The sequence below is a fragment of the Mustela putorius genome, unplaced genomic scaffold (assembly GCF_011764305.1).
Source record: "Mustela putorius furo isolate JIRA1106 unplaced genomic scaffold, ASM1176430v1.1 tig00003853_pilon_pilon_pilon, whole genome shotgun sequence".
NCBI lineage: Eukaryota > Metazoa > Chordata > Mammalia > Carnivora > Mustelidae > Mustela > Mustela putorius.
The window spans coordinates 8,262,346-8,399,788 of NW_025422005.1; the positions used below are offsets into that span (position 1 = coordinate 8,262,346).

Below are 137,443 nucleotides of genomic sequence, written 5' to 3' on the forward strand. Positions count from 1 at the left end.
GAGCAGCAGGCAGAGAGATAGGAGGAAGCAGGCTCCCCGCCGAGCAGAGAGGCCGATGTGGGGCTCGATCCCAGGACCCTGGGATCATGACCTGAGCTGAAGGCAGAGGCTTTAACCCACTGAGCCACCCAGGCGCCCCGTGTTTATTTTTTTAAAAGATTTTATTTATTTATTTGATAGGGAGAAACACAGTGAGAGAGGGAACACAGCAGGTGGGGTGGGAGAGGAAGAAGCAGGCTTCCTGCTGAGCAGGGAGCCTGCTGTGGAGCTCGATCCCAGGACCCTGGGATCATGACCTGAGCCGAAGGCAGACGCTTAACTGACTGTGCCACCCAGATGTCCCAAGAAAAGCTTGTTTAAAAACCGGTCATTACTAGTGACTTTCTGGTGTATCTCCTTAATGAGCTCCTCATTGTCCTAGCCGTACGCTGGCACCTATGCCTATTTTCATCTCCAGTACCACGGAAAGGCCTTGTGCCTGACACAGAATCCTGGGCATCCACGGGTAGACTTTGAGGGGGTCTGCATGTTTTATGTACACAGCTCCCATGCAAGCTTTGCCCATGGTGACTTTGGCCATGTCACCCAAACTGCAACAATTTCTCCATCAACAAAGCAGGAGTTGCTACCCTACCCCATGAGAATTAGAGAAATGAAAAGAGTGGTGAGCCTTTCAAAAACCAGCAGGACTGACTTGACTGGCCTCCTGGGCAGATCCTGACTATCGTGGCACCTGGGGACAAGCCGGGGTGGGAGCCGCTGGCAGGTCTTCCAGATGCCCGTGATGGGAGGAAGCGGGGGGCACATACGTGTTCAGCGGGTGTGTGCTGGTTCAGTCCCCGAGTGCTTCCTATGTGCCAGGCACGGGGCTGAGCACGGAGGATGCGAGACCCAGTCTGGCCGGTGGGACAGATAAGAAACAACAAATAAGTAAACGGAGAGGCCGTATCTGCAGATACTGGTACGCGCTACAAAGAAAATAAGACGGGATGCCACAACCATCTTGGAAAACAGTCTGGCAATTTCTTAAAAAGGTAAAGAGACGCCTGCCATACGATCCCGTCATTCGGCTCCGAGATATCTACGCAAATGGGTGTCCAGTGACCGGGCCCTGAATGAATGAATGACTGTTCTGCACGTCCGCATTGAAGGTACAAAGATAAAACTTGGCTGAAGCAGGCAGGACGGGTGGAGGATAGGAAAGAGTTACACTCGGATTCCAGAAGCGCGTCATGAAAGCCATCACCCCAAAGCCTCGTGGAACATGCTGGGTGGGGGCCGACGTGTCCTTGCATAGTCGGGACTGAGTCATGGCGGAAACTCTGGCTCCTTTGAGAACAGTCACTTTCCTTTGTTCCCGGGAGCTGCCCCCCAACCCTAGCCAGCTGGGCTTTGTGCCCCCACCCCATGCCTCCTGCGCCAGCTGGTCAGGGTGAACACAGTGTCACTGTGTGACCGCCGGCGACATTCCACAGACCCAGCCCTGTGTTTGCCCCAGCGATTGGTCTTCCCCTCCTTGCCTTGCCCCATCCTTTGCGTATCCAAGCCTGGGCTGCGGTTTCCTGAGATGGGGCAGTGGCGCTAAGAGGTGAATGTCAAGTTCCCAGAGCCACACCCCCTCGGTCCCCAGCCCAGGTTCATACCAACCAGTGACTTGGGCAATCCTTCCAACTTCTCTTAACCTCATGCTGTGTAAACAGGATGAGGACAATACCCACACCATGGGGTCACTGGGAGAATTTACTCTTGAGAATTCACTGCAGAGCGTTCTTCACCCTGCCTACCACAAGTTAAGTACTTAATTAATGACAGCCTTAATCTAGGACTTGCATTTTCTCCTTCTCAGGTGATCATGGTCTTGTTACACACCTACAGATGTGAATGAAACACCTCTAGGATCTCAGGTGGTTGGGGACTATTTCTTAGAAGAGCACTGATAGAGGCACCTGGGTGGCTCAGTTGGTTGAGCCTCTGCCTTTGGCTCAGGTCATGATCCCAGGGTCCTGGGATCCGGCCCTGTGAGAGAACTGAGCCTTGCCTCAGGGCAGCCTGCTTCTCCTCCTCCCTTTACCACTCCCCCTGCTTGTGCTCTCTCTGTGTTTTCTCGTTCTGTGTCAAATATATAAATATAATCTTGTAAAAAGAGAGGATTGATGAATAATAATGTAATGTCATAATATCCAGCATTTATTGAGGAATTGTGATCTCTTCTAGGGATCACATAACCAGTAATTAAGAATTATACTGAATAATAGTGGCCAATCCTGATTTAGCACTTACTATCAGCGACGCCCTGTTCCTAATGCTTTTTGTGTATTAACAAATCCTAACAACACTTTGATGAAGAAAAACTATTAGTATCCTCATCTTACTTATGAAAAAACTAGCACAGAGAGGCAGAGCAACTGGCCCAAGTTCAACCAGTAAGTGGCAAAACCAGGATTCAGAATCTCTTCCCCTGCGTGCTAACTCTGCAAAGATCAAACTAGGTGTAGTCATTTCCTGTCGCCTGGTCGGGAGGACTGTATTTCCAAACAGGGTATTAAATTAGGCCAGTAGTCCCTGGAGCCCTGCAAAAGACCCACAATTCCAGGCAGTGTTGTGGTTTCTCCCTCCCAGAAACGAGAACAAGCACTCAAACCGACTCTAAGGAGACCCTTCCCCCAAGTGACTCTAATAAAAGCTGGTGTTCTCCAAATGAAAATTTTCTCTGGTTATGGATGAGGGATGGGTTGGGGAGGGATGGGGGTGGGAATTACTGTTCTTGTTTGGGATAGGGAGAGCGTGGTCAAGTCTTAAGAGAGATGCCAGGTAAGACAGCCTTTTCTTTTTTTATTATTATTAATTTTTTAATTTTTTTTTACAAACATATAATATATTTTTATCCCCTGGGGTACAGGTCTGTGAATCACGAGGTTTACACATTTCACAGCACTCATCATAGCACATACCCTCCCCAATGTCCATAACCCCACCACCCTCTCCCGAACCCCCTCCCCCCAGCAACCCTCAGTCTGTTTTTTGAGATTGGGTCTTTTATGGTTTGTCTCCCTCCCTATCCCATCTTCCTTCATTTTTTCTTTTCCTACCCTCCAAACCCTCCATGTTACATCTCCACTTCCTCATATCAGGGAGATCATATGATAGTTGTCTTTCTCTGATTGACTTATTTCACTAAGCATAATACCCTCTAGTTCCATCCACGTCATCACAAATGGCAAGATTTCATTTCTTTTGATGGCTGCATAATATTCCATTGTATATATATACCACCTCTTCTTTATCCATTCATCTGTTGATGGACATCTAGGTTCTTTTCATAGTTTGGCTATTGTGGACATTGCTGCTATAAACATTCGGGTGCATGTGCCCCTTTGGAGCACCACGTTTGTATCTTTAGGGTAAATTCCCAGTAGTGCAATCGCTGGGTCATAGGGTAGCTCTATTTTCAGTTTTTTGAGGAACCTCCACACTGTGTTTTAGAGTGGTTGCACCAGCTTGCATTCCTACCAACAGTGTAGGAGGGTTCCCCTTTCTCCACATCCTCGCCAGCATCTGCCATTTCCTGACTTGTTAATTTTAGCCATTCTGACTGGTGTGAGGTGGTATCTCATTGTGGTTTTGATTTGTATTTCCCTGATGCCGAGTGATGTGGAGCATTTTTTTTCATGTGTCTATTGGCCATCTGGATGTCTTCTTTGCAGAAATGTCTGTTCATGTCCTCTGCCCATTTCTTCACTGAGTTATTTGTTCTTTGGGTGTTGAGTTTGTTAAGCTCTTTATAGATTTTGGACACTAGCCCTTTATCTGATATGTTGTTTGCAAATATCTTCTCCCATTCTGTCAGTTGTCTTTTGGTTTTGTTAACTGTTTCCTTTGTTGTGCAAAAGCTTTTGATCTTGACAAAATCCCAATAGTTCATTTTTGCCCTTGCTTCTGTTAACTTTGGCGATGTTCCTAGGAAGAAGTTGCTGTGGCTGAGGTCGAAGAGGTTGCTGCCTGTGTTCTCCTCAAGGATTTTGATGGATTCCTTTCTCACATTAAGGTCCTTCATCCATTTTGAGTCTATTTTCATGTGTGGTGTAAGGAAATGGTCCAATTTCATTTTTCTGCATGTGGCTGTCCAATTTTCCCGGCACCATTTGTTGAAGAGGCCGTCTTTTTTCCACTGGATATTTCTTCCTCCTTTGTCAGAGATTAGTTGACCATAGTGTTGAGGGTCTATTTCTGGGCTCTCTGTTCTGTCCCATTGATCCATGTGTCTGTTTTAAGACAGCTTTTTCTTTCCTCGATTCTTCCCATTTACAATTGAGGGGTAGACCGTGTTTAGATAAAATCTTTTTGTTCTCCATTTTCCTTCCTTCTGGAGACAGGTGTGTCCTATAGGTTTCCTGCTGGCTTTCCAGCTAAATTTTCCTAAAGTTTTTGGTATACAGATTCCAGGGGACTCCAACCATCGTATCGATAATGACCTTCTGTATTGATAATAACAATAGCTCGTCTATACTGCTCATTTACTACGTGGCAGGTGCTGTTCTGGGCACTTGACCTTGACAAAGACACTATCCTTGACCAAATTTTCGTTAGGTTCCTCTGAGCCCTCTTCTAAGCTGGGCCTGGCCTTCTCTGTTCAGCCTGTCCTTGCTGAGACTGCAGGATCCGGTTTTAGCAAGAATCCTACTGAGTCAGTTGAGCGAGGATCCCCCCCCCCCACTCTAGATAACTGGTCACCCTCCAGATCTGATCAAGTTCCCCATCCCCCATCTTTGGTGTCTAAGTCCGGGGCTGCTTCTAGCAAGAATCCTGCTGTTTAGCAAAAATCTCCCCATCCTTTACATCTCCTCTCGGTATTTCCCACCCATCGGTCCCTCCGTCTGCGCCTGTGCTGTCTGTCCCGGAAAGCGAGTTTCCGCACTCTCCCCCTACTGCAATACCCCTCTGGCAACAGTCCTGAATAAACTCTCCCTTACCGCTCCAGCAAGTGTCAGGATAATTTTTTCACCGACAACATGAATGAGTTCATCCAACCTCACAAGGATCCTAAGAGGTAGGTATCCTCAACGTCTCCCCTTAGAAGCGAGGACGGAGGAAGGAGAGAGGATGCCCTCCGGGGTGAGACATCAGCCCTTGGCGCCTGGACGTTCCCCCGAGCTCTTCGGCTGCGGGTGGTCCCATCAGTGCATCTGTGGGGATACGAACCAAGCAAGATCCCGCGCCCTTTGCGACACAGAACCCCACACTCTCCAGCAGCCCGCGGAACTGCGTGGGAGGCAGCAGGAGCCAGAGAAACCCGGAGGAGGGCGCGAGCGGCGGGACGCCGTCTCCTAGCAACCGGGTCTGGGATCACGTGACCTGCCTCACGTGGCCGGGCGGGGCGGGGCGGGGCGGGGCCCGGCAAGTTTGTTTCCCGAGTTCGGAGCCCAGGAGCCCCCGCGGTTGCCGCGCAGGTGCCCTCCGCTGGGGTCGGGATGGAGCTGCCTGCCGTGAACCTGAAGGTGGAGACGGGCAGGGCGCGGTGCGGGCAGGGCGGGTCCCCCAAAGTGTGTGGCCGGGGCGGGCGGCGGGGGGGGGGGCGGGGAACGTTTGATTTTTTTCAAGAAGGATTTCAGAAGGGAGAGGGTCGACAGCTCGGGGCAGGAGGGGGTGGTGGGGAGACAGCGGGAGACGTGGACCCCGGGTGGGAAGGGGGTGAGCAGACCGGCCGTCGCAGGGAGAGGGATCCAGGGAAAGGCCCGCAGGAAGACGGAGGGCGAGCTGGAGGCGGCGGAGGAGGGAAAGGGCCGCCGGTTCCCCTTTCTGGCCTCGGCGCCTCCGGCCGCTTGCCCCGCGGGAGCCCGAGGATCGCTCGGGCCTGCGTGCCCAGAATTCCGCTGGAGAGAGGGAGGGAGGGAGCCGCGGGGTGGGGGCGGGCCCTGAGAGCCCCGGGGAGGGGGGGGGGAGGGTCCCGGCGGCGGACACCTGCCCGTCGCCGAAAGAGGGGCTGGACGGTCCACCTGCACGGCCAGCGCCGCCGCGCTGCTTCGTCGGCTTCATCAGCTTAAGAAAACCCGAAATGCCCAGACCAGTGGTTTCCAAAGCGCTTAAATCCAGCGTCCTAATTTCGTAAGAAACAGGAACTCCAATAGAAGTTACTTAGACGCAGAAAACCCCAACTTTGTGCCTTTAGGGAGACACTGCGAAGCTTCCTGGGGTGTCTTCATTTCCTGTGGCATGTCCTCAGCTCCTGGGTGCCCGCGGCTTCTTCATTTTGTCCCCGCCCCCGGCGGGCTCTGCTTCGGGGCTGCGCGGGCCCCAGAGGGGCTGGGGCCTTTAGCTTTGGTCAGGCAGGTGTGAACGTCGGCCCAAACCTGCCATTTGGGGTCACGGTGCTGTCCCCTTGAGACTGTATCCAAAAACGCCCTTTTACTTCCAGTGACAAAGCACTTAGCACACGTGGTATACCCAGCACGGAAGGCCTCTGAGGGACAGAGGAGCACAAAAGTACACGTGATCCACGCGTGGGTTACTAGACTTCACGGGGCAGATTTCCCTTATCCTCATTTCCCTCCCAGAGGCTTCCAGCCAGTTCGATTTATAGCAGGAAACCGAGGTTTGTTCGTATCAGCATTCGCTGTGTTCCAGGCAGTGTCTGGAGTCAGTGCCCCCTGCCTTTTCGCTGATGAGAGTTTTGCCTAAAATCATTCCTAAGAGAGCATCAGGTGAAACGGAGAGGGCAGGGAGCCCTGGTTCCTGGAGCATCTGTGGGGTGCCAGGCCGTTCATTTGATCCCAGCCACCTTCTGAGAAAGCTGATATTGTCACCTTTTTTACTCCTGAGCAAACTTCAGCTGGGGCAGATAAGTAATTTGCCAAAGTCCCACAGGGATTAAGTGGCAGAGTCCGGCTTTGAACCCACTGGGGTCAGACTTCAAAGCCTTGCCCTTTCCTGGCCACCAGTTAGGGCTGGCTTTGGCTTTGATGGTTTCCATCCACTGGAAGGGCTTAATCTGTTTGGGACTTTTTTGGTTTTCGGGGTTTGTTTGTTTGTTTGTTTGTTTTTGAGCAACTTTATGGGCCTACAGTCCAAGCACGCCCACAGGTATGAGCTGTGCTGGCATTCTCTGCCCCAGAGTGAAACGGGGGGCCCTTCCCTTGGCTTAGGAAACAGGACCCTGTGTTTCCAAAGGTTTTAGCTGCTACTAATCAGAAATAAGTCAGTGCTTGGAGGCCCTGAAGGGCCAAGATTGCCAGGAACATAAAGGACATCCTGTTGAAATTGAATTTCAGATCAACAGTGGACAATTTTTCAGCATAAGTATATGCTAGGCAATATTTGGATCATACTAACAAAAGGCTTATTAGCCAAAATTCAAAACTAACTGGGCGTCTTGTATTTTTGTTGTTAAATCTGGCCACTCTAGGGAGGGCGGCTGTCGACTCCTTGCTTGTAGGCTCTTAAGTGGGATGTTGTGAGATCAGGGCTGCCCGGGAGCTGGGAGAGCGCACCCTGTGGACCTGCCTTCCCTCATTTCATATTCCGTGGTATTTGGTTGAATCCTGTTCATGCTCAGCCCCGCCAGAGCGGTCAGTCGTGCCAGTGATCAGAAACAGCTGCCCCAGGCTCTTCACACAGAGGGCCCTAACTGAGTCCCATCTGGGAGAAAGGACATTTGACAAGCTTAGAAAGGAGCAGACTGGGGCTCGGGAAGTCTGTGAAAAAAGGCCCAGGGAGCAAGCAGTGTAGCATTTGGTTAAGGACTCAGCAAGCCGACTTCCTAATGGCGGTGATGAGAATGGCCGCGCACTGAGGGCTGACTACCCGGCGGGCACTGTGTTGTGTGTTTCACACGCCTCTCCACCTCCCTGTACCACTAGATCCACAGAACAGCTCGTGACACAGGCATGATGGTCCCTACTTCATAAAAGGGCAAACGGCAGTTTCGAGAGGTCAGGTGCCTTGCCCAAGATCACACAGCGTCCACGGTCATGGAGCCCCGGCTCCCTGGGACCAAATCTGCATATCTGACTTTGTTGCCCACTGCCCGACTCTGCCTCCCTGGCATGGCGTTCCTGACTTGCGTCTCAGCCTCAGCTATCCTTGGGGACCTTTCTATCTCACGTAACGGGCTGTGTTTACACAGGACTAAGAACTGGATTCCCCATATTGATCTGTCTGTTGACCTTAGGTCTGTCCACCGCCTGTCTAGGAAGTCTCCTTCCGCCCCATTCGCCCCTGGGCCCTTCAGTAGCAGACGAAGGGTCTGAGCCCTGGTCCCCATGTCCCCTCGGCTTCTCCTTAGCCTTCCCTTCTGGTTAAACCTCCTCATTTCCCTCCTCCCTTCCCTTACTCTTCGAGATCCTGATGGCGAAGCATAGTCATGACCGCTTACTAGCTGCGTGACCTTGAGCAGGTCTCCTAACTTCTCTGAGGACCCTTTCCTCACGGTACAAAGAAGATAAAAATAAACCCTACCTTCTAGGGTGATAGGAGGAGGATCCCGTGGTCCCGGAGCTGGTGGGGCAGTACATTTCTAGTAGCAGAAAAAGTCAGACCAGATAGAGCGATTGGGACACTTGGCTCTGAGCTCTCTTTCTGTAAGCGTCACATGTGGGCCGATTGCTTAATCTCCCGCTGCCTCAGTATCTTCCTCAGTAACAGAACATGACTGCCCCCCCTGTCCCACGTGGTGGCCAAGTGTTCAGGACAGTGCAGACACATGGCAGGCAGGTCCGGCCTGGTACCAGGAGTTGTGTTGTTAACGCTGTTAACACAGGATGCCTGTTCCAGACAGGTACTTACGGTCATGACGTGGTCATTCCGTGGATTCGTACAGGGACCGTGAGACACCTGTCTCTGTGCTTGAGGGATAGCAGGTGGGAGCGGGGGAGGAAAGGGATTGCCTCCATTTCAGAGACCAAACCTGGGGCACAGACACAAAGGGACATGACCCCTGGACCAGAACCCAGGCCTCCACTCCAGCACCTACAACCCCTGCCTGCTTTGCCTCATCCGCCCTCTCCTTCCCCGTCTTCTGGGGAAGAACCAGGCAGCCCCCGGGCGCCGAGCACTATATGAAGAGTCCAGGAGCTCCGGTCTGTCTTTGCTCTGGCCCCGCCGGGAAGGGCTGCCCAGTCACATTCTCAGAGGCCAGGGCCTCCCTCCCCCAGTCTCTCAGGCCGTACCTGAGAATCCCTGGTGTCCCCTTGGTTACCGGAAACCTCCCCAGCAGTTGGCAGACAGTCCTTTGTGCTGAGATGAGTCACTGTTCCCTCCTGTGTCGGGAAGAGCTGGGCCCATTTGGCTCGGTTGCTGGTTGGAGCACCCCTGAGCACAGACCACTCTGTAGGCCTGGGTGGCTGTGCCCTCCCATGACAAAGATGGGGAGACGGAGGAAGAGAAGACTTTGTCTTCTGGGGGTTTCTATTCCCAGGGGCTTAAGAGATGTGATCAAAAGCTGCTAAGTTTCTTAACTATAAAACAAAAGTGAGGGCACACGGAGGGGACACAGTATGTCCTTAGGGATCCTCTGTATTTCCAGGTTGTGCTCTTCCCAAACAGGTGACTGAGTTTTGGACTTCGGGCAGCCGCTTACTGCATGTTACAGGTCTCTCTGGCTCTTGGCTAAATCTTTGTCTCACAGGTGACACAGAGCCCTTTCCCTACAGGCTTGCCTGCGTATCCGCTAGTTTCCGGGTCTCAGCTTTTCACCTTCCCCTCGTCAAGCAGGGCTCTGCAGGGCCAAGAAGCACCCATGTGTTAAAAACCCGTGGTGTGCGTGGTTGGGGTGTGAGAACCAGAGCACTTGGAAATGAAGATGGTTTCTGGAACACAAGCCAATAGCAGGCAAGGCTCAGGTGTTGATTTTCAGAAGGAAGGTGTTCATGTGAGCTGCCTCCCCCGTGCTCCCTTCCTCGGTGTCTTCTCTTAGTCTGAAAGCCGGACACCAGGACCACTGCAGCTTGTCACATGCTATGGTCTTTGAGGCAGGGTTTCTCCCCTCTGTGGGCAGGGTTTCCTGTGAAGACAGAGGGGGTAGTGGTTGGCTCTTGAGATAAAGATCAGAATTCTTCCCCACAACCCCCAGGCCTGGTCCTGTCCACCCCCAGCTTCCTGTCTGTCTTCCACTGTCTTCCATCCAGCTACATTCGTTTGTTTCCAGAATGTTCCATGCCGGGTGAAATGTTTGAGAAACTTAGCGCCATTTCATCCTGTCTCACGAGCCTCTGGGAAAAGAAATCCACGGCCGACTAAGCCTCCTCTCCCTCGATCTCCCCGTCTTCATAACGGGAGGAACACACCCGCCCAGCCCCAGAGAGGCCATGTGGTCAGGCAGCACCAGGATCACAGTCAGGTTTGAGTTGTGGCTCTGCCACGGGGCAGCTATGTGACCGTCGGCAAGTCACTCGCCTCCGAGCCTCCCACTTCCTCAGCTGTAAATGGTGCTTCCGTGGGCTGTGAGGGTTAAGCACGTCCGCGTACAGAACACAGCGTGGTGGCCACACTTAGGAAACGTCCAGAGCAAAGAGGGGTAGCCGGTCACGGAGCTGCCGTCTCGAGCCAGCTTTCTGTGGTGTAGACGGTTCGTCAGGGGCACTGGTCCTTGCGGAGCTCTTCTCCCAGCCTAACGCCTTGCTTTCGAGCCACGGTGTCTTTGGGTTCGCTGGCGCGGGGCCTGGGGGTGAAGGTGGAACGTCGCGGCCTCCTGCTCCGATTTGAGCTCCCCCCACGTGCAGAAAACGTCCTCCTTTGTCGCAAGCTCCCCTCCGCTGAAAGCCCAGTCTCCCCGTGCCGTGTGAAGGTTGGGAGCAGCGGAGTCAGACTTACACTTGAACTCGAGTCTCCCCGCACACCATGGGTGGAATCTGGATCAGCGTAATTTTCCTTGGAGTCTAGTTTTCCCATCTGTGAAACGGGAACAATCATGGTGTCTGTTCCAGAGGCTTTTGTGAGGCCCGAAGAAGGGGGCGCGAGGCGTTTGGCGCAGAGCAAGTGTACGATAAATAGTACCTCTTCTCGGACGGCTTTCCCCTCCACAGCCAGAGTTCTTTCCTACAGGTGCAAGCCACACTTCTGCCCTTTCACCGGTCTGGAAGCCTGGGCTGTTCACTGCACACTCGCTTCCAGGCTGGTACACTGCTCCCGCCCCGGGCTCTTGGCAGCCCCACTCCCAGCTTAATGCCCTTAGTCACTTGAGGAACTCCTTCAAGGTCCCTCGTCTACCACTGGGACCCCATGGAAGCTCCTGACTCAGGACTTCTGGTCCCCTGCCGATTCGGGCCCACCCCCTCCTCCTCTTTTGGGCTCTGGGTCCTGCCTCGCCATTGGTCTTCCCACGCACCCCCTCTGGAACACCTTGCTCTCCTCCCTTTGGCCTGGGTGGTCCCTGCCCATCCCTGAGCACAGACCGGCCTCCTCTTTCAGAAGCTCCAGCCAACAGCTGCCCTCCCCTCCCCGGAGCATCTGCTGCCTCCTTCTTTATCTGCTTTCCAAGAAGGGCCCTTCTGATTACCAGGAGTAGAGACAAGTTCTAGTAAAAAGGACTGTGATTTTAAGGACATATGGGACAATGAAAGGGTTTGTGGAATGGTGCAGAAATCTAGAAAAAAGCCAGAGGGATTTTTTTTTTTCTTAAGCCCTACCAAGTTCCTTGCTTGCAGAAAAGCCTTCCGTGGCTTCCCTCCCTGCATTTAGGATGAAATCCACGCTCCCTGCTGAGGCCCTCAAGGCCCGCCTCTTCCCCTGGTCTCCTGCTCCCTCATCCTGTTTTTCCCCTTTTGCCTCTGGTGCTCTCTTGATGCACGGGGCAGACAATGCCTGTGCCCCATACCGTACCCCAGCTCCGGTGTGCCAAGGAACCAGCCTCTTGTGAGTCCCACGCCGCCCCTCCCCCCCCAGCCAGTTCCAGTCCAGGTATATCCTCTGATGCCAGCGCTGACTGTGAAGCAGGAGGGGGTGTGGGTGTCTGCTGCCCCAACGGAGTAGGGCAGAGCCCTGTGGCGGCTCCCCCTGGCCTGACCTGCGCTCTTCCTCCTTCACGTCAGCTCTGCTCACTGTCGCTGGTGTTCTCTTGTTTTTGTTTTGTTTTAACAGACATTTGTAAAGCCCTGTTAGGTGCTAGACGGGGGCTTCCTGTGTGTTCTGCCTCCAGAAGCTCGCCCCACCTCTCCCCAGATGGTGTGTCACTCCTCATTCTTTTCTTTCCTTCCCGCAGATGATCCTGCTGGTTCACTGGCTGCTGACGACCTGGTGAGTGACTTCGCAGGTGTCCACTCCTGTGTCCTCCTGTCTCCGGGGATCCGGAGACCCCCCGGGCTCTCATCCACGTGTCTCCCTGCCAGTTCCAGAACTAAATAACACCTTTGTCAAGAATGTCATCAGCAAGCTCCCCAGGTCCCAAGAATGTCTGAGGGGCAGGCATTTTCCAGAAGCCTCTGCCATCACCCCTCTCCCCCCCCCCCCAGAAGCTTTAAGTCTTCATCCTAGGGGAGGTGGCTGGCCCAGGACAGTCCCCACAGCTCAGATCCTCCTCCAGACATGCCCAGGCCTTTTTTAGGGGCTTGGCGTGACTCTGGTGCCTCCCCTAAAGCCTTTGTATCTGGAAGGTATGAGGTGCTAAAGCCAAGGGGCTAGTCTCACATAGCCTGCTGGACTCCCCAAGGCAGCGGGGGGTGTTTGCCAGCTAGAGCTCTGTGTGTCTTTGACCTTGGGTCCATCACTTAGACCCCTGAGTCATTTTGTCAACTAAAATGAGAGCATGACTAACCTTCCTAGTTACCTTGTGAGGTCATTGGATGGTGAAAGCCCCATTTTAGAAACTGTAATAACCATAACCACTAACATTTCCTGAGGGCGTCCAGGAGCCAGCTCAGCAAGTAGATACTTCATGAGCCTAGACCCGGGGTGGGGTCACTTGCTGAGGGGTGGGCCGCACTCTTACATCACACTCCTGCCCAGAGATGGCAGACTCGGGATTCAGATGGACCTGGCGTGGTCCTGGGTGAGCCGTGGTCCTTCTTAGGTTTCCATCTGTAAAATGGGTGTAAGGCTGACACAGCCCTCAGGGGCCCTGTGGGAGAAGCAGGTTGTGTTCATCCGACACTCCCTGGGGCCTGCGACAGAGGGAGGTTCGAGCATTGCGGACTGATTGCTGTCTGTTTCACCTGCTGAGCTGCGGGGCCATTGCCCTGCCGAAGCAGGACTGGAGACCGCTGGCTTCCGTGGGCGTGTTGCCAACCTCGCCGTACGCTGCAGCACGGGTAAAATGGCTGGGAATAAAGCAGACGGTGAAGGTCATGGCTAATGACTGGGGGAAGCAAGGTCTGAATAGACTTCTCAGTCATACCCCTGAAGATTCTGAGCTGTGGTCTGGGCGCCCCCCAACCTGCCCCGCACTAGCTTCTTTAAAAGCAGAAAACCAAAAAGGCAGGTGACTTATTCAAAGACTATCAAGCCGAGTCTTGTTCTACACTTCACAGCTTTGCTTACATTCTCTGTGGGGTTCGCTTCAGAGTCAAGTAAGTTAATGAGGCGCCCCACTGCATGCGGGAGCCCCCATGACTACTGTGGGTGAGGGCGTGGCAGGCCTCTGGAGCCCCGCTGTCTGGATTCAAATGCCATCTCCGCCCCTTAGAAGCTGTGTGGCCTGGGGCAAGTTCCTTGATCTCTCCATGCCTTAGCTGCCTCATCTTTAAAATGGGGATCATAATCATGCCTCCTTTCTAGAGTTGCTAACATAAATGCACATAAGTGAGTTCATTTAAAGCATCGAGAACCGTGCGGGACATTTTTTAGGGGCTCTGTGTTAACTAATATTTTCACTGGGTTGACGAGCCAAGAAGTAAACCTATCAGATGGTAGTTGGTAACGATGCCCTAAAAAATAAAATAGGAAGTCACAAGCTGGTATTTAAAACTAGGTGGTTGGGGAAAGAGTCTCGGCGTCCACGTGGGGGCTGAGACTAACAGGACAGGGCTGTGTTCAGGGAAGAGGACGCCGTGCGGGAAGTGGCTGGAGGACCAAGGGGGCGACAGCTGCATCACAGGCCACGGCCCACGGGGCTCCTCGGGCCACGGGAAGAGTCTGTATTTTATTGCAAGTGGGAAGGAAAACTGGGGGAGACTCTCAGCCGAGGAGTGACGTCCCCAGATTTACACGACTCCTGGCTGTTTGGAGAAGGGCCTGGGTGGGCAGGAGTGGAAGTAAGGAAGCCCGTGGGGAGAGGCTGCGGTGACAAATCCTGGCCGGAGAGGATGGGGTTTTGGAGCCGGAGGGATGTGGCCAGATTTGGGATCCACTTGGGAAGTACAGGCAGTGGGCTTTGCTGACGTTTCCAGGACCCAGCCGGGGAGGAGGAGAGCAAGTGCCCTGTGGCGTCCTCGCAGAGGGCCCGGGACTCAGAAGCGGGGAAGAGGGGCCTGCGGGAGGGGAAGGGGCGGGCCCCTGTGGGGCGGTCACCTGACATGACCCGGGTGCTCCTTCCCACAGGGGCTGCATCACGTTCTCCGGCCCTTACCCCTGGGCCAACTTCACCATCCTGGCGGTGGGCGTGTGGGCCGTGGCTCAGCGGGACTCCGTCGACGCCATGAGTCTGGTGAGGCGGGGGGAGCAGGGTGGTCCGTGGCCCCCACTCTTGCCCCCTCACCCATCCCAGTCCTGTCTCTTCCTTGTAAGGAAGGGGCCCCGCACCTTGCCCCCTATTTTCCATTTCTTAAGCCTTGTGAAGAAGCCGTCCCCAGCTACCAGCCCAGGTGTGTCCTCACTAGCCTGACCCACTTCTCGGCCTGCGGGACTCCGAGAACCCTGAGTCTGCTGGTTGCCTTCCCCGAAGGAAGCACGGGTGGGTCCCCCGAGGCGCCCCAGCTTGGCTCCTCCTCAAGGGCACTGGAGCGTGTCCCTGGTAACCCGCTTCTAGGGCCCTATTAGTGGGGAGGGCTGTGGTGGGAGCCCCATGGAGAGGGAGCTCCTCTACCTCGTGAGGTCAGAGCAGACACAGCCCCGAGGGGCAACAAGAGCTCCCACGCAGGCCTGTCGGGATGACTGAGAAGGGGGCTCCCATGGTGCAGATGGATTGAGTGAACTCTAAGGGACCTTCATTTCGAAGGTTCTAGAACCAAGTCTGGTGCCCCACGTCACAGGGGGAGTGGTCCTGCCTGGTCCAGACCTGGGTCCTGCCAGCTAGCCGATCTGTTTTCCAGCAAGATCTAAGGACACAGGTGGGCAGGGACGGAGCTTCCATCTGGCGTACGTGGTAGGGCAGCCGTGAGCGCGGGACGGAGCATCAGGGAGGGCATAAACCCTAATGGCACGTGATCACCCTTGCAGTTTCTCGGTGGCTTGGCAGCCACCATCTTCCTGGACATCGTCCACATCAGCGTCTTCTACCGGCAGGCCAGCTTCACGGACACACAGCGCTTCGGTGCCGGCATGGCCATCCTCAGCCTGCTCCTCAAGCCCTTGTCTTGCTGCTTCGTCTACCACATGTACCGGGAGCGCGGGGGTGAGCTCCCGCTCTGTACTGGTGAGGCCACCACCTCCCGCTGGCTCCCTGACTGACCTCTCGCCAGCCAGGGTGCTGGCAGCGCCGTCTCCCACGTCTCTCCTGTCTCTGTCTTGCCTGACCTGCAGCCCAAGTGAGCTCACCTTGCCCTGGGGGACAAGGGCTCAAGGCACGGGGGGCGGTGGGGGCGGGGCCTGGTGCCAACCCCAAAACCAGGCTGCGGGGGATAAACGCTCCAGTCTCTGCTGCACGAGCCCAGCGCTCCTATCCCCGCCTGCCGTGAGCTTTCCCGGGCATCCGACTGCGGGCAGAGTTGGCAGCGGGACCAGAACTTAGTCTCAACCCCAGCACTGAGCGCCAGTGCAGCGCCGAGGGCTCTGGCCGGCCTGCAGCCTGAGGCCTGTCAGCATTCCCGGGGCCGGCCCCTCCTCTCAGCACCTGCCAGCCGCGGGCCTAGAACCTGCCTTCCTGCCGTGTGGGGTCTGGGTGGCCAACGGAGAGGGGCTGCTGGCTTGCGCCACGGAGCCTCGGCCGAAGCTGGCCCTGAATTGGCCCTGCTCACATCCCGGTCACCTCAGCCAGGCCCACTGCAGCCCCTCCCACACCCCTGCTCATGGCGGCTGGGCCGTTTTCCTGTTCTCTCTTACATACAGCTCATCTCCTTTCTCGGAGAGGTGGGGAGAGAGTGGGGCGGTGGTCTTTCACTGTTCCCTCCCAAGAAAAGCGGCCCAGAGGGGCCCATGACCCACCTAGGGAAGCATCTGGGCCAGGGCAAGAGGGGCCTGCGGTCTCCCCGGGACTGATCTCAGCATTGCCCTGGCCTGCCCTGGAGTTAGGGGGGCCCAGTAACATTTCTCCCATTAGGCAGATGAGGGAGCTGGCGCCCAGAGCCCCTGGGATTTGTTCAGGGTCAAGTGTGCAGGGCAGGGAGGGGAGCAAAGAGCATGGGCACTTAGAGCCCTCGCCCCTACCCTGCACCCCCATCCCAGGGTTCTGGGCTCTGCACACTGTGCCAGCTCTGGGCTTTCTGGACCAGTAACATGGTGTCCACTGTGCCCGGGGTGGGGGCGGGGAGCCTGCGAGCCCAGGGCTGGTCGTCCATCTGGAGCTCAGATGCTTGCTGCTCTGAGAAGGCCCCAGTGTCATGGCCAGGAGCACTGGCTTTGGGCTTATGCTGCCTTGGCTTGAATTTCCGTGTCCTCCACTTCAAGCGCCATACTGGGGGCAAGTCAGTTCATCTCTTTGACCCTCAGTTTCTCCATCTGTAAAGTGGGGCCACCCAATACCTGCTCTGGGGGGTTATGGGAGGATTGGCTGAACACCTGCCAAAAGCTGGGGGATCTGCTGTCCCTGTCACTGTCGTTCCTGGTGAATCTTGGTTTGGACTTACAGTAGACTGTCGTGAGTCTTCACCCTTCGTTTTTTCCTTCCCCTCCACCCCCAGGTTTTCTTGGACCATCACAGGAGCGCAGTGGCTACCAGACGATTGACTCACCAGAGGCGCCCACAGACCCCTTTGTAGGCTCAGAGGGCAGGAGTCACTCCCCACAAGGGTACTGAAGCCAGTCCACTTTGCCCAAGTGCAGGGGCCAGTGGAGCAGACCCCAGAGATGGCCCAGGCTGCCTTGCCCTCCTCGTGCCTCGGATGGCATTCTAGAGCTGCCCCTGACCTCCATGTCCCTTTCCTGGACTGTGTTCTCCTGTTCCCCATCACCCCAGGCAAGTGCCCTGAGTGGCCAGGAGCCCCATGCACACCTGTCCCAGACTCTCTGAGGCCTCCCCTCCCTTTGAGGTACCCCACTGGTCTGAGGCTGGCAACCGTGGTCATTTTCCTCACGTCCATTAGCTGCTCCGTGCAGCCCTGTCCAGCCATACCTGAGCCAGGCCTTGCCCACAGTTGGTTGACCTTGCCCACAGAAGCTCTGAGAGCTTTGGGTCATGGTCAGCCCCCAGAGCAGTCCAGCATGGAAGTGAGGTCCCTGTGCTTCTCATGCCTAGTAACTTGGTGCTTGGGGACCTTGGGGCTGGAGGCAGGAGACGTCTGCAGCCCGGAGAACCCCCATGGCCGCCAACTGCCCTTCCCATGGCCATGGCATTCAGGTCTGGGGAATCCGTAGCTGGGGTGTTTTGAGCCATGGTTAATCTCCCAGCTGCCCTGGGGGCCCCTGGACCTGCCATTCCTGGGAAGATTTCTCCTTTGAATCCGCAGGGAAGCTGGCTGGGCTTAGGGGCCGGCCTGCTGTGGCTGGAGGAAACACATGCTGGTAACCCAGCTTTGGCCTAGCCTCCGTCCCAGCAGCAGAGGGCGCTGTTCAGTGCGGGGGGGGGGGGGGGGGGCGGGGCATCTGTGTCTCTGGGTCCGATGACTTGGGTATGGGTTTGCCTCCCCCTCAGCCACGTTCTGGCTGTGTGCCTTTGAGCGACTTAATGACTCTGGCCTCAGTTTCTTCTGGAAAAGAGCCAGTGCCAGCCCTGGGGGTGATGACGTGAACAAAGTGTGTAGTGCCTGGCCCTGCAGCTCCCCAAGCCACAGTGAAGCTCGCGGGTTGCTCCTAGATCCTGTGATGATGTGGGGTCAATAGGCTAGGGGTGACCTCTCCCTGGCAGACCCTGTATCTTGGTGTCCGGGCCGACTGGGACCAACACCCGTCCAGAAGCCCCAAGCCAGGGTCCTAATCTATATCAACTGGACCGAGTGTTGACCTCTGGCTCTCCCAGGCCATCCTGGCTTGTCTCTGAGACAAGAGAGATCAAGGCCTAGTGCACAACCCCACCACCCTCCTGTATCCATCCATGCCCTGGGGTTCAGTACCTGTTACCGCCGCGCAAGGGCTGCAGGGCTCAACTCTGGTGCCTGCTCTCAGGGAATAGACTTATAAAGAGTCCTCAGTCAGGAGGCAAGAGCTCCAGAAGAGACCCCTGGGAAGGGACCCGTGTTCTGGACCAGAGTGGCTGCACGTCCATTAGCAGGAGAGCCGGAAACAGCTACACCATCAAAAGGAGACAAATAAATAATCTGCGGCACATTCGTTGTATGGCTGTGGTTCGGCAGTTTGTGGGAATAAACCAGGCCTCTTTCTGTGGACACGGGTCGCCCTATGTTGTGAGCAAAACAGATTCCAGGATGGCATCAGCAATCCGAGAGTGTTGGCCTGAATTTAAAACCTCCAAGCAATACCATATGTCGTTCACGAGTGTGTATGGAATGGAATAGGGAAGTGTGGACAAGACAGAAGGATCCTTCAAGTCCGTGGTTGAAGCAGCCTTGGGTAGGGGAGAAGTGTGGCGTTTGGGGTATGGGACTAAAAACCCCAGTTCCGGTTCTCTTGTTCACACCAGGTCCTGGCACACGGCAGGTTGCGCTGTGCCTTCCCCTGGGTGTATGTGGTCAGTATGTCAGTTTCCAAAGGGAATGGAAAGGTGGGGGCACAGCTAGTAGAGCCTGTGTCAAATGGAGGGGAGGGTATGTTCAGAGAGTCCAGTTCTTCATAGTCCCAGATCCTCAAGTCCAACCAGATCTTTATGGGGTTCGAGGAAGGCCTCCGTCTTAGGTAGGGATCCCCAGAAGCAGACACTGAATGCAGTGTCTGGCTTGGTGCAAAGCAAGGGGGCCCAGGCATTCTGGTCATTGGCCAAGGGCTGTCCCATAGTTGGGGACAGTGACTTAACCTTCTAGGCTCTTCTGGCTCCCTTATTATGCAGGCCAAATGGTCCCAGGAGCTGGAGGGCTGTCCTGCAAGAAGAGTGCCATCAGAGACCCAGGGACAGTGAGGGCCACCAGTGGGATGTCTTTCCAAACAGCTGGTCTCATAACTGACATCCTAACATTCATTCAACAAGCAACCAAGAGCCTATGGGAGCTAGGAGTCTTCTAGCTTGAGGGGTGGCGGTGGGCGGCGCGGTTTCCGTTTGCCATGAGAGGTTCCGGGCAGGGGAACAGCTCATAGGAAGGCTTGAGCAGGTTTGTGGCTGCCCAGCCTGTTTCTGGGCACAGTCGGGAGGCTGGAGTGGCTAGAGCCAAGGGAGGGAAGAAGGAATGAGGTCAGAAAAGCAACAGGGACCAGGTAGCAAAGGGCTAGTAGGTCATTTTGAGGACTTTGGCTTGTTCTGAGTGAGATGGGGTTCACTGCAGGGCTTTGGGCAGAATGGGACACAACCTGACCCTCACTCTAAAAGGACAATGTTGGTGGCTTGGACTGGGAGGCAGAGATGCGGATGGTGACAAGTGGCCGTGTTGAGCTGTACACCTGGCACCGATTGTCCCTTGCAGGGAAGGACATCAGGCGGCTCTGCCCACGGTCCGAGCAATCAGAGGCACCAGGGAAAGCCGCGCACTGGTTTAGGCACCGGCTGGACCACGCTTTACTCACCAGATCAGCCTCAGGGGGGGTGGGGGGGGTCGCATCGGTCCCCTAGGGCTGGCAGTAACTGACACAGGGCAGTGGGCTCACTCTTCACCTCTCTCCTGCCACAGGGGAAGGACACTCCCCTGCCCCTGGAGGACAGACATAGCCGTGGGCAGGAGAGGTGCCACGAGACACACATGTGTAATCAGAACAAAAGAACAAACCTGGGCTTGAAACGGGATGATATTCCCACACGATGTGACAAGGTCAGCACAGGCTGTCATGGGCTCTTTATCTCCTGGTAAGGAAGTGTTGCAGCCTCAAGGCTCATTGGTACCCAGCCCAACAGGGCTGCTCTTGGAGATGTTCGGAAGGCAAGGTGCCGGATTCATTCATGGACAGGACAGAAGAGAAAAAACAAGAATGTACCATTGCAAGGTTTACGGCCTGAGCAGCCTGGGGCTCAAGCTGCCACTGACTGGGAAGGTGGGCAGCAGAAGGCCAAGTTCAAGGAAAGGCCAAATGAGCCACACTGAGGAAATGCGGCTTCTCACCATTGGCTTCTCACCATGAGGCCAGCTTTTGTAGACACTTGGAAGTACTCAGTATTTTAATCTAGAGCGTCTGCCGTTCCCAGAAACTGTCAGCCACAGGAAGCAAATTCCTCATGCCTCTGGTCTCCTGTAGGTGAGGGCTGAAGCCACTTGGCTAGTTTCCAAATCTTGTATTTCTTGTTTTCACAAAGCTGAGCCTCCCAGATGAGGGAGCCAGAGGCAAGCCCTTGTCCCGGGAGAGGTCACTGTCTTCTGTTGGCCAAAACTGGGCCAGAGCCATCCGTACCTGCAGGGGCCCCCGCCTTAGGCCCATCCCATGAGTCAGTCCCCAGGATAGCCTGGAAATTCCAACTCTCCCAGCCTCCCTCCAGACTGGCCCTAGAGCCAGCAAGCCTTGATCAAATCCCTACTGCAACCCGTGACTGGCTGGGTAAGAGACATGACCGTCTCTTAACCTCACTGTGACTCAGTTTTCTCATCTGAAAAGTGGGGGTACTCACAGTGCCTGATTCAAGGATTAGTGAACTCTGACCATGTGTAACATCAGTGTTTCTCGTTCCCTGTTTACTGGGTTAATTATTCAGAGAGGGAGGGAGGGGGTGGCAAGTCTAGGGAAGGAAAGAATTTTCCTCAGCCCTCTTACGGTCCCTGGCTGGGTCTGAAAATTAAACTGACAAAGATTAACAGGAGAAAAAAGCCTGTATGTTTTCTCAAACTTGTACATGTATACGAGAACCTTCACAAGAGCAGGAAGGCCTGAGGAAGTGACGAGACCAGGGAGCTTTTATAACTTTCACACAAAGAAACAATAAATGTGTGAAATATTGACAAGACGGGTGCTGGGGTGGCTCAGTTAGTTAGGCGTCTGCCTTCCACTCAGGTCATGATACAAGGGTCCTGGGATCAAGACCCGCATCAAGCACTTTGCTCGGTGGGGAGTCTGCTTCTCCCTCTGCTACTCCCCCTGCTTGTGCTTGCTCTCTCTCTCTCTCTCTCTGTCAAATAAATAAAATCTTAAAAAAAAAAAAAAGGAATTGACAAGACAAAGGGTCTGACCTGGGGGTAGTGAATGGTGAAGAAATAACCAGGAAGATAAGGGTTAAATTAACAAGGTTTGTTTATACAGATTTCCTGGCTATAAATTCCCTGGCTCTGGTGATAAGAATCATCTTCTTTCCTCCTGGGAGAAGGAAAGGTGTTCTCCCCTACAGGGAGAACCCCTGTAGGGGAGAACACCTTTCACATAGGAGATTCAGGACCTATTTCAGGAAAGGACAGAGTAAGGTCAGAGTGACTTTCTTGCTTCTGCCATTTTTTCAAACGCTGAGGTTAAGATGTTCGGTATGTCACAGTGCCAGAATTTGAGGAGAGCATGTCCTAAGCCCCATCACCAGTCTGACCATCTGTTCATGTATTCATTTATTACCAATTCTATAATAACTTACTAAGTGTTTTCTACAAGTTTTGAAGAAATGGTCAGAAAATAAAACAGGGGTTGTCTTCACTGGCCACTGCAGAACCCCAAGGGCCCAGTTCCCCAGGTAGTTGAGAGCTTGTGTTCATACCTATGAATCTATAAAGACTATTGACAGATTCAACAGGTTATACAAAACATTATCATAGCGAAGATCTACACACCGATTCACAGACTTGAAGTTGAGCTTAGAGCTCCCGAAGACCAGCAGTGTGAGACGATTTTCCTTCCAAATCCTTGGTTCAAAAGAAATCTTACCCAGGGTATAAAACAGAGCGGGTCTGACAGAGCCCCCCAGTGCCACCGCCACGCTGAGACCAGGGCCCCAGGGCACAATATGAAAGCTCTTCTCCTACATCCACCTTATTCTTCAGCTTGGGACACAGGCCCCCAAAGAGGAGATGTGGCTAAGGGCAGGTGGAGACTTCTTGATTTTAGGGCCAGAACATGACAATGCAGAGACTGGGGTGCCAGGTAGAATTTAAAAGGAAAGCAACACAACTTCTACAAATGAACAGTTAGAGACTCGATGGTTGGGTTAATTCATAGAATAGATACAGCAGAAGAGAGAATCTGTACCCTTGAAGATATATGTGAAGGAATTACTCAGAATGGAGCAAAAAGTACAAAAGAAGATGTTGGGTCAACGGGCTCGGGAGTGCAGGAGGAACAATAGAAATGACCGCCATCTTCCCGCCCACCATCTTCCTGCCTCCCCCCCACCCCCCCACTTCTTAACCCTTGACTCTCCCGCCAAAAGGATGTATGCCCAGGTCACGTCTCCATAGGTAACCCAATACCTATGTGGGGGAAACAGAAGTATCAGGACCCCCTTCCCCATACCCTCCGATCACCAAATACCCTACCATATATGGATGTGAGCCCATGCCCTACCTTGGCCAGATAAAAGACACCCCCCCCCCCCGCCAACTCCCTCCCAGTGCAACTTCCCCCACTCCCCTTTTCAGAGTCGAGGAACCTCGCTCGAGGGTGCCCACCTCCTCCGGGCGTGACTTTCCTGGCTCCCCTTCTCCTGAGCCCTGAAACTTCGCCAGAGAGTGCCTTTAATAAATCTTGCCTTGTGTCTACCTCACCTGGTGTCATGTTTATCTCACGTATAAAGCCTTACAGAAGAGAGGTTAAGAAACAAGGGATAGCATGAGAAGTTCCAACATAACTCTGTGGGAGTTCTGAAGGAGCCCCTGGGAGAGAGGCAATGTTCAAAAGAATAATGGCAGGGAATTTTCCCAAACAGAAGACATCCACATTTCTAGTTCTCATCTCAGCACTTTGTTCAGCATTGCTTACCTGGCACAGTTCCAGGACAGAGCAATACTTTATAACAAATACAGAAACAGGGATGCCCAGGTGGCTCAGTCGGTTAAGAATCAGCCTTCGACTCAGGTCACGATCCTGGGGCCCTAGGATTGAGTCCCCCGTTGGGTTCCTTACTCAGCAGGGAGTCTGCTTCTCCCTCTGCCGCTTCCCCTGTCTGTGTTGTCTCTCACGCTCTCTCTGACAAATAAGTCAGTAATAAAATCTTAAAATACAAAGCAGATATAAAATGAATGGTGCAGAACACCAGAGATGAACACTAGGATCCCCAAAGCGGGGGCTCCCGGCTAGCTCAGTCAGTAGAGCATGTTACTTTCAGTCTCAAAGTCTGGAGTTCAAGCCCCATGTTGGACAGTAGAGATTACTTTAAAAAGCTAATTTAAAAATAAAAATTAAAAAATTCCCAAAGCAAGCTGGTAGAAATGATGTTGTCCTAAAAGAAATGCCAATTAACACTGGCTACTGATGTCTCACCAGCAACAAAAGGAGCCAGAGACCAGGGGAATGATATCTTCAAAGTCATGTGGAAGACAACCATCAGCCCACAATTGTGTACAATGAGTTCTCTCTCAGGAATGAAGGAAATAGGGGCACCTGGTGACCTGGTCCTTAAGCATCTGCCTTTGGCTCAGGTCAGGATCCCCACATCTGACTCCCCACCGAGTGGGGAGCCTGCTTCTCCCTCTCCCACTTCCCCCTGCTTGTGTTCCCACCCTCGCTGTGTCTCTCTGACAAATAAGTAAGTAAAATCTTTAAACAAACAAAAAAAGAAGGAATGAAGAAAACAAAGGCCTATTCAGAGAAATGACAACAGATTTTATCACCAACAGACCTTTAATACAGAAACATCTAAAGAACCTTCTTGTGGCAGGAGGACATTTTTCCATAAAGAAGATCTGACATATACAAAGGGAACACTAAACATATGGTTTAGTGTTCAAAACAATGCTGGTGCATTTCAGGAGGGCCTGGCCAGGCACAAAGTATTACAGAGTCCCTTTCTGCCTGAAAGGCGGGTAAACACTGCATTAACTTTAGACTTTGCCAATTTAATGTCTTGGAGAACCACTGAAAGAATAGAAATAGAATGGGTCATTTCCAAGACAGTGTTGGCCAGGGAGAAAGACTTGATCAACTCTTTTGTTGTTGTTATTTGATCACTTCTTAAAAAGCCAAGAAAAGAGAAGAAAGAAACATGAATTTGGACCATTGGCAAACACAAAAATAAGATGGGTTTTATATATCCACGTCATGATCATACCTTTGTCAATGATTTTCTAGAATCTTCCAGCCCTATTGATGAAGTTCCAGAACCTAAGTCATGTTTGGTGGGGTGAGGTTCGGAGCTGACGACTAAAGAAAGAATTCTTAAGACATCTTTGGTGCAAAATGGTGGTGCCTTGCAGGACTGTGATCTCTGCAAGATAACCATTTGCTCTTCTTTTAGGGCAGTCAGGGGTGCCTGTGAAATGTCACACATATTACCAAGGGGAGTGGGTGGAGAGGGGGTGCAAGGTGCCAGCCCCTGCTCTGTTCTCAGCCAGCCTCCTGCTCCCTCATCACTATTGTGTTTATAAAAGACACATGTAAAATAGACAGACTCAGGAAGGCTGAGAGTGCAAGAGTGAAAAAAGTTAAACCAGGGGTGCCTGGGTGGCTCAGTGGATTAAAGCCTCTGCCTTCAGCTCAGGTCATGATCCCAGAGTCCTGGGATTGAGCCCCGTATTGGGCTCTCTGCTCAGCAGGGAGCCTGCTATCCCCTCTCTCTCTCTCTGCCTGCCTCTCTGCCTGCTTGTGATCTCTCTGTCAAATAAATAAATAAAATCTTTAAAAAAAAAAAAAGTTAAACCATGCAGGGGCACCTGGCTGGCTTGGTCAGTGGAGCACCTGATTCTTGATTTCTGCAGCCTGAGTTCGAGCGCCACACTAGGGGTGGAGTTTTCTTAAAAATAAATCTTAAGGGACGCCTGGGTGGCTCAGTTGGTTGGGCCGCTGCCTTCGGCTCAGGTCGTGATCCCAGGGTCCTGGAATCGAGTCCCACATCGGGCTCTTTGCTCCGCGGGGAACCTGCTTCCTCCTCTCTCTCTGCCTGCCTCTCTGCCTGCCTCTCTGCCTGCTTGTGTTCTCCACTCCCTCCTCTCTGACAAATAAATAAATAAATAAAAATAAAATCTTAAAAATTAAAAAAAAAAAATAACAAATCTTTAAAAGATAAAAAAGTCAAAACGGCTAAGGGAGCTGGTGTAACTAAATTGTATCTGACCAACTTGCCTTTAAGGCATCAACTCTGAGCACAAGATCTAAATAACAAAAGGTTCAATCCCCCAGATTTAGGAGGTGATGTTAGCTATGCAGATTCAGGGAGGAAGTAATAATTACCCCCTCCTTCAAGAATTGCTTTAGACTTTTAAAAAGTTCTTGGGCATTGATTTGTTAAAGGTTCACAGCAACCAGTGAGATAGTAGAGGAAGTGTTACAGCCTCCCCTTTGCAGATGAAAAGCCCGAGGGTCAGAGAGGTTAGGGTCTTGGTGAGGCACACAGCCCCAGAAAGGCTGGCGATCACAGGTCTTCTGACCCCAGGTCAATTGCTCTTTCCTCTCCCGGTTTGCAAAGGGAAAAGCTTACAGACTGGACAGAGGGCAGAAAGGCTTGGCAGGGATCCATGGGGAACAGCGTGGGCAAAGGCTTGGCAGGTGTGAACAGCCTAGAGGGCGCTGTGACTGGGCCCAGCACGCCCCACGGGAGGGGGTTTCAGGGGGACCCGACACCCAGCCGTGTCGCCTATCCTGCACGTGCAAGAAGCTTGCACAAGGCCACGTGCCTCGCAACTGGAGGCGCGCCAGGACCTGGGCCCTCGCTGAGGACGCGCGCTCGGGTGGATGCCCCGCCCGCGCCCTGCAGCCCACGCGGCGGCCCCCCCGGTGGCCGCCCTCGCGACTCCTGGAGCCACCGCGTGTCCCTCCAGGCTCCGCGGGCGCTGGGCGGCGCGTTCCCTGCCATCCCCCCAACCCTACCCGCCTGGGTCGTTCGTTAGCCCTCGCCGGAGGTCCCCTCCAAGTTCAAGCCCGACGGGGAGAAGCAGGACAGGCGCCGGAGGACGGGCCCAGGAGGCCAGGAAAAGTGACCGCCGGTTCTTTGGGTAGAAAGCGGAGGGACGCTCTGATGTCCTTCATTGGGCAGGGATGGGGCGGGGGGCGTTCCAGGGGGCGGACAGAGGTGGGAGAGGTGAGGAGCACATGGATGGACAGACGCGCCCAGGCTCGGGGTGGGGACTCCAACCTGAGGGTTGAGCTGTCTCTAGGCTTTTTTGGAAAGCGTTGGGGGGGGGGGCGGTGTCCTGGTTCTGAGCATGTGCTTCGGCGTTAGTCCCCTTCCACCCCTGGCCCCTCTGCAGCCCCTGACCCGCTGCGGCCGTGGGCTAGACCCGTAGCCCCTATAAGCTCCAGCTTCCCCATCTCTAGAACAAGCGACCTAATGCCTAGGGCTGCGGTGTGGATTTGACAGGGTGTGCGCTAAAGGCCGCATGCCCTTTGCCATCGTCCCCGCGCTCGTTTTGCATAGTGTAGAACCGCTTCATGGGCCAGGTGTGAGTCCACCTGCAGCAAATACTGAAGGGGAAGAAAAGACTGGCTCGTGGCTCCCTGGAGGGAGGGGAGCGAACTGGACTTTCTTTTCTCCGTTAGGTGGTGGCAAGTCATGGAGAAAACGGAGGCAGGGGAAAGAAAGGACAGAGTGGGACGCTGGGATCTGCTGTGGGGTTCTTGATGGAACAGTCCAGAAAGAATTCTTGAGAAGTCTTCAGTGTAGAAAAGGTTTTCTTAAAGCAGGGGGACAGGACTCATGGGCAGAAAATGCTGCACCAGGATTGTGAGGAGTCACGGATTCTAGACTTTTAAGTCTATGGAGGAAGGGGTGGGGCTAGAGATCATGTGAGTTCCTCAGGAATTTTTGTGTGCTGAGAGCAGGTTCTACAGGACCTTGGAGGTCTGGCCGTTGTCAAGATAAGGCTGGTTTTCGTGTCTAGTAAAACATCAACGTGAGGGCAACCATGAGTTCCTTGAGGAAGGTCACGCTCTGCCTGTCTCGGGATTTCAGCAATGGCTGTGGGCTGTAAGGAGATGTGATTTAAGCTACATTTCTCTGGCTTTTGTTGTCCTCATCAGGGACCCACTACAGTCAGGGGAGAATGGTCAGGGAAGGGCTCACTGCCATGGTTAAGGCTGGCCTTGAAGGGGAGAGGAAGAAAGTTCCAGGCAGAGGAAACAGCAGGTGCAAAGGCCCTGAGGCAGGGACACACACAGCATTTTTGAAGAACAGCAGGGAGCTGGTGTGTTTGGAGCAGAGAGAGCAAGAGGGACAAGGGGTGAGGTCAGTAAGTTAATGAGGGAGGGGCCGATAATGCAAGACAGGGGGTCAGCAAATGTTCTTAAAGGACAGAGAATAAATGGTTTAGGCTTTTTTTTTTTTTTAAGATTTTATTTATTTGATAAACAAAGATCACAAGTAGGCAGAGAGGCAGGCGGGGGGTTGGGAAGCAGGCTCCCCACTGAGCAGAGAGCCCGACGTGAGGCTCGACCCCAGGACCCTGAGATCATGACCTGAGCGGAAGGCAGAGGCTTTAACCCACTGAGCCACCCAGGCACCCCATTGGTTTCAGCTTTGATAACCATAAGGTCTCTGTTGCAACTACTCTGCCATCATATCAAGAAAGCAGATGAGCCATAAATCACTAGAGATAGCTGGGTTCTGAGAGAACTTGACTTACATAAGAGACAGGCTCCCTTGGAACTTGAGGGCACGAGCTCAGAAGAGGAGGAATCAAAAGAGGTGAGTGGGAAGGAGGCGGCAGGCAGGAGTGAGGGAAGGAAACTCAATCAAAATCCAAACTCTGCACACTGAATAAAACCAAGCAGAAAGACCGAGTCATGGCACGGTTCTCTCCCTGCGAGCCAGGAAACTCAAGGCTACAGAAGCGTTGAGTTCCGACGGTGCACAGAGTAAGGGGTTTTTATGGGATAAATGCAGAAGTTATTTGGTTTTTAGAACTGATTGGTCTAGAGCTAATGGTCTTTCTTACTTGGATTCAAGGGACTCCCAAGGGAACAAGGAAGTCCAGAGAGAGCACGAACAGACTTTGGTGGTCAGGAATTGGCTGGTGTCCTTGGCTGATTTGTGAGAAGGACTGTAATTCCTGTAAGGTTAGGTTAAGTGTCCTTTATGCACCTGCGTTGGCCATCTCCATTCGGCCTTGACATAGGTGTCTCCATTTTAGTTTGGCTCCACACCTGAGAGGAGGGCATCCTGGAGTCAGGGGGGCCAGGGCTCCCACGGGGTCGAGTGAGTGAGCCCCATCCTCTGCGGCTTCTGCCTCCAGAAGGCCCAGGGCTGCGGGCTGGCCAGGGGCGTGGCATCTCGGGGATCAGCTGGAAGCAAGCAGCTTTGGCGGGTGGGGGTTGGGGGAGCCCATGGCAGGGAGGTCGGCAGAAGTGGAGATGGGAGAGGGATTGGGATTTGGGTGTGGTGAGAGTGGGAGAGGTGGCCTGGAGCCTGGAGGCTCAGGAAGGAGGAAGGGGGATGGTTTCTGGTTGCTTCGCTTTGTTTTTTTAAAGCTAGAAGAAGTACATAGCACATAGAAGTACATAGCTAATCATGGCAATGATTAAGTCCTTAAGTGCTTGTAGGGATGATTCAGTATAAAAGGGGGAAGCTTGGGGGGGGGTGGTTTCTGGAGCAAGGACACCGAAGCCAGTGTCCCACTGCCCAAGCTCGCCCCCCGAGTTCAGGCCTGAGTCTGCTGTGGGACTCTGGGGGTCATGGGTGCTTTTCCTGATTCACAGAACAGCACCTGGGAGGCCAGTGGTGGCCCTGGGCGCTGTCCTTGGGGAGGCAAGACGGGATGGCCCCCAGAGGGCAGGGGACGGTCAGGCTGGGAATGGGACCACACGAGATGGGGGAAGGTCTAGGAGGCTATGGCCCGGAAGCTGGCTGGCAAAGGAACACAAAACATTTCTCTTCCGATCACCCTATTTTCTGACTGCAGCAGAAAGCAAAGGCTGCTGGAAGGGGTGGGGGGCGGGGAGGTGGCAGGGGTGTGGTGGCAGGGGTTTGAGGACAGAGGAGAACGTGTGACTTGGCATCGGGGCGGGGGGGACTAGGGTGTGAGTCTCCCACAACCGTGCCCTGACTTGGGATGGAAGGTGGTCATTTGGAGGGAGGTGGTCCGTGCAGCAGTAGGCGAAAAGTACTGATGAGTGTTGAGCAGAGAGAGGAGGGGTGTGGGGCCAGGGGGAGGGTGTGCCAAGGGTGCTTATACGCCGCGTGGTTAAACCGTGGAAGGAGGCGTGAGACGGCAAAGCAGCGAGGGACTGACGGAGGTCGGCAGGGCCAGAGGATGGGTTCTGATGGGGGAAAGACCACTGCATCGGGTGCTAGAGGGTGGGGGTGGGCTCTGGACCTGAAATTATGGAGTGGGTGCAGTTATTTAGGGTGACCGAGTCTGGGGGCCGCATGGGAGCAGGTGGTTGAGATGGGACAGAGGGCAGGATGGTGGGAAAGGAGAGATCGAGGACTCTGCACACCAAGAGTGGGAGGTGTCGGCTGTGTGGATGGTGAGATCGCCAAGAACCGTGGTGTGTGTTGGAGACTGCAACAGTGAGCCAGTGCTGAAAGTTACGAGGGGACAGGGCCTGGACTGGTTTCAGGGTCTGCCTGAAGCTTTGGACTGGAGTGTTCTGGAGAGAGGAGGAGACGGGAAGCGGCAGCAGGAAGCAAAGAGGGCCCCCTCTCCCGGCCCAGTGGTCTGAGAGAGCCCACACCTGAGAGGGCTGCCTGGGAAGCAGGGGCCATAGAGAGAGGTCTGTGGTCAGCGTTAGAAGGCGCAGGTGCTGGAGGACACGAGACATTTTCAAAGGAAAGAAAGCGTGTGGTGTGGTCTGACCAGGACAGCTGGGGTTGGGCCCCAGGGCAACCAGGGGTGCTGGCGAAGGGTGAGGGTGGACCAGGGCTGGGCTGTGGCCTGGCAGGGACCAGGCATCCTGCCCTTGCCCTTCAGAACCCATCTCATCAAACAGGTCAGACCACTGGCTGTGGTGTGGACCAAGGACGCTGTCTGCCTTGCTTTGCCCTGGAGCCTATGGAGCTGAGACCTGACGCTAGCCACAAGGAGAATGTGCCCCCCAGGCCCGCGGTGCCCCTGAGGCCAGGCAAGACGTTTAATGGGTCTGGGTTGGGTGTGGCAGGAGCAGGACCAGGACAGCAGGGCCAGGACAAAGTCTTCCCAGCCTGGGGCTGAGCGGACCAGGAGTGGGCCTGGCTGGGACCCCTGGCTGAGAAAGGACCCCCCCCCCCCAACTCCCAGGGTGGTCTGTGCTGGGGTAATGGCTCAGGCTCTTAGGGCTTCAAGAAGGCGACAGAGCTGGTCCAGCCAAGGACAGAAGCTGACCCCGAGGAAATTCAGATTCTGATTCACATGCCACTTTCTCCAAGTTCTAGCTGTGTGACCCTGGGGCGAGTGGCCGAACCTCCCTGAGCTTTAGTTCCTGTCCTCAAAGGTGCAAGTCTTCTGGCCCACTCCAGATGCTGGGTCCTCCCAGGCAGCCCCCAGGAAGCCTAGTCTCCCACTGTCTCCTTGGGGACCGGGGAGACTACGCCCCACCCCGAGTCCCCCAGAGCCGCTCCCTTGCAGCTGTTGGATGTGTTGTTGGGTCTTGTTCTAACCCCCAGGGTTGTCCCCCATCACCTCTGCCCAAGCCAGAAATCAGTCCATCTTGACTCTTCTCTTCCCTTCACGTGCTCCCTCCCGCCCCCATTCTGAGCCTCCACAGCAGATCCAAATCTGTCCCCAAATTCCCTCCTCCATCCCTGCCACCCCGGATCCCAGCCCTGTCATCTCTCACCTGGAGTGCCCTCGACAGCTCATTGCTGTCCCCACGCTTCCCTCTCCCTTCCTCCCTGCCTGGACCCCAGCCCTGCTCCTTGCAGCCAGGCACCGAGGCAGACCACCCCTCGGTCCACTGGGGGAGTCCTGAGCCCCCCACCTGGGGCCCTGTCTCCGACCAGCACCCCCAACCCACCTGAGCCCTGACCACCAGCTCCTCCCCAGGGCACGACTGTCTCTCTTCTCTTTAGAGCAGCGGAGATGCCTGAAGAGCCGAGATGTTGGCCTGGGCAGTGACCATGGCCGGTGGGTGCGTGCGAGCCAGGCCCAGAGGGGAGGGCCTGCCATCACCCCCTCCCCGGGGGCCGTGCTGTGCCAGGAGCCTTGCCGAGTCCAGACCAACCTGGCTGGACAACGGAGCCCCGGCCTGAGCCCCGTCCTGAAGGGCACAGCTGGCCAGCTGATGAACACAAGCTTGCAACAGCAGAGTAACCTGCAGCCCCCCGCCGGCACTCCCCGGGGAAGGACAAGAGAGTTCGCCATCCAGCAGAGTAACCTGAGCATGAGGGGGACCAGCTCGGCTCAGGGCAGAAGTCCCATCAGCCACCGCCTCTGGCCCCACCTGACTCCTCAGGGAAGGCCTCGCCCCCGAGGATCCCTGGCTTGCCCATGGTCCAGCCTGAGACAGTCCCAGCTGCTGGCCACAGACACCTCCGGCCCAGATGTCCAGCCTGACGCAGGCTTTGGTCCTTTCAGTGGACACACACGGCCAGGCTCCAAACTCTGGTGTGGCCTGGGGAGCTGGCCCTCTAGGCTCAGAGGGAAACCCCTCACCCTGAAAGACCTGACCGTACCTGTCCAGAGCCAGGCTCGGACCCCATCCCAAATCGCCGTCCGCCAGCTGCTGGCCTCCGTGCGACACCTGGAGCGCGCAGTCAACCGTCTCAGGTGCCAGGTGTGCCAGGAACCCAGCAATGGCCAGGTACTCCCCGCCCACACCCCGCCCAGCCAACCTGTGCTTCCCGGGATGGGAGGAAGGAGCACCTACCTACCAGGTCTCGGGGAAACTGCGCATTTCCCAGAGACACAGGGGACCCAGGCTGCCCTCTCAGACTCTCGGGCAAGCAGAACACCTGCGTCCCTGAAGACCATGCTGGGGATCCTAACTGGGGATTTCCTTGACCCTAAGCAGGGCATCCTTCAGGCCAAGCCCCTGAGGCAAGGAGAGAACTTCTCCCCGGGGCCGACAAACGGCAGCGGGCAGAGGGGAGCGCCCCGGCTCCCTCGAGGTGCAGGCATCGAGGAGGCCAGACTCTGCTCTTTAGCCGGCTCCGGCTCCGGGGCTGCCTGGGGTGTCCCACCCAGGCGGGAAGGAGGAGAGGTGACTCCGCAGGAGCAGGTCCACGAGGAGGAAGAGAGGGCAGCTTCTTGCCTGCTGGACGCAGCCCCAGCAAGGATCATCGTGCAGGTGGAGGCCAGAGGAGGCTGGGCATGGGAACTGGGGGACCCCCGGAGGGCTCCTCCCGGGAACTCTCATGGCCAGTTCGCTGCCACTACCCTGTTGGGCAGGCAGGCTTGGCAGAGGGTGTGTCCTGTCCTGCTCGCTCCTCAGCCTGAGAACTGTGTCATGTCTTTTGGCTTTCCAAGAAAAAAGCCCGAAACGTGCTGAGCCTGGAGCCCGAGACAGCCCGGTGAGGCCATGGGATGGGGGGTGGGGGCTGGCCACCCTCCTGGGAGACCTGCTCCCCCATTTGCCTGGGCCAGGGGAGACGAGCCTCTGATGGAGGTCAAGCCCTGGCGGCAGGTCCTTGCGGGACTTCCAGGGGAGGGGACTCCCTTCCCACTGCCCCTGCTGGGGAATGTAAGGGCCCTCCCTGGCCCCAGGGACCGGGACATGGGGACTGCTCTTGCTGCTGCTAGGAGTCTGTAACCTCTAAGGCTGCCTGGCACTCTTGGCCATCCAGGAGGCACTCTGCGGCTCTGGGAGCTTTCCTGGCCGGGACTTCCTGGGCTGGCCACCAACAGAGGGTGTTGTTCCAGCCCGTAGCTGGTCTTCCTGCCGCAGCATGGGGCATCAGGGCTGGGCAGGTGCCCTGGGTGAGGTGCGGTCCCCAGCTGCTTCGTGGGGCCCACCCCCCTGATCAGCCCCGTTCCGGCCCCAGCTGGCAGTGGCTCTCCAGATGTTTCAGAGCGTGGTGGCACTTGGTGCAGAAACGCCGGGCGGAGGCTGCAGCGGTGGCCCTGGGCCGCCGGCAGCTGCTGTGCAGAGGCCTGTGGGCGCTTCGCCGGGCTCCAAGACTCCGGGAGGCCCAGCTGGAGGTGGCGTGGCAGCGACACACTCAGGCCCTGCTGGCCCAGAGCTTCCAGAAGGTCAGGGGCCTCCTTGTTGGGCCATGGGGCGGTGATGAAAGGCTCGTATGTCGGGGGAGGGCGTTCCCCTGGGCACCTTTCCTGCACCTCCTGAGTGATCTGCGGGAGAGCAGGTGGAGTGCCACCCAGACACCTGCACCAGCTCTGCTTGAGATCACACCCTGCCTCCACTACTTTCTTGGTTCCACAATTTCTTGCTGTGTGACTTTGGGCAGGTTGCTTAACCTCTCTGTGCCTTAGTTTCTTTCGCTCCAAAAGGGGATGAAAACAATAGTACTTACTTACCTCTCAGGGTTGTTGTGAGATTAAATTAATACAGAGAAAGGACTTAGAACCCTACTTAGCACATAGCAAGCGCTCCGCCGTATGGGTGGTTGCTCTTTTACTACTGGTTAGCTAGCCAGGACTGGGAAGACACGTCTGTGTTCTTCCCTCCTTGGGAAAGGGGGTGCTTTGGGAGGGCCCAGCTTCAGGAGTTGCCTCTCAAGGAAGGCACTGCATCTTAGGCTCCTCTCCATTCATTCATTTACTCCCAAAGGGGCTGGGCAGTCTGCAGGTTAAGACCGAGGGCTCTGCGGTCAGACACATCTGTCCCCATACCCCATCCAGGTGCTTCCTCTTGGGGTATGAGGCTGCCGCTGACATCCTTCTTTCCCTCTCTCTTCCCCAGTGGAGAACCCGGACTCTACAGCAGAAGCAGGGGCAGCCCCACGTCCAGACTGGGCCAGGACCCCCACCCTCTGGGGCAGGACAAGGCCAAGGCCCCTCAGGAAGGGAGCCAGTCAGGAGACGCAGGTAGTTCTGGACTACCCTGTGGCGCATTGGTCAGTGGGGCCTGGGCAGTCCGAGTGGCCTCCCCTCCCCCGCTTCCTGTCTCCGTGCCCAACCCCCTCCCGGCTCCCCCCACAAGAGAATGAGAATGAAGTGGACAAAGATTTGTGCAAAAACATGTCCACGGCTGCATTATTCACACCTGCCTCTTTTTTTTTTTTTTTTTTTTAAAGATTTATTTATTTATTTATTTGACAGAGAGAGATCACAAGTAGGCAGAGAGGCAGGCAGAGAGAGAGAGAGGAGGAGGAGCAGGCTCCCTGCTGAGCAGAGAGCCCGATGCGGGACTCGATCCCAGGACCTGGAGATCATGACCTGAGCCGAAGGCAGCGGCTTAACCCACTGAGCCACCCAGGCGCCCCATCACACCTGCCTCTTACTGGCATTATTTCTGATCGTAACAGTAACACGTGCTTGATTCGAAAAAACACCCCAGAGAGTTATCTGAACCTTTCACCCCCTTCCCCACGGGTGCCCCTTCCTAGAAGCAGTTTCCTGGTATTTGCATGGAAGTTTTAGTGACGAGGATCAATGGTTGTGCTATGTTAGATGGGGGGAAAGGCTAAAAAGTGGTGTGTCGGGTATTTTTCGTGCACACGAAACGATACAGTAGGAAAAACAGTGAAATGTCGCACCGAACCGCGCACTTAGAGATGGTTAAGACGGTAAGTTTGGTGTATTGTGTATTTTACCACCGCTCAAAGTGAGAATCAATAAATAGTTCACCCAAAAAACATGCTGAGATAACCAGATAGTGCTTAGTGAAATTCAAGCTGGCCATTTCTTCTCCATTCCCTCAGTCGCCCGCTACTGCAAAGTTAGGGTTTTGTTCCTCCTTGTAAATGAAACAAACGTGTATAAAATAATTATTCAAATGCCTATTGTTTGAATACATGTTTGCGGTAAGAATCCAAACAGGTGGGACGCCTGGGTGGCTCAGTTGGTTAAGCAGCTGCCTTCGGCTCAGGTCATGATCCCAGTGTCCTGGGATCGAGTCCCACATCGGGCTCCTTGCTCCGCAGGGAGCCTGCTTCTCCCTCTGCCTCTGCCTTCCACTCTGTCTGCCTGTGCTCGCTCTCACTCTCTCTCTCTGACAAATAAATAAATAAAATCTTTAAAAAAAAAAAAAAAAAAGAATCCAAACAGGAGGGGGCGCGCCTGTGTGACTCAGTGGGTTAAAGCCTCTGCTTTGGACTCAGGTTGGGATCCCAGGGTCCTGGGATCGAGCCCTGCATCAGATCAGGCTCCCCGCTCATCGAGGAGCCTGCTTCTCCCTTTCCCTCTGCCTGCTGCTCCCCCGACTTGTGCTCGCTCTCTGTCAAATACATTTTTAAAATCTTAAGAAAAAAAAAAAAGAGAGAGAATGAAACAAAGGCAGAACCTCCCCCCAAGTTGCTTCCATAATTAGGGATGACATGGAGAGAATGGGGTGGGGGAGGGGCAGCTCATCGCACCTGTGCCCATGCCGTGGTGGGTGGCGGCCAGGTGGCCAGGCTGGGACTGTCGCTCTCCCTCAGCCCAACCCGGGTCATTGCTTCCTCTCTCTGGGCAACTTCACTTGCAGTCCAGGGAGTCCGGGGGAGGAGGCAGGAGCCTGGCCGAGACCAGCTGGAGGCGATGGGGTAGAGCAGATGCTGCAGGTCTTACAACAACTGGCTGGTGAGCTGTGGGCCCCCACAGGCCCCAGGGAAACAGGGGAGAGGGATTGGGGCTGGTCCCAAGCACCCAAACTGGGCAGGGCTGCGGCTACTGCACGAATGAATGTTTATGGAGCATCTCCTTGGACAGCTTCCCAGACACGATCTCATTTGAGCGTCCAGGGACCTGGGCAAGGCTTTGTGCCCAGTGTACGGTTGGGGAAAGTGAGGCACAGGGAAGTTAAGTGACCAGCTCAAGGGCACACAGTACGAGAGGCACACATCCTGTCTTCGTGTCCCCTTGAGGCTAATGCAGGCCCTGCAGAAGCTTGAGTGTTCGAACTGGAGGGTCCCTCAGACATCACTCACTCACGGGGAACACGGACGCCCAGAGACGAGGCACGACAGAGCCTCCTCCTGTCCTGGTCCTCCCTACTCTCTCTCCTCGCTCTTCAGTCTTCCTCTTGTGGTTCCATCCGAAGGAATGGGCCTGGCAGGAGAGGGGGCTCCAGGGAGAGGTCTCCCAGGTCGCACTGAGGACTCAGAGGATGGGGAGGCCGCCCCTAGCCCCATGCTCTCCTGTGACATGTGCACTCAGGGGAGCCTCTCCGGACCCTGAGCAGCGGAGAGCCCGGCTCGGCAGGTAGGGAGGAGCGGAAGAAGGTGGGAGTGGGGCCCCCCTTCCTCAAGGCAGAGAGGTTTGGTCGTCAGCAGAGCTGGGTGCCGGCCGCTCCCAGCCCCCCTCCAGGAAGCCATCACATTGAGTGCGCCCTAAGTTAAAGTGTCGCGAGGGGAAGGAACACAGTCCCATAAAAGGCTTTTTCCTGTGTTAATTTTTTACGATGTGACATTTACATCTTACACGAAAGAAAAGAAAATAGATACTAACCCCCAGTGTGCCCATCACCCAGCCTCAAGAAAATCACCTCCTGGGTGACGCCCAGGTGGGGCAGTGGGTTGCGTGTCTGGTCCTTGGTTTCAGCTCAGGTCACGGTCTCAGGGTCCTGGGGTCGGGCTCCGTGTTGGGCTCAGCGTGGAGTCCCCAGGAGCTTCTCTCTCTCCCCCTCCCTCTGCCCCTCCTGCTCATGCTCTCTTTCTCTTTAAAAAATAAACCAATAGGGGCGCCTGGGTGGCTCAGTGGATTGGGCCGCTGCCTTCGGCTCAGGTCATGATCTCAGGTCCTGGGATCGAGCCCCGCATCGGGCTCTTTGCTCAGCGGGAGCCTGCTTCTCTCTCTCTCTCTCTGCCTGACTCTCCACCGACTTGTGATCTCTCTCTCTCTGTCAAATAAATAAATAAAATCTTTAAAAAAAAAAAAATAAAATAAAAAATAAACCAATAAAATATTTTAAAAAGAGAAAGAAAAAGAAAATCACCTCCTGAAAGCCCTGTTTCATCCATACCCCAATTGCTCCTCCTACGTTATTTTAAAGCAGCCTCCCCCCACACACACACATCATACCGTGTCACCTGTAAATACTTCCGTAGCGTCTCTAAAAGATAGGGACTCTTTTCAACGACATAACCCCCGTGCCATGATCACGCTTAAAAGTGAACATTAATTGCTTAATGCCAAAAAAAACATCTGGTCAGACTTTACATTCCCCACTGTTTTACAGGTACACATTCTGTTAGAGCTTTTTTGAACCGGGATCCAAATAAAGTCCTTATGTTAAAGTTGGGGGATAAACCTTTAAGGTCTTTTTGAGCTCTGGGGTCCCTTCTAGTTTTTTGAGTTTTTGTTTTTCTTTGCAATTTATCTGTGGAGGAAACCAGGCTGCTGGTTGAGTAGAGTTTCCCTGGGTCTGATTCCTGCCAACTGCATTCCCCCGTGAAGTTTTTTCTCTCTTTTTTTAAAGATTTTATTTTTATTTATTCGAGAGAGAGAGGGAAGGAGGGAGAGCACAGAGCGAGAGGGAGGAGCAGGCTCCCGGCCGAGCAGAGAGCCCCACCACGTGTGGCCCCGGGATCACGACCCGAGCCCAAGGCAGATGTTTCACGCTCTGAGCCACCTAGGTGCCCTCCTCCCCCACCAGTGCCGTTTCCTAGGAGAACTTTGAGCTTGACCACAGTCTCACGGAGATGTGAGGGTGAATGCTTGGTCTGTTGCGGGAGAGCCAACAGGAGAGCTCTGGGCAAGGGGACGGTGCAGGCGAAGGCCCGTGACAGGGGAGTGTCGGAAACTCAAAGGACACCTTGGTAGCCCGAGGTGGGGAGCCTAGGGGACAGGGAGGGTTTAAGGTGATGATGGAAAGGCATGCCGGGGGGCCAGATTATACATGACCTTGTAGGTGGTGTTGAGGAGCTGACATTCTGTCCTAAGCTCAAGGCAGGGGGCACGAGGCGGGGGTGGCGCTGGAGGTTTTCAGCAGGGGAGTAAGATGACGGCATTTGAGCTTGGGAAAAGATCACTCTGGCCACGGAGTCTCCACTGCCTGGAGGGGCCCCGAGTGGATGCGGGAGGTCAGATAGGAGGCTGCTGAGGCCATCCGGGCACCCAGGGGTGACAGCGTGGTGGTCTGAACAGGTTCAGAGTGTGAAGGGGCTTGTCCCCGGCCTCAGCAGTGGCACAGGGCAGGTGGCTGTCGCTGCCGTCATGACTACGAGTACTAGCACCTTCTCTTGGCCCCCCAGGTGCTTTGGGGCCTGGCAGAAGTTCATGCTAAGAGCCGCCCGGTATCGGGACCGCCTGGCCCGCCGCCGGGCAGGGACCCTGAGGTTATGTCTGCAACAGTGGATGTGGATAAAACAGCTCCGGACGTCAGATGGAGCGAAGGTGACCCAGCTGTCCCTCTGCCGCCAGAAGGCGGGTGAGCGAGCAAGGGGCAGACCGAGGGGCTCCCTTTCCCTCCGACATTGTCACCTAAGCTCCTTCTGTGCTGGGCCCCAGGGGAACTGATGGCATCTTGTGATGGGGGGTGGTGGTACCCGGAGCATTCTGGGGGGTGCGGTCTGACAGCCCAGGAGGGTCCAGGAGGGGTCCCCAGAGCAGGCAGGCCTTGGCTGGGCCCCATCCTCACTCCGGGTCATGAGCGGCTCTAGGCAAGAGACTTTGGTCCATCTTCCGCTAGGAGGCGATGTGGTCGCTGCTCTCAGAAGCTCCTCATCTGGGAGATCATTCACAGCCCTGGTTTCCCTCCCCCAGAATCTGATAGGGGAAGATGGCGTCTCTGCGGTGTCTTGGAGGGGAGGGTTTGGAGGCAGTGGGTGGGGGCAGTGCCTGGGAGGGGAGATCCTAAGGAGGGGTGAGGCGGGCTGAGGCTGCCACGGGTTCCACCAAGGGCTTTGGGTGGAAGGAGGTAACTGCGGATGCAGCTGATTCATCCTTTGACGGGTCCTTAGGGAACACGGCCCTCTGCAGCTCGGCGCCCGGAGGGGCCACAGCCCAGGGCCTGGGGGTCCTGGCTCGGGCCCAGGGGCTGCCCCTGGAGCCAGGCGGGGGCTCCCTGCAGGAAGCCTGCGAGAGATTGGCCCTGCACCGGGTGCTGCTGCTCTGGAGGACACGGCTGTCCCAGCGCCAGAGGGCTGAGTAGGTGTCTGCAAGCCTGTGACCCAGGGTTGGGGGGGGGGCATGTGAATGGAGTTGGGGAGTGCCCCATGGGGGATGGGCCAGGTCCTGCTCTTCCCCAGGCTCTTGCAGAGGGCACCCCCCCCGTCCCCGGGCCCAGAATGCTGTGATACCGGGAGGTGGCCCAGGGGCCTGGAGACAGTGCCTGAGCAGAGAGCGAGCTGTGGGAGCCATGAGTTAGCTGGGGACACAAATGCTTGTTAACACAAGAGTCTGCAAACACAGGAGCTTGCTTGCTCTTCTCCAGGATGGGTGGGAGCCCCCTGGTGGCAGAAACCGTGCCTGCATTGCTGGGGTCTGGCAGGTTGGAGGCATGGTCCCCTGTCCCCCGTCTGCCTCATTACAGAGCTAGAGAAACTGAGGCTGAGAAGGCCAAGCAACTTGCTTGAAATCATACTGTGAGTTAGGAGCAACTCTTTGGGTCGCTGTTGCTTTTCTACAAGTGCTGGGACCCTTGTGGCTGCGGGGGAGGGGGTGATGGGGATCAGGAGGGCCTGCTGCCCTGGTGGAATGTCAAGCAGAATGTAAGCCAGCGGTTGCAGGGATAAGTTGAAAGCCCCATAGTGGGATGCCTGGGTGGCTCAGTCAGTTAAGTGTTTGCCTTCGGCTCAGGGCATGATCCCCGGGTCCTGAGATCAAGCCCCAGGTCAGGCTTCCTGCTCATTGGGGAGCCTGCTTCTCCCTCTGCCCCTCCCCCCATTCATGTGCTCGTCCCACACCCACTTGGTCCACTTGGACCCTCTGTCTCTTTGAAGTCCCTAGAATTCCGAGGGAACTCAGTTCACCGTGATCCCTCAGAATGTAGCTCTCCTTCTCCTATAGTCCTATAGTCCATCCTCTAGCCTTTGGGCACCAGGGAACAGTCAATATCTCCTTCCGACAGAGCTGGGGCTGTCCTGTGCTCTAAAATAAGCTTCTGGATCCCCCGTCTTCTGCTATTTGAAGTTTGGGGAAATGGCCTTCCACCAGGCCTCAGTTTCCCTATCTACATAACTGAACAGAGGCAGAAGTACTGATGTGGCTATACGCGTGGTCCTCTGAGTCCGGGGTCCTTGGGTCTGGGTCCCAGCTCCGAGTCCCATCAGGAGTGTGGCAGGGATCGCGAGCTGATACAGGTGTAGAAAGCAGTGGCCTCAGCCTTAGCGGCTCGTGAGATTCACTCTGGGAGCCCTGGAAAAGTCAGGACTGCTAAGTCAGAATCTCCGGGGGGTGGGACCCCAATGGGCATGAGTACGTCTTGGAGCCCCCCACGTAGTCCCCTATGTGGCTGGCTTGCAAGGTGATGCTCTAGCCCGGCGTTGGGCACGGGTGGCCCCTTCCAGACCAGTTCTGGCAGAGACCTGGCTGGGGGCAGCACCTGCTTGGCAGCCTCATCAGCCTGGGGGTGAGGCTGGGGCCCGGAGATTCACCTGCCCCTTCCTATAGCTCCTTCCTCCAGGACAAGAGGCGGCAGGTGATTCGGCGTATCCTGAGGGGGTGGCATTTGAGGGTGTGGGGTCCGAGCACCCCGTCAGACAGTGCCAGGACCACCTTGGCCCCGGAGCTCCTGGGCAGCATCCCGGGAGGGGAGCTGCTGCTGGACGGCAGCCCACCCCGAAGCTCACTAGAGAAGGTGAGGGGCAGGGGGTGGGAATGGGCTGGGGTGGAGGGGGCAGGTGTGAGGAGACAGTGGAGACAGGGCAGGGCCTGAGGACCCAATACTCCTTTCCTCCTTCCCCAGGCTTCCAGGACCCCCGCCTTCTTGGAGAACCTCCCACTGAGCCTTCTGTGGGCATCTGGGCAGCGGCAGAGGGCACAGTGCCTTCTGTCCTGGCAGGTGCGGGTTCAGCAGTCCTGGGGTGCAGCGAGGTGGCACCAGTCTACCCTTCAGAGGCGGTAGGGATCCCTCCCCATGGTGGGTGAGCCACGCCGCCCACCGCTCTGTGGACATCCTGTACCTAGTCCCCTTCCCATTACTCTGACTCCCATTACTCCCACATCCCTTTGGGGTCTGCCTTCCAGAGGGCTCCCACCCCACGCTCCAATCCGTTGGTACCCAGATTCAGGTCCTCTGGACTTCTCCTGCCCTCCCAACCCGCCAGTCGTTTCTCCCAGAGACTTTGAAGCTGTGGCTCATTCATTCATTTATCTGCTGCACAGTGCTTGGGTCCGCCTGGGTTCTAATCCCAGCTTTGCTCCTCCCTAGCTCTGTGATCTTGGGCAAGTTGCTTAACCTCTCTGTGTCTCCACCTCCACATTTGTATGGAGATAATAACAGTAGTCACTCCAGTGGGCATCAATAAGGTAGGGGCACGTAATCCCCGAGCCCAGGGCCTGGCACAGAGTAAGCACTCAGTTCATAACAGTGTTGATCGCTAGTGGCTGAACTCAGGACTTGGGGTCCGTGATCCCATCTCCTCCCTAACCTGTTGTTATAACACTCAGAGTAGCATTTGAGCAGTCCAGTCCCCAGCAAGCCACACTCCCCCATGATGGAAATAGGGAGAAAAGTCCCCCCTCCAAGCTCCTGAGGGAGGGGGTGGCTGGGAGAGCCCAGGGCAGGGCAGCAGTGACCATCCTCAGAGTGGACACTCCCCTCCCCACCTTTCCTAGCGCTCTCCTCAGCTGGAGCCACTGGGCCACAGCCCAAGGGGCCCAGAGAGAGCTGGCGGTTGCCTGGGCCCGGGACCGGAGCTGCAGGGCCGCGCTGGGCTTGTGGCGGCGGCAGCTGGCACAGGGGCGCGAAGTGGAGCAGTGGGTTCGGGCACGGGACCGCACACGGGTCCGAGGGGCCCTGCACCATTGGCACTCCTGCTGGCAGAGTAAGTTGGGGTCTAGTGCCGGCTCACCAAAGGGGAGGGAAGGGCCAGGTCCATCAGGGAGACCCAGGGTTTTGTGCCCTCCTGCAGAGTCCAGGAATGGGACTCTCATGGAGCATGCCCAGGACGGCATGGTGGGGGGAGGCAGAGCAGAACCAGGGGCTTGGACATTGCCCGCCCATTCCCCAGCTGTGTGGACCTTACACGAGCTGCACAACCTCTGCAAGCCTCAGCTTACTCATCCGTAAAATGGGGATCACAGCAGCACCCTCCCCAGAGGCTGATTCTGGGGAGTCTAGGACACCACCCCCCACTGTTGGCTCGGAGCTCAGTTCCTAGTAGGTGTCGTCCTCACCGCCATCTTCTCCACCCTCGTCCTCATTATGCTCACCTGGCCCTCAGGAGTCACGGGCCTGAGCACCCAGTGCTGGTGTCCTCAGAGCCCAGCACTGGAGGTGGGGAGCACTGGGGGCCGTTTCCGAGGCTTCCCACTTCACCAACACATATATCAGGGAGCTGGTGGGTGGGGACCTGGTTGTTCTGGAAAGTTCCTGTCCTGTCCACTGAGGACAGCTGCTTCTCCAGCCCAATCGTTGTCCAATTATGCTGACCTCGTTTTCAAGGAAAAGCTGGAAATCCAGATTTTTACGTGAATTGTCCTGATCCCTAAACGTTTCCAAGAAATGAAAAACAGTGAGCCGGGTTGGCCTGTTCATCACAGGACACTTGGAACCCAAGCACTTAAACCCAGATGGTTAGGCGGCCTTCTCTGTCCCTGCTTGGGTCACGTGCAGAGGGCCGTCCGAGGAGGGGCCCACAGTTACCCGGGGCTGAGGGGTGCGGCTGGGATGAAGGCCCGGGGGCATCTCCGCCTCTCTCGGGTCACAGGGCAGCAGTCCCTGCATGCCAGGTACCAGACGTGGGTGCAGGTCCATCTCCGGGCCTTGAGGGGGTCCGTGTTCCAGGACTGGCGGCAGGCGGCAGCTCGTCAGAGACGCCCAGGGCCCTGCCCAGAGCGGCGTCTACTTCACAGGTGGGTGGGCCTGGGGCTAGGAGGGTGAGAGAGGTTATCCCCACTCCGGACAAAACAGAGATAAAGCCCAGGGACCTAACGGGGGAGCCATAGACCTGTGACCATTGACTCCTTTACCTGCTTTGTTCGAGAGGTGCCCACCCGATGCCCTGATGAGCCCCAAGTCTCCAACTCCCAGCCAGGTCAGTCCTTTGGTTTGAGGGGACACAGGAAGGGCGGGGGAAGTCCCTGCCTCCGACACCCACCATTACGTGTGTCCCAACATCACGTCCGTGTCTTGTTGAGCACAGGGAAGTTCTGCTCTGTACAGTTTCCAAATGAGTGAACTCTTCCTGAAAATAGAGATGTTCCAGTAAAATGTATAGCGCTCGCTCATGCATAGTTAGAAGCAGTGGGAACAGGTGATGCTTGCTCCCACCGTTCAGCTACAAATGCGCAGATGCTCACAGTGTCCCCACACGGGCGGCTGGCCGTTGATGGCTCAGTGGCCGATACCAAACTTTCAGACCTGAACAGTGGACACTGTGCTCCCCTCACCGGCCTTCTGCCCCCGGGTGGGCTTGTGAGGGGCGACCAGACCTCACTGCTCCCCCATACCTGCTAGGTACCCATGACCTCTAGGGGACACCTGCCCTCTTGAGTCCGTCTGCGTGTGGAGGCCCTGGACCAAAGCTGGCACTTGGACCCATTACACAATCGTGTCTACGTGCTGAAGGCACAGGGTCGTGTATGCAAAACCACGTATTACCTAGGCCACTTAGTGGGGGGATTTGTGGATGCGATTTGGAATAAATGGGACTTTTTGACTCCGAGAGCCAGCTGGGCCCCTCCCTCTGCTCCTGTTTTTCAGCCGTTTCCAGGCCTGGCGTGGAATTGAAAGAGACACAGGGGTGGTCCCGGCCATGGGAGCCTCTCAGGATGGCCCGAGAAAGGCTGTGGGGGCCACATTTGCTACGTGACAGGATGCCTGAGCAGCCAAGTCCTGGGCACAGGAGTGGCGTGTGGCCTGGGCCTCTGTGGCCCACTGCAGAAGCCACGTGCCGGGGGGGCCGGGTGCACAGGCAGCCGAGCAGGGCCTGGGCCCAGCAGGCCTTCATAGCATGACGAGCGGCTCTGGGCCGGTGCTGCGAGGCCTGCTGGCGGGCAGAAGAGAGAGTGGCCCTGTGCCAGACCTAGTGGGTGGGTGAGTCCTGCCTATGCCGGGTCAGCAGAGCCTATGCTACCCAGAAGCTGAGTAACAGGTGGGTGCCCGTGGCCTGTGGGCAGCCCCACACAGTGCGTCCAGCTGAGTCCGTTTCTGAGGCCTTGGGCTTGCTGTTGGCAGAGGTAGAGGGTATGTGGTGGCTGGCGATGGGGCTCGGGAGGTTGGGGTCAGAGGAAAAGGCGATTGCAGCTCGTCCTGGGGTCCAAGTCCAGACCCGCACTTTCCAGCAGAGCAACCCCTCTCTGAGCAAGTCTTTGAAGGACAGAGAAGGATAACAGGCCCGCCTTAGGGGATGCGTGGGAGCACTGGGCTCAGGGCTCCGAAACACGGCAGGTGCTCATTAAACAGTGCTCTTGTGAGGGAGAGCAAGGCGAAGACAGCAAGACTGCCGCTCTCTGTCCCTGGGGTGTGATGTTCTGCTGCTCTCTGGGCCTCTTTTAACCCAATTTCCCCAGAAGAGGGATGAGGGGAGGATCCAGCAGAGCACTGGCTGGGAAGGGTTTACCTTCTGCTTCACACACATGTGGGCTCCTCCCTGTGTCCCAGGATCCTAGAGGCCTGGGCCCAGTCAGCAGCCAGGGCCCGTGACCAGCGAGCCGCCATCACCCAGTTCCAGCAGGCTGGGTCCAGACGCCTCCTGTGGACCCACTGGGCCCAGTGGCAGGCAGCGCTGCTCAGTATGCGGATGGAACCACAGGGGAAGGCCCCGGAGGCCCATGCTGTTGACCTCAGGCAGTGGCCCAGGGTGGCCAGCAGAGGGCGCCTTCTAGCGCTGACCCCAGCTCCAGCCCTGTGGAAGCAGGTGAGCCGGCCTAGGTGGGGTGGGCCAGTGGCTTCAGAATCAGCTTACTTCAGCCCATGGTGGCAAGCGTGGCTGGACGCTTATCCAGGGGACCCACTGGTAGGGACAGGACCCCTACCACGTTCTAGAACCACCTCCCGGCTCTGGAAGCCTGCCATCTTTGGGTCCATCAGCAAACATTTACTGAGCACCTACTAAGTGCCAGCCCAGCACAGGTCCGCCACAAAGACAAATGCTGTGGTCACAGTCTGTTAGGGAGACAAACACTTGAACTCCTATGTATCCTGGTGCAGCCTAGGGTCGGGTACATGGGGATAGGAGCAACTGTTTGTCAAGTCCCTTTTATTCTTTATTGGAAAAAATAAACCTGCTCACTACAGGACAATCAGGAGATATAAAGGGAATGTTTCTTTCATAACTCCCTCCACTCAAAGACAACCACCGGTCCCTCTCCAGACCCGAAGCACTTAGTTCTGGGGCGCCTGGCTGGCTTAGTCGGTGGAGCATGGGACTCTCGATCTCAGGGTTGTGAGTTCAAGCCCCATGTTGGGTGTGCAGAGTATTTAAAAAGAAAAGAAAACCTTTAAAAGAAAAAGAAAAAAGGAGGCATTTAGTTCTGACACCTGCAAATGGTGACAAGAGCCTAATGGCAAACAGGACTGAAGAGGCCGCAATGGAAGCCAGGCACAAGAATGTGGACACCACATGGCAGTCTAGGGATGTCCTTGGAGGACACACAGCCCCAGTTACTGGCAGGCCACACAGGTTCCTAAAGATGTACAGGAATCATCCAGAGTTTTGTTTCAGAATGTCAGGAAGCATGTAATAGATTCTAGAAAGGTTCTTAGAAAAAAAGATTAAATTGTTTTTTTCTAAAAGATCCTATTTAGAGAAAGAGAGTACACGCGTGTGAGTGCAAGCAGGGGGAGGGGCAGAGGGACCGAGAATATCAAGCAGATTCCACACTGAGCACGGAGCCTGAGGCAGGGCTCCATCTCACCACCCTGAGATCATAACCTGAGCCAAAATCAAGAGTCAGACACTGAACCGACCGAGCCACCCAGGTGCCCCTACATTGTTTTTTAAAACGGAATTGAAAGGGCCTCGCTTTGGTTATTTGCAGAACCCGTATATTCACGCGCACAGGGGGCGGTGGCAACAGCAGCTTCTGGGGACTCGACATTTTATTTCTAGATCCGTGTCACAAGCCAATTTTACTTTTGGTCTGCTTAAAAATATTAACATTCCATATTTTTTTATTTTAAGATTTGACAGACAGAGATCACAAGTAGGCAGAGAGGCAGGCAGAGAGAGAGGGGGAAGCAGGCTCCCCGCTGAGCAGAGAGCCCTACGTGGGGCTCGATCCCAGGACCCCGGGATCATGACCCGAGCCGAAGGCAGAGGCTTTAACCCACTGAGCCACCCAGATGCCCTGAACATTCCATTCTTATCAGCAAAGGCAGTCTGGATCCCCTGTGCCGATGGAGAAAAAGAGGCGTACTAAAACCAAAAGTAAATGCCGGGGAGAATAACAGTGCTTGGCTCCAGCCCCAATCCCTGTCACAGGAACACATGCCCCCAGGCAGCCTTCCCCGGGTGGCACAAGCTGGTATTAGGCCTCCCCATGCAACAGAGGCCCTCTGAGAGTCCCTGGTCTGTAGCAGAGCCGTAGCTGGGCTTGGGCTCCGGAGTCAGGCAGGTAATCTCGCTTTGTAAAACCCAAGTGGGGACGGACTGCACTGGCACAGCTGAGCCCTCACCAGGCGGTGGGCATGATGGATCCGCCCCTCCGCTTCCAACCCTGGCCGTGCTTTGAGGACAGGGGAGGCAGCAGGGGTGTGTGCTGATGGCCCTGCTACAGGCAGGTGTCTTCCCTGCCTCCTCTGGGAGCCTCGGGGCCACACAGAAGGAGGAGGCCCTGCTTCTCTGCAGGGCAGGGCAGGAAGGACCCTGCCACGTTGCCTGGGATGCAGGGGGTCCAAGCCCATTGGGTTCAGGTTATCCTCTCTGGCTGTTCCTCAGGCCCACGGCTACGGGACACGAACCGGCCTAAGCCAGCACCACAACCACGGGGGACAGAGGAAGCCGAGAAATGTCTCCTGGGCTCAGAGTAAGGAGACAAGTCCCTGGGGCCAGACATCTCCCAGGCCTGGAAATCGGCTTCCAGCAACGAGGCTAATCCTTTTTAGGTACAGCTTTTGTTAACCTTTTCTTTCCAGACAGCAGAGAGCGGCCCCTCTGCCTTGCCTTCCGTTGCCGGTGGCAAAGGCCTGCAGGCGCGGGCCAGGCCCCAGGCCGGCCGCCTCCGAGGCCAGGAAGCGATCGCTACTCTGAGGCCCCACCCCTCCAAGGCCAAGGCGGCGCGGCTAGAAGACAGCTGGGGTTAGGGCAGCGGGGCGGGCGCGCGGGGCCCCGGGGGCGGGGGCGGGGCTCAGCCCGGGCGGGAGCTGGGCCCTCCCTCCTCCTTGCTCTCTCCGGGAGGATCCCGGGCTCTGCCCTTCTCCCTGGTCATTAAGGGGTCCTGATGCTCTTGGCTATCGGGGTGCACGCCAGGGCTTCTCCCCACCAGGAGGAAATACCTGCAGCGCTGGCACCGGGAGGCACTGCTTTCCCGGCTCCACGGCTCCCAGCGGGCCCGGAGCCTGGCAGCAGCATGGAGACACTGGGTAGATGTTCAGGGAGCCGAGCAGCTGGCACGGAGGCTGGTGAGTGGGTGGCACCCTCTCCCCAGCCTCAAGCTGATCTCGCAGCTCCCCTCATCCTCAACCCTAACCCCTAGACATGAAGTCTCTCAAAGCATACTGGTCTCTGTGCGGACCACAGTCTGAAAGCTTGGGGCCAGGTGCAAGGCAAGACGCAGCAGAGGGGCAGATGGGCAGGGGGGCAGCAGGGGCTGGCTGGGCCCCTCTTACCCCCCACTCCCACAGCTGAGGCAGTGGCACCTGACGCAGGCCTGGCGTGTGTGGCGGAGGCGGGCTCTGCAGCTGTGGGTGGCTCAGAGATTACAGCAGCAAGAAAGCGGCCGGGTCCTTTCCCAGGTATGGGGGTAGCTCCCACCCCTCAGCAGCTCTTCGGAGCTGGGCCCCTCCATTTTCAGGAGAGGTGTCTGTTCCATTAGAGAAAACACAGCTTGGGTCCCCATTTAGCTGGTGATCAGGCGCTCAGCCCAGTTCTACCCACTCGGTGTGGGCATGAGCCTTGGCCACAGCAGGTCTGCCACTCACACTAGCCCACGTTGGGTATGGGTCCCTGACTGCCCCATCCCTTATCCACCCCGCTCTGAGCGTAGCTTCTGAGATCACAAATCAGATCTGTTCTGAGCCTGTGCATTTGGCCTGGGGCTAGAGCTGGCTGGGTGGCTGGGTGGCTGGCTGGGGTGGAGGGAAGGGGGGGGTGTCGCCGGGCGGCGGTGGGGAGAAGGAACTGGGCACAGGTGTTAGCCTAGCACAGACAGCAGACCCAGGAGGGAGCCAAATAGCCTTTCCTTCCTCCTTCCTAATTCCAGGTCTTTGAGAAGTGGCGCCAGCTCCTGGCAGCCAGGGCCAGAAGAGGAGCCACCAGCAGTCTGATAGCCCTGAGCCCGGCGGGCATCAGGAACCCCGGGAGTAGGCTGGAAGCTGCTCGAACCCGTGTGCATGGTGGGGCAGGGGACCCAGCTGCAGCTGTGACTTGTTCCCTTGGAAAGAAAAACAACACTGAGCCCAGCCTCCCTAAGGAACAACGCCCCACCCATCAGGGCAGTGCAGGCCCAAACCACCAGACATCCCTCTGCCTGGTGACCCGGGAGCCGGCTCTCTGAGCTCTGAAAAACAATAAACACCGTCCTTAGTCCCAGCTGCTTCTCTTGCTCAGTGTCCCCTAAGAGCTGCCCCTCTGCCTCAGCCAGCCACCCCGGGACGGGAGTGAAGAGGGTACACCCGTGACCCTGGCTGCCTCTTCTGCCATCAGGCTGCTCTTTGGACACCTCTCTCCTGCTGAGTCAGTGAAGACCAGCAGGCAGGGACTGGGACCAGGACAGGGAACAGCTTCCACACATCTAGCTGTCACTGTCCCTGGGCAGTTGGGCTCGAGGGCTGACTCCCGGGGAGCAGTGCCAGGCAGACAGCTTCGGGAGCAGGCTGAGCAGAGAGAGGGTCAGAAGCAGCTGGTAGTAAGAAGTCCCATCTAAAAAAGTAAGCCAGGAAGAAGTCAGTCCCGCTCTGTTGAGCCTTATCTTTGCCCTTGACAATAACAGACAGGGTATTCCCTCCGCAGCCAGAGGGGATGAGGGGCAGGTCGAGGGCTCTCCCAAGTGTAAGGGTTGAGATGCCTTTAACCTCGACGAGGCACCTTTCCTCTTGAACCACCAGAATACAGAAATAGTTCTTCTGAAAAGCAGCACAGGAGAAAAGTGAAAGCCCTAGCTGGCTCTCGGGCAGACAGGCAGCGGGGGTGGGGGTCGGGCGCCAAGAAATGCTGGCGTTATCAGGCTTCAGGCCAAGGCCTGTCTAGAAGCCTGGCGGGTGGCGCTCCAAGCAGGTGGGCAGGGCAGGGTCTGCCCCTCCAGCCACAAGCGGACATGCCAGCAGCCACCACCTCCGCTGGGCGCTCCGCAGCACCGCAAGTGCCTGCCACCCATGGTTCACTTTGCGGCCCTGCAGGTCCCAAGTGCAAGGTCACTGGCAGCCCCAGGCTGCTCCTGGCGGCTGCCCTGGTCCCAGGGCCGGGTCGGCAACAACGCCCTCCCTTCTCAGGCAGGATGTTGTTCCGCCCGCCATGGTCCTCAGCAGGACAGGGTGCCCTCCTCAGGGCGCACACACTCTAGGCTGAGCGAGGGACACCAGGCTCCCCCGTGGGGCTGACTCCGGTCCGGCCAGAGCCGAGAAGCCTCACACCAGTCTAGCTGCCATGATCACGTGAGGAGTGGAGGCCGGGGCTGGGGGAAAAATGCCGGAGAAGAGCGGTCCCCGGGAGAACCAGGCCTGGGGAGGAGGAAGGCAGGATGGCAGGGGCCTCGGGCTAAGGCCACGAGGGTACGGGATCACAGAGCCTGTGTGTCTTGCTCTGGCTCAGGCCTGTTGAGAAGTTCAAATGTGTCTTCCACCACCTGCCACAGGCAGTTGTCCAGCGGGAACTCGTTGTCCACCAGGTTGACCAGGAAGTAGTTGTCGTGGATGTACTGGATGATCATGCGGGACGGCGACTCCTCGTCGTACAGCTTGCCCCACTGCTCGATCCACAGGGCGAAGGCTTCATCCTGCAGCCACACGCATGCGCACACACAGACGCACAGACGTGTGCACACACAGGCAGGCAAGGTGAACAGAGCTGCCCTTGGGTCAGGGCGCCACATTCCTTGCTCCTCCCCCCAAGGGCCTCTAAGCAGCTCCACAAGACACTTCCAGGAATGGAACAAAGGCTCCCGGCCAAAGTCACCTCCAGCCCAGAAACCAACACCCTGAGTCAGGGGTCAGGACCCAGCCAGGAAGGCGGAGCCCACCTGCCCTGGCAACCGTGGCCCCAATGACACCTCCCACTTAAGGTTTGCTGGGTGTGTGGGGCACGCCCACTCCTGGCCCCCTTACCTTCCAGAACATGAAGCTGACAGGATCGACCACCGTAGGCTGGATGATCTCCCGCCCAGGGAAGATGCCCCAAGTGACCGCGTTGGGCTGCAGCTCAGGGGCATTGGTGATGTTTTCACCCTGAGGGCAGACGGGGGGGTGGGGGGGTGGTCAGAGCAGACCTCGACAGCGACAGCGTAGACACTGCAGTCATCTTCTTGCCTGGGAACTCGCAGGGGTGGGTGGTGGTGGTGGAGGAGGCTTTGCTCCAACCCCTCCACCTGCCCCTCCCAGCCCTGCAGCTCCGGGAAAGGGGGATTGGGGCACTTCCTTCCTCCTCCCTGTGCTCCTAGCTCCACACCCCCCACATCGCATCCCCTCATCCAGACGTCCTGCTGGCTCCTGCTGGTTCCCTTTACGGGTCTGTGGATCTGTTGCTGTGTGTCGGCCCAGCCAGGCTGCCCCTTGCTACTTGGCTTGACACAAGGGCCGCTGTGATTCTAGTCTTCCCTGGTCCTGTTATCCACACCCCGTCCACCGTGACCTGTCTATGACAAAATGGGGAGCCAAGCCATTGCTGCTGGGAAAGGCTCCCTCTGGCCTTTAGGGGAAACCCCAAGCCCCAGCAGCACAGTCAGTTCTCTTAGCCTTACTCTGAACCCACCCAGCAGTGTCCCCACAGGCCGGCAGACAACGCCTACGCAGCCCTCCGCCCATTCCCCATGATGCCTGCTCCTTGTCCTCAAAGATTCCAACCACAGGGGACCCCTCCAAGCCCTTCCTGACGTCCCAGATTAGATGTCCCTTCCCTGGGTCCCCAGCATCCCATACTGAACCTTACTGTTCAAAGTGTACCCCGACTTGTAATTGCCCACGGACTGGGCCCCCTCCCTATACTGGGGGCCCTCTGGGCTGAGAGCAGGGGCCTGGCTCTGGGCATATGTTCCCACCACGCCTGGCCAGCGCTAGGTGCTCAGTGTTTGCAGACGGATGGAGTAAACACGGTGCCCTCAGCTCCTGGACACGGGGCCTGCTGAGCGCTGGCTAAAGCCCGGGGCTGGCCTACCTTGACGTCCACGATGTGGTAATTAACCCGGAGCTCGTACTTCTTCAGCACCTGCAGAAGCGCCCCCACCGTCTCACGGGAAGTGAAGAACTCCAAGTAGGCCTATGGGCGGGTGGGGGTGGCAGAGACCAGCACATCAAACCCAGTCCTTGCACACCCCTGCTCTGTGTGCACCACGACTGGACGCTGGCCCTCCCGACACCCCGGGGAGGCGCCCTCACAGACACATGTGGCAGGACTTGAGGCCCTGGGGCTAGCATGGCCACGTGGACCGAATCACAACTGCAAGCAGGGGAGAGGGGAGCATGCATGTGGGCTTTCTCCGTCTAGACAGGTCTGAGGGGCAGCTGCCTCCCTTCTCCCAGCCAGGGAAGGCCCCACGGAGAAGCCGCTTCAGAAGCCGGACGGGAGGCCCGTTTGGTAAGCTGAGCCACAGGAGGGTCCCCGACACATCCCAGCTGCCCCACTCACTAGAGGCTAACAGTGACCCAGGGTTTCTCCAGCACCGAGGGCCTGTCCGGGATGAGGCCGGGTTCGTGGCCTGCAGGGGGAGCATGGCTACCCCCATCCCACAGATGAGGAAACTTAGTCAGGAGAGGCCGAGCCATGGGGCTGCACTGAAGGGAGACAGCGGGGCAGGGACTGAAAACCCAGCTCTTTCCAACTCCAGCGCCCACGGCTACAGTTCTAGAATGGCGTTTTAACTCTAGGAGCCCTAGGAGAAAGGTGTCAACTCGGGACACCAGTAGCAGTTCCATTCACGAATGCGTCCTTCGTGCTTCCCACGTGCCAAGCACGTGCTTTGTTCATTTCGGCCCCAGAGCATGACGGGCTCTCTCTGCCTTTTACAGAAGAGACAGCTAAAGCGCATGGCAGTCAAGTGACCTGCATCCCCAGGTCTGACTAAACACGGGAACTCCTGTCCGCACCGTCCTCTGCCCCCCAGAATAAAGAGACCCCAGGGAGGGACGGGAGCTTCTCTGTCCCCATCTCCAGGGAACCCCCAGGGGCCGGCCAAGGTGGGCCAGCCCTGTGTGTCCCTGCCACACCTTCTGGAAGACATAGCCCCCATTGGGGCCCCAGCCCACGACGGGGTCGGAGGACGGCTTCCCGTTGATGTTGGGCTGCGAGTTGATGGTGAGGATCCCCTGCCGGTTCACACGCAGCAGCTCCTCCTTCATCAGGCTGGTCTCGGCCGCCAAGGGCTCATCATTCCAAGGGAGGCAAGTCACCTGGGGCAGAGGGGAGCCAGGCTGGGACAGCGACCACACCGGCCACCCTGGGCACCCTTCCTCTCGCAGACTCCACCCCTGCGTCGGTCAGCCCCTCTAGGTGTCCCAGGTGGGGACTTCCCAGCTCACCCTCCTCTTTGCGGAGGTGCCCCATTCAGACAGAGATGGGAGGCTTGGGTGGGGATGGGCAGGGGGAGACAGGGCAGGGGGGTTAACCAGGAACCCCACCCCAGCATCACTCACCTTATAGCCATGTTGGTTGGGCTCTCCCGAGAGGTAGTGTGCAAAGACTTCAAAGACGCTTTCTTCGCTGGTCAGCTCCTCCCCCCACATCTTCAATAGCTCTTCCCTTGGGGACTTACTCTTCAGGTAGAAGAGGTAGTAGTCCTTCAGCTCCCCGAAAGCTGGCGAGGAAGAATTGCCCCTGGCAGAGAAGGTGCCCAGAGGGCAAGGCATACTCCTGACCTGGGGCTCCTGACAGAGGGACAGTTGTGCCCACTTGCCCAAGGGGCATTCCTATGAGTCCTGTCCCACACTGCTCCCCAAACAGCATGCCAATAAGCAGGCAAACTCCCTCTGCCTCCCTCCCAAGAAACAGGATGCACTGGCAATGGGTTGCCTGTGGGTGCTCACCAGCGGCCATTGGGGAACTCATCCCACTCTTGCGTGCGGTAGATGTAACTCTTTGGTCTGGAGGCCCAGAAGATGGGACGGACATCTTCCTCCCGGCGCTTTGGGTGGGCACTGACGGCCCAGGGCAGGGGACGCCTGGGTGAGGATGGAGACAGGATGAGTAAGGGACAGGCTAGAGGAAGCAGGAAAGGTGGGGGTGGGGAGAGTGGGGACAGCAATCAGCCGGAGTTCTCTGATCTGACTATGCATGGAGTTCCCACTGAGACAGAAGCCTAAGTGTACGGCTAGCCATGGCAGACACCCCTCTGCATCGCCACGGTAGCCAGCACTGCTAGGGCCTGCTCATTCTGTGACCTCTCTGCCTTGTCTGCCCATCTGACTTTCCCCTGTGCCTCCCAGGCCCAAATTCGGGGCCAGTGGCGTCACCTGGGATCCTCAATCCACATGCCCAGACGCTTCAGCACCTCTGTGGTGGCCATCTCGCGGTTGAGGGTATAAAAATGGAGGCCTGGCACCAAGCCACTGGCCAGAAGCTCCTGGCACAGGCTCACGGCCTGCTCAATGCCATAGTTTCGGATGGCATCGTCATTGTCTTTGATCGGCTCAATCACGTCCTTGATCTGCTGCGGCACCTCCAGCTTGGACAGTTTCACGAGCTGCCGAAGGGAATGGTAGCCCTGTACGAGACACAAAGGGCTATGGGGTGCCGTCTCCCAGCCCGTCTCTCCCCCGAAATACTTACCACCCTTTCCATCCCACCAGGCCTCCCGGCCAGCTGTACTGTCACACAGAGTGACTCAGAAAGCCAGTCCAGGTTGCAGGAGTACCCCCGCCTCGTCCAGCTTCTTCCACTCAGTGTAGCAGCTGCCTACAGCACTCCCGCCCTTGGGCTGAGCTAGCCCTTCCGCCCCTAGGTGTGTTTATTGATAACTTGGTGCACATCAAGGCCAGTGGCTCCCAAGCTGCACTGATCATCAGCACCACCTGTAAAATTTAACAAGTAACATGCAAGTTCTCAGGCCCCACCTCAGACCTATTCAATCAGAACTTCCAGACAGGAGATCTGGAAATCTACCTTTCAAAACAAGTTTTTCAAATGATTTTGATGACAGTCAAGTTTGGGGAAACACTGATTTTTTTTACCAAGATTTATAATGAAAGATATAATCCCTTTTAGGGACACTGGTCAGCAGGTCCCTCCAACAGACACTGGTGCTGTTTTGGGGGCAGGGGGGTGGCCCAAAGGGGACCATCGTGGGGAGGCATGTTGCACCCATCTGAAGGGAGAGCTCCTGAGCATCAGGCACTGGATTTCACGCCAGGGCTCTGGCCTGCGCTGGGAGGGGGATGGAGGGAGGCCACGGAACCTCCTGGGACCCTCACCTGAATAGGAAAGATGCCGGGGAGGATGGGGCAGGTAATGCCTATCTCGCTGCAAGCCTTAACAAAGTGGAAGAATGTGTCAGCCTCAAAGAAAAGCTGGGTGATGATGAAGTCGGCTCCTGCGGACACCTTCTCCTTCAAGTACTTCAGGTCGGCCTCAAAGCTCCCTGCGTCGGGGTGGCCTTTGGGGTAACCTGCCGACAGGGATGACAGTAGGGAGAGGCTGGCTCCCACATACATGCTCAGGATGAGTGAGGAAGAGACCGGAAAGTTGGGAGCAGAGAGCCCTCTGCCTCAGAGGTTCTTGACCCGTGCAACACCGCAGCAGACAGGCCAAGGTGGTGAGCGGCTGTGCTTCTCACTCTAGCCATGACCCTTGGTGAGAGGTGGCCTAGGGCGACCCGCCCAAGAGTTGGGGGGAGGGATGGCACCCACTCCCTGTACTGTCCTGCCTCAGGTCCATGGCAAGCGCCGAGCAAATCCGGCCAGCATGCTGGGGCCACAGAAAAGAGAAAATGTCACTTTTAGCACGGGTCTGGCAGCATCTGGGGTCCTAGGCTGGAGTCTGGGCACTGGATTCAAAACCGTGCTTTTATTTTAACACGAAGATTACTCAGGGGTCCAAGAGAGTGGACATTAGAAACCACGATGCCCAGGGAAGAAGCGAAGAAGGTAGGCACGTTCCATCTGAAGGGGAGAAGGGAGAGCAGCCCGGAACCACTTCCAAAAGCCCAAAGGCCTGTCGCAGGGGAACAGGGATTCGCCTTCAAGTTCCTTATTAGTCCGAGTCTGTGTGGCTTCTGATGCCAGAGCCAGGATCGGTCCCAGAGAGCTGCCTGACCCTGGAAGGAGCAGCCCCACCAACAAGTAACGAGGTTCTGGAGACCGCGTGCCAAGGATGCCAAGGGCGGGATTGCAGAACCGCCTGGAGGCAGGACCCCGTGTCACCTGGGCTGCTTACCAGCTCCGTGAACCCTATGTTTGCTTCCTTCCCTGAGCAACTGAACTCACAAGCAGGACGACTGTAGGCCTGCAGGAAGCTACAGGGGAGCGCTGGCTTCCTGAGCCCAAGCCCTGGGCAGGACCCTGAGCCAGGCTGCTGGGGAGCCAAGCTGCTTTGCTATGATAAGGCCTTTCTGTTCTCCAGAAACCCAAAGTCATCAAAAAATGGACATAAAAACCCGTCTCAGGAGGCGAAGGGGTGGGAGGACTGAGCCACCATATTTCACTTTCAATAAGGCCATTTTTCCAACAGCGATTTTAAAAACAAGGAGTTTTTAAAAGCTCAAACTATAGCTCTAAATCCTCAATTACCACCGAACACACGTAGCATGTGCTTACATTTAGATTTTGCCCGTTTACTGTATTTCCAGTCACAGCCAGCGTGGCGTCTCGACCCAGATCATCCTGCTCGTCTGCTTTACCACAGGCAGAGCCCCAGGCCCACACCTGCAAGCTCACAGCCCAGCCCGTCTCCGCGCACGGCCACCCAGCGCCTACTGCATATGTGCGCGCTCCCCGATGTACTGGCCGAACGGCGGCCCGTGTGAGCAGGGAATGCTTGAGCAGGTGGAAATGCTCACTTCGCTCCTAACTCCTCACTGGGGCCTCCCAGACTCACCTAAACGCCCCTTTGACTATGAAGAGCGGCTGTGCACATGGGGGCCTAGGACTAAATTCAAAGCCACCGGCGACAGCTTCTTTGAGGCCACGTGGATTAGTTTCTTAAATTCACATCCCTATTCTGTGCTACTTCAGAACGTAGCCATGTTGGTTTTCATGTAAAAATGGTATGATTTCCCCAAGAAAGTTTTGAGAAAAAAAATGGTCATGTCGGGACGACATTCAAGGTAATCCCTGGACTTCTTGCAACCCGGCACACACTGCCTCACCGTACCCAAGCCCTGGCTCAAGGAGCCAAGTCCCGATCCCATCTAGTGGAGCTAAGAGGGAAGGCCACCGCATCCATCTTGAGCAGGTGAGCCCTGCCTCTTGGCTGTAGCCCCTGGAACAGAAGCTGCGCCGGGCCAGTGCCCTCTCCTGAAAGTCTGGAGCGGACTCTGAGACCCGTCAGTCTGGCAGGACTATTGGCTGGAAGCGACTGTGTGCACTCGGGAGCTGGTGGCAGGTCACGTGTGTGCAAGAGCATACACTCAGAGCTCCTGGAAGCGTGGAGCACGTGCGGAGTGGGAGGCAGAGAAGGGAGACTCTGCGGCTCCAGACCGAACGAGGGAGGCCTTGGTTTCTCACTGCTTCCTGGTCCAGAGCCTCATGAGGTCACGTAGCGTTTCCTGACAAGGGTTCCAAAATTCCCTGCCCCCCTAACCCCTGTCTTAACATCCCTTTTTTGTTTAAAGAAGAATAGGGCTGGGAAGCAAGCTAAGAGCATAAAAAGGCAAAGGGATTAAAAACTTAAGGGCCAGTGGCAGCCTGGCAGGTGGTGGATGACAGAATGAGAGCAAAGACAGTGTGACACAGCTCTTGAGCCTCCTTCCCCCGGCACAGGTGCAGGCCCACGACAGCCTGGGTCACTGGGTCCTGAACTGAATGCCGGTGGGCCTTCTGTGCCTCTCTGGGTGTCACGCCTTCCCTTCCCTGTCCTCCCACGCTGGGAAGGCCCAGCCACTCACCTGCCACACAGATGTCAAAGTAGTCCCCGAACTCGCTCCGGATGTGCTTCACCAGGTCCGCGGCATAGCTGAAGCCTCCCTCCTCCTCTTCCCACTGGTCACCCACGGGGTCTGCAAGGGGGGCAGAGGCCGCAGTCACTGGGTCTCACCCACGATCCAGATGGCCTTTATGATCCTTCTCCCTACCCCACCCCCAGGGCCACCAGCTTCTCTGAGATCGAGCCTTGATTTTCCCAGCACAGCACCTGGCAAGTGGCGGCCTGAAAGATGCAGCCATCCCGGCAAGCGCTCGCCGAGCACTGACTCCGCAGGCAGTGTGCTGGCAGTGCCAAGCAGGGGACAGCTGCGGCTCTGCAGTTAGCCTGGAGTATGTGGGACCCCCTCCCTCCCCAGATCTGGGTGTGCTCAGGCACTTCCCCCAACCCCACTGCTCCTCCTCCCACCCTCTTGGAGCTCTTGCCTCCCAGAGGAGTTCCTACTCCCAGGTGAGTCCTAGTGGGGAGCAGCGTCCCACCCAGGTCCCTCTTCCCACACTCGGGTGCATGATGACAACAGGTGCCAGAGGTATGAGGAACTGTCCCCCTCCCCCTCCGGGGATCAGTGCCAGAACCGCACTCTCTGATTGCTGGAGCTGTGTAGCCAGGGCAGTGGGCTATCAGGCAGGGCTGCAGTCCTGACTGAGCTCCGATGCCAAAGCTAAGAGTCAAGAAGTGGGTCCATCTGCGCGGCTCACTACCCACAAGGCTGGCTGACACCACGGGATGGGAGAGGATGCTGAGCTGCTCAGTGGGGGCCCCAGAGAAAAGTAAAGGGCTGTTCCAGGGACAGAAGAGGCCTTCCAGGAAGCAAGATCCCAGTGAGCAGAGGGCTGGCTCCACACCTCCCCGCAACGCCAAGATGTTCTTCAGGCCCAGCCGCTTGGCCTTGTGCAGGTAGCCTGTGATCTGTCCCTGGTTCTGACAGCAACAGGTCATGTGCAGGATGGTCTCCAGGCCACAGTAGTTCACGGCGGTGCTGGCAATCATCATGGAGGAGGTCTCCTTGTCTGAGCCGGGGTCCCCTGCTGGATGCCAGGTCACATCTATGAAGAGGGGACCACCTGCCCCCATCCGATCAAACCTGTAGGTAATTTCTTTCTGAAGAGGGGCTCCTGAGAGCACACGGCCCTACACCACCTTCCCATGGGCTCTGGGAGGGAGGGAGACATCACAGCCAAGTCATAACCAGATGACCCACACTCATATCTGGGCGCTGCTACTTAGTAGCTGTGTGACCTTGGGAAAATTAATCTGACTGGGCCTCCGTTTCCCCATTTCAAAAATGTGCCAGAGAACAGCACTTCATAATAACACTGTGACAATATTACCATAGATGGCTCCACAGCCCTTGGAGTGCCAACAGTGCTTGGTACACATTGAACACTCAGTCCCTGGGAACTCCTGTTACAAAGATGATTTTTTTTTTTAACGATTTTATTTGAGAAAGAGAAAATGAAGGGGGGTAGAGGGGCAGAGGAAGAGGGAGAAGCAGACTCCCCACTGAGTGCCACCTGATATCAGGGCCTGGGCTGTCAGATGCTTAATGGACTGAGCCCCCCAGGCGCCCCAATGAGGATGAGATTGCAGAGATAACTGGTATCAACAATGCAACCCTTTTGTGAGAGGGCAGCCTGCAGCCTTTCAAAGTGCTTGCACTTGGATTATCTTGGGTGAGTTCTGACATTTTGCTGGTCAAAGGTATGGGGAACTCTCTGAGTGGCAAGCAGAGGCTCACTCTAGGAAGAGGAAAAAAGAGGGTGAGCAGACACAAGTTTCTTTCATGCTACACTCCACCCCCTGCCCGCCTCCTTGTGGTGCAGCAGCCAGCAGGCTTCTAGAACACGGCCACGGTTCCTGAACGAGACTCAAGAGTCACAGATGTGCACACACACCTGACTGACCAGCTATAACATGGGCGCCTGGGTTGCCTGGGTTGCTCAGTGGGCTGGGTGTCTGCCTTCGGGTCAGGTCGCTGATCCCAGGGTCCTGAGATTAAAGCCCCACATCGGGCTCCTTGCTCAATGGGGAGCCTGCTTCTCCCTCTCCCTGTTGCTCCCCTTGCTTGTGCTCTCCCCCATCAAATAAAATCTTATTTAAAAAAAAAAAAAAAAACCTCTCGTGTCTTTGAACTTCAAAACTTCCAGAGTGACACATGAAACATGCAAGTGGTACAATGCATAAACTTAAAAAAAAAGGAACCACACATCATAAGGTGCTAATGTAATTCGTTTGGCACTTCTAGATTGTGAAAGGTATTTAAGTCGAATTCCTAACGTACTGAAAATGTTCTCTAAGCCACTGCTTTATGACTTCCTAAACTGTATGCATGCGTCAGTCCCAAGTTCTGCCAAAGAACGCAGTCTGAGAAAATCAACATTTTTAACTCGTTGAAGAATGTGTCTTAAAAATTCCAGATGCAGGGCACCTGGCTGATTCAGAGGGTGGAAGCGTCTGCCTCTGGCTCAGGTCATTATCCTGGGGTCCTGGGATCGAGCCCCAGATAAAGTCTGCTTCTCCCTCTCCCTGCCTCCCACTTCCTGCCTCCATATCCCTCTTACTGCCTCCTGCTCACAAGCACGCTCTCTCTCTCTCTCTCTCTCCCAAATAAAATCTTTAAAATAAAACCCAAAGGACTTCTGTGGACAGCTGAGAAGCTGCAGCTCCTGGGTCTACCCTGCTCTTTTCCACCCCTGCTGGCTGCCTTTTCCTGCCCGGTCAGAGTGTGACCCTCCCCGCAGCAGGGCTGTGGCTTTGCCTCCGCGGGGGGGGGGGGGGGGGGGGGGGGGGCTCATTCTGACCCCACCTCCCCAACTACATCAGCTCACCTTGAGATGAGATTGACAGCCCCCTCGGCCGTCCGAGGAGGGAAGAATTCTAGGGAGAACCACTTGTCCCCAGATTCCATCCTCCGCCTCATCTTCTCCCTGAGTCTGTCGTGGCGCTCGGGGTCCAGCCCAGGTGTGGAACATCTCGAACTCTCCTTAGAGCTCTCGCTGCCACTGCTGCTGCCCTCCGAGCGGGGCGGGGGGCCGCCATCCCCTCTGGGTTCGTTCACCATGGCCAGGTTCCGGCTGCAGGGAGTGGAGGCAGGAGCGTCAGAGGGCAGCAGCCAAGTCCCGGAGCGGCAGGGTCAAGTGAGATGTGGCGTTTCCAGCAGGAAGAAGGCCAAGGAGGGTAAGGGTGACAACGCCCCCGCCCAGTGGCTCCACATACTACAGCTGTGACTGTCTATGCTGCCTCCCTCGACGCTTTGCCCTCCACAGCCGCCTGGCTCCACATAAACCAGCCCCCACCCGGCACAGAAACATGCTCCTTCCGCCCAGGGATCCTCGGTGACAGCTACCTGATGGAGGGCGGCACTGAGAACCTCACCCTGCCAGCCTCCAAAGTCCACAGTCCTAGGCAGGGGCCTCGGGATCTGGAAGGGAGAACCTTGGGTGTTGGACGGTCCATCTCCGCCAGCTGGGACCCAGGGCGGGTGGGGAAGAAACAAAAGGAAACTTCCCCAGCGAGAGGGTGTTCCTCTGGGCGGAGGGAGCAATGACAGGGGAAGAGCCCAGAGCCAGACTAGCTGGGGCCCCGCGCAAGGGGGCGGGGGCAAGGCTTTCAGGCGGGAGGGAGGGCTGAGGCTCCAGTTGCAGAAGCCAGATGGAAGGAGGGGGATGTTGACTGGAGACTGCAGGGCTTGGTAGATAGGAGGCCAACTGACGTTCAGGGTCACCGGATTACTCTCCAAAGAAGGCAGAGCTCAGTCTGGCCCTGTCGGGAACATCTCCTGTTACTTGGAACACTTTGTCTGCACACAGGATGGAAGGAATGTGGGCAGGACAAAGGAGCCAGACTTCTCCTGAGTTCGTGCTACTCCAAAAAGTGGCACGAACTGTCATGGGTTAGACCTTGACACCGGCTGGGTTCCACAAGTAACCGGACCCAAATTCAATTAAGGGCATGAATTTGTGTCCTACTCAGAATAAAAGCTTTTGCATCCATGCCTGCCTTCCAGGCTGTTCTCCGTACACACACCACGCGAGCTGGTTAATTACAGTGACTGCACAATCACCACATACGAAGCCCTAAGCCATGGCAACCACAGGCAGGCCAGCAGAAGGCACGGCGTCACCCGCCAGTTTAGTGGGGAAAATGAAACAAATACTTAAAAACAAGACAGAACAGAATTCTTGAACAGCAGTGGGCAGACACACACTTTTAGCAGTGAAAATCCTCTGTGTGGTGACATGGGGCATCAGAGGAACAACCAGGCCAAGTTAATTCCTTTCAAGGGATAGTCACTGCTCAACCAGGGTCTGCTTATTTGTTTGTTCCTTTTTTTAAGACTTTATTTATTTATTTGACAGATTACAAGTAGGCAGAGAGGCAGGCGGGGGGGGGAGGTGCGGGGAGCAGGTTCCCTGCCAAGCAGAGAGCCCGATGCGGGGCTCAATCCCATAACCCTGAGATCATGACCTGAGCCGAAGGCAGTGGCTTAACCCACTGAGCCACCCAGGTGCCCCTGAGCTGGGCTTTTTAACTATGTGGGGGTCCTAGACTCCTGAGAAATGGATGAACTCTACTGCTCCTGTTCCCTGCAACACACACAGGGGCACATTGTACACCCAAAGTCAAGACCAGAGTAAAAACACTTGTAGCAACGATTTTTCTTCCTAGGGACACCCATTTTTTATCCTGATCTAAAACTCCAGCTTCTCAGCAGGGACAGCCAACAGGAGTAAGGAAAGGGAAAAAAATCAAGATCAGCCTAGCTGGCTTTTCTCCTCAATTCAAGACAGTGGCTCATTAATTGTCTGCTGGAACAAAACCAAGAGAGGGGGAGGAAACAGAACTACCTGCCCTTTCATTGATTTAATACAGACTTATTGCCTTCCTAGTAAGTGCCAGGCACGTGCCTTCTTCAGCCTCCTTCCTCACATCACTTCTTACCCTTCTCAAAGCTGGGACTCCCACGGGGCCATAGGGTTGTAATTGTGGATTCATAGTTTTGCCTCCTCTCCAACCCTCCAGGCACCCTGAGACCAGGGCGCGGGATCCTGCCTGTGGCATCCCCCATGCCCAGCACAGTCATCACAGCCAGCATTCTGTGAGCACCAATGGGTCAAGCACTGTCACTCTGTTCTCAAAATGACCCTCTGCCATTTACTGACCACTTGCTTAATCTGTGCCGAGCACCGTGCAGTGCGCGAACACGAAACTCACCCCGCCCAGAAGGGCCAGGGTGGACACCTGGGGGCAGCCCGACACAGCGGGCGCCGGACACTGCGGTACCAGCGGCCTACAGGTGCTCAGCTGGGAGCCGGAAAGACGCCTCCGGCACCCTGCTGGGAGACCACGAATCGAGTCACGCGGTCACTGGGTCAAGGTGGGGGCGGGGACGCGGGCCCAGACCCGGTCCCAGGGGGGCTGAGTCACCACCCCCGTCTCAGGGCCGCCTCCTCCCCGGGGTCCCCTCCGTCCACGCCGGGGACCGAAGGCGAATTTTCCGTTCACAGCTGCAAGTCCCATTGGCGGTTACACCAGCCCCCCAACTGAGGGGTCGCGCAGAGCGGCAGAAGCCCACCGCCTAGAGGGGCGGGCCGGCCCCCTCGCTCCCCGCCCCCGGGTGGGTGGGCCTCACTTCCCGGATATCCCTCCCTAGCGACCCCACGCCTCGCCTCCACTCACCCTCCCGTCGCTGGTGACTCAGAACGCGCGCGCCCGAAGCAGCTGTTCGACCAGGGTGTGGGAGCGTCCGGCTCGGGGGGGGGGGGGGGGAGCGGGGTGCGGAGCAGGTGTCAGGTTGCGGAGGGAGGCGGGACCAGAGGGCGGAAACCATCCTTGCGAGCGACCGGAAGTCCGTCCCCAACATGGCCGCGCCCAAGGGAAGAGGGTCTTCCACCGTCATGTGACGCGGGCCGTCGCCCCACCCGTCTGCAGCCACTCCCTGTCTCGGTCCCAGGCTCGAGAGGACCACGTGACACTGTCGGGGGCCAGTCACGTGAGGCGCGGATTCTGGGTGGGAGGGGGTTGGCGGAGGGTTCCAGAGTGGCAGTAAAGGAGGGAGATGGCGGGGTGCAGGGGGTCCCTGTGCTGCTGCTGCAGGTGGTGCTGCTGCTGCGGTGAGCGTGAGACCCGCACCCCGGAGGAGCTGGTAAGGAACGGGCGGAGCCCAGCTGGGGAGGGGGCGGTTGCCAAGGGACGGCGAGAGGCGTTGCCGGGGGTGGGGCCGGGCCGAGCTGGGGCCTCAGGTGGCAGCGGGCGGGGCGCGGGCACCGCATCCTCGGCTCTCGAAGCATCTGCCTCGCTTCCCGTGCCCGAGTCTCGGGTCTTCCTCAGAACCCCTCCCTGGTATCTGCGGCAGAATCCAGGCCCGCTCCGGTTAATCCCATCCACGGTTTCTTTTATTTCCCTGTGAAAGGAGTTTGGAATGAAGCGAGCGTTGTCCAAATGAGCCCCTTCACCGGACTCGGTGCTTATCCAGCGGCTGGCTTAGTTTCTCCAGCCCTTTCTGACTGTATCCCTCACCTTTTCTGGGTCATTGGTAATCCAGCTTCCCTCTGCAAAGCACCCTGGGAAAACTTGAGTTGCTGTGTCCCAGAGTTGACAGGTCCCTTCTGTTTTCAGATTCAGTACATTGTCCGATGGATCCTGAATTTTTTTCTCCTTTATCTGGCATGGGAGATCTTTGACGGGTCCTGAAGACAAGAGTGGTTATTTAGAGAACCTATCAGTAGAAACGAAGAGCTCACCTGGAAGACTATAGCCGCCGACATGACCCCCATCCCAAAAGTGTTTTTTGTTTTTTGGGTTTTTTTTTTTAGATCTTGTTCCCATTTGATAATAGTTCTAGATGGTTTGGAAATAAACAATCAAATTTTAGCAAATACTTATGTCTCTTTCTACTTTTAATCATTTGATATTTAACCATTTAACCATTGTGTGGATCTGTTTTCTAGACCATCCTTGGAGAAACACAGGAGGAGGAGGATGAGATCCTGCCAAGGAAAGACTATGAGGTGAGATTCTTCGTTGCTGCCTGGGGTAAGAAAAGCAGTGAGGGAGCTGGTCACTTCAGACAGAAGCATTAGGATTGTAAGGAGGAATGCTCTTTGACGATCTGTCCCAGGGAGTGAATGGGTAAGAGGTAATTTCCCTCTCTGAAAGGGACTGTTTGACAAGCGCTTTCTCACCATAACCCCAAAACAGGGTCTGATGTGTCTCGATGCATTCATAGATCTGTGGCACCTTAACCTCGATAGAGCATACTATTTAGTTTTACAAGTAGAGACTGAGAGTAAAAGCAGCTGACAGTGCATGCTCATCATAACAGCTGTGGGACAGGAGACCTTCCTTCTCTTCTTAGAGAACTTTCCAGATGACTGTTTTCCTGCCCAAACAGCTTCTCTCTGAAGTGCTCTCTTTTTTAAAAGATTTTATTTTATTTATTTGTCAGAGACAGAGAGAAAGCAGAAACATGAGAACTGCAGGCAGAACAGGCAGAGGGAGAAGCAGGCTCCCCTGCTGAGCAAGGTGCCGGATGTGGGACTCGATCATGGGATCATGACCAGAGCTGAAGGCAGATGCTTAACCAATTGAGCTACCCAGGTGTCCCTCTCTGAAGTTCTCTGTATTGTAGTTCCAGTTCAAGAATAGGATTCTAAGAGTGTGTGTGTTTAGTAAGGCCAGCACTGCTGGAGTAAAACCAAACCAGTTTGCTTTTTTATCATTTAGTTTCTGATAATGTTTCTGTGACTTTTGAAATAACAAAAACAGGCCATGGTTATGATAGAGAATTGTTAAGCCATTACAAAAGGAAGTTAGAGAAAAACCCCTTACCCTACCCACTAAAAGATAACTATGAACTTTACTGAATACCCTTTTCCATGCTTACATTCCTGGTTTTTTTTAAATAACAGAAGCGAGATTCTGCTACGTATATTAACATGTTTTCTCCTCAGCTTGAAAACAGTCTTTCTATTGCTAATACATTACTACAGTTTTTTAAAAATTGAGGAATACTTTTTTTATTATGCCACAATTTATTTAATCTGATTTTTCTATATGGTGAACTAGTCTTGACTATTCTTTTCTTCTTCATCCTTAATTGCTTCTTTGAGCAATTCCAAGAAGTGTGATTAATCTTCTATGTTTAGTGCTTTCTTGAAAGTGTCACGTAGGTAGAGGGGTGCCTGGGTGGCTCAGTCAGTTAAGCTCAGGTCATGATCCCAGGGTGCTGGGATTGAGTCCCATATGAGGTTCCTTGCTTAGCAGGAAGCCTGCTTCTCCCTCTCCCTCTGCCACCTTTCCCCTGCTGTGTCTCTCTCAAATAAATAAATAAAACCTTAAAAAAAAGTCTATGAGACAGACTTTAAAAATTCAATATTTTAGGGCAATAACATACTCAGACTAATTTTCTTTTTTAATATTTTATCTTTTTCTGTAGAATTTTGTGGAACTGTTAGGATTTATTAGTATAACATGGAATTTTGAAAAAACTTTCATCATGGAGAATTTCAAACGTAAAGAAGAATGGATAGAATAGTATATTGAAACCCCCTATACTCATCAGTTTCAACATTCATTCAGCTCATGCCCAACCTTGTTTCTTCTGGCTCCCATCCCCTTCCCATATTATTTTGAAGAAAATTCTACTCATCACATCATTTCACCCATAAATAATTCAACTTGCATCTCTAGAGAACAAGGATTTTTTTTAGCACACCACAGTACCATTTTCATACCCAAGAAATTAACAGTAATGCATTGATATTAAATATCCAGTGTTCAGATTTTCCAGTTGTCTTATAAATGTCGTATAATTTTTAATGTTCTGTAATTTTTAAATTATTATTATTATTATTTATTATTACTCTTTGGCTCTAGTTCCCAATAAGGTCCTCACAGTGCATCTGTTTGATTATCTTTTAAATTTTCCTTAAACTTTTTTTTTTTTTAAGTAATCTCGACCCTCTACATGGGGCTCAAACTCACAACCCCAAGTTCAGGAGTTGCCAGCTCTACCCACCGAGCCCACCAGGTGCCCCCCTTCATCTTTTTGAAGAAGATTCTTCCTTCATCTTTTTTCCCCGTGCAGTTTACTTGACAGAATAATTTTTAGGACTCTGGAATTTGCCAATTGCTCTACCATGGTATAGTTAAATATGCTACAGTGATGGGAATGCTTTTAATGAATCAGAATCAAAAGCATGATATCTACTGATGTATTTTCCAATATTTCTAAAATATTAGTCTCCTTGCACATAGCTGAGAGGTTTGCAAGAGTTAGTAGAGGAAGCCCCATATTGTGCTATTACCTTACACTCCCTCACTGAACCCAGTGATGTCACCCTGACTGTGTGAGTGTGACAAGGACTTTCTGGCAACCTTCCTGTACTCCCTGGAGCTCACCATGGCTTCTCTGCTCCATTCACCCTGCTGTCCCCAAGGCTTCATCTCTCCTTTTACTAAAGTACACTTGTATTTGTAATGCATTTATGTTCACCTGATACGCATGTTTATGTAAATTTTATGGGTTAATGTTTCATGTGAGTCATTAATATTTCTCATGAACTATCTTCAAGTAAGAGCTTCTTCAGAACATTTGCTTTGTATCAGAGCAAATTTAGCTAGACACTTACTCTGAAAAGTCTGCTCAGGTTTGACTAGGGATCAACTAGAAAACCCTTCTGTTGAAAATCTCTCTAAAATGTGCTCTTTCTCCTTCCTGCCTCCCTAAGAGTTCACTGCACCTATTGGAGTGACGTTAGAATCCCTGGTTTGACATCCATTCTCATACTAGGTGGTCTGATTAGCAATAACCCTCTATCTGTGGGGTGGCTGTTAATAGTGGTGTTTTCACGCAGATCACAACCTGTGTTGCTCTTTTGAATTAGAAAAAGGCATCCCTCAGAGCAGAGGACTTAGAATAAAGGACCTCTCCCTCTGGGCCACAGCAGCTCCCCTAGCTCAAGGCCCATTGTGGGTGCTGCTTGTGTAAGCACTGAGGTGACGTTCCTGGTTGAACTTGGGTTGCCTTTCAGTCCTGCTTACCCCTTTGACCACATGCTATTTATAACCTCATTACCTTGGGCAGCCCTGCAGAACACCTATACAAAAATTTTTTTTTTTAAGTTGTTCCCCCCCGGCACCCCCCGACACACACACAAAGAGCAGAATACAACAGAAATAGAAGGGAGTTAGTCATCACAAAGGAGAATGAAACGATATCTGGTTTTAAGAACAGGTCCTATAGGCCCTTGGTACATATTTACAAAATGTCAAATTCAATTTTTAAAAAAAGAAGAGATTGATGTTCTGGTGTTAGGCATCCCATTCTTTTACTTAATAATTTTTGCGTATTTTCCACATCTGTCTCTTTGGATCTTTCATAATTACCTTATTATTATATAGTCTCCTGTGTTTGGGTGTCTGATAATTGATTTCATAAGCTGCCTGCTTATGCCCCTTTTTTAAAAAGGGATTTGGACTTTGGGTATAGATGTAGATGGAACAGATTGTCACATGTCACACCTGTGTTCGGCTGACTGCTAAGTCATGCTCAGAGTGTGGCCACAATGTCTCGTTTGTTTGGCAGCTGATGTGTTGGTAGCAACAGGTTTAGGAAGGAGAGAACACGGCAGACCATTTTCCTCTGTTGCCAGACGGCTGCTTCTCTTAGAAAACATAGAAGAAATAAAATTAGTTCCTTTGAATTGTTTCTCAAGATGTCTCTGGCACACAGGCAGATTTTTTTTGCAGAATATCTGTGTTCTGTGAAGAGAGTCAAAGGAACACGGCTGGAGATGTGGAGATGTACTTTCAGGAGCTGCGTGAAGTCCCTGCCTCTTCCTAACATGAACTGAAAGTTGCTTTTCAGAATAGTCTCCATGTTGGTTTGTCTCGTGACTAACCTCTTCCTCGTAGAAGCTGACTATGGAAGATACTTACAATTAAATGATTTTCTAAATTAATTTGGTTCCGGTGAATTGAAACTTTCGTACATGTAATAGGATAAGTCGGGTAACGCTGGTGGTAGCCGGAGGTCTTTTCAGGTTTTGCAGAAGCAGGAAGTTCAAAGGTAGGTAATTGAAAGCTTTTCCTGAAGCATGAACCTGCAGCTGCGCTGCCGAAACATTCGTGTGCATCAAGCGCAGACTCCCTCGAGGCAGGTCCGGAGGTCCCAGAATCTGCATTTCCAACCAGCTCCTCCCGGGGGGCTGCAGGTCCATTGCCCTGACGAGCCACACTTCGAGTGGCAGGAACCTGAAGCATCAGCCCTTTGCAGGTTTCCGTGATTCTTCCTGTTTGTGACCTGCTCACTCCCGTTTCTCTTCCAGAGTTTGGATTATGATCGCTGTATCAATGACCCGTACCTGGAAGTTTTGGAGACCATGGATAATAAGGTGAGTCCCTTATTGATCTCTTGGGACTGAAGAGATCGTACAGCGGCTTCCCTTTTCCATCTTAATGTCCCCATAGATAGCTTTACCCCATGGCTTTCAGCCACTTTCCTCAGACCTCTGCCAACCAGAGTACCCACTTCACTGCACCTGGCCTGGGCTCTTAGAGCTCATCCTTCTGGGAAAGCAAAGCACCTGTCATACAGATACCACTACCAGGCTTGCTGTCTCTGTGAAATTTAGCCTAAAACTGGTTAGCCAGGATGTGCTACTTCCCTGTTGCTGACAAAACCATATAAGAACCTGAGTCTGTCTTTCCCTGTGTGAACAGAAAGGCCGCAGGTATGAGGCGGTGAAGTGGATGATGGTGTTCGCCATTGGAGTCTGCACTGGACTGGTGAGCAGGCGGGGCACCGGGGGGCCTGGTGGGCAGGGTGGGGGCATGTGGGTCAGAGGGGCGGTCATTTGTCCTAATAACTGAGACTGCCTTTCTTCAACCCCCAAATAACAATCCTGACACTGTTTTTGGCACTTCTCTTGCTTTGGCTTTATGAAATTGAACCCTACAGCGCTGGTTTTCTTTAAAGCACTCAAAACCTTGGTCAGGACCAAGCTCTTATGATACGGTATGGTTATCAGGTGGACAACGTAGTCAGGGGAGCACTGCATGGAAATTGAGGTCACTAGGGAAAAAGCAGAACAGTGGAACAAAACCAGCCGTTGCACCCTGTCCTTTAGTGTGGCGTGCCAGTAAGCAGGACAGCATCGATCTCAGTGAGTTTATTGTGCTGTCCTGGACTTCTGTCCGGCACGCTTCTTGTTTTATCTAAAAGGTGGAGCTGGCGGCTATGGGTAGAGGAATGTGCCCGAATGCACAGGGTTCTGGAGTCCGTTTGCTCACAGATGAATCACAGATAAGAAAAGATTATGAAACACTGCCAGATTGTGTAGTAGCACAAGGCCTGGAATCCTAACTGCTGACCTAACCACTTAAAATTGGGGAAGAGAAACTGGAAAAGTCAGCAGCCAATCAAAATGATATCTGTCACATCTGATTTCTATCATTACAGTGTTCAGGTAGGCTGCTTTTGTCCTTTTGGGCTGCTCTAGTAAAAATACCATAGACTTGCGGGGGGCTTAAACAACAGATGTTTATTTCTTCCAGTCCTGGAGGCCAGAAGCTCAAGGTCAGGGTGCCTACAGATGAGTGTCTGGTGAGGGCCTACTTCCTGGCTCCTGGCTGTGTCCTCACAGGGGAGAAGGGGCCAGACCTCTCTGGGTGTTTCATAAAGCCAGTGATCTTTTTCATGAGGGCTCCACACTCAGGACTGAATCGCCTCCTAAAAGGCCCCACCTTGTAATGCCATCCCAGGAGGGGTTAGAATTTCAGCAGATGAATTTGGGGGGCGGGGACACAAAAGGTCAGCGCATAACAGGTCGTATGTATATATACATATATATATATATACACACACACACATATATATATGTATATATTAAAGATTTTATTTATTTATTTGACAGTGATCACAAGTAGGCAGAGAGGCAGGCAGAGAGAGAGGGGAAAGCAGGCTCCCCACTGAGCAGAGAGCCTGATGCGGGGCTCGATCCCAGGACCCTGAGACCATGACCTGAGCCAAAGGCAGAGGCTTAACCCACTGAGCCACCCAGGCACCCCTAGATCATATATATTTTAAGCAGCAGCCTGTTTATCTCACCGGAACTGACTACAAGTTTCAATCTTGACTCTGCGTGATATACCCATAGGATGTAAGCCCGTATTTAGTATGATCTAGCCATAAAGGCTGACCAGTTTTTATTTTCCTAGCATTTGTCAAATTTTTGCTGCAGTAAATTTAGAGGTCCTGGGAACATTTTTCTAGTTAAGACAAAGGGCATTCAGAAGGCCTCTTTGGTAACATTCTATTATGGGGAGAACTTGGGTCGATTTAACTGTTATATTGAAATTTCAAGGTGTCTGTTTTGCTATGTATGTTTCTGGTTGGAAATTTCCCCGTAATAAGCATAATCACAAGCCACCTACTTGTTAGTCTTTCTGCTCCTTTCCTATCACACACACTCTGTTTCCCAATGCTAGCAACTTCCCCTCAGTCCCCTCATGTCCCCTCATGTCCCCTCCAGTCCTCTTACATCCCCTCATGCTGCTGGAAGGCAGATTCGCCTTTATAACTTAGCAACCAGCCCTTTTTCTGCTGGCTCTCTTATCCTTCCATCTGTCACAACCTTTTGCTTCAGTGTTTAAAAGCCTCGGGGCATTGGCTTGAGGGAAGGCCAGAGGCTTGAAGCCTTTGATCCTGAATCCACCAAATAACAAGCCTTTCCAGTTCCCCATGAAGCCCAGATCAAAGACTTGGGGCTTAACGTGGACTGCTGGACTATGAGTGATTTTCTCTGCCTTACCACGGTAACCGTTGGCTGCAAATCAAAATACTGACTTAAAAATAGTAATAACAAATATGCAAAAGCCATATACACCTGAGTAAAGAGTGTTTTTCAAACTAATATCCTAAGTTATGTTCTTATTTAGCTAAGAATCCCTGAAGATGTTACTGGAATTCTTCTGAAACTGCCTCCGGAAAATGCTGAGCAGACCCTCACCCAGTTCTGGGTGATTTCTCTAGACACGGGACGGTCTTCCTGGATTTCACATCTTTTCCTGCAGCCTCTCCCTTTGTTTTACTCCTCTTCTCTCAGCTTAGCTGCGTGTGTGCCCTTCTTTTGTCCTCTGGAGGGGCGGTAGGGACAGGCTGGCAGGGAATCTCCTGGCACGTCAGTAACTAGCAGGAAAGGCGTTCACTCTTTGCCTCTTGGTGCCATGGGTGTGTGTGCCAACCGGGAAAGGCCAGGGGGGCTCACAGCTTTGGGGTGAAGTGCATGTGCCACTGAGGGGAAAAACTGAGTGACGGTTCGCCTTCTCTTCACAGGTGGGTCTCTTTGTGGACTTCTTTGTCCGCCTCTTCACCCAGCTCAAGTTCGGAGTGGTACAGACATGTATCCTTTCCACGGCTCTTGGTGTCCCCACATGTCAGCAGTTTCTGACCCTGTTTTCTTATCTCGAGAACAGGAGACATGATTTAGAGAAGAGCTGTTTATTAGCCATTTGGCTTAAGTTTTTATTTATCGTCAAAGGACACAACAGGAAGTCGTTAAGAGAACCTCGTAGTCAGGTTGGTAAGACATAAATGCCACAAAGATGCCTGTTCTTCCCAATCATCTATAAATTCAGTGTAGTCCCAATCAATACTCCAATAGACTTTTTTGTGGAACTGGAAAATTCTCTTCCTAAATTTGTTGGAAAGAGTAAAGGGCCAAAGTATTCGAGACCTTTTTTTTTTTTTTTTTTTTTAATTTATTTGACAGAGATCACAAGTAGGCAGAGAGGCAGGTGGGGGTGGGGGGGGAGCAGGCTCCCTGCTGAACAGAGAGCCCGATGCAGGGCTCGATCCCAGAACCCTGGGATTATGACCCGAGCTGAAGGCAGAGGTTTAACCCACTGAGCCACCCAGACGCCCCAAGACAGTTTTGAATAAGCGTGGCACTTGCCCTACTCAATGTCATAATTTAAGATATAGTTGTTGAAACCATTTCCTATGGGTGCAGAATCCCCAATTAGGCCAGTGGAAGATAACAGGAGCAGAAATTGGTTTATACATATAGAGAAGTAGGGTGGATGTCAGAGCTAATGTTGTAAGTCAGTGAGGAAGAGACAGACTTAATAAAAGACACTGGGACATTGGATATTCATTGGGAAAAATATAGATTCCTACTTCGCACCATAAATTAATTCCAGATGGATTGAAGATGTAAATAGGCAAAACAAAACTCTAATATGTGATGTCAAGAGTAGGAAATAGTTTCTTAAAACTCTAGGAGGCACAGAGTGAAAGGGAATAGATCAATAACCTTGACCATGACAAGTTTGTTTTTCATACAAACAAAAAAAACCCAAACCATGACAGTAAAACAGCATAAAGAAAGTGGAAAACAAATCCACAGCCTAGGAGAGGCAACTCACTGCATTTAGGAGACAATTAATTAGTATTTAGAACACCAGAAGAACTGCAGCTCAAAAAGAAAAAAGCCCAAACAACCCAATAGCAAAATGAGCGGAGGGTATGAACAGGCAATTCTCAGAAGAGGAAAATGGAATGGTCAGTAAATAAACCTGTAGAAAAGGGCTCCCCTCACCATTAACTAAAGATGTAAATTAAATAGGTAGCAAGGGACACTTCCCCTGACTCCTAAGTACTTCCTTCTCATGTGGACCTTGGACAGATGCAAAAGTGTTCATTACAGCTCTGTGATTGCAGGAAGGTGAAATCACACCAAATGGGAGAACAGAAAAATTATGTGTTCATATGGTATCATTTTATGCAGAAGTTAAAATGAATGGACCAGAGCTGTGTTTATCAACATGGCGAATTTTCAAAAACTCAGTGTTGAAGGAGAGAAGAAAGGGAAGTGTAGAATATGCATAAAGTGCAATCCCATTATTTTCATTTTATTTTTTTTTTTAATTTTTTTTTTTTTAAGATTTTATTTATTTATTTGACAGACAGAGATCACAAGTAGGCAGAGAGGCAGGCAGAGAGAGAGGAGGAAGCAGGCTCCCTGCTGAGCAGAGAGCCCGATCGATGCAGATAAAGCGGTGAGCCACCCAGGCGCCCATCCCATTATTTTCATTTTAGAAGCCCATACAACAAATGGCTGCATCTAAAGATACACAGGGAATGGAGGGCCTGGCTGGCTCAGCTGGTCGAGCCTGCACTCTTGATTTCTGGGTTGTGGATTCAAGCCCCACTTTGGGTATAGAGATTACATAAAAATAAAGTTTAAAAAAAAAATGACACACAATAATTTCAGGTTAGTGGTTTTTCCCAGGGGAGAGAGAGAAGGAAACTGGATTTTTTTTTTTTTAATGGTATCTAACATTTTAATTTTTAAAACCTGGAGCAAATATGGCCTGACACCAAGATGTGCCAATGTGACGGATGTGGAGGGGAGGCTGTTGTTGTTTTTTGTGACATTTCAAGTGTTGATTTGAAGTGTTGGGGTCCAGGAGCAAATGGTGAGAAAGGATTCTTGAGAAGTTTTTGGTACAAAAGAGGTGGTTTTATTAAAGCACACGGGGATAAGGCCTGTGGGCAGAAAGAGCTGTACCAGGATGGCGAGCAGTGACTGATTATATACTTTTAAATTGGGAGGGGTTAGCAATAGTGTTAGGTCTTTAAGGAATTGGGGAAGCAAGGTTTGCAGGACATTGAGGGGCTAGCTGCTGTTAAGATACGGTGATTTAGTACTGCCCAGTGAAGCCTTAGTCCTGACACCCTTCGGATGGCCATCAGTGGGCCCTGTGCTTCGAGGATGATCGCTCACCTGCATCTTGGGGAGGACCAGTAGAGATAAAGGAAGTTTCCAAAGGGATTTTCATTTGTTAAAGACCACTTAGGACTTACTGGATTCTGGAGATGAGGCTACCATCCAGCTAAGGTTGCCTTTTGCCTCTAGCAAAGCATAAACATGGGTGCAGTCGAGTGGCCTGAGGAAGGTCACGCTGCCTGTCTCAAGTGTTTGCCGAGCCGAGTTTTAAGGGGATTTAATTTTTTCTACATTTCTTTTGCCTTTGTGTTCCCCACATCCGTATTTCATAATTTAAGAATAGTTCCCTGGCACCTGGTGGGCTCAGCCAATGGAGCATCCAAGTCTTGATCTCAGGATAGTGAGTTCAAGCCCTGTGTTGGGTGTGTAGAGATTATTTTTAAATAAAATATTTATAAAAATAAAAATAAATTTAGAAAATGGTTTCTGATGTAGAAGATCTCTCAAGGCAGGTTTTTTGTTGTTGTTCTTTTTTTTTGTTTTGTTTTGTTTTGTTTTTAAGATTTATTTAGTGGAGGGGTGCCTGGGTGGCTCAGTGGGTTAAATAAAGCCTCTGCCTTCGGCTGAGGTCATGGTCTCAGGGTCTTGGGATCAAGCCCTGCATCTGGCTCTGCTCAGCAGGGAGCCTGCTTCCTCCTCTCTCTCTGCCTGCTTCTCTGCCTACTTGTGATCTTTCTCTGTTAAATAAATAAATAAAATCTTTTAAAAAAAGTAGTTTTTTTAAAAAAAAAAGATTTATTTAGTGCGGAGGGGGGATTTATTTATTTATTTGAGGTGGGGACGGGGAGAGAGAGAGACTCTTAAGCAAACTCGCCGCTGAACATGGAGCCAATGCAGGGCTCGATCTCAGAACCCCAAGATCGTGACCTGAGCCAAAATCAAGAGTTGTGACTGATGCTTACCCAACTGAACCACCCAGGTGCCCTTCAGACAGAGTTTTTGTTTTTGTTTATGTCTTTTAAGTTTACATATGGAGAGCAAGAAGATAATGCTGTAAGCAGCCAATATATTTTAAAAGAAGAGATGCTACACCATTTCCTGCCAACGATGGTAGAAATGCCCCTGACCGGCGAGCATATGTTCCTTAACCCCGGTTCTGTAGCGGTGGAGGAATGTAGCCAGAAGGGCTGCCTCGCCCTTTCCCTCCTTGAGCTCTTGGGTTTCAACTTGACCTTCGTCTTCTTGGCAAGCATTCTTGTCCTGATCGAGGTGAGGCGGTGTGAGTGTTGCATTTTGGCTGATGAGGTTTTGGATTCCTCCATCTCCCGTTCTGGAATGTCAGGAAACTGAATTAGGCTTGGGATATAGATTCCTACAAAGTGGCCTCTCCCGCTCCTCGAGCTGTTTGTGAAAGTAAAGGTTTCCGCCTCTGGTGAGATGACAGAGGGAAAGCCCCCTTAGGAGGGGGGTTCTCAGCCTCCGCAGCACATTAGAACCACCTGGGCAACTTTAAAAATGACTCTAAGTGACTTTAAAATACTTTAAAACTAGCCTTAAAAATGGCTGCTACCCAGCTCAAGTGAATGAGATCTGAATCTCCGGAAGTGGAGTGCCAGGGTAGATGCCAAGGCCCCCGGGGGCTGCGGAAGCCCCGGCACTTGACAAGGATGCAGCCAGGGCGGGGCCCAGCATCTGTGTTAACAGGCCCACCAGGTGATGCTCACACTGCTCGGGAAGAAGGTCGGTTCCCCCTCGTCGGCGGGGTTGTTGCAGGTAAGCCCCAGCGCCGGTGGATTTCGAGTTCACGGGCATCCTTCTCTTCCCCGTCAGCCAGTGGCAGCAGGTTCCGGGATCCCTGAAATCAAATGCTATCTGAATGGTGTGAAGGTGCCCGGAATTGTCCGTCTCCGGACCCTGCTCTGCAAAGTCTTTGGAGTGCTGTTCAGTGTGGCTGGAGGTGAGGAGGGTCTTTCTGACTTCGAGCCTTCCGAGTACCGAGGGGGGAAGGTGACTAGAAGTGCTGTGTGTGTGTGAATGCAGTAGATTTGGATTTGAAGGGCCTGCCCTCAAACAGATCCCTGCAGTCTTTGTTGATGGGTTAAATGTAGGCCCTTAAGTTACCAGTCAGAGATAACCCGATTCACACACATTTAGTTTTGAAGTGGAAAGACCAGTTAGTTGGTTTGTGGAGTTGGCTTTTAGTAAGGTCAGCAAGGTTTTTGTGTAAACAACCAAACAGCAAATGTTTTAGGCCCGATGGGCCAAGAGGCAAAATGGGAGATAAGATGTAGGGACTTCTACATGTGTAACCGTTGGAAATAGGTCTGCGTGAGAATGTAAAGACCATTCGTCATGCCCTGGCTGTAGAAACAGGCATTGAGCCTGTTTGGCCCGCAGGCTGTAGTTTTCTGACTGCTCATATTAAGGAATATTTTTTCTGATTTGATGAGAATTTGACTCTTGCTCTTACAAAGTCACGTATACTCGCCTCTGCTGTACAGTTGTCGAGAGAAAGGTCTGCCTAGCGGAGGTCTCCTAACCGAGAGAGCTTTCTGTGCTGACGGATGGTCGTCTTTTCCACCTGTTCCCAGGGCTCTTTGTGGGGAAGGAAGGCCCCATGATCCACAGCGGAGCCGTGGTGGGAGCCGGCCTCCCTCAGGTGAGAGCTGCTGGGCTTCGAGGACACAGCCCTCAGCTGGGGGCCCCTGGGCAGGGCCATGTCCGTGGTTGAGTTCGCAACACATCCATTGCGAGCATCTAACATGGCCTTGGAAGCTGATGTCCGTCTGGGTGGGTGTGAAACTGTCCCATCACCCAGCAGAGAGGGGCAGCTGGCACCCCTGGGTTTTAACAAGGCCCTGCCGCGTACTCAGAGCAGCGATGGCACGTAGAGAAAGTCTGTTCAAATGGAAGTCAGCGGGTGCGCCCGCAGCCAGAGCTGAGCGCCGGCCCGTCAGGCGGGCGTGGATCACTGCTGCGAGGCCAAACCCCAAGGGGCTGGGAGCACCGACCGAGATGGTTCCAGGCCCAGGTCTATAGTAAGGCCATTCGTAGGCGCCCCAGACTGCTGTTTGCCGACATGCTGTCGGGGCCGGCCTTGGTGTCCAGCTGCTTTCTTCTTCCGACCCCCCGCAGGGTTGCTTGTCCCCATTCTCCCATCCTCCACTGAGGAAACCGAGGCTTACAGCTGGCTCGGGACCCCAGAGGCCCCCTGCTTAAGGGTTTCTCAGACTCCCCAGCTGGCAAGGCCGGGACGTCTCTGTTCTTTGAACCGCACCTTGGAGATGTTCACTCTCGGGCTCTGAGGGGAGGGACTCACCGTGGCTGTGGGTTGTCGCCGCACAGGAGGGAAGACTCTTGTCCAGAGCCCGTCTGTTGGTCTCTCTCGTCACTGCTTCCCCTCCTTTACCTCAGGCACTGGCCTCCCAGAGGTGAGCTGAGAGGCGGAGGGAGGCCAGGAGAGGACGGGGCAGCAGCGTGAGCACTCGCCGGGGTCACTGGAAGCCGGCTCTTTGCGCCCCTTCCGTCCTGAGCGTGGCCCTGAGCAGAGCCTGCTTCATCTTCCGCAGCAGCTTTCGCTTCCTCCCTCCACTCAGCAGTTCCCCTTTCTCTGTCTTGCTGACTGTGTACCAGACGTGAACCGTGACTTCCAAAGATCCTAGAAGTCTGGGGGGCAGGAAAAGAAGTTCCTTCCAGAAGTAACGTCTTTCTTCCCCCGCACCGCAGTTCTGGCCTCTTCCTTCTTGCAACACATCTGCAAAGGTGTCCCCAAGCACAGGGAACTTTCTGGCGCCTGGGATTCCTGCAGCTGTGGTCCCCCTGCGCCCGCCCTCCCCGCCGACCCTCATCTTGTTTTCTCTCTGTCTAGTTTCAGAGCATGTCCTTACGGAAGATCCAATTTAACTTCCCCTACTTCCGGAGCGACAGGTATGGAAACCCGACCCAGTTCGTTTGCTGCCTACTCAGTGCCCACTGCAGTCTCCGTAGCTGGCTCCCAGGCGGCCCTACTGGGCAGGCTGCATGCGGAACCCACCTGTCGGAATGGGGGGGTTGGGATGCTTCTGAAAGTAAGCACGAGGGCCAGGCCGGCTTCGGGGCTTCTGTTTTGTTGTGACATGAGGCCTAGAACCATCTCGGGCAATGAGGAAGACGCGGTCCGGTATTGAAAACACGACCAGGGAAGTCCACAGAGGTATTATCAAGAATGTATCTTATATTCCAAAATAATGTACTTGGTCCGCCCCGTTTCTGGGCTGGAAGGTGCTCTTCTGGGTACTTTCTCGCCCTGTGGGATCCGGGTGGGTCACTGACGTGCGCACCCCGCTCGGCCTTCGGAATCGAGGCCAAGGTTCAGAGTCATCCACCTTCCCCGTCTCCTGTGGGGCTCCCTGCGGGTCGCCGTTACCCGCTCCTGGTGTTTTCACTGCTGCTCTGGCTTTCTGGGAGAAAGATCTGGTCAGAGTGTGGCTCAGCAGGGACTGACGGAAGTCTGGGCTCTGCCGCCTCAGCCAGTGGCTGAGATCCCGCGTTCAGAGTGGCCCGATGTCAGGAGCCCTCCTACTAAGGCGGGCGTTTCGCTCTTAGGGAAAGCATATTTGCTGGGGAGTCTGCCTCAGCGGACACCTGGCCTCCGGAAGCCCTGACCGTTCGTGGGTCACGAGACAGGATGTTGGGAGACAAGGAAGGGAACACCTGCTCTTCGGGGTCTGAGAACTGTTTTGGGTAAATCACTTCTCTGTTCTCCCCACAGAGACAAGCGGGACTTTGTGTCCGCCGGGGCGGCTGCTGGAGTTGCTGCAGCATTCGGGGCCCCTGTCGGGGGTACCCTGTTCAGTCTGGAAGAGGGCTCGTCCTTCTGGAACCAGGGGCTCACGTGGAAAGTGGTAAGAAGGACTTCCGTGAGCCCAGCTCCTTGGATTTAGTCGGTCCGCCTGCTAGTCCGCCTGCTAGAACTGACGTGGACATCTCTGACTCGGTGCGGTCCCCTTTCATTTGGATGAGACCAGGAGGGCTGACTTTATTAGAAATTCCTCTGCTGTGGACACACAATCTCTGAACCATAGACTTTTCTGTACTTTTCCTATCGTCTGCAAATCACACGGCCATTGTCTTCCCTTGATGAACCATCTGGCCTGAAAACGGGAGATGGGGACAGACAGTGGCAGAATCTGGACTTGAGCACTCCTAGCCTCCTCCCTCAGACTAGTACGTTCCTCCTCCTGTGGTCACTGTTCCCTTTTGGGGCTCAAGGTCTAGTCCACAACAGGCTCTAAATGAAGAGACTCTCGCAATAAGCTAACACGGACTTCTCACAGCCCGTCTCGCAGTCTTAGCACCCGAGGAGGGCTCAGGGCAGTGGCGACCAGAGCTCTGTGTCCAACCCGGGCGTGTGGGTTTCTGGGTGGCGGGGAGGGTTTCTGAGGCTGCGCCTGGGAGAAGGTCGGTCCTGTTCCTCCTGACTGTTCTCTCCTGTCTGTCGCCTCTCTCCCAGCTCTTCTGCTCCATGTCTGCCACCTTCACCCTCAACTTCTTCCGTTCTGGGATCCAATTTGGAAGTTGGGGTTCCTTCCAGCTGCCCGGATTGCTGAACTTTGGGGAGTTTAAGGTATGTTTCATCCTTCCATAGTTTTGGGGGGGGTTTCTTATTTTTGTTTTTGTTTTTACTTTACAACCTGAAAATTGTTTCTAAGTAAAGTAGCAGAGCACGGTGGTTGGAAGGGTCGGCAGAGCTTCTAGTGGGTCTCTCTGCCCCAGGAGTCTCCTGTGCGTGCTCCGTGCTCGGTGTACGCAGGCGTCCGGCTCTGTAATGACTCGCGGAGATGGAAAGTGGGCGCGCTGCTTGTTTCCGGCTTCCCTGCGTCTGTCCCTTCCTGTTCTCACGGGCACTCTGGTTTCTCTCTCCCTCCCTTCCCCTTCTCTCAGTGCTCTGACTCTGATAAAAAATGTCATCTCTGGACAGCTATGGATTTGGGTTTCTTCGTCGTGATGGGGGTCATTGGGGGCCTCCTGGGAGCCACATTCAACTGTCTGAACAAGAGGCTTGCAAAATACCGTATGCGAAACGTGCACCCGAAACCTAAGCTCGTCAGGTACCTGCTCGCCTCCCCCAGCTTGCCGTGGCTCCCTGAGCTTCGTGTGGGCCAGGCCGTCTCTCCCGAGGAAGGCACTTGTAGGCACGGATTCTACTTCCCACACCAGCTTTGATTTCATGTCTAAGACTAAAAATGGAGAGAGGGTTGTAGATCCCGTCCAGTTGTCAGATGGGCTGAAAGACTGTCTGAGCCTCGTTCATATCAGGGGTGCTGTTTGCCTCCCGGCCACGACGACACATGGCGAAGTCAGAAGGGTCAGTGCGAGTCAAGGCCCAGGACCTAAAGTGGAAGCCCGTTTTGTTCCTCAGAGATGCCGTGGGGGTAGCCGCCCACGTTCCTGGCCACCCACTGTTGACTTGCACATTGCTAGAACGGAGCGAGTCGCTGACCAGTTCCGCACGGGTCCTGACTACTGGCTCGGGGCTGCTGTGTGTGTGGGCTCTTGGGGGAGAAGAGGGTCGGAGTCGACAGGATTGTGTTTTTAGTTCCTGAGGCTGGGGTGTCTTTTTTATCTTGTATGGTAACAGCTGTGCTTTGCTTTCTAGAGTCTTGGAGAGCCTCCTGGTGTCCGTGGTAACCACCGTGGTGGTGTTTCTGGCCTCGATGGTGTTAGGGGAATGCCGACAGATGTCTGCTTCGAGTCAAATCGGTAATGACTCATTCCAGCTCCAGGTAACCCTGTGCACCTGCTGCCCGTGTGCTAGACCCCAGAGAGGGAGAATCCAGAAATGGGTGACCCACCTCTGCGGATTGCTAATAGCTGCGTGTTGCCTGCCCTGCCCCCCCCCCCCCCCCACGCAGTGTCAGACGGCTGAGAGAGGAGTCCGTGGGAGCCTTTCCCAGAAGAGAGGGTGTGCGACACTCTTCTTCACTCTTACGTAGACTCACAGCCCTCACAGAGCGGACTCTCTCTGTCTCTCTTTTCCTGTTGAACAGAGTTAACTAGGGCCGAGCTCAGGAAGCAGAGACCATCGCTTCTTCGACGAGCCCCAGTTGATTCTTCTACCTCTTCAACCCCGACAGGTGCCCCCAGCCTCACAATTGTGAGCATCACCCTTAAGACGGGGAGAAACAAATGTCTGCCTCAGGGTGACCGGCGAGCTGGCGCTTCTGGCATCTCCTCGCTCTTATTGGGTTTAGGTCATTTACTGGCTTACGTTCTTTTTCCATTTCTCTTTCTCTCTTCTTAGGAGTATATAGTATATAGTATAGTGTTTTCTGGAACCTTTCCCTGAAAGAGCAGAGGCAGCGAGGGAGGCATTGGAGCTCACTCTGCCAGTCAGCTCCAAGCCAGTGGGTCCTAGAGCTGCATGTGGTCAACCAGAGGCATGGTTCTGGCTTCTAGGGTAGAGGCTTGGGGGTGTCCCCAAAGTAGCCGGTCGTCCTCTTGTCCCTGAGGAGCCACTCATACCCCTCAGAGCCTCATTGGGGGCCTCATCTTGGATGGCCACTCCTTTTGGCTTCCCCAGAAACGTCCACGAATGGCAGCGTGGGTTAGATCAGGGCTTGGCAGACTGCCGCCCGCGGGCCAGATTGGCCTTCGGCTTCTGCTTGTTTTTGTAGCCCCCAAGCTAAGAATGGCTCTCACGTTTTTAAAAAGTATTTTAAGAAAAAAAAAGAAGAAGGTGCAACAGAGACTGTGTGGCGTACAAAATCGAAAGTACTTACAAAGTGGCTCTTTATAGAAATCGTCATGCAGCAACCCCTGCTACTCGGTGGTCCTGAGGCTACCTTGTTCTTTACCAGAGCGGTGTTTTCCAAACATGTCCTGCGGAACATTGGTACCTATGAGTCACAGACGAGTGGAGAAGAATCCTGTGGTCTGATGGGTTAGCCAGGATTGAGTGAGTTGCTCTAGTACAGGCCCGCAGAGGGGGCTTACAGTTCTGTCTGTGTCACAAGTGTTTGGATGTAGGTCGTGTGCCCTCTGTGCCACTAAGCACCTCATGGACATGACTTCATTGAGTCCTTAATCACTGCCATAGGCTGGTATTATAATCTCCATCTTATAGGGGAGAAAATGGAGACAGAGTAAGGTCTTTTTTTTTTTTCTTTAAGATTTTATTCATTTATTTATTTGAGAGAGAGACAGCAGCAGAGAGAGAGGGAGAAGCAGGCTCCCTCCGAGCAGGGAGCCCAACAATGCAGGCCTTGATCGCAGGACCCCGAGATCATGACCTGAGCTGAAAGCAGACACAACACACTAGGCCACCCAGGCACCCCACACAATGAGGTCTTGACCGTGATCTGAGCTAGTGCTACACACCATGAGGTCAGCATTACTTGCATGTCACAGGGGAGGCAGCCGAAGCTTCCTGGAATGACCTGCCGCTCCCACAGTTGCCGAGTCCGAGGCGAGTCCACCTGATGCTGGAGCCTCTGCTCTGCCTTCAGCTGGTTCTCCGATCTCCAGCAAGGGCCAGGATGCATCTCAGCACGTTTGGCTGCAGGATTCTTTCCAGGGAGCCCTCAGGGCTGGGATTCCTCTGGACACAGTCTGTGAAATGCTGCGTCGTGGATCGTTCCATGGTTGCCTCTTTCCTGAGCCACACACATTGCTCCTTTGGCTGCTCCTCTCTCCCAGGTTCCTCCAGGAGGGGGCGCTGCCCTGCTTCTCGTGGCGTCTCCATCTGCTGGTCCCCATCCGCATCTCACCCTGCATGGGTCTCTCGGGCCAAGCTTCCAGCAGTGGCACTTAGAAAATTGAGCACTGCGAGACGGAGCAGAGCCAGATCTGTGGTGAATTTCATTGTCGTAGCTCAAGAGCCCTTGTCCAATTCTTTCATTCTCATACCATAAAGAATACAGTTTCACAGTTGGCTGCTTTAGCTAGAGATTGATTCTTTGCCACCTGTTTCATTTCTGGGTAAAGTTTGCAAGTCACACTTTCTCGACCTCACTGGAGACCTCCCGTTCTGAGACTTTGAGTGCCGTGGTCAGTATTCTGACTTCGTACAGACCTCATACTGACTTTCTGATTCCTGTATCTTAGGTCACATCAGAAGATGTCAACTCAAGTATCAAAACCTTCTTTTGTCCCAACGAGACCTACAACGACATGGCCACACTCTTCTTCAATCCCCAGGAGTCTGCCATCCTTCAGCTTTTCCACCAGGATAGTGAGTATCTGTGAGCCTGCCCGTTCTTGGGGTGGTTGATCTTTTTCTGCAGGGAACAGATAATGATTCCTCTGCCCCTGTTGTTGGCCTATAGACACAGCCAGGCTTACCCTCAGTTCAGAGCAAACTAGGACTTTTCCTTTGTACTAGCAACCCAGACAAGGCCGGAGTGTCTGCCTCCAGTGTTGGAGCTGAACCTGTGGGGTGTGGAAGGACCTGGAAGGGGTCAGGGCAGCTCGGTGGGCCTTGGTGGTGTCTGGTGGTGGACTCACGTGGGTTCTTGCGTCGCAGGTACTTTCAGCCCTGTCACTCTGGCCCTGTTCTTCGCCCTCTATTTCCTGCTCGCGTGTTGGACCTACGGCATTTCGGTTCCAAGTGGCCTTTTTGTGCCTTCCCTGCTTTGTGGAGCTGCTTTTGGACGTTTAGTTGCCAATGTGCTTAAAAGGTAAGTGTGCACGTGTGTGCGTGTGAGCATGCCCGGGTGTGGACGGACGCAAGTGTACGAGCCTTGTGATTCCAAGCCGCAGTCTCGGCTTCTTTCTTGCCCAGCTACATCGGCCTGGGCCACATCTACTCGGGGACCTTCGCCCTGATCGGTGCCGCAGCTTTCCTGGGCGGGGTGGTCCGCATGACCATCAGTCTCACGGTCATCCTTATCGAGTCTACCAACGAGATTACTTACGGGCTCCCCATTATGGTCACTCTGATGGTGAGTGCTCCCCTTCCAGGCCTGTCTCCAGGGCAGGGCCAAGTGCACCCCCCCCCCCAGCAGCTTCTTTTCGAGTCTTTGTTTTGTGTTTCAGGTGGCCAAATGGACAGGGGACTTCTTCAGCAAGGGCATTTATGATATCCATGTGGGCTTGCGAGGGGTCCCACTCCTGGAACGGGAGGCGGCGGCGGAAATGGACAAGTGAGACCGCGCTTTCCTTCTCTTCTGCTCTGCTTTCAGAGCTTATGATCTTGGGCTGTGAGGGCTGTGGGCATCGGGGTGGGAAGTGGTGAGGAAGATGCTGGGGTGGGGGTCCGGTGAGCCGGTAGATAGCTACAGGAAGTGGCTGGGTGTGGCGGGGACCTGGGGGATGGAGGTGGGTTTGGTGTGGTTCCTGCATCGTTGGGTGTGGCTCCTGTGGCCTTCTGGAGGGATCTGAAAGGAGACTCAGTCGGGGTGTTCGGACTGCACGCTTCTGCCGGGGGTCTGCTGAGCCCCATGAATGAGAGCCAGCCTGCGTCACACATGCCCCACGAAACGTCATGTCATCAGGGATTTTTCTGGGCATAACCGCCAGCTTATCCATCAGCCCACAAATGGTTTGGGGCTCCTGTATGGGGGGACCCCACAGGGCCCTCGTGGTCCAACAGAGGGATCAGCAAACTTCTGTAAGGGGCGGATGGTGAAGATTTGTAGCTTTCTGGACCACCTGGCCACCATATCACTTCCTCCGCTCGGTCGCTGCAGCGCGATGGAGCCGGAGGCGACACGCGACACGTAAATGAGCGGGAGAGGCCAGGTTTGACCTGAGGCCTGTGGTTGCCACCTGGTTTAAAGGGGCAGCCCAGACTTTACTCTTCTCTTAATACTAGGAGTATCATTAGCAGTTCGGTGATCATATGAGGAACGTGCCATGGGGGGCTCAGGAGATGGTGGCTAATCACCGGGCAGGTCGATGGGGGTTGTGGTGAGGGGACATCTCGTATCAAGCTGAGGAAAGGCCCACCAGTTTGGCAGAGCAGGGAAGGGCGTTGGCACAAGCTAGAAGTGCAGAGGAATGCGTGTGTTCAAAGAACCATTTGAGCTGGCTCAGAAGAGGGAGTGCGGTGGTCTGGGCCACCCAGGGGAGCTGGGGCTCGCTCCTGGGATACCACGGGCTCTCTCGTGAGGCGGGACGGCTTCCCTCCGTCCCCCAGGCTGAGAGCCAGTGACATCATGGAGCCCAACCTGACCTACGTGTACCCGCACACCCGCATCCAGTCTCTGGTCAGCATCCTGCGCACCACGGTCCACCACGCCTTCCCGGTGGTCACGGAGAACCGCGGCAACGAGAAGGAGTTCATGAAGGGCAACCAGCTCATCAGTAACAACATCAAGTTCAAGGTACAGCACCTGAGAGGAATGGTGGGCGAGAAATAAGCCGCTCTTTGACGCACGCGCTGACCTGGCGCCTGCCACACCCCACAGATGGGGGCACTGGTGGACTCTCAGGGAGAATCCGCTTCTTTGTTCTGTGCGGCAGGGAGTGTAGACATGGTAGCGAGTGTGGACGTCGTTAGACCGTCAGGACATATGTCCTGTCTCGCCCCAGCAAACGCGCAGATGGATTTTTTGTTCTAATCACCATTTCTTATGGCGTGTAAGTGGTATCAGGAGGTTTCTAGGGTTGCCTGGGACAGAAGTGGACTTTGGCCTACTTAAGACAGGAAAAGAAATCGGCCGGAAGCTGCAGGACTGACAGGAGAGCTGGAGGATCAGAGGTGGCCCGCCGGGTGTGCAGGCGGCTCGCAGTCACCCTGGGGTGTTGGGAGGCGGGGGCGCTAGCTCTGACTCCTGAGTTGAAATCCAGGTGCGGGCAGAGTCCCTCAGTCAGGCTGTGAGCCCCTGTGGCTCCGGGGGCCAGGGCACCTGCGTTTTCAATCCCTCCATGCCGTGGCATAGGAGAGCGGCTGCCCCTGGAGAGTGAGGGGCTGTCCCCATCCCCAAGGAGTAGGGAAGCTGGGCAGGCAGAACCTGCGGGGTCTACAGGCCCTGAGGTCCAGAGAGCAGCCCTTGTGCCCTGAGCCACCGTGAAGATGCCCTGCCCTTCCTACGTCGGTAGCGCTCCACTGCACTGCCGCCCGCATCCTTGAGCCACGTGGATGCTGTGGGTGTGTGCCCGTGGCCAGCCATCTGCGGCCTGCCTCGTAGAAACTCCTGTCGCTGTCACCCCTCCCTACGCCCAGACATCCAGCACCCTGACCCGGGCCGGCGAGCAGCGCCGGCGGAGCCAGTCCATGAAGTCCTACCCGTCGAGTGAGCTGCGGAACGTGTGTGACGAGCACCTCCCCTCCGAGGAGCCTGCGCAGAAGGAGGACCTCCTGCAGCAGATGCTGGAGCGGAGGTGAGGGCGCACCCCGCCCCTGTGCGCCCCGCCCCCCCGCGGCTCCCCGAGGGCCCTGAGCTTCCGGACTCGGGGAGTCTCTTGGGGCAGTGGGGGGTGGGGAGCGAGAAGCAGTCCTGCTGCGGGTGTGCTAGGCAGCGTCTGGTCTCTACGTAGCAGATACACTCCCTACCCCAACCTATACCCTGACCAGTCCCCGAGCGAAGACTGGACCATGGAGGAGCGCTTCCGCCCTCTGACCTTCCACGGCCTGATCCTGCGGGCGCAGCTCGTCACCCTGCTCGTCCGAGGCGTTTGCTACTCGGAAAGCCAATCAGTGAGTCTCTCTGCTCTGTGCCGGGATTCGGGAAGGCACGAGGGTGGGGCGAGCACAGCCCCAGTGCCTCGGGGGGGGGGGGCCGAGAGCTAGTACTTGGGGAGCCCAGTGCTGGCGGCTGGCTGTGCTGCAGCGTGTGCAGCCCCACAGCCCCCTGCTGTGCTCGGTGCCTCCCGGGGGACTCTACCGTGGGGGGGGGACGCCCCCAGTCACACTCCCCTTAGTCTGTGCACTTGCTTGTCAAGTGTCCTTTTGGCTTGGAGACTTTTTTTTTTTTAAGATTTTATTTATCTGTGAGAGAGAGAAGGGGCAGAGGGAGAGGTTGAAGCAGGCTCCCCATGGAGCTCATAGAGCCGGAAAGGGCTCGATCCCAGGACCCCCGCATCATGGCCTGAGCCGAATGCAGATGCCTAACCCGCTGAGCCACCCAGGCGCCCCAAGCCTTTAGACTTTTTTCTTTCTTAAGTTTTTATTTTTATTTTTTTAAGATTTTATTTATTTGTCAGAGAGAGAGAGCACATGCAGGGGGAGCACCAGGCAGAGAGGGGTGGGAGGCAGGCTCCCCACTGAGCAAGGAGCCCAGTGCGGAACTCGATCCCAGGACCCTGAGATTATGACCTGAGCCGAAGACAGACGCTTCACCGACGGAGCCACCCAGCTTCCCACCTATAGACTTCTAGTACAGTTTGTACACTTTGATTTCTGGTATAAACGAACTTTTTTACAGGCTTTTTTTTTTTTAAGTTCTTCCCATTAATTCTTTTGGAATTTTCCCTTTTTTTCCTCCTCCCATTTGGTTCTTACGGAGAGAAGGGGGGGGCGGGTGTTTTGTTCAAAGTGGTCCCTGTAGTGACCTGAAGACCCACCCATCCGCACACACTTCAGCCCCTTTAGAAGGAACCTGAAAAGGTTGTGCAGAGACCTCCCTTCCCGAAGGACTCTCCTGGCTCAGCTCTTGCTCCTGGGTGGCCGTCCAGCTGCCCAGTGAGGGCGCAGGGGAAATCCAGAAGACTCGGGATGCAGGGCCGTGACAAAGCTGCTTTGTCCGATGAATTGCCACAAACCCAGAGGCTGCAAAGGACAGAAACCTTTTCTTTTCACAGTCCTCAGGGTCTTACTACCAAGTGCGCAAGTCAGCAGGGCCTTGATCTCCGGAGGCCCCAGGGCAGGATGGCTCCCTGCCTTGCTCGTCTGTGGAGGCTGCCGGCCGTCCCGGGCCCTGCTTGATCTTAGACAGGTCCCTCCAGTCTGCCTCTGTTGTCACGTGGTCTTCTCGCTCTGTGTCCTCTTCTCTTCTTAAAAGGACACCGGTCGTTGGTCCTAGGGCCCAACCTAGGGCCGTCTGACCTCATCCGAACTTACTCGCATCTGCAGAGCCGCTGTTTCCCATGCGGCCATGGGCACAGGTAGCAGGGGTTAGGACTCAACACACATCTTTTGAGGGACACACGTCAACCTAAGACCTATTAGTTCTTCTCCCACTTAGGCTCCAGGACGAGCCAGGTCCGTTTTACGGACCAGGAGAAGCCGAGTCAGAGAGAGATGAGGGGACTCCCTGAGCAGGGCCCAGCGAGGCCCCACTGGGAACTGGCTCCAGACCAGGGCTTCTCACGGCAGAGTCCCCGGTTCCGCACCGCCTCGCGCCAGGTGACACCATAGCCAGCGGTGTGGACGTAGAGGGGGAGGGGCTGTAAGTGCGCCCCTGCCGGTGGCCGTCCTGGGTGCAAGGACCTGTCTCTGTTGGGATCGCAGAGCGCCAGCCAGCCGCGCCTTTCCTACGCCGAGATGGCTGAGGACTACCCGCGGTACCCCGACATCCACGACCTGGACCTGACGCTGCTGAACCCGCGCATGATTGTGGTGAGCAGGGCTGTGCCTCTGGGGCGGGGTTCTCCTCCGCATGTTCACGCCTCATCCTGGCTAGGGCGCCGGCGGCCGCAGGTGACTTGTGTGGTCTTCTCTGCAGGATGTCACCCCATACATGAACCCCTCGCCCTTCACCGTTTCACCTAACACCCACGTCTCCCAAGTCTTCAACCTGTTTAGAACGATGGGCCTGCGGCACCTGCCTGTGGTGAATGCTGTGGGAGAGGTGAGTCCAGCTTCCGGCTGTGCCCACAGCCACACCTGCCTTCCAGAAGGAACCCTGTCCCTGCTGTATGCGAGTCAGGCTTCCCAACCAGCAGGGTTTCTCGGCCTAAAAGCTCTTTTGTAGCCTTTGGAGGACCTGTACCTCTGCTTCCTGCGTGTTTCTGAAGCACACTGTTCCCCTCGGCCGGCAGGTGTCGCCAGGGTCACGGCTGCTGCAGTAGCGCATAGGCCAGTCGTCCCCAAGGTTCCTCTTCTTTACCCTCCATCAGGCCTGCGCCTCCTGGAGCAAGGGGCCATTCCCCACCTGTTCTGGGGATTTATGACATTAAATAAGAGAATTTCAAGCAAAATGCTTAGAAAGTATAAAAAAAAAATGCTTAGAGTCTTTTAGAAGATCCAACTGCCTACAATTAGTAATCCGTGCTGCAGACTTTCCCTTTTTTTTCCGAACTCAGTTGTTTTTTTTTGGTACACAGTTATTGTTTGGTTATTTAAAAAATAGAAAAGCAAAATACAAACAAATGAGTACCAACCCCTTATTTCTACAGAGGTAGCTACTCTGTCTTCCCAACGTAGCTCCTTTGTCTTTTTCCCTCTGCACCTACAAGTAGAGATTTACGTGCCGTCTTAGCGCGTCACCACTGCCTGTACTGTTTAATGCCCTGGTGGCTCAGACCTTTCTGTGGCAGGAAACACTCACTTACAGTGTTTCCGTGGGCTCGACTGCATCCCCGTGGCCGGCTGTCCAGTTGCTTATCCAACCCTCCCCTGCTGGGGGCCGCGTAGTTAAACGTCACTGCCGATCACCCTCTTGAGGCTTTTGATGTCTGTCACCAAGTTGTCCTCCAGGGCATGAGAGCTCTGTGGGTGGGGTCCTCGGGCAGAACGCTGGCCCTGCCCGGCCTGCTCTTCTGTGGGCTTGGTTGCCGTGGGTCGGACTATTCCTTGAAACAGCAGGGCGGTTCTAACACGCTTCCTTTCGTCAGCGAGACGTGAGTGGTGGCGGCTGCAGCCTTGAAGAGCTCTGTTTGCCCGCCCGCCGGCGAGACATCCCGCAGCCTTCCTCCCTTTGACCCCATCTGCCTGGAGATGGCATCAGGCCCCGCACACTAAGGGCTCAGCCCCACACGACTGCCAGCCCCCACCCTGCCACTTCAGATGCCAGTCAACAGTCCAGCTTGTCCCCTGGGTTTCTGGCCAGGTGGTTGTACTTTGGGGATTCCCATGACCCTGTGCTCCTAGAACTCAGGCAATCAGTTTACTTACCAGATGATGGGGAACCACAAAAGGATGTGATCCAGGAACGGCCGGATGGCGGAGGTGCGGGGGCAGGTGTGGAGGAGGGGCGCCAGGCTTCCCCGCCCCCTCCGGCACCCCACCCTCCTGGCACCGTCCGTGTTCGCCAGCGTGGGGCTCCCCATACCCCGTAGTTGAGGAACGTCATCGGGGGCTTTGCCGTGCACATACACGTGATCGGTCACATCATGGCCATGCTGACTGAGTCAGCCTCCGGCCCTTCCCCGCCCACAGATGGGGGCTGCGGGATGGGGGCTGCATCCTTAGGGCCTTTCTCACAATTTTTTTGTCATGCACATAAGCTCAGGTAGAGCTAAAAGGGGCTAGTTATGAACGGTAAAGGACGTCCTTCCTCCTTCCTCCTTATTCTTATCACTTAATTCCAAGCTTTTAGAGCTTTACGCCAGGAGCCGGGGTGAAGACCAAGTACATGTGTACTGTTAGAAGTCACGCATCACAAGGACCCAGGTGGTGCTGAGACCTGGTATTTATGAGCTGCAGCGGGGTCGCGGGGCCTCGGCCGCTCGGGAGCCTGCATCGGTCTGTGTCCCTTGCATATGTGCTTATAGCCAGCGGCAGGTGGTGGGAACCGAGAAGGCTAGTGAGCGTGTGTTCTGTTGAAAACTCAGAGTTTAGCTGGCCCAACTAAAACTTCTCTCGGAGCTGAATTTGTCCCATTAGCCTCCAGGTGACGAGCCCTAGTTAACCTGTCGATCTCCCGTCACCTGGAAACTGGAGATTCTCGAAGTACACAACGTGACCGGCTTGTCATGTCTGTCCCAGCACTCTGCAGGCCTGGCCTCTGTTGCCCCTGCTTACGGTGATGCGCCGGGTCGGCCGTGTCTGCTTCCGTTCCTGCCCCAGCAGGTTTGCTCTGCAGTGACGGGGGTCTTTTCCTCCTTGTCCTAGATCGTTGGGATCATCACTCGACACAACCTGACCTACGAATTCCTGCAGGCCCGGCTGCGGCAGCATTACCAGACCATCTGACAGCCCGGTGTGGCCTCGCCGCCACATGCCAGCCCGCCCTGTCCTGGGGCTGCCCCGGGGAGGGGGCGGCTCGCTCATGCTTCGCCGCCACAGCTGGCTGGGGCTGTTCAGGACACTGAAGATTCCCACTCACCCACTCACTCGGAAAGCCTGCGATCATCGAACACTTTGGCGGTCAGCGGTCCTGGGGATGGTATGTTGGACCTTGAGAGCCTGGGCCTGTCTGATCTTCTCAGCAAGTATCTTCCTGTTCCCTGTTCCCTGCTCTCTTGCCGTCCAGCCTGGGCCCCGGCCCCAGGCCCCTCCACCCGACGCGTGCCAGGACCAGAGGGGGCATCAGGCCTCAGCCACGGGGGAGTGATGCCCAGAGCAGTTTTCCTGCCCTCTGCTGCTGCTTTCCTAGGGAACCCAGGTGTTGCCTTAAACTGTAACAGGAGGGGCTTTGGCCAAGGCAAGTGCTGGGGTGAAAGCCAGTTGCAAAATTAAGGGAATTACCAAATTTAGAGACTGAGCCACTAAGATAACGCATGTGTCGCGGGGGCCTTCCTGCATTGGGACTCTTGACAGGTGCCCAGTTTATTTGAAGGGAAACACGGCTTCCGGGGGAGCTGCTGCTCTGGGCTTGCCTCCTCAGAAGCGCCGCCCTCCAGAAGCACAAGTCCCATGGACTGTCCCTGAAGAAGTCTGATGGGACGGTCCAGCTTAGAGCCGCCCCAGTTTTTAGCAATTCCCGTGGCCCATCCCCTTGTCCCTCCCCTCTGCACCGAGTTACTGACTTCCCATGAGTTCTTCCGCGTCTTCCTGGAGATGCAGCCACGGCCCAGGTGTCTCACCCCCCCCCCCCCGCCCCATTAGATAAAAGGGCACCCTGTGATATTGCGTGACCCGACTCTGGGGAATGATACTGTTACATCTGAGACGGGCAGAAGCCAGTCCTGGGCCACTGAGCACTACAGGAACATGATACGGCCTAGAAGCCAGATTAGGACAGAGCAGATGGCTTATTCCAGGAGGAGGGCGTGTGCCCGTCGCACACCTGTCTGACCCCCGCCACTAGCCATCCCCAGCCCACTCGGGCCCAGCCATGGAAACTGTGCTGCCAGGGGACAGGGCTGGGAGGGACCCCCACCCGCACGTGCCCCAAGGCCCGAGCACAAACCCTGGAAACGGAGCCTCTTTGTCTCTCCAGGCTGGGGGCCCCCAGAGCGAGCACTTCGTTTCGGCTATTTTGCACTTACTTTCCTCTCAGCCTCTGGGCCGGCCCTCTGATTTGCGTCCACACCCTAGGCCTGGGGTCGGCCGCCCGGTGGCAGATGTGCTTTGGGACTCAGGATGGCGTTTATTTGCATTTAAGTTTGCGTCGGGTTTTTTGGTCAGCTGTGGCAGTTCCCGACAACATGGGCGCCTGCCCTGGACAGCGCTGTCCTCTTCGCCCTCTGCCTCGGGCCGACCTCCATTGCCAAGACTACCGTGCAGTCTGCGAGCGGGCGCCCGTCTCGCTGTGGCCGGCCCAGGTCTTGTGCTCAGCCCCCTCTGCTCCGCTAAGTGAGGTGGCTGCTTCAGGATCTTTCCACCTGGCTCCCCCTCCTCCCCCAGCCCATCCTCCCCATTTTCTTATCTCTTTGACCAAAAATACTTTGACTTCTAAATGTTTCAGCTTCCTTGGATGCATTCGACCTGTGAAATGTGGATGGGGGCCCCCAGTAAGTAGTTGGGGAAATCACAAGGACCAAAAAGGCAAGCGCTTCTGAATGTGATCGCGTTCAGCCCGCCGCCTGTTCATTTTAAGGCCGCACCCAGGGCGAGGCCGCGGTACGGTACTCGTTCCTTTTATCCAGAGGGAAACCCAAGTCAGGAGAAGTCAGAACCGCCTGTCACAGAAACCGAATCCCCTCTCCCCTACCTCAGTGAAACTGGCAGGACTAAGGTCCTGCGGGGGGTGGGGAATGTCTGGCCTCCAGGGCTCTGGGGTCACCAGCTGTCTGCCTCGAGGCTGCCCTGGGTGAATGTTGTTGGAATTTACCGCCCCTGCACTTCCGGTCCCCAGACACTTCATCCCCACTAGACTAGCCCAGAGGTGACTGGCAGAACGCACACGCCTCCCTCCGCATGAGCTGACTGCACGGCCACGAGGTCCCAAACTCGGGCCCGTCTGGAAAGGCACGTTGCTTCTTGTCGTCCGTGGGCATCTGCCCTTACCGGATTAGCCCAAAGAGAACCACTGCCCCACTTGTAACAAATAACTGGAAGCCTCACTCCTTCGATAGTTAGAAACCCACGTTGTCCATGTCTCACCTATTACCAGCCCCGTCGCCCCCTGGCGGTGGGGTACGCACAGCCGCAGGGGGCTCGGGCCGGGAGGCCGGTGTTCCGTGTGCCTGCCCGTCTCCCACTAGGTGTTTCACGTTCCCCAGCTGAGGAGCCTGGGAGGTAGTGAGCCAGAGTCCCTCCCGACCCTGGGACCTTGGCGCTCCGGAAGGATTTGCTCATGACCTTGTTTAACAAACGGTTCCTGGCTGGGATGGACGCTTGCCTGCTTGCTTGACATTTCTGATGCAAAATTGTGTGCTGACACAGCCGTAGGAAAGAAAGCAAGCCCCTGGAAAGGCCGGAAGCTCCGTCCGGGGCCCTGTAGTGTCGATGTGCAGTATTATCCCACAGCTTCCGACCGTGGCAGGCTTCCTTTCTGTTCGCACTGTTGGTTTAGACAGTAATACTAGCTAATTCTGTTGTGTACATACATTGTAATTTTTTTAATTTGTAAAATTCTATTTTTATTTGAACTTTTGGAACTTGGAAGTTCTCACTGTAACCGTAACATGTCAGAATAAAGTGTCTTCATCTGTCTCCTTTAACCTCTTGTCTCCATGGGGCTGCTTGTGGAGTGGTATGTGATTTTCATTTTACGCTTTCCACAATGTAAACATCACAAAGCCAGAGAGTAGACTGACAGGCTCAGAGGTCTCCTTCTAAAGCCTTGCCAGCAAAACTTCATTCCCTGGGGTCCACCTGCTACCGACTTAGTCCTTAGCAAAAATCACGAAGTTCCCAGTCTTCTCCCCCTTAATCAATGCCACGTGATCTCATTTGCAGATGCTTTCCTCCCCTAAAAACCTACCCATTCCCTCAGCTGCTGCTGCCCACAGCAGGAGACGGAGGAGCTGTGTGTGTTCTGACAGTGCTGTGTTTAGGAGTCTGCCCCACTCACAGGCTCCCTGATACCCAACCAGAAGTACAATCAGTGCCAAGGCTGTAGACATTTGGGGCTGGCTTCTGTGCTGCCATCCGTCTCTGCTCTCTATTTTGCCAGGAATCGGATTTTCTTGGTCTTCAGTTGATCTGCCTCAAGTTGCCATCCCACCAGCACTAGAAATGGTCTCCGTCAGCGCTGCCCCCCTCCACCTGTCCCCGGGTTTCCTGAACTCCAGGGACACTATTGGTGCATTTGGCACTGTCCGTTCCATTTGAGGAGGACCCACCGTGTCACGGTGACCCCTTGGCAGTCTGCCCAGTTCCGCACACTTCCCTCCTAGCAGCTCCTACTCCCCGGACCTCAGGAGCCATGTTTGGACACTTTCCCGTCTGCTCCTGTCCTGACCAATCCTTTGCTTTTTGGTCCACCCCCCACCCCTTTCTGTGTTCAAAGTCCACATGAAGAAGAGATTTGTTGGAAGTGGTTAGATTAGAGATTTTTTAAAAAGATTTTTATTTATTCATTTGATAGAGATCACAAGTAGGCAGACAGGCCGGCAGAGAAAGAGGAGGAAGCAGGCTCCCTGCTGAGCAGAGAGCCTGATACGGGGCTCGATCCCAGGACCCTGGGACCATGACTTGAGCCGAAGGCAGAGGCTTTAACCCACTGAGCCATCCAGGCACCCCTAGATTAGAGATCTTACCCCACCCCCACCCCCGCTCCACTCCCTGTCAACTCATTTCTGGACTCCCCCTACCCCTATAAAGAGTGAATGACTATTTACTCCCCCTTTTCCTGACTTCTATGCAAGAATAAGACAATTGGGCTGATGTTAGAAAGCATGGACTAGGCCATGTCCTGCAGTGGTGCTGAACAGACATTGACCTTCAAGGAGTTTACAATCCAGGGACAGAGAAATGACCACCTACCAGGGCAAAGTGTGTCATATTATAATGGTTAAACACAAAATGCCGCTGGTGCCGAGCTCAGTTCATACGGAGCACGTAGTATCAGGACAGCTTCAAGGACGAAGTCGCATTGTCCATGAGCCTTGATTGTGTAGAATGTTCTCGGGAGAACTGGATAAATGGCATTACAAGAGGAAGGGGCAGGATAAATAAGGGCTGGAAAAGTGCACATGTCGGTGACCAGAGGGGAGGGGTTGGAGGAATGTCAGGTTCTGACATGGAGAGGGGATGTGTAGAGTAGAGCATGGCTTCCTGTTGTGGGTGAACTTGGTGCCTGGCATTCTCTGCTTCTTAGAAGCAGATACAAAGAAATGGCATCTTCTCTGGTCCCCTCCACCCCCCCCCAACCCACCCCCCACCCCCCACCACCCTACCCCTCACCCATCCAAGTACCTGGGACCGGAATTAGAAAAAGCTGGTGGCTACCTTTTAATTAAGTACCCAAAAGGCAGTTTGTCAACAAAGGAAACATCTCTTTCTTCACTTGGCTTAACAAAGGCACCAATCTGGGGGCTGTTGCTGGTGAGGGAGGCTCTGTGTGTGTGCAGGCAGGGAGTCTATGGGAAATCTCTGTATTTTCTGCTTAATTTGGCTGTGAACCCAAAACTGCAACCCAAAATAAATCTTATTATGTTTAAAAGGAAGGAGAAAGAAACAGCCTTCTTCTCTGCCACAAAAGGAAAACCGGGTTATTAGACTGAGAAAAAGAAAGAGATCATGCCAAACCAGACCTTTGGCTTCTGTCCGTGGTGCTGAACTTTATTCACTTTCAAACCGCTTTCAGTAACAGGTGAGTGTCTATCCTAAAATCAAGTGCATGAGATGGGAGAGGTGGGGAAGCCACAATTAAACCACTTTATCTACATTTAGCATAAAATGTGAGAAACGTTGACAAGAGGCTGCAGCTTGAATACGGTGCTCGTCACGGCTCGACTTGACAGCAATGAGATGTGACAAAGTTGAGTGAGAGACCCCAAGGGATGAGGGTCACCTGAAATTTGCCCCGGGGCCTGGCCCACCTTTTCCTCCCTGGCCATTATCTTCGGTACTACAAAGAGAACAGAGACAAATTTGGCTTGGTGACATGGTCCTCTTAGAAAAGTCAACTTCACGGGAGTGTGCTCATCTCCCACCCACTCCCACTCCAGCCGGACAACCCTGGAACTTTCATGAACTGGGGCACAAGTTGCTCATTAAAAGTCATAAATCAACCCTGGTCATTTCCTTTCTTTTGTTTTTGGTGTTTATTTCTCTTTTAAAGATTTATTTATTTATTTATTTATTTATTTATTTATTGAGAGAGAGCAGGCATGCACGTGCTGGTGAGTGAGGGGAGGTGCAGAGGGAGAAAATCTCAAGCAGACTCCCCACTGAGTGTGGAGCTCCACTCAGGGCTTGATCCCACAACCCGTGAGACCATGACCAGGGCTGGAGCCGAGAGTCGGATGCTGAACCAACTGAGCCACCCAGTTGCCCCAGCCCTGGTCGTTATCATTTAAATCTTTGGGATCTGACACTTCTGGGGAGAAATATGAGCTCCCAATCAACAGAATGGTGGGGACTTGGCCCCATGAACATTTTAAGTTCCCAATGCTCATGGCAGTAACTTTTTTCCCCTTGGCATATCCTTGGCAGCCTGTAGCTGAGGATGACGTCATTGGCCCAACTTGAGACAAACATTTCCAAGGAAGTAAACTTTACTCTGGTCTCTTTACTGCAGGAGGCATGCTCTGGTGGTGTTCTTTGACAAGGTCTGGGTCTCAGTGAAACCACAACTTCCTTCCTCCCCATCCCGTATCCATTCCCAGCTCCTCTTACCCGGAAGCTGTTGCAGCCCAGTCCACTCTGGGCTCCAATCCTGTCCATCCTGCCTCCGAAGCAGCTGGACCTCCGCAGGCTCCGAGGGGCAGCAAGCAGTGCCCTCAGCTTGCTTTTCAGGAGGGCAGATCTATCGGTGGAGTCCCAGGGGCTCCGCCCAAGGGCACCCCCATCTCTCTGGGCTGGGTTGACCTCCCCTGTCCAGGGAGGAACGTCAGGGAGGGGGCTGAGAGCCGCCCCAGCTTCCTCATTCTGCTCGTTTAGTACTTGTGGGGGCACGACCTCCTCCTCTAAAGGCATCTTGTCCTCCAAGTGGTCCAGCAAATTCTTTACAAAAGGAACACACAGGGAAAGAGAGAGGTCTCACTGACCTGCACAGTGTCACAAAGCCCCCTGGTCCCACACTGGGGCCCCTGTCCTGGCCCTACCTTGAAATCCATCAGGTCTGCGTTGGACACAGAGCCATACACGGGGTTCGCTCCTATTTGCCCCAGGAGCTGAAATGCCAGGAAGAGGAAGAAGCTGGCGGTGACGGTGGGGGAGCCCATGCTGGCGTCGCGCAAGGAGTGGCCTGGTACTGGCTTGCTTCTCTGTCCTCTCCTTTCCCCTCTCAGCCTCCGTCCGCCTCTGTCTCCCAGCTGCCCTGCGCCTCCTCTTTTTATAGCCCCCCAGCTCTCCAAGAGCGCGAGAGGGACAGAACCCTCCCCATTCTGTCACTTACAGCGATAAAGCAGCTGAATGAGGAGCAGCAGAAGATGGCCTTTTAAAGCCATCAGTCCGGCAGAGCCTGTCACTCCCCTCCACCTTGAGCAGCCTCAACAGCCCCGGACCCTCGGCTGCAAGAGCCACATTCTTGTTGATTTGCCTCAAGAGGTTCCCACTTCAAAGGTGTGAGAAGAGCAAAAAAGAGTCCTTGGTTATCTTACAGCGATGCCTGGGGCTTCTTTCTCCTCAGCAACGGGACCCAGGCAGGGAGACAGAGGGTGACAGTTGGCCGGCGCCCAGCTCCCCCAGTTGGTTTTCGGCTCAGCTGTCAGGGCATCCAAATAAGGGCGGGTGGGGAGGAAGTGGCAGGCGGCCTGCAGCTCGGGACAAATTAGTCCAGATGCTCAAGCTGGCCTCACACCTGACTCATCAGCCGTGAGGGCAGCCCTCTCCCTCCTGGCAGTCACTCTCAGCGGTCAGGTGAAGAGGGAGTCATTTTTTAGAGCATTAAGTCAGCTGGGAACCAAATGGGATGAGTGTCCCGAGGGTTCCGCTCCCGGACGTAAACACCCTGAGACGTTTTGGGAAACAGAACCGTCCTTCTGCCAAGCGTCTCCTCCTTCCCCTCCACCGTGTAGAGGGAGGTGGGCACTTAGAGACGCCAACATTTTCATTCCATCACCTTGCTGCTTGTAGAAACTCAGACTCTGGATTTGAAGCTTTTAAACCCCCAACCCTCCCGGGAAAAGTCCTTTGGCGAGTTGGCCGACGGAGTGAGGGGGACGTGAGGGCAGCACACGGTTCCCCTTAACACCTTCCATGTAACTCCTGCGAGGCCGGGCGAGTGATGAGCCACCAAGGCCTCCGTTTTCCTGGCTGCCAGGGAGAAATCACAGGGAGCACGGCTGTCCACGTTTAACGCGTGGCCCCTGTCCCCTAAGCTCAGCTGTTCGTGCTAGCCTGTTATATGATGCACAGGTACTGGGGGGCGACGGCTGCATTGGAAAGGTCGAGAGACCTCACTGCAGCCCCACACAAACCAAGTTACACACATCGTCACCGCCTTCTTGCCCCCATTTGTAAAAACCTGCTCTACCCACCTCTCCAGGTTGTCAGGTGAGCGACTAATGCACAAACGTGCTGTGGCTCGCTGCCTAGCTGCGGGACGGGACGGCGCTCATGGTTGCCTTCACTGACCAACTGCAACGGGCCAGAAACTCTACCAAAAGCTTTATGTGCATGACCTCACTGTCCTGGCCGCCCCACGAGGCAGGTGGTGTTGCTCCCATCCACAGAGGTTACGTCACTTGCCCAACCAAGGTCATTGGGCTCCTAAGCCACACAGCCAGGACTTGAATCCCGGGTCTGACGAGGATGCCCATAGTCCTAACCATCCTACAGATGCAGCTGCTGTCACTTAGCATGATGGTCCCTTACCAGCCCTCGCAGTGCAGTTCCTGATTGAATACCCCCCTGCCCCCCCTCTCCCAGGTGGCCTCTGAACAGCTCCTCCCCCTTCCCACTCCCTTGGCAAGTGTGTGTGTGTGTGTGTGTAGACCACCTCAAGGAAGGGGTCCTCCAAGCCCCACGACCTGTTGGCACACCTGACATGTTTTGACATACTCCACGGGACTCAGGAAATGCGTGTGGGATGCCCAGGTCTGCCCTGAGCCGACCCCTCCCCGGCTGCACGCACTCCCTGGCCGATCAGGTAGAGAGGCTGCTCTGCGGGAGGACATGAAATTGGGGCAGTATGTGGCTGGAGGTCACGAGAGGTGTCCAGGGTGGTTTTAGTCTAAGACCTAAGGAGAAAGGAGCCCTCTCTAGTAACCTTACCTGGGTCAGCTGAACCGAACCTAAAATCCCAAGTGGGCGCAACCCTGAATACGAACTCTGGGGGTAAAACCCCTCGTATCCTGATGAGCCCCTGGAATGTGCTCACAGCTTAATCGCTCCGTTGGCGTCGGCGGGGGTTATTATTAGCAAAGAGGATTCAGTGAGCAGCCACACTGGGAGAACCGATGCTCCTTGCTGTGTGCGTCACGCGGCCTGTCTCCTGGAGATGCCCTTTCAGACAGGCAGCGGCTACCGGAAGGGCGTCGTGGCAGGTGGCTCGGCCCCAGAGGGCCGGCGCCGCTCCTCTGTCCTGAGGCACTTCTGAAGTCTGTCAGTGGCCCAAGGACCAGCAGAAATGCTGCACTAGGGTCCAGGAGGAGAATTGCAGAATTTTCCCAGCTCCTTTTATGAAAGTCACTGTCCCTCTTCCAGACCGAAACAGAAGCAGGGCATTAGTGTCTGAGTCTCTTCTACAAGCCAGAAGTTTTTGCTCAGTTTCATTTGGGTGTTGGGGGGGTTGTTGTTGTTGTTGTTGTTGTTGTTTGTTTGTGGAAGGGGAGTGGCAAGAGAAAGAAGATTCAGTTTTGCTGCCCAGAGGACTTCCTATAGAACCACACCCCCTCCTACCCTGACGAGACTTAGTGGGAACACAGGTCTCAGATACACTTACTACCTCAATCCCAGCAAAGCCTTTGATTTGTGCCTAAAACAGAAAATGGCTCGATGTAAATTTCCCTTCTTTCCCATGGCCCTGCTCAACCTGGGGGGGGGGGGGAGGCGGGAGGGGATGTGTATGTGGAGGAGTCGATCTTTAACACGGTGCTTAGAAGCGAGCCTGGAGGAGTGAAACAGAAGAAAAGCAAAAGGAACAGGAAACCAGATCCACCCCCCACCCCCACCTCTCCCACGAACCAAAAAATCAAAAGCCTTTATTTCCTGATCACTGGAAAGAAGTTGTCTTAGTCATATGTCGGGAGGAGCGTCGCAGATGGGTGGGAGACCCCAGAACTGCGGCTTCTCTGGTTTCCATCTCAGCGTTTCCGTTTTAGGATCCTCTGTGGGGATGCTGCGGGCGGCTTCGGTCCCAGCAATGCAGCACAAGTCCAAAATCGGTATGAGAAACTCTTGGTGTCCATGGTATGATTCTGTCGGACACAAATGGTCTAACACAGAAGCCCCAGTTGGGAGAAATTGGTAAGACCCTGATGCACATTTGGAGATGGTTATTTCTGATTTTGAAAATGATGTTCTGGGAGTGCCTGGGTGGCTCATTCGGTTAAGTGTCTGCCTTCAGCTCAGGTCATGATCCCAGGGTTCTGGGATCGAGCCCCCTGTCAGGCTCTCTGCTCAGCAAGGAGTTTGTTTCTCCGTCTCCCTCCACATGTCGCTCCCCCAGCTGTGCGCGCTCGCTCTCTCTCTCTCTGTCAAATAAATAAATAAAATTTTAAAAAAAATGATGTTCTGTTTCTTTGGTTCAACTTGGAGGACCCTGGCCCTGGAAGTTGGCAACAGGTTCACTAGAAAGCAAGACCCAAGGCAAAAGTCCGGTTGCTAAAGCTTTATGGTGTGGGGGCAGTTCCGTTCAAGAGAAGCAGGAGCGAGGAGAAAAGAGAAATGAGACAGTGTGTATTATTTAACTACGGCTGTGTAACAAATGACCCCAAACCTTAGCAACTTGAAACAAGGCACATCCTTTACCAGTTTCCGTGGGTCAGGAATCTGGCCCTCCCCAGCTGGGGTCCCTTGCTCAGGGCTCCTGGAGGCTCCAGTTAAGACATTAGCCGGGGCTGCCGTCAGCTCAGGGCTCGGCTGGAGGATCTGCTTTCAAGTTCACTCCTGTGTCAGCTGAGAGACCGCAGCTCCTTGACGACTGCTGGCTGGAGGTCAGTTCCTCGCCACATGGGCCTCTCCGGAGAAATGCAGCTGACTTCCTCGGGTCCAGAGAAAGATTATGTAAGCTCTTCACAACTTCCTTGTCCTGGAAGGGACATCCCAAGGGCACAGGTACCAGGAGATGGGGGGCCTCAGAGTTCTGGAGGCCAGAAGTCTGGAATCAAGGTGTCATCGAGGCCATGTTCCCTCTGAACCCTGTAAGGCGGAGATGTCCTTGCCTCGACTGGCTTCTGGCACGTGCCAGGGCTCGTTGGCACTCCTTGCCTTGTAGACACAGCACCCCAATCTCAGCCTCTGTCGTCTGTCGTCACATGGCCGTCCTCTCTCTCTGTGTTCCTCTCTCCCCTTCCTATAAGGACACCAGTCATATTAAATGAGGAGCTGCCCCCACGCCAGTCAGACCTCATCTTAACTCATTCCTTCTACAGTGAGACTGTTTCCCAATAGGGTCACATTCTGAGGTTCTGGGGGTTTAGGACTTCAAGATATCTTTTGGTTAGACAGAACACAATCCATAACAGACACTTTGTCTGTGGGGTCCTTGCTAACTCCTGTCTCTCACTGCTCAAGTGCCAAGCCCACCCTCACCCTAGTCCTGTTCCAAGGCCATGAACTCCCCTTCCCTCTGGGCTGCATTACGCACAGCTCCCTTAGGTAGTGACTGGGGAAATGTGAGATTCCATCCACTCATGAACTGTCTTGGCAACCTCTCCTTGCCAGGGAATCCCGCCTGTTGTGGGACGGGGATGGGTGGTACATGGAGGCGGAGAGGGGGGTCAGACAGCATCGATGAGAACCAGGTCAGCCATTGCGAATGCATCCAATGCAGCCATTGCTGCATTTTCTGGGAAGCCAGAGATACAGGCCAAGCGTGAGGCAGTGCACTTGTCCGCAGCCGGACTCCACGGTTGTGCTAGTCCAGCACCAAGCCAGATCGGACACACCCTGATTAGAAAAAAATTTCTGGGGGCAGCCGGGTTGCTCAGTGGGTTAAAGCCTCTGTCTTCGGCTCAGGTCCTGGGATCGAGCCCCGCGTCGGGCTCTCTGCTCAGCGGGGAGCCTGCTTCCCTTCCTCTCTCCCTGCCTGCCTCTCCGCCTACTTGTGGTCTCTGTCTGTCAAATAAATAAATAAAATCTTTTTAAAAATTTCTGAATGATTGGAACAAAGAGTTTGCCTTAAGTCCCTCTCTTACCCACCCACCCCTCCAAGGTACATACCTGAGAGCCTGCCACTGCTCCTTGCCCTCCCTGGGGTCTTCACGGGAAGGAGGTGTCACCCTCTGGCTGATACATGAAGGTCCAGGGCTCTCCCCTGATGCAGGAAGAACCAGACGAGTGGAGAGGCCGGTTAGAAAGCTGATGAGCGGATGTCAGCGTGAGTGGTGAGAGCAGAGACCAGGAACGGAAGTGAAGGATTGTGTGTAGGAGACGCCAGGAACGAGGTGGAGTGGACACGGTGCCCGCCTGGGTGGTTCAGCCAGAGAATGGAGTCAGGCAGATTCCTGGGGCTCTAATCATTGAGGTGGAGTCCCAGGAGAAGCTTTAACCATCTGGGGGTTTCTTAGTTTAGGTTCTCCTGAGCCTGAGAGAAGGATCCAAGCATAAGGCGTTTCCTTCGGCCCCAATCCCAGGAAACCTCAGCAGAATGAGGATGTGACTAGGAAAAGAAGGAAGTCAATGACCACCACGGCCAAGCGGAGCTCCATCCCCTGTCCCTGCACTCTGAGAACACGTGTAAGATGTATGCCACCTGCGAATCAACGGTGCTGGGGTCTTTGAGTGCCGCCTGCTGCCAGATGTTGGTTGAGTGTGGCTCCTGGTAGTTGTCAAGTCCCCAGCACTGCCTGCCTGCCCCGATGGAAGCCAAGAGGGCTGGGGCTGCCAGAGAAAAATCACTGGGCAGAAAAGCACAGTGCTGCTAGATAGAAGCAGGCAGAGGACAGGAGACTCTCCACGTGAGAGCGGGAGCCAGGGTCCCAGGGCAGGTCCGGAGTTTGGTTGTAGAAATGTTCCAGAACATCCAGGCAGGTGCACGGGCCTGGCTCCCGAGCCGATGGGAGAAATGGGTCACCTAGTGAAACAGGACTGGTTGTTAAAGCTAAGGGGAGTGCCTGAAAAGTCCTCCAGAGGCCAAGATGGAAGGCTGAGAGCTGCCACATGAGCAAAGACAGGTGGCCAAGTTTGATTCTGTTTAGATCTGCCCCTACGGGAGAAATACATTCTTTTTTCCTGCCACAGATTCTCAGAAGGGTCAAAGCTGCCACAAGAGGGATGAAGAAGGACTCAGCATTGAGCCCTTGAGAGTCACAGGTGCGCAGTCGGTGGCACGAAAGGAAGTCCCAGTGTTGTCCTGACTTTTGTAACCTCCACACTTGGCACCCAGCAAAGCTTGTCCACCCTCTACTGAAATTCTCTCCAGCTTCAAAGCCTTGGGTCTCAGGCCTCCTGGGCTCTATGATCACCAGCGCTTGTTTCTGGGAAGATTATAGCGACAAGCATTTATGGAGAGACATAATCTGGCAGGTTCGTTGGGCAACGTCAATAGTAGGGAAGTCAGGGAGCTTGTGGCCATGGCTACAGTTATGTTGGGGAACGTTTGGAGGAGCCAGGGGCACAGGTTGGGGAGGGCAGGGTTTAAAGGGCATCTGTAGACAGAGCGTTGTGTGCTCTGCTTCCTGCAAACACAGAACAATGGGGAACTCAATGGATGTGGCTCCGTAGGGTACGTCGGGCTACCCATGCCCATCCTCCGGCAGACATAGCTGGCTCCCTTGCAGGTCTCTCTGGAGTCCTCCTTCCCAGACTTCTGTTTGGGGAAAAGGTCCAAGAAACAGATATATCCTACATACAGACTCTATCACCTAAGCCCTACATAGGGACGAGCCAGACTCACCGGGAAGAATTCTGGAGTGCTGGCTGGATGTGGGGAGTGGGTGCTCTGGGAGACGTCTGCCTTCATCACCTGAGCAGAGGGAAGAGGTTGCCAACAAGCAAATGAACTGAGTGATGCCATTAGGAAGGTAATTCTCCCTCCCACCAGCAAGCCTCATTCACTGACTTGGGAGGGGACAGGGGGTGTTGTGGTTAGGGACCTGCATGCTAAACCAGGTTCTGTAGCTGTGAAGCCTGGCTCTGCCACTGGCTAACTGAAAGATCTTGAGCAAGTTACAACACCTCCCTGTGCCTCAGTTTCCCTTCTGTTAAAATGGGGGATAATGAGAGTTCTTAGTAGATTTGTTGTAAGGACTACACAAGTTAACAGACCTGTACCAGGAGCCTAATGAGGCCCTGATGAAAGCTCACTACACTGAGTCCTCTTGCTCTCCCCGGGTCAGACACGCGAGGAAAAGATGGCTCACGATTTTATTAGAAAGGATCTCACTCCTAAGGCTCATTTAAGAAATCTTAATCGATGGAGTGCCTGGGTGGCTCAGTGGGTTAAGCCTCTGCCTTTGGCTCTGGTCATCGTCTGAGGGTCCTGGGATCAAGTCCCGCATCGGGCTCTCTGCTCAGCGAGGAGACTGCTTCCCCTCCCCCACCCCGTCTGCCTCTTTGCCTCCTTGTGATCTCTGTCAAATAAATAAATAAAATCTTTTTTAAAAAGAGAGAGAAAATCTTAATAGAGATCAGTGGCTATCCATACCCTCCGGCCCACCTTGAGTCCACGAGAACTACACAAAGCCCAGCCCACTTACAGCAGTTCCCTCCCTCAAAGAAATACTGGCTGAGAACAGCAGGAAGGTTAGGAGAGAGAAGTTCAAGGCCAGGAGCAAGGGAGAGAGCATAGGGTCAAGAGTCACTCGTCTCTCCGCCCACGTCTCAGGGCTGGCATTCTCGGCCGCATCCTGCCAGCTACGGGGCTTTGGTTTTCTGGGTCTCAGTTTTCTCATCCATCAAGTGGGGATAAGAATAGTCCTGTCCCTTCTGCAGATCTAGGATCATAAAAGACATCCTGGGCAAAAGGGACTGACTGCATGAGCCAAGGTCTGGAGAGGCCTGAAAGCCGTGGGGTGTGGCCCGGGATGTCTGGGACACAGGAGGCAAGGGGAAGGGGGTGTATAGAGTACAGGGCAGGGACCCCCATAGGAATCCCTGCTGAATAAAACAACACAGTAGGACTCCGGTGGTTGTCCCCTTTTCTGCCCTAGCATGAGAGGTTCCTCTCTCTGAGGCAGAGAGGAAGTGAAGATGTTGATCCCCCAGAAGAGGGGCACCCTAAAATGGTGGGCCTGTTGCCAGACACTTCTAAACTTCTGGGCTTGGGAAATGAAAATGCTATTAAACTCTGAGTTTTAAAGGTCTTGACAGGGAGACATCACGAATTAAATGTTGGAAGCTGAGGTTTGAGGAAGAAAGGAGGGCTCATCCCCATTTAGAAATGCATATAAGCCTCTCTCTCTCTCTCTCTCTTTCACACACACACACACACCCTACCCCTAATCTTTGAGATTTTAGCTCAGACTTCCTGGAAACAGCCATCACCAAGAGAGAACACCTCCGATGGCAGAATTCCAGGCAGAGGGAATACTAGGAAGCAGATACTGACACACACCCTTGTTTGCACAAATGTATCAAGGCCCATTTCCACTGCCAGGGAGCAACTACCAGCTTTGAAAAAGCAGTTTCTGTAAAGTGTCTTGAATGCTTGAGGTATTTATAGACATTTCAGAACATGGAAAACCGTTCAAGAGAAGAGAGGCTGCCCCAACCCTGCCTGACCAGCCCTGATGCCATCTCCCTGCCCCAACATTAAGACACTTTTGGAATCTTCATGAAAACCAAAGGTTTGGGTTTTTTGTTTTTTTGGTTTTTAGTTCTTGTTTTTTATTTTTTAATTATTTTTTAAAGATTTAGTTTATTTATTTGACACACAGAGATAGAGAGATCACAAGTAGGCAGAGCAGCAGGCAGAGAGAGAGGGCGGAAGCAGGCTCCCCGCTAAGCAGAGAGCCTGATGTGGGGCTCGATCCCAGGACCCCGAGATCATGACCCGAGCCGAAGGCAGAGGCTTAACCCACTGAGCCACCCAGGCCCCCCTAGTTCTTGTTTTTTAAATGATTTATTACTCAATGCACTGGGACAAATCAGTTTCAAAAGAACCTATAATGTTGGCTTTATTTCACCATGGAAAATTTGTGCTCGGAGGTCAGAACTGTCTTACATAAAATGATTGAAATAAATAAATAAATAAATACAAATAAATACAAATTGCCTCAAAGGGCTCAGGGGGGCCTTTGAAGAGTCAGATGCAGGTCTCTACAGCCAGGGCTTCCTCTTAATACCTTCTCAGCACTGTGGGAAGAGAGAAAGAGTGATGATGGCATCAGAGGGAAACTGAGGCAGGATCTGATCTTCTCCGCCCCAGGGGCCATCCCTGCCACCATCCCCCATCCCCAGTTGATCTGGATGTTTGAGTCTTTGGAATAATCCCTCTCTCTGGACCTCAGTCTCCTCATCTGTAAACTGGGAATCATCGTCGCCCTGGTGATCCTGACCTCTGCCTCTGCGGCTATAGACAGTTTAGGGGAAGCCAGGAGGAAAATGCTTAGGACTCTTTCTGCTCCAAGGAGAGGCTGCCAGACAATGACAGGATTTCATCCTAAGGTGGTTCTGCCCCTTTTGGTAAGAGAGGCAGGAGGTGGCTAGAGGGGGGGTTGGGACTCAATGATGTCCACATTTAATATTTCTAGAAAGACACTCCATGGCCCTAAGAACTGTCAGCAGGAGAGAGTAGCGTCCAGATGTCCTTTCCTCAGTGTGTTCCCTGGAGACAGCAGACCCCAAAATGTCTCCAGTGGTGAAACCCACAGGTATGGGGGAGGGTGACCCAAGGAGGCAGGGAGGGGGTTTTACCATTGCAGCCCAGGCCACTGAGGGAGCCGATCCGGTCCAGCCTCCGGCCAAAGCACCCTGACTTGTGCATCATCTTGGGGCTGCGTAGTCTTCTCAGGGCCTGGAGGACATTGTCACTGGGCCCAAGGGCCCTGGCAGGTGGTTGCTCCTGGGTCTCCCAGGCTTCTGTGGGGCTGTGGTCCTGCTGGAGGGGTCCCAGGGCCATCTGCTCGGCCTGCAGCTCTGAAACTGTGTCCCGCAGGTGGTCCAGCAGCTCCTGCAATGCGTGGGGATAGCCTGAGCCTCAGGAAACCGGCACCTGGGGAGACCCGCCCTCACCCGCGCCCAAGTGAACCAACCGCCGTGGGTATGGAGTTCTGGCACCCATTCTCGTCACTTTCTGATTCCCTTATCGCTACTTCCCAGGGTAAACTGAGGACCTCTTGGGACAGTAGCTAAGGACCCCTGAACTCCCGCTACCCACCGTGGCCTTTAGGCAGGCTGCTGAGCTCACCTGCATTGCGGACAGCTGGGAGGCGGGGCCAGGCCCACCCAGCGGGTGGGAACGACCTCCTAGTAGCAAGAACAGGACGAGCGGGAGGGCCCGGAGCAGCGCGGTCTGGGGGTCCATGTCGCTGGAGACAAGTGGAGAAAGAGATTGTCGCCGCCGCTGCTGCGCTTCGTCCCAGGTCGCGTCTCACCTCTTCGGGTCCCGCGGGCGCTCTCCTGGATCCTTCGCCAACGTCGGCCTTTTATCCCGCGCCTGGGGTTATCTCTGATTTATCCGCCGCATTCCCGCCCGCTGAGCTCAGGGCGGGGGAATGCGCCCCTCCGCGCGTGCGACCATACTCGCCGGGGGTGGAGGCTGGGGAGAGCAGGCCTTGTATAGAAATGGGCCCGGCCGGGGGGCGGGAGCGCGCGGGAGACATCAACAGGTCCTTTGCCTCCTGCTTCCTCTTTTCCTGCAACACTCCTGGGGCCTTTCCTACCCATCCCCAACCATTCCTGGAGAGGGCAGAGGCAACTCCAGCGTTCCGCGGCTCGACGCAAGTGCGGGGCACACGGGGTGACTCAGAGCGAGAACAGCCCCCAGCCAACGCCCCAGCACCGCAGCGCGTCTTCCCTCCCCTCGCCTGCCTGTACTGGGCACACGGTTGGGTCTGCGCACCCTCGCTCGGCCGCTGTCCGTGGTGCTGATCCCTCTGAGCAAACCTAGAGCCGGGAGGTCTTTCTCTCCTCAGTTCAGGTCTAACTAGAAAGACAAGCATGGAGTAGGGATTGCGGAGACCCCTCCCCACCCTCTCACAAACAGCCTGCACTAGGATGTGCATTCTCCAATGTCATCTGATTAAAAGCCTGAGCATGACAAGGAACTTCTGGAATGCTGACCCTGCTTCTATCCCTTAAACGGTAGAGCTTGATTTGGTTGGAATTTTGAGAGGCAAAGCCCAGAGATGAAGTCACCCAGGAATGCTGTCTATCAAATCTCCTCCAGGTGCCAACACCTCCTCTCCCCCACCAAGACAACATGGGACGGAAAAAGCAAAGATGACTGGAAGATTTTTATCTATTTGGTGGAACACTAGAAGTGTGAGGCGGGCCCCTCCCCAGTGCCTCCTTCATCTGATCACCAATGACCTAATTCCCATTAACAGATGGTCTGGACCTCCTGTCTGTGATTACAAATGAGGCATCAAAGAAAAATGGTCCTGGAAAGAGACACAGCAGATTAAATCCCCCTAAAGCATGCATGACTGATGTCACCACCCCTTCCAGATGCCTTGTGCTGACAAGCAGCAGGATGAGAGAATGCTATATGGGTGATAGAGAAAAGGCAGCAAAGGGCAGAAGCTGTGACCTTGAAACAAATATCTTACCTTAGAAAAATAGCATCTGCCTGATATATGAGAAAAATACTACTGCTTTTCATTTTTCAAACAAGGAAACTGAGCTCAGAGGAATTAATCTGCCTTCTTAGTTGATAAACGGTAAATCTTGAGTTGCAACCCAGGCAGTCTGACTCCAGACCTGACTCTCTTAATCATTGCCAGGGTCATTGCAAGGGTTTCCTACTAAAAGAAAAAACTGGATTAATCCACTGTCATCGCTGACAGTATAGAAAGTTGTGTGTGCAGGCACACACATGCACCACAGAAAAAATATACAAAGATTAAGTGTCAGTGAAAGAGACAAGAAAATCCAATCAGTTGCAGAGCTGAGCCAGAGGGTCAGAGGCTGCTGAGAACATAGAGAGTCCCTAATGCTGGATGGCAGAAGTGTTGGGAGCAAGACAGAGTCCATCAGTCAGAAGTCACCTATCAAGAAATGACTCTTCATGTAACCTGTGCCTCACCTACTCTCCTGCAAACTGAACATATGCTCCCTCCCTTCAAGGACTACAAGGGAGAAAATGAATGATGTCTGTGAAAGCCCATGGCATTATGGGAAGAATTAGAAATTCAAAGAATTAGAAATATAATCACCCTGAAGGAGATTGTGACCCCACTAGGGAGGGAGTCAGGCCAGGGAAAATAATTAAGTGCTAGATACTCTGACAGAGCCTCCACTTGCCCCAGCAGATGGGATTGTGGAAAAGATTTTAGGGAACACACAGGACTGGATACAACCTCTAGGATCTTCTGTCCAGTGAAGAACAATATATTATCAATTAGTTCCCACACCAGAACATCCGCACAAACATTTATTAAGTGCCTAGTGTATGCCATGCACTTTCCATTCCTATTAAGTGGAGCTAATCATACCATCATTGTCACAACATTACTGCATAAGGATTAAGTGAGATGGTATATGTGGTAGGCTACATAATGTTCCCCCAAAGATGTCCATGCCCTAATCCGCAGAACCTGAGAATATGTTGAGAATACCTGACATGGGAAAGGGGGCTTTGCACCTTGGTTAAAGATCTAGAGGTGGAAAGATGATCCTGGATTATGGGGGAGGGCTAATGTGATCACAAGGGTCCTTATAAGAAGGAAGCAGGAGGATCAGAGTCAGAGAAAATGGAAGGATGGAAACAGGTCAGGGATGGAGAAGAGTCTACACTATTTCTGGCATCTTTGAAGATGGAGGAAGAGCCCATGAGCCAAGGAGTGTAAGTGGCCTCCAGAAGCTAAAAAAAAAAGCAAAGAAATGGATTCTTCCCTAGAGCCTCCAGAAGGAACACAAGCCTGCCTGCCAACACCTTGAGTTTAGCCCACTGAGAAAGCATACTTCAGACTTCTGCTCTCCAGAACTATAAGGAAATCAGTTTATATTATTTTAAGGCACTAAGTTTGCAGGAATGTGTTTCAGTAGTAATACAAAATTAACACAGTGTGTGTAAAATGCTAAGCATAGAACCTGATACTTAATAAGCCCTCCGTGAAGGTGGTTGTGATGGCAGAATTGGTTCTTGCCAGGGTCAAACCTTAGGTGCTAGGTGCTAGGTGCCAACTGCAGAGAAAGAAATAAGCCCCTTAACTTATTCAAAAACCTTTATCAAAGGTTGGGGTCACAATGGTCTGGAGTCCAGACTCTGGAATCAGACTCCCTGCATACAACACCACCTCAACCTTTTGCTACGTATATGATCTTGGGCAAGTTAGTTCACCTCTCTTCGTGTTTTCTCATGTCTGCATCACAGGATTGTCACGAGAAGGGAATGGGACCTTGCAGATAAAACTAAGCCTTCACTAGGAGGTAGGTACACCATGAACAAGACAAGCTCTGCTCTTGGGGAGCTGACAGTGCAGGGAGAAAGACACAGTCGCAGAACTACAACCGCCCCTTCTGCCGGATGATGTGGCAACCAATACAGGAGAGTCCTAGGCACTCTGTAAGCACAAGCAGGAATGCTCAGTTGAGGAGTAAGCTTCCTGAAGAAGGTAGTACTGAGCTAAGTTTTGAAGGATAAGAATGAATTAGCCATGAGGAGGAAGATGGGGAGGGCCTCCTGGGCAGAGGTGACAGCTACCACCTCTAATACCTTAGTTCATCTGGGCAGCTCTAACAAAAGAGCACAGATTGTGTGGTTCATAAACAAAAGAAATGTATTTCTCATAATTCTGGATGCTAGGAGTCCCAGATCAAGGTGCTGGCAGATTCAGTGTCTGGTGAGAGTCCTCTTACTTGTTCGTAAGCAGCTCTTTCCTCTGTAACCCCATATGGCAGAAGGGACAAGGGAGTTCTCTGAGTTCTCTTTTATAGGGATGCCAATCCCATCGTGAGGGCTCCACACCCGTGACCTGATCACTTCCCAGTGGTCCTACCTCTTAATACCTTCACATTGGGGAAATAGATGTCAACGTATGAATTTGTGGGGGAAGGAACACAGCCATTCAGTCTGTAACATCTAGGCTCTTGGCAGAAGGAAGAAGCTGAAAAAAAAAAGGGAAGGTCTGGGACAGTTTCCCTCTGACTCTTACCTCCAGCCCTGGGCAGCCATAGAGGGCAACATGAGAACACTGACCACTAGAGGAAGGGGAAGGAGGAAGCAAGGAGCACTGCCCAGGGAGTCAACAGGTGGTACATCTCTGCCCACAGCTCTCTCGTGGTCTGGCTTTACACAAGGCATACTGCTGCTCTGGGACTCTGTTTCCCCTTGTGTAGAATGAAGGAATTAGACGAGGACTTCTCACGGGTACAGAAGCCCTGCAAATGTCTGCTGCCCCTAGTTCATGGTTAGGTCTGTTCACCTGCTCCCAGCCCTTGCTAGTGTCTCAATCTTCTATGACGTTCAGACTTTCTCAAAAGCCAGAAAACACCTACAGAAGGGCCATCAGACTCTTCACAGCCATGGTGTCAATGCAGGTGCATGCATAGGGGTGTGTGTGTGTGTGTGTGTTGGGGGTGCTTTGGAAACCAGCCTGAGTGTGCAGCTCTTCTCTGCCCTTGAAGTGAATCTTCAAATTGTTGGTTATCAGAGGGAGGTGTGAGCTTGCTAGCCTGGGAGGAAATAGCTATTAACTCTTCCCATCCGTGCCCAGCCTCACCAGTAATATCTGAAGCATCTGAGTGTAATGGAGGGATTGCCTCTCACTTCTTTTTTTTTTTTTAAGATTTTATTTATTTATTTGACAGATCACAAGTAGGCAGAGAGGCAGGCAGAGAGAGAGGAAGAAGTAGGCTCCCCGCTGAGCAGAGAGCCCAATGCGGGGCTCAATCCCAGGACACTGGGATCATGACCTGAGCCGAAGGCAGAGGCTTTAACCCACTGAGCCACCCAGGCGCCCCTGCCTCTCATTTCTATAACCTCATAAGGAAACAAAAATCTGAATGGGTCAGGTTCCTCCCCACTACCTCCAGAAAAGCCTGTATTCATTTTGTGCCTCTAGCCGACGTCCTGGTGAAATCATTGGAACTCCCAGACCCATAAATGCTGAAGTTCATCTACTTTGGTCTTCGTAGTTATGCGAGCTGATAAATTCCACCCCACCACCACTTTTTTTGCCTAGACCAATTTAAGTTAAATTTTTGTCACTCCCAACACAAATCTCCCTAACTGACCAGTCCCCAAAAGAAACTGCACCCCTTTTTTTAGAAATATTAGAAATATTTCTTGAGGGGTGCCTGGGTGGCTCAGTGGGTTAAGCCTCTGCCTTCGGCTCAGGTCATGACCTCAGGGTCCTGGGATCGAATCCCGCATCAGGCTCTCTGCTCAGCGAGGAGCCTGCTTCCCTCTCTCTCTGCCTACTTGTGATCTCTTTCTCTCTGTCTCTCTCTCTGTCAAATAAATAAATAAAACCTTTTAAAAAAGAGAGAAATATGTCTTGAGAATAAGACATCACAGCCCTTAGTAAAAGCCCAAGGTCTAGAGAGAACACTGTCTAATTTTTTTTTTTTCTTGTTTACCACAGCACTTTATTTCTTTCCCACAATGATGCATCGCTGGGCCCAAATGTTCTCTCCTGACGGTAGAAAACCAAAATTTGTCATGTTTTCAAGAACTGAAAATTGCATACGAAACTCCTACATAAATCAAAAGAAGGAATAAATGCACAGGGGTAAAAGCAAACCATTTTTCAACTCAAGGCAATTAACAACCCACAGTATTCTGTCAGGAAAACGTCAGTTAAGAAAGGAAAAGGGACATGGGGCACCTGGCTGCCTTGGTCGGTGGGACATGTGACTCTTGATCTCAGGGTGTAGAGATAACTTAGAAATAAAATCTTTAGGGATGCCTGGGTGACTCCGTTGGTTAAGTGTCTGCCTTTGGGTTGGGTCGTGATCCCTGGGTCCTGGGATCGAATCCTGCATTGGGCTCCCTGCTCAGTGGAGAATCTGCTTCTCCCTCTGCCTGCCGCTTCTCCTGCTTTGCACACACTCTCTCTCTCTGACAAATAAATAAATAAAATCTAGGAAGGAAGGAAGGAAGGAAGGAAAATGGGTCCTTGAGGGCAAGACTTCCCCAACCCTGTTAGATGGGCAAGACAAAATGACAACAGGGTACATGATGGCCCCAGTAGACAGCACCATGTTAGCACAGAGGTCACACTTCATGATGGAGTTGAAAGTGGTCTCGAGGATCCCACAGGACTCCATTCCCAGGATAGAGGGCTGGAAGAGCACCTCCGGGCACTGGAATTACTCACTGCCCACGGTGATCACCGCCAGACGGGCATCTCACAGCTCTTCTCTGAGGAAGAGGACGACACAGCGCCAGCCCTCTCCTGCTCCAAGTCCACCGCTACGTAGCACAGCTTCTCCGCAGTGTCACCCAGGAATTCCCGCTCGGCCATGGTGTTGATGCTGACGCCACCCTCTCTGAAGATTCGCATGAAGTTGTCCATCAGGTCTCCGCCAACCAGGTCTAGACACAGGACGGCGAGGGCACGGCGTACCCCTCATAGATGGGCATAGTGTGGGTGACCCCATCACCAGAGTCCATGACAATATCCTGGGGCCGCTGGAGACATACAGGGACAGTACAGCCTGGACGGCCACACACGTGGCAAAAGTGTGGACAGTCTCGAACAAACATGGGCCTAGCAAAGGCAGCAGCTGGTCCCAAGGTCCTACGGTGCATCTGGCACATCTGGGAATGGCAAAGAGACCAGCGCTGGGAGTGGAGGGAGTAACGAGAAATGGGCTCAGTGAGGTATTGTGGGCTCCACAGAGCACAGCCTCCTGGCTAGGACTTTGGCTAACCTTACCTCGAGTATCTTGAGGGCCATTGAGTGTTGAAGGTCAAAGAGGATGTGCTCTCCCTTACTCTAAGGCCTCCGTGTTCCCAGAGCTGGCCACAGGCACCTCTGCTGTTCTCCATTCTCAGCAGGCTGGGTCCCCCCAGGGGGCTTCGCCTCTAAACTACCAATTTTCAATAATCCCAGTGATTTCCCTGTGTTACCCTATTGGGGGAGGGAGGTGAATAGCTTCCTCCTTCCTCTACACTTTCGGGGCACCTGGGCGGTTCCATTGGTTAAGCATCCAACTCTTGGTTTTGGCTGGGGTCATGGTGCCAGGGTCTTGGGATCGAGTCCCCCCATGAGCTCCCTGCTCAAGAGGGTGTCTGCTTCTCTCTCCCTCGGCCCCTCCTCTCTGCTCCTTCTCTCTCTCAAATAAATAAAAATTTATATAAAAAAATAAAGCGTACAATTCAACAACTTTTATTGTATTCACAGATACATGCGAACATCATCATAGACGATTTGGGGACATTTTCATCACCTCAAAGAAACCCCATGCCTCTTTGCCATTATCCCATACCTCCCGTCACCAGCCCTAGGCAACCACTGATCTCTCTACCTCCACAGATTTGACTATTCTGAATATTTCATATAAATTGGGGTCATATGTGTATAACCTTTTGTGCCTGGCTTCTTTCATTGAGCACACTGTTTTCAATCCATCCATGTTGTAGCGTGGACGAGAAAGTCATCCCTTCTTAGAGCCAAGTGATATTCCATTGTGTGGACATACTACATTTTGTGTATCCATTCACCCACTGTAGAATTACTTCCATCTTCAGGCTATTATGAATAATAGCACTATGGGGCGCCTGGGTGGCTCAGTGGGTTAAAGCCTCTGCCTTCGGCTCAAGTCATGGTCCCAGGGTCCTGGGATCGAGCCCCGTATCAGGCTCTCTGCTCAGTGGGGAGCCTGCTTCCTCCTCTCTCTCTGCCTGCCTCTCTGCCTACTTGTGATCTCTGTCTGTCAAATAAATAAAACCTTTAAAAAACCATATATATCTTTAAAAAATAATAATAATAACATTATGAACATTCATGCACAAGTGTTTGCGAGGACATGCATCTTCATCTCTCTTGCGTATATACCTAGGAGTGGAATGGGTGGGTCATATAGGTCATAAGTTCAATCATTTGAGGAATTTGTCATTTATCTTTTTTTTTAAGATTTTATCTACTTATTTGATAGACAGAGATCACAAGTAGGCAGAGAGGCAGGCAGAGAGAAATGGGGAAGCAGGTTCCTGCTGAGCAGAGAGCCCAATGAGGGGCTCAATCCCAGAACCCTGGGACCATGACCTGAGCCGAAAGCAGAGGCTTAACCCACTGAGCCACCGAGGTGCCCCTCATTTATCCTTTTAAATGGTCATTTTATAATCCACTGAGTTTAATATTTTTTTAGATTTAGATTTTTTTAGATTTTTTTTAGATTTAGATTTTTTAGATTTTTTTCATTTGAGAGAGAGAAAACATGAATGGGGGAGGGGCAGAGAGAGAATGGGGCTCGATCACAGGACCCTGAGGTCATGACCTGAGCTGAAGGCAGATACCTAATCCACTGAGCCACCCAGGTGCCCCTGGATTTAATATTCTTAATATAATTATTTTCTAATTTGATATAGAGTGCCTAGACTTCTTTTTTTTTTTTTAAGATTTTCTTTATTTATTTGAGACAGAAAGAATGAGAGAGAGCATGAGAGGGGAGAAGGTCAGTGGGAGAAACAGCCTCCCCATGGAGCTGGGAGCCCAATGCAGGACTCAATCCCAGGACGCCAGGGTCATGACCTGAGCTGATGGCAATCACCTAACCAACTGAGCCATCCAGGCGCCTCTAGACTTCTTTTTTGTTAATTTACATGATGGGGCTGTTCGGAAGAGCACGCAACTCTTGATCTCAGGGCCATGAGTTCGAGCCCCATGTTGGGTGCAGAGATAACTAAAAAAAAATAAATAAACTTTAAAAAACATAATGCTGCTGTAAAATCTTTACATGTCGGCTTTTTGTCCTTTGTGAGTTCTTCAACCTCCACCCTATAGAATTGGGGGCCAGACCATCCTTTGTCAGGATCAAGGGAGCTGTCCTGTGTACTTCAGGATATTAGCAGGGTCCCTGGTCTCCGCCCACAACACCCCAGTGCGTCCCCCTCACCAAAATTATGAAGTGTCTCCAGACGTTGCCCGATGTCCTCCGGGGAAAAACTGTACTTGGTTTCTTTAGCTATTTCACTCGGGACACATACGTGAGAAAGAGTCACTGAATTGAAGGCACAAGCGTATTCAGGGGTCTCAATGCGGATGAGTGGACGCCCCCCCAGCAGGGCTCTAGCCACTGACATTCTTTGTCCCAAGGGTCAGGTGAGTGGAGTCAGGGAGGCTCACCGAAGCGATGGGTGTGTCTGCAAAAGAGGGGCCTTTACATGCAGGGAAAGGATGGCTTCCTACTGCCGCTTGCACACCCACAGGGGGCGCTGTTCACACCGCAGTCCCTGGGGAGGGCTGCACAGGTGCACCAGCAGGCAGACACTGTGCTCTTCCTAGTACCATGCGAACGTGAACACAGCAGCCTCTGAGTCAGTGGGGTCACTCTGAAGGACAAGCTCCTAGTGGTTTGGATCCTGCAGGCTCTGAAAATGGCAAAGGGGAGAGAGGGAGGGAAGGAACAGAAAACAGAGAAAGGGCACAGGAAGAGAGGGAGGGAGCCGCCCAAGCCCAGAGGGTCACACTCATGAATGGCTTGGAGTGGGGGACACACGTGAGGCCGATCTCATGAATGGCCGCCCCAGAACATCCACATGAGGGCTATTAATAGAGCTGTTGAAGGAGAGGACACTCTGTGCTCGGGGAGGGTCAGGCAGGAGCAGGGCCGGCTCTGTGGGACGTGGCTCCGTGACTTTCCCACCATGGGAAGTGGGGGAGGTGCTGGCACGGTGCCAAAGGCTTCTGGTTGGCTTTTTGCCCTTGACATTCCTCCCCAGTGAAGGGGGCCATCCCCAGGTGGGCTTAGAGTTCCAGGCCCTTAGAAGCTAGCTGCATATTCCTGGACATGTTTGGGGACCTGTCCCCGTGGGTGGAGCCATGTTCCCTCATTTAAAAGGGAATGATGTGTGGGACTGGAAAGTCAGACAGGGACATCATTCTGGGTTAAATAGTGTCCTCCTCCCAAAATTCATGTCCACCCAAAAGCTCAGAATACGACTTTATTTGGAAATAGGATCTTTGCAGTTGTAATTAGTTCCGATGAGATCATATTGGAATAGGGTGGACCCAAATTCCAACATGACTGGTCTCCTTATAAGAAGAGAAGAGACACAGATACAGACAAAGGGCAGAGCTAGGAGCAGTGTGTCTACAAGCCAAGGGTTTCTAGCAGCCACCAGAAGCTGGAAGAGGCAAGGAGAGATCCTCCCCTAGAGCCTTCAGAGAGAGCACAGCCCTGCCAACACCTTGATCTCAGACTTACAGCTTCCAGAATTGGGAGAGAATCAATTTCTGTTGTTCTAAGGCGCCCGGTTTGCAGTGCTGTGTTGTGGCAGCCCAGGAAGAAGCCACAGGAATCTTGTACTTACAGGGGTCTTTGGTCTGGGATTCTGTGTCCATGGGTTTATGCCGACAGCTCGGGGAGACTTAGCCTTTAATGGGCAACACTGTAGAGCAAGGTAGGGTTCGGTTTCTAGGGGTCAGCCTGCCAGTACTCCTGTCCCACCTCTCACCAATGTGGCAGATGGCCATGAGATCTCCCATGCGACATGCTCCTCCCATGATTGGACTTGAACTGTCCTTCCCATCGAAATGGGGTCCACATTCCCTCCTCTCGATTCTGGGCAGGATCGAGATTATGACAGAAGGAACATTGACTTTGTAGGCAGGGTCATGGACGGTGAAGCAGCTTCTGCTTTGCTCACCAGGACACCCGTGCTGGAGGACAGAGAGCCGTGAAGAAGCCCCACCTAACCCACCTGGAGAAACCCTGAAGCCTTGTGGAGAGAAATGCCTGGTCAGCTCTACCCATTCCAGCTCTAGCCACCGTCCACAGCGGCATCAAAGACTCTGAACTGAAACCACGCAAGCCCTTCCCAAACTCTCGACCCACAGAAACCATAAGAGAGAATAAAACGATTGGTGTTGCTTAAGCCAATAAGTTTGGGACAATTTGTTACGCAGCGACTGACAACCAAATGCTAGCTGTGTGCTTGGACAAGCTATTTTAGTTTCTGCCTTGTCTGTAATAACAGCACCTACCTCATGGGGTGCTTGAAAGACTAAATGAAATAACATATGTAAGGGGCATCTGCCTTTGGCTCAGGTCGTGATCCTGGGGTCCTGGGATCAAGTCCCATGTCGGGATCCCTGCTCAGCAAAGGATCTTCTCCCTCTGTCCCTCCCCCTGCTTGTGTTCTCTCTCACTCTCTCTCTCTCAAATAAAATATAAAAATAAAAAAATTTTAAACAATCACTTTACATGAATCTTGGTATTTACTAACTTAAGTACTCAAGGACTTGGTTTGAAGAGTCCAACAGACTGAAAGTATAACTCCTTGAATCTTTATCTTTTCCACTTAAAAAAAGTTGTATAGAAGTGTTTTGCCATTCTCTGAATGACTAAATCCTGAAGGTTTATTTTATAACTGTGAATTTATCTACACTTGTGTCATGTTTAAGTGTCCGTACATATATATAAAGGCAAAGGAAGCATATAATATATGAAACCCACTTTTTCTTATGAGAATAGAATAAGCAAAGTATGATTGCTTCTTTTTTTTTTTAAGATTTTATTTATTTATTTGACAGAGAGAAATCACAAGTAGATGGAGAAGCAGGCAGAGAGAGAGAGAGAGAGAGGGAAGCAGGCTCCCTGCTGAGCAGAGTGCCCGATGCGGGACTCGATCCCAGGACCCTGAGATCATGACCTGAGCCGAAGGCAGCGGCTTTTTTTTTTTTTTTAAGATTTTATTTATTTATTTGACAGAGAGAAATTACAAGTACACTGAGAGGCAGGCAGAGAGAGAGAGAAGGAAGCAGGCTCCCTGCTGAGCAGAGAGCCCGATGCGGGACTCAATCCCAGGACCCTGAGATCATGACCTGAGCCAAAGGCAGCGGCTTAACCCACTGAGCCACCCAGCGCCCCAGTATGATCGCTTCTTACGAAAGAAACTAAATTCCAGCTCAAGACGGTCAGGTTTTTCTCTGGTGTTGGTACCATGTTTTCAGTTTACAATTTTTGGGGGGATTATTTCTCCCCTTTAAAAAATAAGTTTGAACTACTATTAAGAAAATAATATATGTAAGATGCTTCTTGCAGGACCTGCACAAAACAAATGCTCGATTCAAATGAGCGATCCGCCCATTATTTTTAGAATTACCGTATATAACATGTAGTTATTATATATAACTGCGGCTGAGAAATCAGCGGTACCCATTTTGGGGGGCAGGAAAACTGATCCCCCAGCCCCAGTCAGGCCTTCAGAGACTGCAGTCCCTGCTGACATCCTGCTGGCAATCGCCAGGCTCAGTCACCCCAAATTCTTCATCCACAGAACCTATGGGCTCATCAATACCTATTTTTTAAGTCAGTAAGCTTGGGCTACTTTGTTACGCAGCAACAGATAACTAATACAGGTGTACTATAATACAGGTAGACGTCACAGTCTTTATTCTAGAGATGAGGAAAGTAAGGAATCCATTCATCCCTTCAGCAACCGCTTATAGGGTGTCTATACTATGCAGCACTCTCTAAGCCCTAGGACCAAACAGGAACCGTGGGATGTAGGACTCCCCTCCTCACAGAGCATGACACCTGAACACATGAAGTCGTTTGGTCTTGACTCATAGCAAAGTGACACAACCAAGGTCTGACTTCCATCCATCTGTCTCTAATTCTGTGACCCCAGTGCCCAGAGCTCCCCACACCCCCCGCCACATGCACAAAATGATTCCTCGGAGGCTGACGTGCTCACCTCCCACTGCTCACCCCCAAAGGGGAGGCTGGAGACACAACTCCCCGTGGAGAAGTGGATCCTCCCAGGGGTGCAACCTGGGGACAGGGCAGACAGCGCTGCACCCCCATTACTCTGATGGGGGGGTGTTGGGGAAGGGTCAGGCACATGTCACCCAAGAGGAAACTCTGGTGAGGGAGGAGAGTGACAAGGATGTCCCCAGGGTGGGCGCACTTAGGGAATAAAGCCGACCAACACTCTTTCTTTCTGGAACCACACAGCCCACTTGTACAGAGGGGCCCGCTCGCACCCTGAGAGCAGAGCTCGCAAGACCCACCCCCTTCTGTGGGTATAGGCACTATTTTTCACATCCCCCGGGCTGGTCTCTGAGACCAGGACAGCTCGGACGCTTTCAGCCTCAAAAATACACAAGTGAACCAGAGGACTTGGGAAATCAACCACTGTCAAGCCCCACAATTGAAGAGAAAGAGAACGTGAGGCCAGAGAGCGAAGGCCATCACTCCAGGCTCTCAGGCCAGCTTCTTGCTTCTCTCCCTGCCCTCTCTCCTTCCTTCTCGCTCTCCTTCTTGTGCTCAGATATGTAGACCAGGAGTCCTCTAAGAGGCCCGAGGAGCCAAGCTAATGTTACTGAGCCCACACCCGGGACTGTGAACAGTTCTACGAGTTGAAGGGAATCATCATCTCACTTAGAGTGAAGAAGAAATGAGCAGAGCCTGAAACCAAGTCAGTGCTCCAAAAATACTGGCTCTTATGTTTATCATTCTGGAGTACAGGAAGGGCAGATGCCCTGCCCGAAGGCCCTGGTGGGTGAGTGGTGGCAACCGTGTCTGCTGTCGCCCACCACTCAGTCCTCGGGGGCTTCTGGAATGAACGGGGAAGACAGGCCTGAAGGACAGGCCTGGGCGGCACGAACAGTGGGTGCTGCTGGGCTGGGCGGGAGACACTGCCCCTTGGGTGAGCTTAGCTGGCCGGGGGCCTACGGCGGACATGGGAGCGGCCCCTCCCCACCCACTGTGCTTGTCTGGAGGCACTGGCCAGGCAAAGGCCAAGGCCCTGTCCCCCTACCCTAGGCCAAAGTAGACAGAAGCCTCAGGCTCTGACCACCATGGAGCCGGCATTCCTGGTGCTGGAGAAGCTGGGCCTGGGGGGGCTCAGCCTCTGTCAAGGGGGGGGGGGGAGAACACAGGCAGGAAGGCTCAGAGAAGGGCCCAAGGCTCAGGAAGCCAGGCTCCCCCTTGAGGACCGTTAGGTGCTCAGAATGGACTTTCTCTCCCTCTCTTTCATTCAACACTTTTGCCTTGAGCGCCTACTCCGTGCCAGGCAGAGAGGGCAACTAGGCAAGTTCTCTCCACAGAGGTGACATTGGAGTAGAGCCCCAAAGAAGGAGAACCAGCCAAGAGTCCGGGGAAAAGCGATCTGGGCAGAAGGGGGAGAGGCCAGGGCTCACAGAAGGAAGGGGTGAGGTGCTGGAAAGCCAGCGGGCTGGAGCAGCGAGAGGGACAGAGGCTGATGAAGGCCTCCAAAAGATGTCCACGGCCTAATCCCCGGACCCTGTGTCACCTTCCGTGGGCACAGAAGGACTTCGCGATGTGACTAAGTGCGGGTCTTGAGGTAGGGAGGGAGACTAGCTTGGACCATCTGGGTGAGCCCCAAATGCAGCCATGGGTGTCCTTACAAGAAGGAGATGAAGCGAGATTTGGGCCACACAGAATGGAAGGAGGCCGTAGGACCTCGCAGGACCAGGGACTGGGATTTCGGACATCTGATCTCCGGAAGGTTCTAAGCCAGCGCGTCTTCGGTCATTTCTTCCAGGGGCCACAGGACCAGACAGTGGGCTGCGGAAGTGGGAGGGAGACGGGATTTTGCCCCCCCAAACTCCCCTCACCGTTCTCCCCACGCACCTTCTCCTTTCTCTCCCAAGGCCCCCCTGTGTCCCAACCCCTTTTAAAATAACTTGTTGCAACAAGGAGGCATCAGCTCTGATACTGCAAACACGCGCTTCGGTCTTTGAAGGCAAGTGGGAAAAAAGCAAGGCTCATCTCCCTCTGTCTTCTCCCCGCCAACCTCTGCTCTCTGCAGATGTCCCTGCAAAGTGCGCCTGTGCCCCTGCTGGGATCCCGGAGGCTGGGGAACAGAAGCCTCGTCCCACCAGCTCCTGGCTGTCAGCGCCCTTGGCCGGCTGGATTGCTTGGGACTCTGTCACTCTCACGGCTGATAAAGCCCCACGACCTGCCGCTTTGCAGCCCGGGCTTCTGGTCCTGATAAGTCCGGCCTGTCAGCGGGCTTGTCCACACCTGCTCCTGGCCCAGCCTCCCTGGGCCCAGCCCTGCTCTGGGCTTCCTGTTGTCTGTTTACAGCCAAGCCCTGGCCACCGCGCCCAGGCCAGGCCATAGTCACCTTGAGGTGACCCCAGATAGCCAGGCCGGCAGGAGCCAGATTGGGAAGGATGGTTCATTCAGGATATGGAGTGGGTCCACCGTGGTAGAGATTGTCTTCCCCCAGTGCAGGCCAACCCCCTATTTCCAGAATGTTCCTTGGTTGGGGTGGGGACTGTGGTTCGATAGAGATGGGTGCGGAATTCCAGATGCAGCACCATCAGGGCCTTTCCTAAAGCAGCCAGCTTAACCAGCAGGTTCTTAACCCCTGGAAGACATTTGTCTGTGTCCAAGACATCACTGGTTGTCATAACCAGAGAGGAAGAGCTACCCGCATCTAGGAGGCGTGGCCGGGGACACTGCTAAACATCCCATAATGCACAAGACAGCCCCCATGGCAAAGACTGATCTGGCCCAAAATGTCAACAGTGCCCAGATTGAGAAGCTCCAGCTGGACAACAGGAGGGTAAGCCTGGCCGTGGGCCCTCCAAATCCCTCACCCAGAGAGGTAAAAGCCAAGTCCAGCACCGTCTGGGAGCCTGAGCGTGGGCCAGAGCCAGGGCAGGCATCAGATGCCCCTGGAAAGGCCTGACCACGCCAGCAGCTCCCTGAGGTCCTTCCTGTCCCTGCAGCCTCTTGGCTGAGCTCATCCTAGGAACGCCCCAGGAAGTCACAGCCGCTGTGTTCCTGAGCGCCAACTAGGAGCTGGGCCGTGCACCAACCAGCACTTTTCTTCCTTTTTTTTAAAAAAAAAAAAAATTTATTTATTTGTTTGAGAGAGAGAGCGCACAAGCAAGGGGGAGTGGCAGGCAGAGGGAGAGGGAGAGGCAGACTCCCCGCTGAGCAGAGAGCCCAATGCGGGGCTCGAACCCAGGACCCTGAGATCATGACCTGAGCCGAAGGCAGACGCTTAAGCCACTGAGCCACTCAGGTACCCCCAGAGTTTTTCTTCCTTGTGGTGTTTTATACACAGCAATATGGGGAGGAAAGGATTGCTTCCAACCTCGTGTCATGGACAAGGAGACTGAGGCACAGAGCTGTTAAGTGACTTCCTCAAGGTCACTATGTACCAAACCTCAGTGACGTACCAAACCCTAGTACGTCACCTTATTTGGAGATAAGGAAGGTCTTTGAGAGATAATCAAGTTTAAGTGAGGTCATTAGAGTGTGTCCTAAAATCCAATATAACTGCTATCCTTATAAACAGGGGAAATTTGGGCCGGCACCCAACCTTGAAGTAAGGCTTCAGCTTCCAGAAGCTACATTTGATTGTGGCTCGTAACACCTAAAATAATGCTACTTAGTAATAATAACAATAATAATAAATAATAAATCAGTCTAAGTAAGCGCATCCCAAGGCGCAGTGGGGTTTTTGTTCTGCTTTGTTTTGTCTTGTTACTGGAGAGAGTAATTCGTTTGGGCCACACAGGTGGTAGAAACTAATAGACGAGTAATTAGGAGGAGAACCCTGGGCTCTGGAGGTCTGAACGACAGACTCGGGTTCAAATCCTGGTTCTACCGCCCACCTGCTGTGCGATCTTAGGCAAATCACTCCAGATCTGCCAGCCTCGGGTTTTCCAATCCATGAAATTGGTATAACAATAGTGTCCACCTCACGGGGTTCTCCCGAAGACTAAGGGAGATGATCCCTGCCATAGACGGTTCGGCGCAATCCTCAGCAACTAGGTGTTCCTGTGACCACCATTATCGTGATTATGACGGCTTTGTCCTACTGTCCCAGGAAGATCGAGAGGAATGGATACTTAGGACTGGCTTTCCCCTTTGAATTTCCATGCTGGGGTTCTCAGAGCTGGGCTAGAAGACACTGGAGAGTTTGGAGAGCAGTGCTGGCGTCCACCCAGCACAATTCCTCTCATCCAGGTCCTGAGCGAGCCACGTGGTTGGTCACATGCAGCGTCTGAAGTGTGATCAGCAGCTCTGCCACACTCCAGGGATTCCTTAGCCCCGTGTGGGACTGGGGGCTGTGTGTAAAAGGGTGCAAGCATGGCGAGAACCTGAGCTGGCAGCACGCGGGTTGGCTTTGCCCCACGCAGGATGGTCTCCACACCGCACGTCGTGGCCCAGCAGGCACCAGTAGCTGAGCCCGGACGACGGGACAACGGTCGCCGAGCCACCAGCATTGTTACAAGAGAGACATGCCTGCTGTCCTGGCAGGGGAGCTAGAGCGTCTTCTCAGAAGGGGAGAGAGGGAGGGCCGCCGAGGACTGGTGCCCCCTTAGAGAGCCTCCCAGGCCAGCTGCTGATACAGGCGCTGATCCCTTCTTCTACCCCTGCCCGTGGAGCACTCACTCACACACCAGCACATTCATGTCCACTCACGACTGTGCGTTTCCTGCTTTGATGCTTAAGTCATTAAGCAACGGTGCTTAAAGTACATGATCTTACAGACAATTCTATATGGACATGTAGACCTAATAGATAGACCTCCAAGCATAATCACATCACAAATCCAAACCAGGATGCTTTTGAGCATGAAATGTCTTGGTTGAAGAACCAGGCGGTGGACACCAGCCAGGACTCCCCAGACAAGCACGTCTCAGACGGAGTCATGGAAAGGACCCGGCTGAAGCTGGGTTGGATGCCGTTGGACAATCGAACACATCTTTTCTGAGACTTTCCTGTGTTTTCTAGGCAAACCTGGCAGTAGGAGTCACCTCGGGCTGGCTTCACCTCATCGGTCCTCGAATCTGAGAGACTCCCTGGGAAACCCAGCGCGCCAGGCTTTGGCAAAGACACACATGTCATTTTCCTCCTACTTTCGCTTTGATAATTTCAGCAGTTGCCCTGCGCGTTGACTGAAGGCCCACCTGCTTGTCTGCTCTGTCTGTTCTGTGAGAGTCCAGGAACCCAGGCCACAGGGGAAAGGTCCTTAAAGACACACACAGAAAGGAGACTTGACCCGGTGTTGGCCCGGGCAGGACTTTCTGAGTCCTGCCACTGAGTGCCACTGAGGGTGAGCGAGGGGGCTCGGCTGGGCAAGATGGACAGAAGAAGGAGAGCAGGCAGGCTCCATCAAAAGAACGTGGTGGGTTGCAGAATGGAAGAGATTGTCATGGAGCTGGGCCGTGGGGAGACAGGGAACCATCTGGACCTTGTGGAGCCTTCGAGACGGTAGCTTGCGGACCATGAGCAAGAGTTAAAGGAATTCCCATGTGTGTGGTGTCAGGATCCCAGCTGCCCCCCTCCCCGCCATGGAGAACACCCTAGAGTATAGGGAAGGGCAAATGACCAAGTCTTGGCGCTGGAGAGGGAGACACAAGCCGACTCAGAGTGGTGGGGCCGGGGGGCTCCTGGCGGGCCACCCTGGAAGTAGCTTCCTAGGACTTCACCAGCTTCCTGTGAGGCCAGATCTCTGAGGGCTGCGGTGAGGCGTGGGGGCTGAGGAGGAGACAGGGGAAGGATGTCCAGGGCTAGGGGGCTTCCCTGACCCTGGGGGTTGGAGTGGAGGCCTGGGCCACCTGGCTGGAACCCCAGGTCCTTCTCTGGCTCACATTCCCAGCGAGGCCCCTGGAGCACCAGGCTCCAAGATGGGGTTCCCCGCCTCCCACACACACCCAGAATGCAGCAGAAAGCACAGGAGACAAAGGGACAGTCAAAAAAGGAAAAACACGGCTGGGAAGGTCAGACAGCCCCAGGAACGGGCGGCTCTGCCCCCTCGCCTTCCTGGCTCGCTTGGCGCAGACGGGAAGCTGTTGGAACCCGCTCAGAATTTTGCAGGCGGGGCCGCTGGGGGGAGGGGGGCCCATGACCACTAGCCACTGGGCGGCCCCCTTGGTCCCGCAGGTTGACCTCATTGCCCAGGCCCGCGGGAGTGCTTCCTGGGGTCACATTCCGCACTGAAGAGCCCCTCTCCAGGGCCTTGGTTGGTGCCAGTGTCTTTTTAGGAACCAAGGGTCTAATTTTAGTGTCCCGGCCTTCGACACCTTCTCGAAATAGCTCCCTGTTTTCCCTCTTGTTCCTGCCCCTTCCTTGGAGAAGGTGAACCCCCTGCGTCCCTGTGGGCCGGGGCAGTAAGCACAGGCCCAAAGCCTTGTATGGGTTTTGTTGGAGGGACCTGCGTCCCCTGCTGTGTGTTCCATGTGACCCGACCCAGAGGACTGGCCTCTGGAGAGAGCGGCTTAGCGCCCACCGGGCCAGGGGAGCCACAGCTGCCAGAGCTCAGCCCTGCCCCCCTTCCCTGTCCCCGCCCACCCGTGCTCAGGTGTGACGCAAATGCAGGTCCCTACCGCCCTGGAAATCAAGCCTGACTAACCCCACCCAGCCTCTACCTGTAGGGAGTGCGGGTCAGCTGATCCTTTGACCCAGGGGAGCCTCTATCGTCCTTTCTAGTGGGGTGTGCCATCCTTGTATTAATAACAATGATTACTATTATTTCCTGAGCACTCACTGTGGTGCCAAGCCCTCGTGGTCATGGTTCCGTTTGTCCTCTCTGCCACCCAGTGAGGGGAATGCTGCTATTGTCCCCAGGATTGTGGGGCCGCCAAGGGGTAGAACTGGGATTTGAACCCAGGTCCTCCTTGGATCCTCAAAACAGCCTGCCTCCACTGCCTTTGTCCCAGCCCCCGTCCCAGATTCTTCTAGGCTTCCCAGAAGAGCAGGCCAGAGGGCTCATCCTGCTTCCTGCTTGCCTGCGGTCACACAGCAAACCCATGCTGGGAGAAGACGGATAGCTCCAAAGTTCTAGGATCCAGGGGGCATTCCTGGAAGGGAGCTGCAGCCTCGCCAAGGGAGCCAGTCGCGCCTCAGCGCACAGCCAGCCCAAGGAAGGTGCTCCCAGGAAACAGGCAGGTGTGTGCCCAGCTGGGCCAGCTGCCCTTTCCTGGATAGGTCCATGTGCTCAGAGGCAGAAGAGCTTTCTAAAGAGGCCCCAGCAGGCTGAGTGACGGGCTGCTGGGAAGCACGATTCGGCAGGCTTTCTGGGGCACTCTCCAGCAGGACCCACGGCCCTGCTGGGAGTGGACACGTCACAAAGAAGGAAACCAGAGCGGGCCTTCCTAGGCCTCCTCTCACTGCAGCCAGAGCCTCAATGCCACATCCAGGGGCTTCCCCAGAGAGATCATGAGCGCTGGGAGCTCTTTCCTGGGGCCCTGAGTCCCAGCTCCTGCGATGGGCTCCTGGGCCACGTGCAGACCAGGGTAGAGCTGGGAGGGAAGACAGAGGTGGGGGGGCAGGCAGTGCACTGAGTCAGACCACACAGGCGGCTCCGCCCAGCCAGAGCAGAACGCATCAGGGCCTTGGGAACCTCCTTCAAACCCCCAAAGTGTCTAGATTCGTCCAAGCAGCCTTGACTGTCAGGACAAGAAAAATGAATGTAGATAAAAGTCGATAAAAAGTCAATAAAGAGCCACTCTTCTGGGGTGCCTGGGTGGCTCAGTCAGTTAAGGGTCTGCCCTTGGCTCAGGTCATGATCCCGGGGAGCATCGGGCTCCCTGCTCGGTTGGGAGCCTGTTTCTCCCTCTCACTCTGCTCCCCCCACTCTTCCTCCTCTCTCTCTCTCTCAAATAAATAAATTAAATTAAAAAAAAAAAACTGTCGGGGCGCCTGGGTGGCTCAGTGGGTTAAAGCCGCTGCCTTCGGCTCAGGTCATGATCTCAGGGTCCTGGGATCGAGTCCCACATCGGGCTCTCTGCTCAGCAGGGGGCCTGCTTCCCTTCCTCTCTCTGTGATCTCTTCCCTTCCTCTCTCCTACTGTGATCTCTCTCTGTCAAATAAATAAATAAAATCTTTAAAAAAAAAAAAAAAAAAAAAACTGTCCAGCGGGACCGATGATGTTCCCCACATAAATAATACAGTTGTTGCAGGGGCGCCTGGGTGGCTCAGTGGTTAAGCCGCTGCCTTCGGCTCGGGTCATGATCTCAAGGTCCTGGGATCCAGCCCCGCATCAGGCTCTCTGCTCAGCAGGGAACCTGCTTCCTCCTCTCTCTCTGCCTGCCTCTCTGCCTACTTGTGATCTCTGTCTGTCAAATAAATAAATAAAACCTTAAAAAAAAAATAATACAGTTGTTGAAAACCCATCTGGGTAATGCAAGGACCAAAGCCAGCCGGGTGACAAACAGCACCTGACCTTGACCTCAGTGCTGGGGACACAACAGGCTGCACAAAGGGGTGTGGGGACCTGGAGAACCTTGTTCACAGGGAGAGCTCAGTGCACCTGAGTACTCTCCTGGGGGACCACACCTGTGTTAGCACGAGCAGTGGTATATTCAAAATCTCCTGCAAAAATCTGATTTTTTAAATCTTCGCCAAACATTTTAACATTTTTCCTGACTGCTGAGTTTCTAACAAACGTGTCTGCAGGTGGTATCCAGCCGTGGGGAGGGCTGGGGAAGGCAGCATGGGCTGTGAGCTTGCGCATTTCCTGTTGACAAAGCACATGATCTTGTGTAATTGTCACCCTGACCCTGTGAGCAGGCAGAGCAGGTCGCTGTGTCCATCGGACAGATGAGGAAAACTGAGGCCTGGGTGAATAAAGCACTTTGCAAACGTCACATGGCTGTGGAAGAGCACAGATTTAAAATCAGAACTCTCTGATTGCCAAAGGGGTGCTCTTTCTGCTCGGAGAGGTCACGGCTGTGTGGCAAGGGAAGGAGTGGGGGAGTGGGAGCCACTGACCACACCTCTGCACCAAGAGAGCTGACCCTACCCTGTTACCTGAACTCCCCGCTCCAGGCTCTCAACACCCCAGAAGAGCTAAGGGTGGCGATAAGACTGCGGAGGCGCTGGTGGAGCATGTGACACAGAGATTCGCAGCTCCGAAGGCTGCCCCACCCTCCCTGGGTCTGGCCAGTGGAATGCAGAAAAGGGTCAGGGCATGGACAGGGCGTCAGTGACGGGCACATGCCAGCGTCAATCCCAGCAGCTCCAGGCTGAGCCCCACCCTACCTCCAAGGCCACCTTCCCCATCTGGAGGCTTCCTGGGTCTCCACTGCCCTGGGTCTCACCTCCCAGGTGGTCCTCACATCACTGGGGCTTGCCTGCCTCTTGGGGTTCCAAAGCCCTGAGAATGGAGATCCCTCGTGGGGAAAGGGCAGGCAGCACAGATGCCTCCCACTGGGCTCATCCATCCCATGGGGCAGGAGCAAACTGGTTTGCTGCAGACCCTGCCTTACTGGAAACCAGCCGGCATTACTGGTGCAGGAAAGAACACCCAGGAGAAGCCACTTGGGACCAAAGACACACCTCCCCCACCAGCTCAGCACCGCTCCCCCATACAGGAGGAGGGCTTCAGGACATGGGCCCTGTCACCCTCCCCACGCCAGAGGCTCTGCCCAGCCCCTGATATTCTGCTGCCCCTGCTCAGAAACCTGCGGCCACCCGTTTGCCGGCAGGCCAGGCCCAGCCTGTCCAAGCAAACTAGATGGAAATCCCCCACCTGTAGGACTCGGTTTTGTTGTTTTTTAAAAATCCCTGATCTTTTCTGTTCTAATGTCACATATATAGACATTATGATGTTCGTCTTGCCAAGCTTGTTCTAGAAAAGCAAGTATATTTGAAGTAGAATTTCCCTAGAATTCCCTCCAGCCCTGTTATAAAAGAAGCTGGGATGATCAGAAAATCAGGATGCTATGCCCCAGCTCGGTCCCTGAAGAGGGGGACAGCTATCAGTGTGATTATAAGTGCCCTGGAGGAAGCAGTTTCTGGCACTTTCCTTGTCCCACCTCGCAGTCCTGCCTTACCAGGACCCCAATTCTTTCCTTGCTCAGGGAACAGTGTGGAGTAAGTAGGAAACCCAGCCCCGGGCGGGGCTCTGACTGCCGACAGGTCACCAACTCCAGGCCTATGGAGTTCCAGGAGAAGGAACCAACACTTGCTGACCACCTGTTACAATCCAGAGTTTTTGCAAGCTGACCCTTTAGCCCCGATGCTAACCTGAGTTTCGGCATTGTTACCCTGTTTTACTGATGAGTAAAACTGAAGTTCAGAGAGATGAAACAACTTGCCAAAGGTCACATAGCCCTCAACAGGCTGAGCTGGGATTTGAACTCGGGTCCACATTATTGCAATTTCTATGCCCTTTCCAATGCACCAAGCATGAGTCTCAGGGGAGACAGAATGAGGTTGGCTTGGATCCCTGTGCAGCTGATCCCAGGCTAGAGGGGGCCGGCCCCCCTGCACTGCCTATGAACATCCACGCAAGGACCAAGATCTCTTAGGAGAGTCCCCTGCCTCACCTGCCTCCTAGGGGTAGGGGGTGGAGAAGAGCCCAGTCCCACCTCTGGCTGAGCCACAGCCCGCCTTCCTCCCAAGACTGACCCACTGGCTCTTTTAAGATTTTTTTTTTTTTTTTAATTTATTTGACAGACAGAGATCACAAGTAGGCAGAGAGGCAGGCGGGGGGGGGGGGGGGGGGGGCAGGCTCCCTGCTGAGCAGAGAGCCCAATGCGGGGCTCCATCCCAGGACCCTGGGATCATGACCTGAGCTGAAGGCAGAGGCTTTAACCCATTGAGCCACCCAGGTGCCCACCCCACCCCCCCCCCCCCCCCCCCCCCCCGCCCCACTGGCTCTTTCCCAGAGACTGACGGGCAGCGCCACCCAGGTGAGAGGAGAGCCTTCAGCGCCACCTGCTGGACATACAGTAGCAGCATCTACTGTATCGCCGGAGAGTCTCCCCTGCCACTGGTGGGTGGGGGAGAGGGTTTAATGGAGCGCAGAGAGGGGGCCAGGCTCCGTCTCAGGGGATTAGCTCCTATACTTAACTCTACAAACGGGTGTGGGTATTCCTCCTCCCACAAACTTAGAAAATTATAGTTGGAAGGCTCAAAGCTGGAGCTGGACCGAAGGAAGGAAGGAGGGGAGGAAGGATTGGATGGACGGATGGACGGATGGATGGATGGATGGATGGATGGATGGAAAGATAGATAGATAGAGTTGTGTCTGCAGGCCAGGCTAGGAGGAAGGCTGGCCAATCACTCTAGCATGGAAACAAAGCTATTTTCTTTCTTTCTCTTCCTTCCTTCCTTCCTTCCATAGGCTCCACACCAAATGTGGGGCCTTTCTCTTCCTTCCTTCCTTCCTTCCTTCCATAGGCTCCACACCAAATGTGGGGCTCGAACTCACAACCCCAGGATCAAGAGCCACATGCTCCCCTGACTGAGCCAGGCAGACCCCCCAACAGAGAAATTTTCTGCAGTTTTCTGAACAATGCCCTGGCTGTTTGGTTCCAAAGAGCAAGATTAGAGACCCAGGGTTGTTCCCACAGCTAACATCTATCAGGGATACACTTTCTGCCAAATCCTACACCCAGCACACTACGCATATGGTCTTATTGACCCTGGTTGTGACCAGTGAGGGAGGGGGGTGAGAGGCTTTAACCCAGGGGGAGGCACCAGCATCCAGAGCGCTCTGTCCAGATGGGCATCTCCAGGACCCAGTCCTGCTGACTGCCTTCTACTGTTTAGTACACAAAGGGAGGAGCGTCAGGGAGCGAGGGAGTAAGTGGGCAGCCTCTGGAGCCAGCGGCCTGGGTCATCATGTAACAGCAGCGTGATCTGGATCAAGTTAGTTAACCTCTCTGAGCCTCACTTTCCCCACCTGTGATATGGGGTTGTAACAAAACCTACCCAAGCCTCTTGGGTCCCTCGGCTGGCACAGCCAACACCAATTCTGACTCATAACTGTGCCATATGGTAGTTAACATTGACTTTAATTATAAGAAATGTCAGACAGTGGTGCCTGGGTGGCTCAGTCAGTTAAATGTCTGCCTTCCGCGCAGGTCATGATCCCAGGGTCCTGGGATGGAGTCCCATGTTGGGCTCCCTGCTCAGCGGGGAGCCTGGTTCTCCCTTTCCCTCTGTTTGTGCTCTCTCTGTGTCAAATAAATAAATAGAATCTTTTTTAAAATGTCAAACATCATAAAAACAAAAAAAAAAATAGTGTAAGAATCCTCGTCAACCCATCATCATTTTGCCATATTTGTTTCACCTAAACTTTTTGTGGTTGTTCAAGCATTATACATGTAGAAAACGTTCCTATTGAAATAAACATACACACGATATAGGGCTTAGTGGTTTTCTGCAGTGAACAAGACAGCTCAAGGACAGCACATTCCCAACACCTTCAGCCCAGCCCAGACGCAGCCCTCTGGCCCCTCCCAGCCAAGGGTAGGCACCATTCTGCCTTGTATCATCATCGATTGCTTTTGCCTGTTTGGGGAACTTACATCCATGGCATGACTCAGAACATACTCTTGTGTCTGTCGCCTTATTCTCAACGTCAAGTTCATCAGGTTCATCCACATAGTCTCATGCCTTGGGATCCCATCTTTCTTGATGTTTACATTTATGAATGTACCGTTTGTCTATTGTGATGTTGGTGACCATCTGCGTTGTCTTCTGTTATAATTCTGCTATAGACATGCCTGTCCGTGTCTTCTGGTACATACACACACACACACACACACATAAACACACACACATTGTTGGGTTAAATACCCATGCATGGAGATACTGGGTCATGGGGTATGTCTGTGTTAAGCAGAACGTATACTTCCATATATTTTGTCGAAAATGGCTTTACCAATGGACACTCTCTCCTGCAACATAGTCGAGTTCAAGGTGCTGCACATTCTCATCAACACTTGCTATTGTCAGCTTTTCAACATTTCATCCATTCCCGTAAGTGCATAACAATATTTCATTGTGGTTTTAGTTTAGATACCCCTGACGACTAATAATGTTGAACACTTTCCATGTGCATAATGTTGAACACTTTCCACTCTTCACTCTGTGGTGAAGAGTCTGCTTAAATTTTTCCCGGTTTTCTAGTAGATTGCCATTTTCTTATTGATTGGTAAGCATTCTTTATATTTTCTGTAGAAATCCTTTGTCCCATTGTGTTTTGCAAATTTGTTTTTCCACCTGGTGATCTTACCTTTTAACTTTCTTCATGGAGTCTTATTAGGACTACATTTTAATATTTTTTTTTTTACATTTTAATATTTTAAGTGAAGTTGTTGGTCTTTACCTTCATGGAAAAATGTTTTTAGAGTCCTCCTTAAAAAAATTTGTCAAGGTTGGGGCGCCTGGGTGGCTCAGTGGGTTAAGCCGCTGCCTTTGGCTCAGGTCATGATCTCAGGGTCCTGGGATCCAGTACCGCATCGGGCTCTCTGCTCAGCAGGGAGCCTGCTTCCTTCTCTCTCTCTCTGCCTGCCTCTCAGTGTACTTGTAATTTCTCTCTGTCAAATAAATAAATAAAATCTTTAAAAAAAAAAAAAAAAGCCTCTGCCTTCAGCTCAGGTCATGATCCCAGAGTCCTGGGATCGAGCCCGCTTCGGGCTCTCTGCTCAGCGGGGAACCTGCTTCTCCTTCCCCCACCCCCCTGCCCCAACTGCCTTTCTGCCTACTTGTGATCTCTGTCTGTCAAATAAATAAATAAAATCTTAAAAAAGAAAAAAAGACATGAGCTGTCTAATATGGGTGTGGTTTTTATACATCGGGTGACTACACGTGTAGCTCTATTTCTGGACTGTCTTGTTTGATTTGTTTATTTGTCTGTCCTTGGACCGATGCCACACTGCTTCCATTACGGGAGGTTATTCTGAGCCTGAGCACACACAGCTTTATTTTAGCCAATACCATATGTCCTCACCAACATTTGGAGAAGCATTCTTAATTTTAGCTATTCTCAAGAGTGTGAAGTAGCATTTCATTGTGGTTTTGTTTTTCTTTTTTCTTTTTTTAAAGTAGGCTCCATGCCCAGCATGAAGCCCAATGCGGGGCTTGAACTCACGACCATGATATCAAGACCTGAGCTGAGATCAAGAGTCAGATGCTCACCCGACTGAGCCCCTCAGGTGCCCCTCACTGTGGTATTAATTTTTATTTTCCTAAGGAGAAATGATGCTGAGGACCTTTTATGTGCTTATTGGGTTTTCCTATATCTTCTGGGAGTCTCCATTCAGATCTTCTGCCCAGTTTTTATTAGGTTCTGTTTTTATTAATGGACTTACAGATTTCCTTATATATTCTGCATGCAAGTCCTTTGCCAGATGTGTGGATTGGGAATGTTCTCTCCTAGTCTGTGGCTTGCTTTTTTATTTTCACTGGCTTAATGAGCAGAAATTTTTATGGTTAGTGGAATGCAAATGATCTATTTATTTTTATATGCAGTGCGTTTTGCTGCTCACTCTAAGTAAATTTCACCTACCCCACGGTCATGAAGATATTCTCCTATGTTTTCTTTTAGAAGCTTTATGATCATAGCTTTTATGTTTAGGTTTATGACCCATCTTAATCCCTACTCTGGGGTTCATTTGCATTTCTTTTTCCAGCTTCATAAAGTGGAAGCTTAGAATATTTATTTTTAAATCTTTCATTTGAAGCTGTAAACTCCCTTCTAAGGACATTAGCCACATCCTACTATTTTTTATGCTTTAGCTTTTATTACCATTGAGTTTAAAATAGTTCCTAATTTCCTTTTTGATTTCTCCTTGGACCACGGACTCATTTAGAAGGGTGTTGTTTAATTATCAAGTGTTTAGGGCTTTTGCAGATAACTTAAGGTTTTTGATTTCTAATTTAATTCTCTCATGGTCAGACAACATACCCTTAAGACTTTAGTGTTCTCCCTTTGATTCTGTCACTTTGTGCTTCATAACTCCTTGAAACTCTGTGAATCATCATTTAGGATTGTTATGTCTCCCCAGTGCATTGACCCTTTTATCATCATAGAATGTCCTTTTATATCTCGGACAATATTCCTTGCCTTAACATCTACATTGTTTGACATTAATACAATGACACAAGACTTATAATGCTTACTGGTGCCTAATTTTTCATCCTTTTAGCCTCAACCTATTTGTGTCTTTATATATCAAGCGTACTGCGTATAGTAACATATCATTGAGTCTTGCTATTGGATAACCTCTGGTCTTGAATTCATTTAGATTTAATGCAATGACTTATACTGTTGGATTTAAGTCCATCATTTGCTATGTGTTTTCTATTTATCCCTCTTCTTTTTTTTTAAGATTTTATTTTATTTATTTGGCAGAGAAAGATAGATCACAAGTAGGCAGAGCAGCAGGCAGAGAGAGGGAGGGAAGCAGGCTCCCTGCTGAGCAGAGAGCCCGATGCGGGGCTCGATCCCAGGACCCTGAGATCATGATCGGAGCTGAAGGCAGAGGCTTAACCCACTGAGCCACCCAGGCGCCCCTATCCTCTCTTCTTCTTTGCTCCTCTTTTGTTGAATTCTTTTAAGCTAATCGAATAATTTGATATTCCATTTTATTCTTTTTATTAGATTTTTAAACTATCCCTTTTTATATTGCTCCAAGGATTATAATATGTGTCATTAACTTTCCAGAGTGCACCTAGAACCAATATTTTACCACTTCAGGTAAAAGACAAATACTTTAAAACACTTAATTCCATTTAACCTCCCTCTTTATTAATGTGGTATATTTCATTCCTATGTTATAAACTCCCAAATACAAACCATTACTTTTGTTTTAAACTGTTGCCTTTTTTAAAAAGATTTTATTTATTTATTTATTTATTGGACAGAGAGAGAGAGAGAGAGAGAGCACATGAGCACAGGCAGGGGGAACAGCAGGCAGAGAGAGAGAGGGAGAAGCAGGCTCCCTGCAGAGCAAGGAGCCCGATGCGGGGCTCGATCCCAGGGTCCTGGGGTCACAACTTGAGCTGAAGGCAGCCGCTTAACTGACAGAACCACCCAAGCACCCTAAACAGTTGGCTTTTAATGAAATTTTTAAAAGCCTCCCCTGTAGCAACACAAGCTGAGGGCGTCTCCAAGGGACAGAGAGGGTGGGCATCTCCATGGAGGAAGAGGGCTGAGCAGAAGGAAAGGAAGTGGTCTTCAGATAGTCCCACTACAATGCCATGCTCGAAAAGGGGCCCATGGGCCAGCAGCATCACCAGGAGAATAATAGAAATGCAGAATCTGGGGGCACCTAGGGGACTCAGCCAGTTAAGCGTCTGTCTTCAGCCTGGTTCATGATCCCGGGGTCCTGGGATCAAGTCCTGCATCAGGCTCTCTGCTCAGTCAGGAGCCTCCTCCTCCCTCTCCCTCTCCCCTGCTTGTGCTCTCTCTGGCATGTGGATGTTCCCTCTCCCCAATAAATAAAATCTTTTAAAATAAAATGCAGAATC

At 53.7% G+C, this 137,443-nt stretch overlaps 6 protein-coding genes and 1 pseudogene across 19 annotated transcripts; 3 read left to right on the forward strand and 4 right to left on the reverse strand.

Annotated features, from left to right (window-relative positions):
- Nucleotides 1–5,376: 5,376 nt before the first annotated feature.
- On the forward strand, nucleotides 5,377–18,560 carry LOC101670474 (angiotensin II receptor associated protein). Of its 5 annotated transcripts, none has more exons than XM_045063750.1 (6): nucleotides 5,377–5,495; nucleotides 12,191–12,225; nucleotides 14,464–14,569; nucleotides 14,692–14,815; nucleotides 15,301–15,475; nucleotides 16,920–18,560. In XM_045063750.1, the coding sequence occupies exons 1-6, from the start codon at nucleotides 5,469–5,471 to the stop codon at nucleotides 16,963–16,965; spliced, it is 513 nt and encodes a 170-aa protein (XP_044919685.1). In that variant the 5' UTR covers nucleotides 5,377–5,468; the 3' UTR covers nucleotides 16,966–18,560. The 5 variants fall into 5 exon arrangements, with proteins under 5 accessions (XP_044919685.1, XP_044919683.1, XP_044919684.1 ...); XM_045063748.1 differs by lacking the exon at nucleotides 14,692–14,815 and adding an exon at nucleotides 15,114–15,191 and having other exon boundaries at nucleotides 15,301–15,496; XM_045063749.1 differs by lacking the exon at nucleotides 14,692–14,815 and adding an exon at nucleotides 15,114–15,191.
- A 7,540-nt stretch (nucleotides 18,561–26,100) lies between these two features.
- On the forward strand, nucleotides 26,101–49,138 carry CUNH1orf167 (chromosome unknown C1orf167 homolog). The gene is given in 20 exon segments (XM_045064932.1): nucleotides 26,101–26,324; nucleotides 30,256–30,387; nucleotides 31,313–32,043; nucleotides 32,254–32,529; nucleotides 32,982–33,431; nucleotides 34,102–34,226; nucleotides 35,827–36,146; nucleotides 36,248–36,542; nucleotides 38,534–38,709; nucleotides 39,242–39,428; nucleotides 40,893–41,079; nucleotides 41,188–41,342; nucleotides 42,060–42,268; nucleotides 43,154–43,322; nucleotides 43,432–43,480; nucleotides 44,114–44,263; nucleotides 47,524–47,686; nucleotides 47,831–48,009; nucleotides 48,232–48,342; nucleotides 48,810–49,138. Coding segments are annotated over 19 exon segments (4,296 nt in total). The 5' UTR covers nucleotides 26,101–26,324; nucleotides 30,256–30,317; the 3' UTR covers nucleotides 49,104–49,138.
- A 354-nt stretch (nucleotides 49,139–49,492) lies between these two features.
- On the reverse strand, nucleotides 49,493–63,725 carry MTHFR (methylenetetrahydrofolate reductase). Of its 7 annotated transcripts, XM_013049036.2 has the most exons (13): nucleotides 63,506–63,572; nucleotides 61,173–61,247; nucleotides 60,655–60,900; nucleotides 58,672–58,910; nucleotides 57,792–57,902; nucleotides 55,162–55,355; nucleotides 54,205–54,455; nucleotides 53,779–53,913; nucleotides 53,389–53,569; nucleotides 52,963–53,145; nucleotides 51,914–52,015; nucleotides 50,869–50,988; nucleotides 49,493–50,540 (listed from the first exon to the last, which is right to left on the reverse strand). In XM_013049036.2, the coding sequence occupies exons 3-13, from the start codon at nucleotides 60,885–60,887 to the stop codon at nucleotides 50,325–50,327; spliced, it is 1,965 nt and encodes a 654-aa protein (XP_012904490.1). In that variant the 5' UTR covers nucleotides 60,888–60,900; nucleotides 61,173–61,247; nucleotides 63,506–63,572; the 3' UTR covers nucleotides 49,493–50,324. The 7 variants fall into 7 exon arrangements, with proteins under 7 accessions (XP_012904490.1, XP_004741530.1, XP_004741529.1 ...); XM_004741473.3 differs by lacking the exon at nucleotides 61,173–61,247 and having other exon boundaries at nucleotides 63,506–63,588; XM_004741472.3 differs by lacking the exon at nucleotides 63,506–63,572 and having other exon boundaries at nucleotides 61,173–61,600.
- A 93-nt stretch (nucleotides 63,726–63,818) lies between these two features.
- Nucleotides 63,819–94,410, forward strand: CLCN6 (chloride voltage-gated channel 6). 4 transcript variants are annotated; one of them, XM_013049000.2, is made up of 23 exons: nucleotides 63,819–63,971; nucleotides 64,777–64,836; nucleotides 69,157–69,222; nucleotides 69,551–69,616; nucleotides 72,165–72,231; nucleotides 75,722–75,828; nucleotides 76,390–76,516; nucleotides 77,151–77,218; nucleotides 78,428–78,486; nucleotides 79,310–79,442; nucleotides 80,051–80,164; nucleotides 80,482–80,648; nucleotides 81,197–81,323; nucleotides 83,644–83,770; nucleotides 84,062–84,215; nucleotides 84,320–84,479; nucleotides 84,574–84,680; nucleotides 85,676–85,862; nucleotides 86,705–86,862; nucleotides 87,019–87,178; nucleotides 88,931–89,038; nucleotides 89,145–89,270; nucleotides 91,475–94,410. In XM_013049000.2, the coding sequence occupies exons 1-23, from the start codon at nucleotides 63,885–63,887 to the stop codon at nucleotides 91,553–91,555; spliced, it is 2,616 nt and encodes an 871-aa protein (XP_012904454.1). In that variant the 5' UTR covers nucleotides 63,819–63,884; the 3' UTR covers nucleotides 91,556–94,410. The 4 variants fall into 4 exon arrangements, 3 of the variants coding, with proteins under 3 accessions (XP_012904454.1, XP_004741527.1, XP_012904465.1); XM_004741470.3 differs by having other exon boundaries at nucleotides 87,022–87,178; XM_013049011.2 differs by lacking the exon at nucleotides 63,819–63,971 and adding an exon at nucleotides 64,015–64,289.
- Nucleotides 94,411–96,448: 2,038 nt separating this feature from the next.
- NPPA (natriuretic peptide A) lies at nucleotides 96,449–98,255 on the reverse strand. Its single transcript, XM_004741469.3, has 3 exons — nucleotides 97,963–98,255; nucleotides 97,535–97,861; nucleotides 96,449–96,764 (listed from the first exon to the last, which is right to left on the reverse strand). The coding sequence occupies exons 1-3, from the start codon at nucleotides 98,080–98,082 to the stop codon at nucleotides 96,753–96,755; spliced, it is 459 nt and encodes a 152-aa protein (XP_004741526.1). The 5' UTR covers nucleotides 98,083–98,255; the 3' UTR covers nucleotides 96,449–96,752.
- An 8,732-nt stretch (nucleotides 98,256–106,987) lies between these two features.
- NPPB (natriuretic peptide B) lies at nucleotides 106,988–108,604 on the reverse strand. The gene is made up of 3 exons (XM_004741467.3): nucleotides 108,315–108,604; nucleotides 107,822–108,077; nucleotides 106,988–107,260 (listed from the first exon to the last, which is right to left on the reverse strand). The coding sequence occupies exons 1-3, from the start codon at nucleotides 108,429–108,431 to the stop codon at nucleotides 107,244–107,246; spliced, it is 390 nt and encodes a 129-aa protein (XP_004741524.1). The 5' UTR covers nucleotides 108,432–108,604; the 3' UTR covers nucleotides 106,988–107,243.
- Nucleotides 108,605–112,535: 3,931 nt separating this feature from the next.
- Nucleotides 112,536–114,972, reverse strand: LOC101686786 (annotated as a pseudogene).
- Nucleotides 114,973–137,443: the final 22,471 nt, after the last annotated feature.

Coding starts and splice junctions, on each gene's coding strand:
- LOC101670474 (XM_045063748.1), top strand. CDS start 5,469: ATGGAGCTGCCTGCCGTGAACCTGAAG. Junction 12,226..14,463: donor CACTGGCTGCTGACGACCTG/GTGAGTGACTTC, acceptor TCCTTCCCACAG/GGGCTGCATCACGTTCTCCG. Junction 15,192..15,300: donor AGCAAGATCTAAGGACACAG/GTGGGCAGGGAC, acceptor TCACCCTTGCAG/TTTCTCGGTGGCTTGGCAGC.
- NPPB (XM_004741467.3), bottom strand. CDS start 108,431: ATGGACCCCCAGACCGCGCTGCTCCGGGCCCTCCCGCTCGTCCTGTTC. Junction 108,078..108,314: donor CCCAGCTGTCCGCAATGCAG/GTGAGCTCAGCA, acceptor CACGCATTGCAG/GAGCTGCTGGACCACCTGCG.
- CLCN6 (XM_013049000.2), top strand. CDS start 63,885: ATGGCGGGGTGCAGGGGGTCCCTGTGCTGCTGCTGCAGGTGGTGCTGC. Junction 75,829..76,389: donor GCATTCTTGTCCTGATCGAG/GTGAGGCGGTGT, acceptor CTTCCCCGTCAG/CCAGTGGCAGCAGGTTCCGG. Junction 84,216..84,319: donor GTTGCCAATGTGCTTAAAAG/GTAAGTGTGCAC, acceptor TTTCTTGCCCAG/CTACATCGGCCTGGGCCACA.
- NPPA (XM_004741469.3), bottom strand. CDS start 98,082: ATGGGCTCCCCCACCGTCACCGCCAGCTTCTTCCTCTTCCTGGCATTT. Junction 97,862..97,962: donor CAGACCTGATGGATTTCAAG/GTAGGGCCAGGA, acceptor CCTTTTGTAAAG/AATTTGCTGGACCACTTGGA.
- MTHFR (XM_004741472.3), bottom strand. CDS start 61,282: ATGGACCGTCCAACACCCAAGGTTCTCCCTTCCAGATCCCGAGGCCCC. Junction 52,016..52,962: donor GGGGCTATGTCTTCCAGAAG/GTGTGGCAGGGA, acceptor ACCCGCCCATAG/GCCTACTTGGAGTTCTTCAC. Junction 50,541..50,868: donor TCAGCTTCATGTTCTGGAAG/GTAAGGGGGCCA, acceptor GTGTGGCTGCAG/GATGAAGCCTTCGCCCTGTG.